The sequence below is a fragment of the Leptodactylus fuscus genome, chromosome 3 (assembly GCF_031893055.1).
Source record: "Leptodactylus fuscus isolate aLepFus1 chromosome 3, aLepFus1.hap2, whole genome shotgun sequence".
Taxonomy (NCBI): domain Eukaryota; kingdom Metazoa; phylum Chordata; class Amphibia; order Anura; family Leptodactylidae; genus Leptodactylus; species Leptodactylus fuscus.
The window spans coordinates 50,137,542-50,281,720 of NC_134267.1; the positions used below are offsets into that span (position 1 = coordinate 50,137,542).

The following is a 144,179-nucleotide window of genomic DNA, read 5'->3' on the forward strand; positions in this document are numbered from 1 at the left end:
GGGGTAATTGGGCAGTATTACAGGGGCTTTCCATGTAATTTTTAATGATAGATTATTAGGGTAGATTATCCATCAATAAGAGATCATTGGGGGTCTGACACCTGTTTGAAGGAGACAACTGCTGATTATTTACTGTACAATGTGTAGAGGTGTATAGGACAAGGCTGTGGTTACATCACATGGCCACTGTGAAATAGGCAATATAAACAGAGAAGGGGTCATGGCGCTTGTACAACCACCACCGTCCCCTTCACACAGCCCCTTCATAGGTAGGTGGCACATTATTAATAAATGGCACTAGTGAAAAGGGTACATAAGGTCATTAATAATTTAAATATGCACTCAGGGGTAATATCCATTCTGGGGGGCAGGGTTATAGTATATATTTTATGATTCGGATAGCAGCAGGATATAGACTTTATATAGGTGAGGAAAATGTGGATCAGGTGCCTGGAAAAGTGAGGAGCCAAAGATACGTGTGCAGCAAATATTACAAAGACAGGTGACAACTGGTCGAAGTGGTCATGGCGGTACGGATAGAAGAGACAAGAAATGTGAACGATTAGCCAGAGACGTCACCTGTAAGTCACTAAATGCTTCTGTTCTACCGTATTCATCTAAATCACTATTAACTATATGGTCACTGTCTAGTGATAATATAGGTATACCTGCATTGGGGCCCCACTTTGACATGCTTGCCCCCTTCTGCTGATTCCCTAGCTACGACCCTGATTGCCACAGTTAGCTGTGACATCACAATAGGGCATTCTGATATCACAAAGGTTAATTATGACATCAGAATGGTTAATTGTGACATCAGAAAGGAGAAATAAATGAAACAAGGATTGAGATAAAATCCTGCGGAGAACTCTTCTCTGCACAAGTTTAAAACCGGCTGAACTCCCGTGGACCCCATTATGGCCTATGGAGTCTGTGGGTTTCCGTATGTAACTGCTTTTTAAGCAGACACGGTCTCTGTCTTTCGGTTCCCCATGGAGACCTGAACACGAGTGTGAACCTGGCGTTAGTGGTGCGGGCACAACTTCTCAAATGTCTGGGGACATTGACGTCAATCTATACTACTGCTGCTCCATCTGATGCAAACTGTGATTGGTCACCAAATGGCTGCCGGGGGCGAAGCTAAAGTGGAAATTGTGTTTTAAAAAATGTATGAAAACGTGCGATGTGTTTCGGAGAACAACTCCTTCCTCAGGCAGATCACAATGGGACTTTGTGACAGCAAAAAGGTTGTGACATTACTATGGTGCTTTGTTACATCACAGTAGTTATTTGTGACATCACATTGTGGTCACAAAGGGGTACTGTGACATCATAATGGGATTTTGTGACAATACAAAGGTGCAGTGTGACATCACAATGGTTATCTGTGACATCACAAAGGTCTATTTCAACATCACAATGGTTAATTGTGACATCACAACAGGAAGATACAATGGGCTATTGTGGCAAACTGGATTTAATGGTAAAGTCCATTATTGAGATGATCCATTCATGTACAAGACTGCAGACCTGTGGCTGTCTAACAACATAAAGGGGCACCCCAGGTGGTGGTATAGCAGGGGTGTGAGCCCTTTGCTGCCAAGGCCATTGTCTCTCACTACACCTCCTTAAATCATCATCATCCCTATGCAAACAGCTAAAAGCAGCGGCTCAGCCTCCAATCAGCGCCCTCGTCTCATCTCCCGCAGAGCTGGATGCTGATAAGACGCGGCCGGCTATTGGCTGGATGCTCTCACATTGGCAATTGGTTGTGAGCGGGGCTGCGCTGGATGCAGCGGGCAATGTTGTGTACGGTCCTCGGATCTCCCGGTACATCGGTGCACCTGTCCGCCAGCCACGGTGAACGGCACTGCTGCAAGGTATGACTAGTGCCCGCGTGATGTGACTGCCCATAGAGAGCCGTGTCATGTCAGCATCCCGACACAGCCTCATCCCACCAGGTATCAGTGCAGCTATTTGGCAGCTGGTGCGATCCTGCAGATGGGCCCTGCCAATAGATTGAGGCTGGCATCTGTCAGAGCTGCCCTGGTGATGGTGACATTGGGGGAGGAGGGGGCTGGAGATGCAGGGCAGGCTGAGGCTGCTGCTGCAGAGAGGCCACAGCTTGGTGCTGATGCAGAGGCTTGTTGTGATGTTGTGGTAAAATGGAGTCTTGTGTGTGTTGTAGGTGACATGAAGATCCAGCTCCTCCAGCAATCAGCAGCAGCTCCTAGAGCCCTTCCTGTGCCCGCCTGGGGTGCCATCCACTAGACATCTGCTATGGCTCTCTGCATCCTATTTCTGCTGGTGCCTGGCAGGCGTCTACAGATTGGGATCCGTCTTGGCCTGCAATAAGGCTCCTTGAAGACTGCTGCCTCCTTCATGGACTTCCTTCTCCTGGCCTAAAGCAGCACCCTCGGCCGCCTGGATCAGTATTAACAATGAATTTATCAGACAGAATGACAGATTTTGCGGATCAGACTCGATACGATTATGTGAACAGCACCTCAGTGTCTCACGTCGGCAATGGGACGTTGAGGGACATCCAGCAGATCATCCATACTGCCACGCTGGTCACCTGCACTTTCCTGCTGGTCATTATCTTCTGCCTGGGATCCTATGGGAACTTAGTAGTGTTTTTGTCCTTTTTCGATCCTGCCTTTAGAAAGTTTAGGACAAACTTTGACTTCATGATCCTGAACCTGTCCTTCTGTGACCTCTTTATTTGTTGCATCTCTGCTCCAATGTTTGCTTTTGTCTTGTTTTTTGACACCGGCAGTAATGTACCCGACGCGTTTTGCTTCACTTTTCATCTTACAAGTTCTGGATTTATTATTATGTCTCTAAAAACAGTGGCTGTCATTGCTCTTCATCGGCTGCGGATGGTTCTAGGGCAGCAGCCCAACCGGACGGCTTCTTTCCCCTGCACTTTAATGCTCACGGTTCTCTTGTGGACCACAAGCTTTACCCTTGCCACATTGGCTACACTGAGGACACGAAAATCTCGGATCTGCCTACCTATGTACAGCTTGATCAGTGGAGAGGGGAAAATTATCCTGTATTTGTATGTGATAGATTTCACCTTCTGTGTAGCCGTGGTGTCAGCCTCTTACATCATGATTGCCCAAGCATTGAGAAAGAATGCCCAGGTGAGGAAGTGTCCTATCATCACTGTTGACACCACCAGGCCACAACCCTTTATTGCCCCCGGAGTGGATGGGGTGCAATGTGCCGTCCCAGCATTGTATAGGAACCAGAACTACAACAAACTCCAGCATGTCCAGACTCACGCCTACACAAAAAAACTGAGCCAAATGCCAGTGCCAGCCAGCAGACTGCAGCTGGTGTCGGCCGTCAACCTGTCCACCGCAAAGGACTCCAAAGCTGTGGTGACTTGTGTGGTCATTGTATTATCCGTGCTGATCTGCTGCCTACCTCTAGGCATTTCTTTGGTCCAGGACGTGTTGACTAACAGCAGCAGCTTTATCCTCTACCAGTTTGAGCTTTGTGGGTTCACACTGATATTTTTGAAGTCTGGATTGAACCCATTTATCTACTCTCGTAACAGCGCCGGCTTGAGGAGGAGAGTGCTGTGGTGCATCCAATATGTCGCCCTTGGGTTTCTATGCTGCAAACAAAAAACAAGGCTGCGTGCAATGGGCAAAGGCAGCCTGGAAGTGAACAGAAACAAGTCCTCTCACCACGAAACCAATTCTGCTTATATGTTGTCTCCAAAACCCCAAAAAAAGTTTGTTGACCAAGCCTGCGGCCCAAGCCATTCAAAAGATAGCATCCTGAGCCCTAAAGGATCCGGGGGGCACCAGCACTATGCCCAAAGCAGTTCAACCCCCATTAATACTCGCATTGAACCCTACTATAGCATCTATAACAGCAGCCCCTCCCAAGAAATAAGTACCCCCAACAGCCTGCAACCAGTCAACTCCACGTTCGGATTTGCCAAATCGTATATTGCCATGCATTATCATACCACTAATGACTTAATGCAAGAGTGTGAGACCACGTCTGCCAAGCAGATCCCTGTGCCATCTGTCTGACAGTGAGACTGTAATATGCATCTTGTAAGCATTTCTAACTTGTTATTAAACTTGCCATAAAAGTATAGGTTTACAATTTACAGTTTCATAAGTATTAGAACTCATGTACGAAAAGATATTTTTCATATAACTTTATTAAACAGTGTAACACTTCACAATAACAAGAACTACTTTTTTTTTTTTATTGTAAGCGAGCTTGCATTTGGGTATTGTACTAGTTCACCGCCCCTCAATTTTGTAAGTCTGTGATTGGAGCGCTGCGTGAGAATGCAATGTTAGTCTTTGCTATCTAGGATATGCTGTACAGTCAGTTCATATGCCAAACCCTGGATGTTCGCCATTATTGGGTTGTAAGGACATCATCCTTTTTTTTTTTTTTTTTTTTTTGGATGGGTCAAATTATAAGGTAAATTGGTTCAGAAAATGATTTCCGTTGTTTGATGCATAGAATGGCGATAGAGATGTTTTTTATATGAAATATTTTTAGATTGTATGTAGGTCGTTTCGTTGTGAGCAAATATTTAGGTTTAATTTTTTAAGAAGATGATAGTGACTTCAAGGATTAGCAGTAGTCTTATGAAAATATTCAGTAGTGCTGCAAAATAATCATCCATTTACATGGGACTGAGATATGTGGTTAAAGGGGGTTTCAAGGCTAAAAATCTTCATGACCCGTGGTAAGGATAGGTTATATATATCAGATTAGAAGGGGTTCAACGCTCATCTCAGCACCCCCACTGATCAGGTGTTATCGGCAGCTGATACACAGAGAATGGAGCAGGAAGCAGACAGCTGAGCGTTGAATATAAAACATACAGCACATAGCATGGTGTGTTATACCTATAGGACATTTCAATTCACTTAAGATAGTACTACATAAAACTCCTCCTGCAGCCTAGCCTGGAGACGGATCCAGAGCCCCAAATCCCTTGCATAGACCTAGAATGGTAAAATAGATGGTCATGACATGAAGAGATTGTTCTTACCAATGCCTTTCTATAATTACACCCTCCATACTGTTCCTCAGCTGTACCACATGACCACATTGGGACCTTCCTACAGCCTCTACTGTGGTCTGGAAGTCACTTATGCCGTGCCTGAGGGCCTCAAAGTGAATCTCATAGACTTGCATAATAGAGAAAGTGATCTCCGACCCAATGTGAGACGGTTGTAGGATTTCAGTCCTCTCAATGCTATTAATGCTGCTTATTTTCTTGTGTTCCCTTTTGATTGGAACAAAACTATGAAAGATGTGGATGTAATGGTGGATATAATACAAAACCTGTAAAGGGGCTCACTTCACCATGCCCACCTTAAAGGGAGTCTATCATTGCCCCCAGCTACTTTACATCGCTGCCATGGTGCTGTAGATGCTGGTAGCAGAATAAAAACAATACCTTTCTTATGTTTCAGAGCCCCAGGGACGCAGAGAAAAATTTCTTTTCTATATTTTTTAATGATTTGGTTGCATGAACTTGGAAAACTCTACGTCTTCCTTTGGAAGTCCTCCATACTCGCTGATACTGTAAGTACTCTAGACAAGCCCTGAGATTGCCAGGCAACACACTAAGGGGTGACCAAATTTCTCTAAACGTCACTTTCTAGTTGACTTTCTACCACTGGAGTTCCTGTACAGAGTCTGTGGGTTTGGACCAGCTCTATGTTCAAGAACGAAAAGGCACTATAAAAATCCATATTTCTTTTTCTAGAGGAATCATTAATTGTTTGCTTTGGCTCTGTTCACATTAAAGAGCTTTATCATCATGTCTATACAATCTGTATGTATCCATAGGACACATTCCCCTAATGAAGAGTTTTCTTTAGACATCTATCAGAGTGGTATATTATAATATATCTTGTTATTGTGTTGTAGACTATACTATTTTCTGCAAATGCATCCATGGACATGGAACCCTATGGACAAAGTATGTCACTGTATATGTGATATACATTAGAGCCTTCTGTTTCAAGCATATGTCAGAAAAAGCTCTTAACATAAACCTGAGACATAAGGATGAAACGGAATGTGAACAAAACTTTAAAAAAATTAGGGAACATGTGACATTAGTGCTGCCAATTGCTGTGATGCCCTGAACCCGAGGAGGTACACCCCGCTTTGGTGCACATGCTTCCCTATGTTATTAGGGATGCCGGTAGCAGTAAAGCAGGGGTGCTCACACTTCTTCAGCATGTGAGCTACTTTATTAGCTGACCAAGGCAAAAGATCTACCAGGGCGGGCCTGTGGGCGGGGCCTGGGCGGGACCGGGTTGGCTTGTGGGCGGGGCCAGGCGGATCGTGATAGCAGGAGACAGCGGTGTTCTGTGGCTGCCCAGGGATCCCCGGTGTCTGCTTCTTCACAGCGCAGGCTGAGAGTTATCTCGGGACACTGGCAGGCTGGGGCTGCGGCAGCTCGCCTGCCAGTGTCCGGAGATGACTCTCAGCCTGCACTGTGAACAAGCAGACACCGGGGATCCCTGCATCCCGCGATCGACCAATACGTCCTTTGCTATCTACCACCAGTAGATCGCGATCGACGTATTGGGCACCCCTGCAGTAAAGCATTATAAGGTCATCTTATGGGAAACCATGGGTTGCACTGCCAGATAATGTCCCTGGTTTTAGTACCTAAAACCTGCCGATTATTTTCTTGTAATTGGAATGCCCCTTCTAAGAGGTATTCCAGTAAAATTACCATCAAGTCATCACCCATCCACTGAATATTGAAAGTGCACATGTACGAAGCTACATTCAACTTCTCCTGGCAGCAGTCTTGCTGCTAGAGAAAATGGAGGGCACGGTATAACTCGTCTGGCAATTGATGTGGATACCTTCATTTAACAAGTAGTTTAAAGCTATAGGCATATTTGTATATGGAGTAAAAAAGAAAAAAAAAATGAGAAAAAAAAAATCGCACTCTTTTTTTCATTGAGCATTCCTTCTCAGTCATTCGGAAAACCTTATTTCCAATATACAATCTTTTGTGTGTTCAGACGTCTGGTTTAGCAACATTCCCTTGCACTGGTCACATGATCTCTTTTTTTGTTTTTATTGCACCTGCACAGTTTCAGCTCACCTCTACCGCTCTCAGGGTCATAATAAGCAACCATGGAGCCCCATTACAAAACCTGTAATGGGGCTCACTTCACCATGCCCACCTTAAAGGGAGTCTATCGTTGCCCCCAGCTACTTTACACTGCTGCCATGGTGCTGTAAATGCTGGTAGCAGAATAAAAACCATACCTTTCTTAAGTTTCAGAGCCCCAGGGATGCAGAGAAAAAGTACTTTTATTCTTTATTCGAATTAGCACCTGGGGAATTTTCTTCTATTACTGAGCACTGCTGCATCATCCCTAAACATGTCCATCCTGCATTCAGCTCCTCCATCTGGGCAGTGGGAGGATCAACTGAAACCCGGATGAATGCAGGATGGGCGGGTTTAGTGATGCTGCAGCAGTGCTCAGTAAGGGTATGTTCACACGGCAGAATCTGCATCTTTGCATGTGAACATTCCTTGTGGCTAGCCACAATGGGATGCCGATGTAGTGCACTGGCATCCCATCACGGCATTCCCCTCCAGATTATGCCCAAATGAATGGGCCTAATCGGTAGGGAGCTAGCTGAAAAAAAGAAGCGAGTGGCTCCCATTGAAGTCAATGGGAGCCGCTTTTGGCATCGGATTTTGAGGCAGATTCTGCTGCCAAAAAAAACTCTGTGTGAACTGACCATAATAGAAGAAAACCCCCCTGTGCTCCAAGATCCTCATTTTAATAAAGAATAAAAGTGCTTTTTCTCTGCATTCCTGGGGCTATGAAACAAAAGAAAGGTTTAGTTTTTATTCTGCTAATAGCATTATGGAAGCGGTTTAAAGTACCTGGGGACAGTGATAGCCGCCCTGTAAGCAGCATGGTGAAAATTTGTAAAGTGTACAATGACTGTGGTCTCCTTTAAATACAGGAATAACCCCCAAAGTGATTTTACAGTAAAGAAATATAGATCACTGTAGGAGTAAATAATACTAAAACATAACTTTTACTGATATTTGTTTAAAATTAGCCTAAATAAAATGATAACACAATTGCAGTATGACTTCACTATTATCAGGCAACAATTAGTATTTTTATTGCCTTCCCTATACAGTCATCTACAAAATATCTTTTTTCCCATATGTAGCTCTCAGATAGTTTGTTGAGAACCACACAGTTTACCCCTTGATATCTAGGTACTAACAAATGCAGAGAACAGAGACAGAGAGTTGATGAATGGAGCTATTTAAGGTCTGGCTGGGACCTGTTGTGCCACAGCCAGCCTTGCATATGTAGTAAATAGACCACAGAGCTTTCATTCACCTGGTGGGATATTTTGATTGCTACCTGATCAACTGGGTCTCTGGTCTCTGCATTTGTTAGTACCCAGATATCAAGGGGTAAACTGTGTGGTTCTCAACAAACTATCTGAGAGCTACATATGGGAAAAAAGATATTTTGTAGATGACTGTATAGGGAAGGCAATAAAAATACTAATTGTTGCCTGATAATAGTGAAGTCATACTGCAATTGTGTTATCATTTTATTTAGGCTAATTTTAAACAAATATCAGTAAAAGTTATGTTTTAGTATTATTTACTCCTACAGTGATCTAGTTAAGTACTTTGAGTAAATCACCCGTCAGTGACTCAGTAAAGAAATATAGTTACATATTTACATACGTAGTAGATGAGGTTGGATAAAGACATTAGTCCATCAAGTCCAACCTATAACACTTCAGTCCCCTACAGTTTTGATCCAGGGGAAGGCAAAAAACCCCATGAGGCTCATGCCAATTGCCCCATTTCAGGGGAAAATTTTTTATAAATACACAAATAATGTACACAGTGGTGTCACAGTACAGGAATAATGTTCAGTGGTGTCATAGTGCAGGGATAATGTATACACCGGTGTCACAATAAAGCAGGGGTCTGGAACCTTTCTGGCTGAAAGAACCATGAACGCCACATATTTTAAAATGTAATTCCGTGAGAGCCATAATACCCCCCCGCTTTCCTGCACGCACTATTATGCCCCATAGTGGCCCATGCACACAGTTTTATGCCCCATTGTGGACACTCACAAACAATTATTATACTCTGGGGTCTTTTCAGACCCCAGAGTATAATAATCAGAGACCCAGGGGGGATAAAAACACTGTTATTTACCTCTCCCTGGCTCAGCTGCACTCTCTGCCGCTGTCGGCCATCTTCAATGACATCCGGGACGTCATGTGACCAGGGGGCTTGCGTCGCGACACATATGGACGCAGGCCCTGGTCATTTGACATCTGGGACGACACGCAAGTAGGCCTGAAGCCTGTTGGGAACCCGTAGAGGAAAGTAACGCTGGTTTTTATGTTCCCTTACCTCTCCTGGGCCTCCAATCATGATACTCGGAGGTCCAAAAAGACCCATGAGTATAATAGTGCTTGTGGAGCCCATGGCCCGATAGTTACGCCCCTGTCTGCGAGCCGGATGCAGCCATCAAAAGAGTCACATCTGGCTCACAAGCCATAGGTTCCCAACCCCTGCAATAAAGGGATAGTAAATACAGTGATGAATAGAACAAAACCAGAAAGGCCTACAAAAAAATGAGGTGTACCTGAACAAGTGGGAAGGGTCCCACGAAACGTGTTGTACTTATGTATTTTCGTTTTTTAATAAAGAAAAATAAAACAAAACAAAGACACCGAGCGCACTAAGTGTAGTATTTAAGAGTAAACAAATGATTAAAAACTGGGTAAGTATTAACGTGGACCAGATGGCCTCTCACCTTATGAGGTTGTGAACAGTCACAACACTTGAAATCATATTAGGGTGAGAGTGGCAGCAGTTCAATCCGTCACCGGAGAACCGGAGGAAATACTGAAGAAGAAAAAGGGGACCAAAGGTCCGTTGAGGGAGAACCGTGCACACTGGTATGTTTAAGAAGATGGTAAACCAGGGTCCAATCACATAGGGTTTATTGGGTAGTTAAAAATACAGCATATAGCACGACGCATTTCGGGCCTTACACTGGCCCTTTCTCAAGTGCAAAAAACGAGAGCAGGTCCCGTCAGGTCAGACGGGTTAATAAACACATTGTTTTTGACTATCCAAGTAGCTCTCCGTACTTACCTAATTTTTTCGCAGTCATTGCTGGCTTTGTTCTATTCATCTTCAAGTGGATTACCTTTGGTTTTCCTCAAGGTGGGAGCTGCAGCTTGTGGAGATACAACCGGACTGGCTGGATTCATTCTTATACATACACTTGTCTGATCATGTGAGTGAAAGTCTTTTCATTTGTGTATTTTCATCTATTCTGAAGATATGGACAAACCAAATATAATTGACCTAGTAGTAACTACAATGGACAAACAAAAAGTGGAAAAGTCCTATGCCCACCCTCTACAAGGTAAGTATTAAAATAATTGGGGCAACACGGTGGCTCAGTGGTTAGCACTGCAGCGCTGGAGTCCTGGGTTCAAATCCCACCAGGAACAACATCTGCAAGGAGTTTGTATGTTCTCCCTGTGTTTTCGTGGATTTTCTCCCATTCTACAAAGACATACTGATAGGAAAAAAAAAGTATATTGTGATCCCTATATGAGTCTCACAATCTACAAAAAAAAGTATTAACATCATTAAACTTTATTCTTCACAAGTTAAAACGTCTCAAAATATTGCCCTTCCATTAAAATTGTGCAAAGGTGAATAGGACACTTATTCACACCTACAGCGGAAACGCTGCAGTCTGCTGAACCAGTCTAGTGCCAAAGGGGAGCAGGGGCAACACTAGCTCTTCAAATATTGATAGAATTTAACACCTCACATGAATAGTTATAGAAATTACATCTACGTACCTTGTAGATGGTGGGCATAGGACTTTAACACTTTTTGTTTGTCTATTCTGAAGATATTATACCACTTTCCTCAGCACCAATCTGTGTGTGGGGGAGGGACGACTACGGAAGGATCATTATACTATCTATACACTAGATTAGCGTTTTCTTGTTTACTACTGGTGGTACTGTTTGGCCATCAGGTCGCCCATCATTGATGGAGCCTTGCCCAGCTCACTAGCTGTTCCGCTCAGCAGCTTCCAGGGCTTAGAGGGAACATTGGTTGTATCCCACCATGTATGGGAGAGAGTCCCCTTCTTTGATCCACAGCACTATGAACTATCAGAATCATATGGATAAAACTTGTGGAAGAGGTCTGCTCAACAAGACCAGCGAGTTATACTGGAGTATACCGTACAACAAAAAGGGTTCATGCAGGGGTCTCAGTCTGGCTATAAGTCCTCTTTATTATGAGGTGAGGCCTACATGGATCAAATGTATTTTTCAACACATACTTGATCAGTACTAAAATCTGGGGAATTTGGAGACCAAGCAGTGCCGGATTTACCAATCGGTTAACTAACTAGGCTTCAGCCTAGGGCCTCAAGATCAAGAGGGGCCTACATTCAAATTGTTAGCAAAATTAAAATTACACTATTCTAAAAACAGTGAACACTAATACACAGCCGAAAATAAGGAGAAATTCTACGCATATAACTAATAAGCAAACATAAAAATGTATTGGTTAAGATTGTGGCGGAGCTATCACCAGAGGGCAGCAACAACTTGCCCGCGACATACAAAAACCGGAAGCTGACATAAGTCACTCTCTCTTCTACTTTGTATTCGACGCGGTGAGCAGGAACGAAGGATCGCACTCTCAACAATAAAGTATTTGTTCAGCTAATCTAAGAATGAGTAAAAGATTTGAAAGTGGCGCTTGCAAATACAAGAAAAAGAAGCTACAAAAGTATGAGGCAAAGAAGGTAATGCCGATTACTGCTTACATGCATGTGCCAACTAGTACTACCGTGTTTCCCTGAAAGTATGACACCCCCTGAAAGTAAGGCATGCGGGGGTTTCTGTTGAATTGCCTAATATAAGGCATCCCCCGAAAAAAAGGCATGCCCGGCAGTGGTGTGCAGGGTTTAGGGGGGCGGGGCTTAGCGGGGTTTCGGGGCGGGGCTTAGCAAGCTCCACTTCACTGACACAGCAGCCATGCTCTGTGTTCCGTGTGCACAGCAAAGCCGGCTGCTGCCTCTGCTGTTGTAGGATGATCTATCCCAGCTCATCCCAGAGACAGCAGCTGCCATACAGAAGAGGCAGCAGCCGGCTTTCCTGTGCACACGGAGCACAGAGCACGGCTGCTGTGTCAGTGAAGTGGAGCTTGCAAAGCTCCGCTAAGCCCCACCCCCGAAGCATCGCTAAGCCCCGCCCCCCGAAGCCTAGCTAAGCCCCGCTCACCACTTCCAGGACAAACAGCAGCACCAGCGCTGCTAGGAAGAAGGGAAAGGTAAGTGTGATAACTTCCCCCCTCCCCTACACTACACTACCTACAACCGGCAGTCATGCTGACGCTCCACTAAGGAAGTGCCGGCATGACTGCCAGTTGTAATAAGGCACCCCCGAAAATAAGACAGGTCCTATATTAAGAGTGACAATTTAATATAACACACTGTCTTATTTTCGGGGAAACACGGTACTCTATTGGAAGCAATGCAGCACGTTGTATGTGAGGACACGGCTGTTGCACCAACACAAAGTGAAAATATGGAACTAATTCAAGAGCAACTTACTGAACACGAAGACACAAACGAGCCACAAGAAAATAATACAAATATTCAGAATTTTTTTCAGACAACTAATGAGAAACACCATGTTCAAGATGTTGCAAATTTAGATAGTGATGTCAAATACATGTCTACTGTAACAGATGTTGGCTTGTGGACAAATTTATCGCAAAATGATGTATCATATTGGGTAGAGAAGGGCCCTTTTCAAGCTCAGCATCACTGTGGACCATTTTTAAATTCTAAGCTAGAATATAAGAATATAAGATATACATTTTTGTACAAAAGCAATTTTTTATTCAACAAAAGCCAATGGAGAAAAATATACCCTAGAATGGCTTGTGTGCTCTCCCTCAAAAGGCCGTGTTTTTTGCTTTGTTTGTAAACTCTTTCCAAATATTGCATCTTCTGCAACAGCATTAACTTCTGAAAGGTTTAATGATTGGAAAAACCCTGCTATCATTCATACTCATGAAAATTCGGAAATAAAAAAAATAGAAAAAAATTTAAAAAAATTAAATAAAAATATTATTAAAAAAAAAGAAAATTCGGAAAATCATAGGAATGCTATGTTAATGTACTTAACAAGAGCAAAAGGGAAAACCTTAACTTCAAAGCTAGAGGAAGAAATAAGAAAAGAGCAATACTGGCGTTACGTTATAGGAGTTTTCGCTGTAATTTGCACTCTTGCAGAACGAGGCTTACCATTTAGAGGAGACAATGAAAAGTTTGGAAGTCCAAATAATGGCAATTACTTTGGTCTTCTAGAACTAGTAGCAAAATTCGATCCATTTTTAAGAGATCATATCGATCAATATGGAAATACTGGCTCAGGAAAACCTTCATATCTGTCTAAAACTATATGTGAGGAAATTATTCAACTTATGGCAATAAGCTTGCCGTGTAAAGTGGCCCGGCGCTCGGCTCATTCCGAGCCGTACACGTGAGCACTTCCCATTCACTTCAATGGGAGCGCTCGTACAGAAAAAAGCAGCCCATTCATTTCAATGGGGAGCGCTCGTATGCCGGCTCCCATTGAAATGAATGGAATCTGCTTTATACGCGCTGATTCTGAATGTGTTTTAACGTTCAGAATCAGTCAGTGTATCAGTAGTGTGAATGCACCCTAAATCCGGCACTGAGACGCAGACGCGGGGAGAGGCCATTCCAGACGAAGATGGAGGCGGCGCTGGAGATTTCTCTCGCAGTAGAACTCATTTGCATACCGAAAAAAGCCCGGATTTATACCAAACGGCTGCGCGGAGAAGACATCTAAAGATAAGATAAGAATAGCCTTACTTAAAGGGGTATTCCCATGTCCCTTGCTCACCAGTCTTCACTGCTGCAAAGACTTCTTTCTTCCTGGTTTTCAACATCAATTTGTGGGTGGGGTTTCATATGCAAAGCCACACTGTCCGACTACCTCCAGTTTAGCTCCCCCAAATTAGCATGTAGCTCCGCCCACCACATAGCGTGATCCTATGGGACGACTGAAGGGCCTGTGATGTCATCAAAGGTCCTATAACACTTGGATTTAGCTTGTTCTATATTGAGTTGGCTAAATCCTAGTAGGCTAAGGGACCAGGTCCTTCTGCCCACTAGCTTTTAGCCTGCTCTATATAAGAAAGCCAAATCCTAGTGAGCAGAGGGACCAGGTCCTTTAGCCCACTAGGATTTAGACTGTTTTATATAAGAAAGCAGCACTCATTTCCCCCCTCCTTTATCTGATAGCAGGAAGCTAGGTCACATGTGTGATGCAGACACAGGAACAGCTACAGACACAGGCTCACTCCCGTGCACTTAGCCACCCCTCCCTCCCCCCTGAGAGCAGGCAGCTTTGTCACTTGGGAAATGAGCAGATAATCCCAAGGGCCATAGCAACACAGTGTCAACAATGAAGTGAATAAATTAAGATAGTGGACAAACAAAGCAGTTTTGCTGAAGCAGTGTATTTAGGAAAAGTCTTAAATCCACAATAACAAACAGTATAGATAGGATCCTTGTTATAGGACAACCCCTTTAAGGCTATTCCTACGTGTTCAAAAAAATAGCATTTTAATGGTAGGATCCCTTTAAGGCCGGGGCCGCAGCATTTTACAGTATCTGCAAAGTGGATGAGATTCATGCGAATCCCATGCTCACTATGCGGGAAAAACCACAGCGCGGACATGCTGCGATTTCCAAAACCAGCGCGATTTTGGAAATCGCAGCATGTCAATTAAATCTAGGAAAACGCCGTCGGCTTTCCCGTAGATATAATGGTAACAGAAAGTCCACGGAGGAAAACTCAGTGAACCTTCTGTCAAAGCGCTGCAGGAAGAACCGTGATGTGTTCCCGTAGTCCCGGGGGGGGGCCTTAGCCTAAAAGTTTTGTTTCTGTTTGGTCACAGACCTCTTCAGACACTTTGGGTCACATCATCTATCAAAAATGAATGCTCAAATTCTGTAAGATTTCCCCCAACCATTTTGTGCTGTACTCACAGAAAGTTAGTATCAAGAGTTCTGGAGCAAAGCGGCCACAGAAGGGGGCCATCTACATAAAGAGGGCATGGTGTCTATTCCAGGGTGTTCCTGGTACACAAGCCAGAGAGCAATTAGAGGCTGGTGATAGATTTCACCCTCCTAACCCATTTTTTTTGGGGGAAAAAAAAAAATTCAAAATGGAGACCATATGCTCAGTAATAACCTTATTAGAGAGGAACAACTATACGGTGATAATCTCTCTGAGGCCTATCTACATGCGCCAATCCTTTACAGTCACAGGAAGATCCTTCCTTCCCATATCTGGACAACTGGCGGGTGAGAGCCGACTGGAAAGATCTCTCATCTAGCTTCTCATCTCTAATTGGAGGTTGTCAACACTCTCTCCTGTGTGCCAGAAAGCCATCCACAGTGAACGTTTATAACCGGATGATCAATGTTTAACTCCTGGTGCTCCAAACAAGATGCACAGGTGGTTTCAGTAAACTCTGTTCATCAGTTTCTTAAAGAGGGTTTCAATAAGGGTCTCGAGCTAAATACCCTGAAAGAGTTCACAGAGCTGAATGCACAATTACAGAACAAATTCTCTGACCAGCATTTAATAAAGAGCTTTGAGGCTCTGAAGAACCTGAACCCAGTTCCACAGGAGACCTCTCCATGGCCTTCTCTACCTCAATGCTGCCACCATTTGAGCCTCTACAACAGGGGTCTCAAACTCAACTCAGCATGTGGGCCGCAGAGCAAGATCCCAGCCAGTCAGCGGGCCGCACCGTGGCAAATTTAGCTCCACCCACTTTTATGTTGACTCCGCCCATTCATTTTTCATCTGCCCCCCACACTGTATAATCCTCCTACAGTCACCCGTAAACTATATGTCCCCCCTCCATCTTTCCCCCAGTTACATATACACCCTTCATCTGCCCCCAGATTCATGTCCCTCCATCTCTGCCCCCAGATTCATGTCCCCCCATCTCTGCCCCCAGATTCATGTCCCCCCATCTCTGCCCCCAGATTCATGTCCCCCCATCTCTGCCCCCAGATTCATGTCCCCCCCATCTCTGCCCCCAGATTCATGTCCCCCCCATCTCTGCCCCCAGATTCATGTCCCCCCCATCTCTGCCCCCAGATTCATGTCCCCCCCATCTCTGCCCCCAGATTCATGTCCCCCCATCTCTGCCCCCAGTTTCATATCCCTCCATCTCTGCCCCCAGATTCATGTCCCCCCATCTCTGCCCCCAGATTCATGTCCCCCCCATCTCTGCCCCCAGATTCATGTCCCCCCCAGATTCATGTCCCCCCATCTCTGCCCCCAGATTCATGTCCCCCCATCTCTGCCCCCAGATTCATGTCCCCCCATCTCTGCCCCCAGATTCATGTCCCTCCATCTCTGCCCCGATTCATGTCCCCCCATCTCTGCCCCCAGATTCATGTCCCCCCCATCTCTGTCCCCAGATTCATGTCCCCCCATCTCTGCCCCCAGATTCATGTCCCCCCATCTCTGCCCCCAGATTCATGTCCCTCCATTTCTGCCCCAGTGTCATGCCCTTCTCCCCTCTCCCTTCGTCTGCCCCCAGTGTCATGAGCCCCTTCATTCCACCTCAATGTTTAAAGAGGATCTTTCACCATTTTGCCCACAGGCAGTTCTATATACTGCCGGAAAGCTGACAGTGCGCTGAGTTCAGCGCACTGTCGGCTTTCCCGATGTGGGCCCGGTGTGAAGAGCTTACGGTCCGGTACCGTAGCTCTTCTATGGTCAGAAGGGCGTTTCTGACAGTCAGTCAGAGACGTCCTTCTTCACAGCACAGCCAATCGCGCTGTGCTGTGAGAGCCGGGAGGAATGCCCCCCTCCCTCTGCTCGCAGTACTCGTCCACCGTTTAAAAAACCGTCCACCGGTTTAAAAAACCGTTTTTTTTTTTTAATTGGACACAGAGTACTGCATGTCCGATACTGTGTCCGGATAAAAAAAAAAAACGGTTTTGCAGCGGAGAGCATAAAACGCTCACGGCCGGACAGCTTTCAAACCCATTCAAATGAATGGGTGAGAAAGAGTCCTGAAGGTTTCCGTCTCCTACTCTGTTTTGTGCAGGAAACAGAAACCTGCAGAACGGAGACCAGGCGCAGATGTGAACGAGCCCTTAGTGGCAGTAACTTCTGTAAAGTGTGTGAGTGAGCTGCAAGCCCTATCCTGTAAAGAATCTTAGGGACTTAGGGGATAGCCTGCTGTAAAGAACCATGCCAATTTTTCTGCCTAAAATTAAGACATTCTGGAATATTAATCAGGGGTTTTCTTTACCCATATTTTTCCCCCATCCACAAGGAGGAAAAAGAGTAATGGCCTACTGTAGATGTCAAAAGAGCTGTACTTATTTATATTCAAAGAACATCATTCTTCCGGTTGGCAGAGAATCTGTTTTCTTCAGTTTTGGGTCCCAACAAGGGCAAAAAAGCCACATTGGCCAGGTGGATTTGATCAACCATTCAAAAATGTTATCAACTATTGGGCTGACAATCTCCTCTTCAGATCAGGGCTCACTCCACCCGTGCCACATCTACTTCTTGGGCTGAAGCAAGCCACGTTCCTCTTGAGCAAATTTATAGAATGGCCACGGGGTCTTCCATCTCAACTTTCACCCAGCATTATAGGATTGATGCATTGGCAGCAGAGGAGGCATCATTTGGCAAAAGAGTGCTGGAGTTGGTGCCGTCTAACCCTCCCGATTTAAAAAGTACTGCTACACAGGTCCCATGTGTATTGTGCTGCCGAGGACGACCAGGGAAATGAAAATAGTCCAAGGCAGCACAAGTATCCGTCCCTTTAATAATTTTTTTGTATTATTACTTGCATCACAATACACTGTGTCCTACTCTCTGTGTCCTATTTATGCCTGGAGTCTGATTGGTTAATTGTTTAATTATCTGACTACTGCTTTAATTAACCTGTCTCCATGTGGTTGTAACCCATGTGTATTGTGCTGCCTCGGACTACAGAAAATGAAAATTTCAGTGAGTTATTTTCATTTTATGTAGGTGATACATGTCAAAGTAATATCTACGTGAATGTCACAACCCAAACTTTACTAGCACGGCAACACAACATATAGGGGCCATATATTACTCCTCTTGCACCTATTCTCTCCTAAATCTGTTTTTTTTTTTTGTTTTTTTTTTTAAGTTTTATGCTTTGTGCCCAAAGTTTATCATTTGCTTGTGCCTATTTTGAAGGACTCATCAAGGCTCACCACTTTGCTTTTTCGTCAGGGAAAATGGATAAGGTTTATCTCTAGTATCATTTGATGATGTGAGTTTTTTTGGGGGGGTTTATGGGGTAACTTCAAGCAACATATAAAAAAAAAAAAAAAAAAAAAAAAAAAAAAACAACCAATCCCTGGGCTTTCTCAGCAGTAGAAGGAAAATTTCCTTGAGGTGAATGTGATGTGTTGTTATCGTATATACTCGAGTATAAGCCGACCCGAATATAAGCAGAGACCCCTAATTTTACCACAAAAAAACTGGGAAAACTTCTTGACTCGAGTATAAGCCGAGGGGGGCGAAATCCACCATTGCAGATAATGTCTGGTCATGTGCATTGCAGCTTAGTAACTCCATGGGGATCATAGTAATAGCAGTTAACCCCATCATCAATTATATTTAGATTTGTGGATTATTAATAGTTAAACATTTTTGCAAATATAAATAATTATAAAATTTGAAGAGTTCTTAAGATTTTCTCTATCCATCTTAGTGATTTTTTTTTGTCTTGATGGTTGCCAATGGATATGACAGAGTGCAGGAATGTACTATGGTCTGGGACTTGTCAAAATTTCCTTATTGTGGCCAGGTTATCAGGCGGGAAGGGGGGGGGGCAGGGTTTTGGGGAAATTACATCTATAAGAAGAAATCCCAGTCACAATAAGGAAATCATGGCTGGGTTTAGAGTATAAAAAATTCCTGCATTCATGGTTTTAATCATTGGCAACAGATTAAAACAATAGATGCCTTATTTCATATTGTATGTGTTTATTCATTTGTATCACATTCTTTGTCAAAAATTTCAATAAAAATTACAGTTTAAAAAACAAACAATAGATGCCACCACTAAGATGGATAGAGAAAATCCTTTAAAACTGGGCAAATGTTTATTATAATTTTAATTATTATATGTTTAATTTTTATCATACATATGTATATTTACATATGTATAGTATATACTGAAGACCTTGAAATGCTGCCCATGCCTTCCTATCCTAATACACGATACACAGCCCATACCTTTAACAAGGACATGGTCATGTAATATATGAAGTCATGGCTCGGTGCAAAAAAATGTCAAAGATTATTGTATTTAAAATCTGTATTATCCAATATATACACACATACATATACACAAATGGTTGCCAAAATATTGTACACTTGATCCTGCTGACTGATCACAGGTCCCGGCAGAACCATCATCTTCATTCCTTGTCTCAGTTGGGAACAGAGAGGAGCCCATTTTCATCAGCTGTATCAAGAATCCTACATATTACTGGGGATTCCACCTGAAGAAAACAGAGGACAAATTATTTTTTTCATTGTGACTGGACTGACATTTCATTGCAAAATAAGACTTTTTACCAGTAGGTCGATCCATTTGCAACAGAATTAGGTTTTTTTTTCCTGTCTGTGACTCGAGACAAGTTCAGCCACTTCTCCCCCAAGGGTGATATTACATATGATGTCTATAATATATGGTCAGCTTAAAGTCAACTAAGAAAGATGCCAATATAATTGTATTTTATCTTTAAAATTTGATATATCTTATGACATAAAAGATATTTAGGGCATAGAATATACCATAAGTGTTTCACAGATGTTGGCCCTGCACCCATCTCTAAAATGAAGCACCCCTCCCCCCAGCTCTACCTCATCACAACTTGATGGAGAGTGAAATTCAGACTGTCCCCAATGGTTAGGCTTTATGGAAACATAGCTATCTAAGCTATACGGTTTCTTTAATGCCCATGGGATTGAACAGGAATTACATATACAATACAGCTCACTGTTCTACACTTCTATAGCAGTTATGAGAATAGCATAGCACAGACAGCTACCCTTTTTCTGTAAAGACTGACCATAGAGGATAATCTGGATTTCAGTGTCAGGGAGGCAGTGATGATTTAGAGCCAGAGGATGGAACCTGGGGAAGTTCATTTTATAGACAGGTGCAGGTACCAGAGGTGGGGCCTGCACCTATCAGACATCTATGCCATATCCTGTCAACTTTTTTGGGATAATGAGAAAACATATGCATAGATAAATATAAACCCAAGCCAAAGCCCATCATATGCTTCCTCACCCTATGTGCTCCCTTTCAGTCCTGTTGAGGCAGACATAGACTTGTAATGGCTATGGCCTGCCCAGTGCCTTCTACAACAAACTGACTTGGATCATAGCCTGTACAAGGCTGCATTGTCAATTGATATAGACTTGCATATACAAGGTTTGCAAAGTCAGTAGGAGTAGATATTGGACTGCAGCTATGAGACACCGTGCTTGTACCGGACACATTACTGATGTGAACTGCACACAGAGCAAGAGTATTTGCCGCTGGACACACAATTTCCTCCTTTCTTAAAATGCATTGGAAATACAGTTGAATATACTTACTCCAAGTATGTATTGACAAGTCTGTGGCTCAAGCATATATACAGTGACAGCATGTGGAGACTCCGACTCTTTACACCTAAGAATATAAAGAAGTCAGAGTGTTGACTATTTCCATATGGCAAACATGAATTATAGCTCTATACTTACAGATCATACTCACTTTAGTTTTACGATCACCTGCCGAGGCTTATTTGTCAGTTCACAGATATCGCCACCGCCATAGAAATGTGACACCATTCTGTAAGGAAAAGTTTATTTTTATTTTATACATCTTACATTTTTACAAAGACAAGAAAACATTGAGCAAAAAAAAAAAAAAAAAAAAAAAAAAAAAAGGAACAACTGGAGAGATTTACCAAAACTGGTGCAAAGGAAATGGCGCAGTATAGCAACAAGTCATTTTTAGTAATGGTAAAGACAATCTGGTTGCTTCAGTTTTGATAAATCTTCCTTATGATCTCCTAAAGATAGAAGCATGACTGGTGGTGGTGGTCTCTTATGTCAAGTTGGTAAAAAAAATTTCTCACCATTTTCAGGAAAAGTTGACAACAACCAACAGATGGCCACCATACCACCTTTTGTTTGTTACATATCTTCCTGAATGCCACATCTTCCTAGGTGTCCAGTTAGTGATGGCAATACTGTCACTGCTAGTGTAGGTGTTAATGGCTTTACACCAGGGTGATTTAGGATACTAAACTGCTGATCCATAAGGACCTGTGGGTGGTTTAGAGTCCCAAATCACTCTGAAAGGTTCCCTTTAAGTGCAGGGATAAGGTGGTAGAGTGGCAATGTACACATGGGTGCCATGATTCTTTTCTGGCAGGATTTTTTTTTTTTTTGCCCTCAAAGGCAGATTATTATAGGATCCATGATGGATTTACACTAATGTGCATCAGAACACCAGTAATACAATCCTATGGCTAAAGGAATGATGGCCAAATCTGACAATTTGATTGGTCCCAGTGTCCTGACTTTCCATTTATGTTATATGTCAGAGGAAAGATGGTTAGGTCATGTCGGATTTCATCATGCCAAATCCTTTGATTTTAAGTGATAAGTAACCAGCAGCTAATTCCATAAGCAGAGTGTGCATACATATAGAGGTATAGAAAGAACAGCTGATGGTTTTTGGCCACCTGTAGGTTTGTCAGGCTGCTGCAGACACTGCCCATGTTGGCTAAGGTCACAAAGTCACAATAAATTATTTAAAGGCATCGCAAAGCTATATAATAAAGCCCCACCTCACAGTCTGCACTCCTTCATCGGGCGGATGATACAACCTTGCAACATTTTTTTTTGCCCATTCTAAATGTTGATCTTCCTTCCAAACACCAACAACAAGGGTCGTCCTGCCATTGTCCTTATCCTGCATGGAAAAGCCAAAAAAAAAAAAAAAGAAAAAAAAAAAAGACATTAGAAAATTCATATATTCATGGTCAAGTCTCATTTCCCATTCTATCATAGGTGCAAAAACCAAACAAAAAATAAATTAAGGAGTGCTACATCTGGTGGAGCCTGAGAAACCTACTGTGCTTAGCCATCTTGTGGCTGCATTCACATCAGAGACTGCTGGCCAAAATAAATGCAATCAATGTTCAGCCATACTGCAAACATCTGCAATGTCACAATGGATGACTTTAGTCTGCGAAAAATTGGCTGAAAATATCATTGTTTGGCATGATCAACCAAAAGTGAACATTCTGCCCATTTGTGCAGCCTCAATGCACTTAGACTAAAAAAAAAAAAAAAAAAAAGTTAAAAAAAAAAAAAAAATCAATCAGTTTTGACCGACCCCATCTGAAGAAATGGCTGCATGTCCACAATATGTCAATGGTGATGCACAGTGATTCTATATTACTACAGTGTATAATGGTTTTAGTGATGCACCTATGACCAAAGCACATAATGTTACTTTAACATTTGAGTTAATGCGCCACCTAGTGCCCATAAACTGCACATGCATTTACCTCATGGTACTGATGGACATGTTTTCCATAACAGAATTCATACTTCCACCAACCAACACCCTGCAAAATAAATAAATAAATAAATTAATTAATTAAAATGAAAAAACACACACCTTTCTGAGGGAGAGTTACTGTGGAGAAGCAAAAATCACCATTACATCTGGATTAACCCATTTCTGATATGTACCAATTTCATTTATGTGCCATTTAATCATGGCTCGGCTACGTGCATACGGTTGTACCTAAGCTATTACTTTTTTGGTATCATTTGTGACATCAATAAATTTTGAAATCTGTTTTATTAATGGATTTTGTCTTTGGTCCATGAAATCCTGTACTGAAGTTTGCCTTTTGTCGCTTATCGATTCTTTCTCCTGTTTTTCTACTGCCAGCAGAAACCTTACTGCTTCTCAGTGCAAGTATAGAAAGCTGAAGCCATCAATATTAGAAGGCAGATAACCCCTTTAAAGGGGTATTCCCACGTCGCATACTCACCAGTCTTCGTTGCTGTAAATTCTTCTTTCTTCCGGCTTTGTTGCGTCATTGGTGGGCGGGGTCACATATGCATAAGCCAAGCGGCGAGATGCCGCTGGCCCTGTGTGCACGCTCATAAACCAGTCTAGCCTTCACAATGCGAATACAGACCCGGCATCCGCCTCTCTCTATTACAGCGGATGCCGGGTCTGTATTCGCATTGTGAAGGCTAGACTGGTCTATGAGTGTGCACGCAGGACCAGCGGCATCTCGCCGCTTGGCTTTGCATATGTGAATACAGACCCGGCATCCGCTGTAATAGAGAGGCGGATGCCGGGGAGTGTAGACGCCGGCACAGATGCACAGATGCCTGCAACATTGCTATGCTCCTTCCCTGCATGAAGCCAGCAGAGGCAGAAGCGATGCTGTTATTCCGCTCCTCCAAAGTCTGGAGTGGATTGAGCAGAAGGTAGAAGTATAAGAACTTCCTATATATTTCCCATTCCTTTTGTAGCCATTTCTTGACTGGCTCAAAAAAAAAAAAAAAAAAAAAAAAAAAAATCTGCAACAAAAAAATCTGCATTTCCGCAATGTGGGGCCCCAGCCTAAAAGTGATTACCTGTGGACTCCATAGACTACAATGGTGTCTGCCGGGTTTCCGCCTGAAATCATCGGAGAGGAAAGTCCTGCTTTATATAATGTGAAGTACAAAGCTGAACTCCATATTCTAGATGTGGTCTTACAGGGGATTTAGAGAGAAATAATACTACGTTGGGTTTTCAATTCTTTCATTTTTGAATTAAAGCAATTATTTTTAGTATAATTTTATCAAAACATTTTTATAGAGTATTTCCAATGATTATATCCATACTGAGATATATCTATATATCTAGATAGATAGACACACGCACGACTTACACCATGAAAACAGTATGATCCGGTTAGAAACTCTTTGATCAACTGCTCATCGGTCAGCTTGGAGATGTGTGTGGTCCCCACAGTGACCTGCTGCTGAGAGCCCACAGTCACCGGCTTATGGATGGTGGAGAACTTCTCTTTAATGCTTTGCCGCTCTTCCTGGAATGATATAGTCAGAACCATAAAGGTTATTAAAAAAAAATAAAAATCCCTAGATGCTTAATATTTAATTCACAATTAATTGACAACCAACAGACTACAGGAAAACTCAGAAGGCTCTGTTCACACCATCATCACAATTTCCAGCTCTCTGCTCTGATTAACCCTTTCTCAACATTCGGCGATATCATCCATGAGCTTGTGTGACTGCCGCTCCATTCACTTTTATGGGGCAGCCGGGACATTCATTTCCAGCATCGCCTGCAGACCCATAGAGGAGAATGAAGTGCCGGTCACACAAGCGCACTGATGCTGTATTCAATAGGACACTTTAGGTGAACTTTCGGTCCCTCATTCTCCTAATCGCTGGTGGACCAAGCGATCGGGCAGATGTTATTATAATATAATGCAGATGTTATATAGCCTAACACAGAATTATTACTATGTCATTTAGAAAAGAAAGTCACATCAAAAATTAACTAACCTTTAGACAAATCACTATGCGCTCTTACACCCCTATCCTCCACTACCTTGCTGCTGTGCTGTGTCATCTGGCTGCACCACTGAAACAGTACAACACAGATACAGATTCTTCTATACGTTTCTGGAGGAGTTTACTTTATCTCTACTGAGCTTAAACCCTTAATAGCCAGCCAGACTGCAAAGCCAACACTCTCAGAGCTGAAACAGAGCCACCAGTCCTTTATAAACTCAACCCAGGCTGCAGAGGAGTCTTCCGGTCCTCAATATTCCCTTTTTTTTTTTTTTTTTTTAAATGTAGATTGTGAGCCCCGCATAGAGCTCACAATGTACATTTTTCCCTATCAGTATGTCTTTTTGAAATATGGGATGGAAATCCATGCAAACACGGGGAGAACATACAAACTCCTTGCAGATGGTTTTTTGCCCTTGGCGGGATTTGAACACCAGGACTCCAGCGCTGCAAGGCTGCAGTGCTAACCACTGAGCCACCGTGTGGCCCCTAATATTCCCTTATTAAAGGCTAAGGACCCCTTTAAATTGTGATTACAGGGTTAAACAACCAGGATCAGAGAGTCCTCTTATACTGGCCATTGAAACACCAACAGACTCCAGCACTCTCTTCTCTATGGACAATAATAGTATCCTTTGCACCACTTTGATGAATCGATCCACGAGGGTCCATATTCATCCATCTATTCATTGCCTAGTGTGTGCGCATGTACAACACTAACTACATTACCTCCTTGTTGGGCTTGAATGGCGTCTTGATCATCTCCCGCTGCTGTTCAAGTTTCTCCAGGCTCTGTGGCCTTAATGGTGACCCTGGCATTGACTGGCAAAAGATATCATTTATAGGAGAAGTTTTAAACCTGTATGAAAGGGAGACAATCGCATGACAATGTATTGCTGAACCTGAAATATATTATATGTCGCACCAAGGCAGCACTTCCAATGGTGAAATATTGGAAAAAGTAAAACATGACAGTCTGAAATTGTAACAGCACTGGCACTCTTAAAAACATAGCACTAGTGACCAATGAGCATGATGCATGTCACCGGCTATAGTGGGTACCCTCTTATTCTGGGTTTACAACTGATCGACACATTGAAACATTAGCCCCCTAATATCTATCAATATGATGCCTAGGGTGATTTACCTGTACTTTGGATGTGCACAAAGAAGTGGCGTCAGGATTACAACTTCATATTCACATGTGATGACTTCGGCTACAGACAGGATCTCATGTTTGGCGTCTGGGTGACATATGTACATTACTGTTGTGGTGCGCGGTTGGTTCTGTTTCAAACTGCAAGGTGTTCCATTCCCCATTTCGACCGGGTAATAAGGGGTCATCTGTCCCTCAATGTTTTTGGTCGGGATCTGAAAAGAAACAATTATATCACTATTTTTAGGACGTTCTGGGCTGCCCCATAATAGAACCATTTATTACTATGATTTTCATTACAAATTATTTATTTCAAGCATTTTTATAAACAATGAGAGAAGTCAGGACAACGTCACATAGTGCAGGTAAGTAAACTAAAGGTTATGGAAAGAACAGGTAGTAGCAGCGGCGCAGGAACAAACTATACTGTGTCAGTATCAAGAAGCAACAGTGATTCTAGGCCCTGTCACTAATACAGGATAATGGGCAAAGAAAGAAAGAACACAGAAAAAGAGAAAGAAGAGAGAAGAAGCTATTGGGTGAAAAAGGAGATCCTTGTTAAGTCCAGAGCAAGACCCTTAACACGCCCGGAATGCAAGGTGGATATGAATTCTGCAGACTCTTGATGCTGAAGCCAATAGACATATGCTTTACTTCTATATGGAGCTACTAGCTATAACCCGTGACTTCGTCCGCTGTTCCCTCACCCTTGCGCGAACCACCTGCAGCGTGGCCGTGGCCCCCACTGCCCTTTCCTTGTGACTGGCGCTGGGCCCTCCCACAGCATCATGGGCCGGGACCCCATGGACCCGCTGCTGCACCTCCGGTCCTCCCCTTCCCCCCCTTTAGAGATCACAGTCACCTCCTACATCTACCCCTTCCCCCCACCACCACCTACCCGTGACCCCAGTTACCCTCTCCCCACCTTTCCACATGTGCAATCTGGCCCCCCTCCCCCCTACTTACCTTCTACCCTCTGGTGACAACCCCCCCCCCCTTGGCCCCTCCCCATCACCCTGTTGTACCCCCTCCCTCCCTTAAGCAATCCGCCGATCCCTGTTCCCCGCAGCACTCACCATGTAGATGCTGGGGAGGTGTGTGTCTCATGGCCGCAGCTTCAGCGAGCATGTGTGGTCCTTTCCGTGTGTTGCCAGCCGCAAAGTTCGCGGGTACGTGCGGCTGGGCTTGTTCGGGCCGGGTGCGCTGCTGCATGCTACGCCAGCCTGAGGCAATGTGTGGCCGGCCAGCATGTTAGCGGCGTTCGGAACCATGTGGGCAGCCACCATGTTGAGGAAAGGGTCCTCTCGCGCTGGCCACGCCCACAATTCGGCGCCAACATGTGGGCTGCTGTGCTGGCTCCCTATCCCACCCACACACCGCCATGCACCAATAGGAGTGGCGTGTAACTACCTGCGCTGACGTCATGCCCGGGCCGACAGCGGAGCAGGAGACAACTTTTGAGGGTCACGGTGGCGTTTTGGGGTGAGACTTTTAAAGTAGACCATTTTTCCTTCCTGGCCAATATGTAGGTGTGTGTCAAATTTCTATGAAATCCATTCAGCCGTTCCGGTGTGATAGAGGAACAAACATCCAAACACACAAACCCACAAACATCCAAACACAAAAACTTTCACATTTATAATATTAATAGGATATATGCTCAAGTAATCCGATCATAGAAAAATCACAACAATTTACAGTGATATCCCGGTCAACCTCTCATTAGACACTGACAATGTGCACAGTACAAATCACCATAAATAACATGTCTGTATACTGTCACATCCCAGTCTGTCTCAGAACAATTCTAACAACATTATATATGAGGAATATTGATTTCTTTTTCTCCACGCCATATGTAAGCACATACTACAAAGCAGAAAATATTTGCCCCTCCTTACTTACGCCTTTAGGAAATCCAGCTTTTTCGCCTTGCTCCTGTTTCTCACCTATTAAGTACAGAAATATTCATGTTAATGATGTCTGCAGATTTCAACATAGTTTTAGAAACAAACCTTTATATGACAGAGGAGTTCTCCCACCTGTACTTGGGACTGAACCATCAGAAAACCACATATTCTAAAACCAGGAATTTATTTTAAACATTTTTTTTGTATTTTCATTAACACACAATAGTCCTAAAAATCATACACCGTACGCTAAAGCCATTCTAGCAGTCTCTGGTAGGTGCAATGACAGATCAGCAGATCAGAGACCCCCACACCTACTCCTGTAGCCGGGTGTTCTGAGTAGATAAGTTTGCGGCAGGGGGAAGGGCTGTTGTGAGATACACGGCGAAACACACACATAAGGCTGTGTGCAACTCTCCTGCTGCTTCCTAGGAGAAGGGATTTACATCCTTGTCGAGCGACTCTATTCTGTCAATGAATTCATATTTACTGAAGCTGCCATTAAACAAATAGGCTTACCACAAAATTTATACAAACAATGCAAGGGGGTATTTAATTCACTAAAATATAGAAAGAATTCTAATGGACATGTATATACCGTAACTGATTTACTTGTTACTTTCTGTTATCAGAAACTGATAGGCAAAATGTATTTTTTATTGTTACTACACAATATTGAGAGCTACATGTCCAGTGCTGATGCAGTAGATGCCGCCATCCTGACTGATTAAATGCGTTTTCTGGGATTCTGGTATCAATGACCTATCCTCAGGACAGGCCAACAATATCAAAAGTGTGAGGCTCTGACACCAGACATCCCCACTGATCAGTCATTTGAGGCACCACAGCATTCGGATGTGCAAACCGCACAATATATAAGGGCAGTGCTTGAGCTTCATGCACACGAACATGTGCATTGTCAGTATGCAAGCTGTGTTTTTCATAGCTAGCACACCGGCCCATTATATTCTATGGCCCTATACACATGCATTGCCACAGGTCTGTGTGTGAGTCTGTGAAACCAGGGAAAAACTCAGAATAGATCCAGGCTCACTGAAGTAGAGTAAAAAAATCCAAAGCTGCCTTCAGCGTCCGAGGTCAATCTGCCCCTCCTCAACCAATCTCACATTGATTTGGTGGGATCGGTGAATATGAGGGCAACGTAGACTGGGAAGCGGAGCGACCCGGAGACTGAAGGCAGCGTCAGATGATATGACTCAAGACCATTTGCTTCAATAACGTTGGACAAGTAAATTAACAGTCCCCAGACAACCCCTTTAATTTGTCTGTCAAGGTACACGAATATCATCCTTGTGCCAACCACAGACCCGGTACATGCCCACAGTTGTGCACATATAGCATTAGTCCATTTGTTTTCTATCCATACAACAAAAAACTGTGCAAATACCATGATAAAGTCTTATGTTTAGGGAGACATTCAGAGGTTCATCCTTAAGATTATAAAAAAAAACCCCTATATAGCTACATTTCTCATCAGAAAAGTAATAAGTTATGTTTACTAAATTATACTGTCTCAGTGGTTTAACAAACCTGTGTCAGATGTGCTTTTTTTCATCATATTTCCGAGGTAATACTCTTGAATATTGGTTTGCTACAATAGAAGTACATAGTATAAATAACAAAATGTAATACAAATAAAAATTGTCGAAGAAAACCAGACATGGACCAAACCTCAAGCAGCTAATGGGCTTATACACCTTGATCAATATGTATATTATATACGTTCATTTTTGTAGATTTGGCTGAGAAGAATAAGATCAGTATATAATATTGGGATGCGCAGTCCATATCTGTTTTTCTTCTCCAAAAAGTTGTATAATACAAATAAAATATAATAAAATATCGCAGCTTAGCCATCAGCACCAACAATCTAATTTCATTCCTGTTTGCTGCAATGACAATAAACATAGGAAATGCAGTACCATACTTTTTGTATCAATTCTTGAGGTTTTCTAGGATTGCCGCTTGCTGTCAATCAATGGGAGCCTTCAGTGTATACTTGTAGTAACACAGATATACAGCTGCTACACATACAGTACAATTATCTAGTTCTATTGTGTAATAATCCATGTACTGGAGTGATCACCAACATAACAGGTCTACAAGAACATTTCTTTACACCACAACACACTCCTTGCAAAGTGATATTCACATAGACAATATCGCACATAAATCGCACATTGAAATTTGCCTTTATGATCTGGAAAGTGGAATCAGAAAAGACAGCATGTTTGGCCCCACTGAATTCTATAGATCCACGTACAGTCCTAGAGACTTCACAAAGGCTTGTATTCTCAGGAGACAGATGCTTGAATATACTCTTAAGAAGTATACAGACCAGCCAAAAATACATCTATAATGTACGTACCTGCCCTGCTTCCTTCTCCTCATGATACTGCCGGATGTGCTTTCCATGACACACTTCATATGTCCAGTACGATTCAATCTGTAATATTAGTAATGGAATAATAAGTGCATGATAAGATCTGCTGCAAAACTTGAGATGTAATCTAGAATAGGGAACTTCTTATCTCATCTAGTAAGAGGAAGTATTTCTAAGGCACACTGGTCTGTGTGAAGAATTAGGTCGAGTTGAGACTCAATCTAAATACTACTCAGCCCTGAAGCATGCCACTCTCTGGAAGATGACAACACATCCATGGTGTCCTGACCACCAGACAGAGTTATGGAAACAACTTGGCTGGGTGTGCTTTGATAACTTCTATAGAAGTGAGTGTGAGTTCTGGTAACAGCGTAGCTTAATGGGCTAGGCTTTCACGTCTATGGCAGATACATAAACAATATAACAGAGCCACACAGGTAGGATTGAATGTTTTCAAGTTATGTGTGGCCCCCAGAGGCCGGACCTTTACTGCATATTTTAAGTATGTACAATAAACATCTGAGATAGGATTACCCCATTAAAGTTCTGCACAGGACCTATTTAGTACCTATTAGACTACATACAACATATCCAATGGTATTTCCCTAATGATTTCTCAGATGCACAAAGGAAAGGACCAAGTGTCTCAGTTACTGCACTGGGGGAGGGTGGAGAAGAAATCTGCTGTCAGCTAGTAACTGATTCATAGCCTCAATAAGAGAATTCCCTATCACTGTACAGAGCAAGTAGCGGCACAAAAGCTCTCACTTGCTAAGTGTTGCAGAACTTAGCAGCAAGTCAGTCTCTCCCAGCATCCTCCTCACCCTCACCACTGCACAGACATATCCTTATATAATAGAAATAAAAAAACAGGAACAAGGAAACAAGGAAAGCAGGAACAAGGAAAGCAGCCTGATAAATAGAGAAAGAAGTATATTTCCTTAACAAGATATATTACATTGTTCCTTATATAACCTGCACTATTCATTTATACCAAGTTGTTTTATAACCGGGAGTACACTTGAAGGGGGTGTTCACACTTGCGCCCCTGTGCGCCCTGTGTCAGTCTGCCGGGTTTCCGACATATTCCCCAGAGAAACTGAATAGGGGACGGCAGCATACGGATCCCAGCAGTTTGCTTTTAAAACCCATTCAAATGAATGGGTTTTAAAACTGACCGCCGGAAAGCCGTCCCCTTTGCAGTTTCTCTGGGAATATGACGGAAATCTAGCAGACTGATACAGGGCGCACGTGTGAACGACCCCAAGCCATACATACAATTGCCAGTCCAAATCCAGTTTGCCTGATCTAATAATGGATTCTGCCATCTGCATCTATCAATATATGTAAGTCTAATTGATTTACATAAGTGGAATAAATTTTGGTAGCTGTAGCTCCATATAACATATTAAGACTTATGGTTAGGTAGGCGGTGCTGATTGTAGCCCATGAACAGCTACACCAGATCTCTCTGTACTGGCATGGGCTCTGTTAAACTATTCAGATAATGGCCATGGGAACCTCTCACGTGTTCTTCTAAAGGAGACAGAAATAAATCCAAGGTACCCGGTATGAGCAGCTGGTTTGCTTGAAGAGAGGATCTAAAAGTTCTCCAGGAGACGGTCCTTTATATTCTCTTTCTTCTTCCTTAAAAGAACAGAAGAAGACATTTAATGCTTATATGTAAAGTAACAAGAATATGGTATTTAGTGTCCTAAAGGAGAGTTAAGTCAATTCACACGGCTGCGTCTGCGCCTGGGAAACACAGTCTGTGTGACAAGTGCATTTCCTGGACCAACCTCACAGCATCAGCTACACTGTCCAGTACCTGGTGATCATTGCCAGTAAGTGGTAGAAGACACTTGTACTTCTCTTTGTCAGCTGTAGTCATAATGATGTAATTGTCTTCTCTGTATGGTATTCCTGTGGTTGGCTGGAAAAAAAATAAAAAATAAAATGAATGATTAGAACAATATTGTAATAATAACATTGTAATGTCAGGCAACTCAGTGCTGTTCTGTAAGAGTCCTGTATTCATCTGATCTGTTACAACTATTATACGGCAGAGGAGCAATCTGCCAATGTCAGTCAATGGGGCAAGGACGAAAGGGTTTACTTTTACAATGTAAGACTTTGCCATGTGGATATAGATATATGTATACATGACAGAGTACGCTATGGTTATTACATTATACTTTGCTGCCTATTAAAAGTTCAGTATGAACACTGCGTGAACACCCCCTATGTACATGGCCTATACCAAAGCCTGACATTTCAGACAATCTGGTAGTTTATCACCCGCCAAACAGGCAGTGGCCACAAAAACAAACTTATGTTGCAAAAGGTTTCTTGAGAGTAAGTGTATCTGACCCTATATCTCCTCCTTTACGGCCTGATGACTTACTTGCATGTAGCGTCTAAGGTTGACTCTATACATACAGTGATGTGTGGTGGATACATCAATACCGCCAATATTACGCAAGGCTGGTGCTACTATGTGTCAGGTACTACATTATGGAGGACCATTTACATCAGGGACCCATGCACAACCTCTAAACAACCATCCTTTATTTCCATACTATATCAGTCATACCCCTATTCAGAATATCATTGGCCATTGGTTTATCGGATACTGTATAGCAGATCTCTGATGTGATGGCTGCTATAAAGCCAGTAAGTTTGTCACATCGGCTCTGAGCCACAGATTGTCCGCAGCAGTCACATCCCATTTTCTAGCCATTATAATTGTACTTGTAACACCCAGGACTAGAGTCCTAGATTAGATATGGTAGTCCAGTGCTATACTTATATAGCCAGTCTGCTGCGTTTGTGGCAGAGATTACAGGTTTGTTTGCTCTCATCTAGATGTTGTGTCCAGGATACACAATTACATAACATATGGATATATTCCCAGTCTTTGAATGTAATAAATCTCTCTGCACACAATGGATCGGTACATCAAGGCTTGGCATTGAAGAGGACCCGGCACCTCTCTGTTCAGGTCTGTTTACTTGCTTTCCCTTATATTACATCAATTCGGCAGATTTTTTTTTTTTTTTTTTATTGTACCGCTGTGCTGTTCCTCTGCTATTCCTCCTAGAAATCTATGAACAAAAGAATAACAGAGGAATTGCAGAAGGGAGACGAGTTGCTCCCCTGTTGTTATAGTCGCGTATTCACTGATATGGACACGGCAGGTCCTCTTTAATCTGCAAGGCAAATATTTTTTTTTCACATATGAATACGGCTCAGGTTTGTCCGATTAGGGTAATTGTCACCCTAAATATCCAGTCTGTGCCCCCACATCTGGTTCCTAGGAAACATAACCTGGACATGGCTTGCCCAATATTTTAATGCCAGTTATTGGGGTAGAGTTGTCTCCAACCCCCGCCCCCAAAGTGAAACTGAAACACAGAAGTCTGACCTTTACGGCAGAGCCTCATATCAGTATTCACACCTGTCATACACCCCCTAGTTGTCACAGCCTCAGGTACCGCATGCATACTACAATCTCATTCGTTGCCAGGAGTAATAACTTAGTCCCAGGAGTTGTCACGGCCACACCCCCTCCCCAGTCATCGGATCTCCAGCACAGTGCTACTGACCAGAGAGAAGTCCGGCCCAGGCCAGTTGAGCCGGAATGGGATGTCATCGCTGAGAGCTGGCAGTGTCCTCCCTCCGCTGCACAGCCTGAACACACCGTACAAGACCAGCAGGACCGGGGCACAGGCACAAGCAGCCGGTGCTCTCCTAGGCATCCTCTCCCCTGCAGAGGGTATAACTCTCTGTACACAGTGCTCAGCCCTGGCCAATCACATAGCGGCACAGCGCACACAGCCGAGGACGCCACGTCTCTTCCGGGAGCAGTGAAGCCGGCCCGTACAGGCGACAGCTCAGCACTTCCGGGGTACTCGATGGTTTTTCATATTTTTTTTTTATCAACTTTATTACACACACTCTGCAGCGACATAGATACACAAGTTTGTATCATAACAATTCTCCGAGCTGCCGCTTCAGATTCCCCTGCACCTTATAATGGAGGAAACTGCCTGCGAAACGCAGCACTATTCACTATTGTATTGCCTCACTGCGTTTTTGTGTTTTATTGCTTTAATATTTTTGACGTTTTTGTTCACATTTATTCAATAAAATATAGTGTTATTAGTATTTTTAACAAATGTATTCTTATTATTTTTTTTAAAGGGGTAATTTCAAGATTTCGACTTATGATCTGTGCACCATACAGCGGCATCTCTCCAGGGGCGAACCCAAAAAACCAGGGCAGGGGGCAAGTTAGTAATATAGCCAGCCTATCCTTTAGGGACCACTGTTCCAAAGACTTCAGTGGGACGAGGCTGCAGGACCTAAAGCCGCCTTTTCACTTTTAATAGCCACGTTGTTCGAGAGCAGCTGATCTGCGGGGGTTTCAGGTGTCCGGACTGTCACAGGTCTAATATTGATGACATATAATGACGTACCAACCAACTTTTGAAGAGCCGAAAGAGGGACAAAATATGTGGCGCGTGGCAAACTTAGCTCCACCCACTTTTATGTTGACTCCGCCCATTCCCATTCATTTTTTCATGTTCTCCCACACATTATAATCCTCCTATAGTCACCTGTAAATTATATTCCCCCCTCCAACTCTCCCAGTTTCATATAACCCCTTTATATGCCCCCAGTTTCATGTCCCCCCTCCATCTCTACCCCCAGTTTTATGTCCCCCCATCTCTGCCCCCAGATTCATGTCCCCCCATCTCTGCCCCCAGATTCATGTCCCCCCATCTCTGCCCCCAGATTCATGTCCCCCCATCTCTGCCCCCAGATTCATGTCCCTCCATCTCTGCCCCAGATTCATGTCCCTCCATCTCTGCCCCAGATTCATGTCATCTCCATCTCTGCCCTCAGATTCATGTCTCCCCATCTCTGCCCCAGATTCATGTCATCTCCATCTCTGCCCCCAGATTCATGTCTCCCCATCTCTTCCCCCAGATTCATGCCGTTCTCCCCCCCTTCTTCTGCCCCAGTTTCATGCCGTTCCCCCCCCTTCTTCTGCCCCAGTTTCATGCCGTCCCCCCCCCCTTCATCTGCCCCAGTGTCATGCCATCCCCCCATTCATCTGTCCCAATGTGATGCCGTTCTCCCCTCCCATATGCCCCCAGTTTCATAGGCCCCCTACATTACGTTCCCCTCAATGTTTAACACAAATACTTATACTCACCTTCCAACGCTCTCTCACTCCACTCACATAGTTTTAGGCCAGATGTGATGTCATCACATTGCGCCTACACACACCGGAAGCCGGAGCGCAGCAGTAAGGCAGGAGCTGAGCTGTGACAGCTCCTGCTTTACTCCCATGTGTTCAACTCATCAGCGTCCAAAATCAGGACATGCCTCCCGCCGACCGGGAAAGGACACCGAATTCGTAAATGTTCCGTGGAAATAAGGACGGTTGGGAGGTGTGTAATGACAGACCATCAATATTACAAAGTGAATACCCCCTTTAAGATGACCGTATACATTACAGTAAGTACGTTGGTTGAACTTGCGAATATCAGGATTGGGCAGATGGATTTCAACATGCCTGATCATTTTGATCTCAGAGGAGATAAACTGTTGGATTGTGACAGTGGTTTTCTCCCCATTTAGATCATATGAGTGAAATATATGTGTGTTTTGAGGGGTCTGGAGGGAAATCTGTCAGTTGAAGGAGCCTTTGACAAAAATCCTTCTAAGGGTGCATGCACACTGAGTAACGCCGGGCGTGTATGAGAGCCGTACACGCCGGCGTTACAGCAGACTGCCGAACACTTCCCATTCACTTCAATGGGAGCGCTCGTAACAGCGGCGTTTACGAGCGCTCCATTGAAGTGAATGGGAAGTGTTCGGCAGCCCTGCTGTAACGCCGGCGTGTACGGCTCTCATACACGCACGGCGTTACGTAGTGTGCATGCACCCTTAAGGGTGCATTCACACTGAGTATATGCTCATCTCATTCTGAGTGTAAAACACGTTCAGAATGAGCGCGTACAAAGCAGATCCCATTCATTTCTATGGGAGCCGGCATACGTGCGCTCCCCATTGAAATGAATGGGCTGCTTTTTCCCCTATTCCTTTCAACGTGATACGCGTGGCTCCCATAGAAAGGAATGGGATCTGCTTTGTACGCGCTCATCCTGAACGTGTTTTACGCTGAGAATGAGATGAGCGTATACTTAGTGTGAATGCACCCTTAGGGTCCATTCACATGGAGGAAAATGGTGAGGAATTTGATGTGGAATTTTCCTCCATGTGAATGGACCCTAAGAGGAAAACAAACGATGGAGAGCCCATCTGCTAAAACATCAGTTACCAGTGGACACCTGCAGCCCCCTTAGTTCACACAGAGTTTTTTGGTCAGGAAAAATCCATTCAGTAAAATTTGTGTGGCATTTTTTGAGGTGTTTTCCGCCTGAAAAAATCAATGCAAGTCAATGGAAGATGGAAAATCCGCCTGGAGGTTTTTGAGGCATTTTTTTTTTGTCAATTCCACGTCATAAAAATGTTAGGTGTTTTTTTCCCCCTCCCGTTGACTAGCATTGATTTTTTTTCAGGTGGAAAATGCCTGAAGAATGAAGGGGCCACACGGTGGCTCAGTGGTTAGCACTGCAGCCTTGCAGCGCTGGAGTCCTGGTGTTCAAATCCCGCCAAGGGCAGAAAACCATCTGCAAGGAGTTTGTATGTTCTCCCCGTGTTTGCATGGATTTCCATCCCATATTACAAAAAGACATACTGATAGGGAAAAAATGTACATTGTGAGCTCTATGTGGGGCTCACAATCTACATTTAAAAAAAAAAAAATGCCTGAAGAATGGACAGGTCGCTTCTTTTTTCCGCTAGTGGCAATAAATTAGAAGCAGATTACGTAGGACTGTATGTGAGGCGTTTTTTGGAGGAGGATTTGGAGGCAGATTCTGCATCAAATTCCTGACCAAAAAACCCCGTGTGAATGCACCCTTAGGGTCAGTTCATACAGAGGAATTTGCCGCAGATTTGGGGGCAGATTGCTCCCCCGAATCTGGAGCAGATTCCTCTCCCATTGTTTTCAATGGAAGGCAGAGATCGCAGTAGGAAGCGGAAAAAAGAAGCTTCCTGCTCGATGTTACCACGGATTCAGCGGCTTGAGAATCCCTCCTGGTTAGGACCATTCATCCGGGCCTAATCAGTAGTGGGATGCTGCGATGGAAAGCCGATGCACTAGATCAATATACTGTCACAGCGAGTCTGTGCGAAAATGCCAGTGGCAGAAAATGAAGAGGAACCGTAAAAGGCACCGTAAAAGTTATATTAAACTACCCCCCCCCCCCCCCCCCCCCCGTTTTAAAATAATGACCTAAAAAAGAATGTGCTCTACTTACCGAACATGCACGCTGGGCGGGCATTCAGGGTGTGTCTTCATCTTTGTCCACGCCTCTTCTTCCTCCGATGTCCTCCGGTCCCGTCTTCCTCCGTCGCTCGCGAATGGACGTTGATAAAAAAAAAATAGCCTGGGTGCATGTGCAGTAGCCTTAGTAGAAACCGCATGCTACTGCGCAGGCGCCCAGGCTATTTTTTTTATATCAGTGTCCGCTCGCGAGCGCCGGAGGAGGACAAGACCGGAGGGCATCGGAGGAAGAAGAGGCGGGGACGAAGATGAAGACACACCCTGAATGCCCACCCAGAGTGCACGATGCGTAAGTAGAGCACATTCTTTTTTTAGGTTATTATTTTAAAACAGGGGGGGTTAGTTTAATATAACATTTACGGTGCCTGAATAGCCTTTTTAAAGGCTATTCACGCATATGTGGGGCTCTAGCAGCATGATTTTGCTGATAGAGCCCCTTTAAACTACAACGGGGTCCATCTGGTTTCTACCAGCTTTATACTGAAGGACAGGACTTTTCTCTCTTCCAATTGTCAGTGGAATCTGTTACAGAGTCTCCTACTGAGACTAAAATGCACTGGCGAACATAGCCTAAAGTGTATGGCATGTTTAGGAATAATCCATCAATGTATTATTGGTGGGGATCTGAGCGATGCCCTCCCTAAAATGATCAGCAGAGTGCAAGGTTGCTGGTGTTCCCTATGTAAAACTATTTGGTGTAAGGCCTCATGCATACAATCCTGTTTTTATCTGCATAGGCCAGATTCACAATTGCACAATGTATGGATGGATCAATAGATTTCAATGGGCCAATACTCACAGATGTAGTTTTTACAGCTGTGTGTCCGAACTGAATTGAAGAGCCGCAAAATGTGGAGCAGGTGCCATCTCTGCCCGTACTTGTGGTTCTGTCAATTCAATTTCAACATATGAGTGGGTGTAAGGAGAGGAATTGTGTCATCTCTATGGTGGGCATTATGGAGGCCATACATTGTGTTTGTTGTTGCAGATTTTCTTCCTACGTTGTTTAGCCACAGACAGGAGAAGTAGCAGCTCCTTTCTCTGCTTCTCATTTCTTTTGAAGCCATTATTGTAGATCTGCAACACAAAACGCAGCTGATTTTCTGCAGTGTGTGGCCGCAGCCTTATACATGTTTTCTGATTTTCCTGTATTGGCTTGTTGCCATATTGCCCTCAGTCATCCATCGTCCCAGTCACACAAGCTACCCCTCCATGTGTCTGATGTACATATATGTATACATGTATGTATATATCACGATCCCAGCCTCTCTACAGCTCTAGCAGGCGATACTATGATACATGACACTGCTGTGCCCCCTCACCCTCTGCTGCCCTCCCCTGAGGCTTCACAGCAGATGGTACTCCCGGATTATCGCCATCTGCTGCAGCTTTTGTTCCAAGCCTCTGATCCGCTTGTCTGCTTTCTGTCCCCATGCAGGCCCCGTAGCGTCTGCCGTTGCCAGGCAGCAGTAGTACAGCCGTTCTTTGTACTCCTGATGGCGGCCTCTCACCGGGAATCAGTGCTGGCCACTTCATGTATCCGCACCCCTGTGAACCCCCGCACCCGGGCTCCCCTCACCCTGTACGAGAGGCGGGAGGAGGAGAAGCTGCGGGTGTCCAAAGAGCGGCCAGGACAGGTGAGGACGTGATGGCGGGTAATAGAATGGCTTTAGCCTGTGCCCGAGTGTGGGCGGGGCTTGTACTGTTACAGTGTATGTGGGTGCCCACATTGCAGACACGTTACATTTATAGTATAGACTGCTTTACATAAGAGAGTACCTGGAGGAAACCCATGCAAACATGGGGAGAACATACAAACTCCTTGCTGATGTTGCCCTTGGCAGGATTTGAACCTAGAACTCCAGCGCTGCAAGGCTGAAGTGCTAACCACTGAGCCACCGTATTTTCATGTTTTACAGGATGATCTTGATTCATATTCTGATACTGAAGAAGAGGAATCTAGCAAAATGGCGACCTGCCAGGACTGGATCCTGGACATATCTAAAATTCACTCAGAGAGGGAGTATTACATGCAGCTTGAGAGGTTAAAAAATGCCCATGTACTCAACATGGAGCAGCTGGAGAAGATGTATGACAATAAACTACATCTGCATGGAGTCCAGAACACAGAACCTGTGACCAGGGCACATTACTGGTAAGAAGGTTTGATCACAAGCAGTGTATTTCAGTGTACAATGTGTGTTAGTGTACAACTATTGGGTTGTAAAGGACAGCAATGGGGAACTCAAATTCACTTTGTGTTTTTAGGATAATACTTTTGGGGCTTGTGGTGTCTATAATCTATGAATGGATAGAGCAGGGTGACTTTTGGGGTAATCACCAATCTCAAGAAGGAAGGCACTCGTTCCCCGCTGCTACAAGTCACAGATATTCATCCCCCACTGACTGTGTGATAAATGCCATGAAATGTGATTAAAGAACATCTGTCACCCCGTACAAAATGCTAAATGCCATACATCATTTTATTTATTTATTTTTTAAATTATTATTTATTCATGTCTGCCTACCCATTCAAAAGATATGGCCCCTGAAGGTTAATTGTAAATTATTTCTTACTCTCAAAGTTTTCAGTAACTTTTATTTCTCTGAGAAAACCAGAAGGTTTACAGCTCACTTGGTGCATAAGAACTAATTCCCATATAACCTTTGATGGCCCATATAGTAAAATCATTTTAGACTACAGCCCCAGGTTGTGGGAATGCAGCTTTTTTTGTTGCAGATTTTATTGCGTTTTAAAAAAAAAAAAAAAAAATTCTTTATTTATAACAAAACAATATATACAAACAACAGAACGATCCCCACAGATCAAGAAAGGGTCTGAGACAAAAATAGGAACAAGACCAAATGCGATAATAAAGAACATTATTGAGCCAATGAATAATTACAGTGCGATGAAACATCCCAATCAGTCAGACAAAAGGGAAATAAAGAGAAAAGAAAGAAAGGAAATAATAAATAAGTAAAGGGGGAGGTGAGCGACTCTGGACCCAGACGTGGGAGCCAGGGTACCAGAACGCCATCAGCGCAACAGGTCACAATAGAGTCGAGTACCCTGGAAAAAAAATCCAAGGCATCCAAGCCTCGTTGCGCGCGACCCTCAGGTACACCGTGAGGTCCTTCATACAATGAATATCATCCACTAGCGGATCCAGTGGCAAAGAGAGGGCGGACAAGATGATTTTCAGAGCGCCGGGATACATGCCCTAGCAGCATTAATCATGTGGCGCACAGCAGATCTGCGGTAAGACCACAGAGGGAGGTACGAGAGGTGAAGCAGGAAGAGGGCTGGTGTGTAGGGAAGGGGAATCTGAAAGATCTGGACAATCAATTGGTGAACACCATCCAAGAAACCCCTCAACGCAGGGCAGCTCCAGAAGATGTGTAAATGCATCCCTTCCTCTGTGCCACAGTGCCAGCAAACTGGAGAGGTGGACGGGAAGAACCTGTGTAGCTTAGATGGAACATGGTACCACCTAGTGACAGTCTTGTAACCCGCCTCCTGATATTGCAAGCAATTGAACTCCTGTGGGAAAACTCCAGAATTCTGGACCAGAGGAGGGGAGACCAGAAGCTTATAGAAATCCGAGAGCGAATGCCTGAGCAAACCAGAGTCGGAACAGGCCTTTTCAAAGACCGTGAGGGGCCTATCTTAGCTCGCAGAGCTGGGGAGCGAGGAGAGGAAATGGGAGAGCTGGAGAACCTGGCTGGTATGAAAGCAGATCCCCATGCGAACGCCAAGAGTTCCCAGTACGGAAGTGTAATGCCCTCTGCCTGCCCGCCTCGCGCCAATGCCAGAAGGGCACCGGGGAGAGGCCCGCCGGGAAGGCAGGATTACCTAGAATGGAAAACAGGGAAGAGAGGGAAGGGGAGATCTGCTCCTTACTAAAAAAGGGGTTTGAACACCTGAAGGGTAGGGTCAATGGTGGGATTAGACCTTAAAGTGGATGGGGGCAAGGAGTCCAGCCAGGGGAAAAGATGGAGGGGAGGAACGGAGACGGCGCTCTCCAGGGAGATCCATTGCTTGAAAGTGGAGTGGTGGCACCAGTCCATGACTCCTTGAAGCATAGTGGCCTTGTAGTACTTGCGAGTGTTAGGAGTATTTAGGTTCATTGCTTTCTATTTTTATTACCTGGGGAGTTTTTGGCTGCGCAGTGTCTGGGGTGGCATCCTGGCGCTGCGGGGTTGTCCTGTCGTGGGTATTGGTGCACACCTTCTGACTTGCACGCGCGCACTGTTGGTAGGCAGCTTTATTTCCTGGTTGATTAGTCTGTCCTCCCATTTGCACCTGGGAGGAGTGGTCTCTACTCTGTATTTAAACCCATGCCTCCCATGGTTCTGTGCTGAGTGTCGCTTTTACAGAGCTAGGCCTTAGCAGGAGGAGTAGGTGGTTATCTTGGATAGAGGAAGTTCCGTGGTTGGTTTTTGGGAGGTTTGGGTGAACGAGTTGGTTTGTGTGTTTTCCCTTCTGTGTTCACCAATCCTCCCTCTGTGTATAATTGACTGTGTGAGTGAATTGCCTTATCCTTTGATTTCTACTCAGTTTCCCTGTGTTTGTTTCCTAGTGTAAGGTACCTTCCCATATTGGTTTGGGGGAATCCTTTCCCACATGTTTCCTGTGTGCTGCTTGTGTTGTTAGTCAGCGCACACCCTTGTCAGTCCCTGTCAGTAGCAGCTTTACTTGTTCGTTAGGGGTGACCCCCTTTAGTCTCCAGTCCCTAGAGATCTTATAGGGCATTCCTTCTCCTACTTCCCTCTAGGCCTACGGTATCAGTGAGAGAGGAGCTGTCGGGGTCAGGCTTAGCCTGAGAACAGCCGACCCACACCCGTGAGGCAGGGACCGGGATAGCTAGTGGGAGTAGTGCAGGGCGAGATTCCCTACTGCTATCCCTTAGCCCCGTTGCAGCTACCTGGACTGACATAACAGTACACTCAGCCGTAAAAAAAAAAAAAAAAAAAAGGTTCGTTTGCATTATGACGGACCTGAAACAGCTGTACCAGGCGGTGCAGCAGATTTCCACTGAGATGGAGGGGATCAAGCTACGAATGGATGCCATCCAAGCTTCTGGCGTATCTCAGTTACAGCAGTTGGCTCAACACACAGCCTCTCAGGTGGAGGGCATACAGAGGCAGGTGAGTGGCGCCCCTGTGGGTCGGCCTCTGGAGCCAAAAGTCAGCTTACCTGAACCCTTCCGAGGTAAGAGGTCATTTTTTTTCCGATTTCAAAAGGACTGTCTTTTGTATTTCCGGCTACGGCCGTTTTCCTCCGGTTCTGAGGTACAGAGAGTTGGGATTATTATTACTTTATTGAGAGATGATCCCCTCATCTGGGCACATTCGTTACCAGCCGACTCAGCTTGCTTACTAACTGTAGAGGCGTTTTTCTCCAGTATGACGACCCAGACAGGGTACGCACGGCTGAGTATAACCTACGACGTGTGGTGCAAGGGGATCACGCTATAGAGAAATATTGCACAGAGTTTCGTAGGTGGGCAGCAGAAGTACACTGGAATGACCCCGCTCTACTTAGTCAGTTTGAGACAGGGCTCTCGGACCAGGTTAAAGACCATCTAGTTTCTCACCCTGTTCCGGGAGATCTAGATGAGGCCATGCAGCTGGCAATTAGAGTTGGACGGCGCCTCCGGGAGCGTGGAGACAAGAGTCCTAGGAGGGTTAGCCCTCCTCAATTCTCTGTTTTTAGAGAGGACCCGGGGGACCAACCCATGCAGATTGGGGCCACTGCGAAGTGCTAGACCCAAGAGTGAAGGGTCCCGCACAGTACGCTGTTTTGTGTGTGGAGGGATGGGACATGTAGCAAGGGTATGCCCCTCCAGAGAATGGTTCGCCAAGGAGAGTAATAACCCCAGGTCTATTGAGGCTAAAGGGAGAAAACCTACTAAGGAAGGAGGTGTGCATATTTCCTGTACTCAGACTGCCGGGTTAACCCTTGAAGGATGGGTAAATGGGCAGAAGTGCCGGATTTTGGTTGATTGTGGTTCGGCAGTCAACCTTATTGACTCAGAGTTTTGTGAGCAATTAAGGGTGAGTCCTTTGGTCTTGAAGTCTCAGATACCGGTGTGGGCTATTGATAAGACCCCTCTACAGCAAGCTGTCATCTCCAAACAGGTGGAGGGTCTGGAGTTTGTTGTGGGTGGCCACCGGGAAGAGATTGACTTGTTCTTGTTGTCTAAATTAGCAGCACAAGTAGTGTTGGGGTGGCCCTGGCTGAAGCAGCATAACCCTATTATCAACTGGGAGACCGAGTCAGTAGTTTCTTGGGGGCAGGGGTGTAATGGTCGATGTCTGCCCATATCCGTTATGTCTTTGTCTATAGACAATTTGCCTCAAGAAATATGTGAGTTCAGGGAGGTCTTTGAGGAGAGGGCAGCCAAGACATTACCACCACATCGCACCTATGATTGCTCGATTAAATTTATACCTAATGCAGTGCTACCCAAGACACGGTTGTACAATCTCACTATTCCGGAGAGGGAGGCGCTCAAAGAGTATATTGAGGGGAGTCTAGAGGTGGGGCATATTCGCCCATCTAAGTCCCCAGTAGCAGTGGGGTTTTTCTTTGTAAAGAAGAAAGATGGAGGGTTGCGCCCTTGTTTGGATTTTAGGGAGATTAACAAAATCACGGTGCGGAATCCCTATCCCATTCCGTTGATCTCGGATCTATTCAGCCAGATTACGGGAGCCCGCTGGTTTAGTAAAATAGATTTACGTGGGGCGTATAACTTGCTGAGAATCAAGAAGGGGGATGAGTGGAAAACAGCGTTTAACACACCCCTAGGACACTTTGAGAATCTTGTGATACCTTTCGGTCTAACCAATGCGCCTGCGTTTTTTCAGAATTTTATTAATGATGTACTAAGTGCCGTCACAGGGAGGGGGGTTGTGGTCTATCTGGACGATATACTCATTTACACCCCGGATTTGGAGACTCATTGGGAGAGAGTGAGAGAGGTTTTAGATCTCCTGAGGGTTAACCAATTAAGTGCTAAGCTGGAGAAATGTGTGTTCGCGGTCAATAAATTATGTTTTCTTGGTTATATCCTATCGGAAAAGGGATTCGAGATGGACCCTGAGAAGGTCAGGGCAGTCTTGGAGTGGCCGCGACCTGAGAACCTAAAGGCGGTCCAACGGTTCTTGGGGTTCTCCAACTATTATCGCCAGTTTATCAAGGGATTTTCTGAGGTTGTGAAACCCATCTCGGACTTGACTAAGAAGGGGGCTGACTGTGCTAAGTGGTCGCCAGAGGCGCTAGCCGCGTTTGAAGAATTGAAGAAGCGATTCTCGTCCGCTCCCATTTTGAGACAGCCGGATGAGAGGTTGGCCTTCCGAGTGGAGGTGGATGCCTCCTCGGTGGGGGTGGGAGCAGTACTTTCTCAGGAGTTCGAGGAGGGTACGTATCCCTGTGCCTTCTTTTCTAAGAAATTCTCTGCCTCTGAACGGAATTATGACATCGGAGATAGGGAACTACTGGCAATAAAACTAGCGTTCGAACATTGGCGTCATTTCCTGGAGGGGGCCAGAAGGCCAGTCCAGGTATTTACTGACCACAAGAATTTGGTTTATCTTGGGTCGGCGAAGAGATTAAATGCACGGCAGGCCAGATGGGCTCTATTTTTTGCGCGGTTCCATTTTTCCGTGACTTATGTGCCGGGTTCGAAGAATGTTAAGGCTGATGCTTTATCCCGGTATATGTCGACTGAGGAGGAACGAGAGGCGCCTGCCACTATTCTTGGGGATGGAGTGGTGGTAGCAATATTGGGCGCGAAATTGGAGAAGGCCTTGATCGAAGCGCAACACGCTGCACCTTCCAAGATACCTAGAAACAAGCTTTTTGTCCCAACTACTCTCCGACAAAGTCTCCTGAGGGAGTGTCACGAGTCGGTTCTTGCTGGTCACCCGGGGGTTTCAGAGACCATGAGATTGGTGTCTAGGAATTTTTGGTGGCCAGGGTGGAGTAAGGATGTCTTGCAGTTTGTTCAAAATTGTTCGGTCTGTGCAAGAGCCAAGGCGTCGCATACCCGTCCCCACGGTCTTCTACATCCATTGAAACCTCCTAAGGCACCTTGGACTCATCTGTCTATGGATTTCATCACGGGCCTTCCGGTGTCTAAGGGTTTCACGGTCATTTGGGTAGTCGTTGACCGCTTCACGAAAATGTGCCATTTGATACCGTTTTCCAGGCTGCCATGTGCCAAGACACTATCAGAGGCGTTTATTAAAGAAATTGTAAGGTTGCATGGTCTTCCTGAGGAGATCGTTTCGGACAGGGGACCGCAATTTGTGGCTAAATTCTGGCGGGCTTTTTGCAGCAGGTTGGGAGTTACACTGTCGTTTTCCTCCGGGTTCCACCCAGAGTCTAACGGACAAACAGAGAGGAAGAATCAGGATGTGGAACAGTTTTTGAGGTGTTTTGTTCGAGAGAACCAGAATAATTGGGCTGACTTTCTCCCCCTGGCAGAATTTTCCCTAAACAACCATGATTCCAATGCCACAGGTACCACACCTTTTTTTTGCTTCGGTGGTAGACATCCTGTTTTCGGAGTATTTTCTTCCATTTCTTCCCCAGTTCCGGAGGAGGAGCTATTTTCTAAAAAGCTGCAAGGGGTATGGTCCCGTATCCGAGAGAATCTGGTGCGGGCGTCGCACCAGGCTAAGGTCCAGGCGGATAGGAAGAGAGGAGAGTTGCAGTTCTTCCCTGGTGAGATGGTTTGGTTGTCCACCAAGAATATCAGGTTGAAGGTTCCTAGCAAGAAGCTGGGTCCCAGGTTTGTGGGTCCTTTTAAGATCATCAAGATGGTAAATGAAGTGGCGGCGCAGCTGCAACTACCTAAAAAGTGGAAGATAAACCGGGTGTTCCATGTCTCCTTGTTAAAGAAGGCCAAGAAGGGAACGTCTCCAGTTAAGGTTCGACCAGTTTCTGAGTCCGGGGAGTATGAGATATCCCGAGTTCTGGATAGCAAATATGTTCGGGGGAAGCTACGGTATCTGGTGGCATGGAAGGGATACGGTCCTGAGGATAATTCTTGGGTTCTGGAGTCGGATATGTCAGCCCCCAGACTCGTGGAGAAATTCCACAAGGAGTTCCCAAAGAAGGATGCTCCTAGAGAATCCGGAGTCTTCTCCTTGAGGGGAGGATCCTGTTAGGAGTATTTAGGTTCATTACTTTCTATTTTTATTACCTGGGGAGTTTTTGGCTGCGCAGTGTCTGGGGTGGCATCCTGGCGCTGCGGGGTTGTCCTGTCGTGAGTATTGGTGCACACCTTCTGACTTGCACGTGCGCACTGATGGTAGGCAGCTTTATTTCCTGGTTGATTAGTCTGTACTCCCATTTGCACCTGGGAGGAGTGGTCTCTACTCTGTATTTAAACCCATGCCTCCCATGGTTCTGTGCTGAGTGTCGCTTTTACAGAGCTAGGCCTTAGCAGGAGGAGTAGGTGGTTATCTGGGATAGAGGAAGTTCCGTGGTTGGTTTTTGGGAGGTTTGGGTGAACGAGTTGGTTTGTGTGTTTTCCCTTCTGTCTTCACCAATCCTTCCTCTGTGTGTAATTGACTGTGTGAGTGAATTGCCTTATCCTTTGATTTCTACTCAGTTTCCCTGTGTTTGTTTCCTAGTGTAAGGTTCCTTCCCATATTGGTTTGGGGGAATCCTTTCCCACATGTTTCCTGTGTGCTGCTTGTGTTGTTAGTCAGCGCACACCCTTGTCAGTCCCTGTCAGTAGCAGCTTCACTTGTTCATTAGGGGTGACCCCTTTAGTCTCCAGTCCCTAGAGGTCTTATAGGGCATTCCTTCTCCCACTTCCCTCTAGGCCTACGGTATCAGTGAGAGAGGAGCTGTCGGGGTCAGGCTTAGCCTGAGAACAGCCGACCCACACCCGTGAGGCAGGGACCGGGATAGCTAGTGGGAGTAGTGCAGGGCAAGATTTCCTACTGCTATTCCTTAGCCCCGTTGCAGCTACCTGGACTGACATAACAGCGAGGATCTGGAAGGCCCAAACCCCCCCACTGCTTTGGCAAGGTAAGAGTTGAGCGGACTAGTCTGGTATGCTTGCCATGCCAAACAAAGTGCAAAAGATCACTGTACAAGAGCTTAAAGAAGACGGGCGGCACATGGATCAGCAGAGTTTGGAGCAGGTAGAGCAGGCGAGAAATAACATTCATCTTGTAAATAGAACATTGGCCAAACCATGTATACGTGCCCTTAGACCACCTCTTCAAGTCAAACCTAATAGTCCGAAGAAGGGGAAAGTAGTTCCTGGAATAGAGAGAACCCAAATCACCGGAGATCCAATCCCCCAAGTACTGGATAGTAGAGTTAGACCACTGAAAGAGGAAAAGAGGACTGTAAAGAGGACTGGAGCCCACTCAGGAGCGAGACATTAAGCACGTCCGATTTCTGAAGGTTTATCTTAAAGTTGGTAGGGCTCTGGAACTCCTGGCGTTTGGACATCAGGACAGGGAGGGATAGGCTAGGGTCTCGCAGAAAAAACAGACGTTCATCCGCATAAGCGGCAATCTTTACGTGTGTACCCCCTTGCTCAAGGCCTGCTACAATGGGATTGGCCCTAATCCTCCTAAGCAAAGGCTCTAGGGTCAGGACGAAGATTAACGGGGAGAGGGGGCAACCCTGGCGCGTGCCGTTTCCAATTGGGAAGGGGGCAGATAGAACTAGATTGACTCTGGTGGAGGCTGAAGAGTTCCAGCATCGTGAATAAGAAAGGCCTTTATTGCGTTTTTTTAACCCAAAGCCAGGGGTGGATGAACAGAAGGAGCCGTATAACAACTTCCTATATATTTCCCATTCCTTTTGTAGCTATCATTGGCTTTGGCTCGAAAAACCACAGCAGCATATGCAAAAAAAAAATCTGCGTTTCCACAGCCTAATTGTTGTTGTAGTTTTAATATTTAAAAAAAATCTTCTTTATTTATTTATTTATTTAATATAAAACATACTAGTTTGCAGAGCGGTGCGCGCTATTCCTTTTGGGAGTACATGCTGATTGGAGCTCCTCTGGCATGTTCTGACTGGGTACATCCACTGCTAAGCTTGGGGGGGGGAGTACACAATATATTGTACTATTTATGTATCCCATTAGTGAGAAAAGTTGTTCTTCAGCTCTCATTATAGAAAAAAAATACAATTAAATTTGAGCATAATTCTCTCATAAATCTAGTTTTCAGTGAAGTGTTGCTCGCGGAGATCTAATGATATTTGTCATTTAGCATTTTGTACATGAGGCAGTTCCTCTTTAAGTCTGAGCACATCTTATCTCTGCCTGGCTTAGTGGTTCCATTTTTAAGATGTATTTATTTGTAATTGTAAAATAGAGAAGGAGGTGATTTAAAGAGGACCTTTCATGGTTTGGGGCAGAGGCAGTTCTATATACTGCTGGAAAGCCGACAGTGCACTGAATTCAGCACACTGTCGGCTTTCCCGATCTGTGCCCCGGGTAAAGAGCTTTCGGTCCTGATAATACTTGTCTATGGACGAGCACTGTGAGCAGAGGGAGGGGGCTTTCCTCCCCGCTCACACTGTACAGTGTGATAGGCGCTGCTTTGAAGAAGGACGTACCTGACAGACTGTCAGGAACGCCCTTCTGACTGTAAAGAGCTACGGTACCGGGACTGAAACTTCTTTACCTAGGGCACAGAACTGCCTGTGCCCCAAAGCATGAAAGGTCCTCTTTAAAATTTTATTTATTTTTAGTTTTGTTCATTTTTTTTTTAAAGGGATTCTACCACTAAAACAACATCTTTTCTAATTACCACATCAGAATAGCCTTAAGAAAGGCTATTCGTCTCTTACCTTTACGTGGTCTCCGCGGAGCCGTTCCTTAGAAATATCAGTTTTAACCGGTATGCAAATGAGTTCTCCGCAGCAATGAGGGCGGGCCCCAGCCCCATCCCCACTGCTGCCCGAGAGCTCACTCCAGCGACGCCTTCATCTTCAGCTGCAACCCCGTCTCTTCTGTCTTCCGTCTCGGTCCAACCTCCAACGCCTGCGCATTACGCTCCTGTATTGAACTATAAGAGCAAGAGTGGCCTCCCAAAAATGTTCCTGTAGTTCTACGGAGAACTACAGGAGCGTACTATACATGCGCGCAAGAGCGGAGTGTGACCCCAGCCGTAAGAAGACGCGGTTGCTGTTGAAGATGGAGGCGTGACTGGAGAGAGTTCTCTAGCAGCATTGGGGACACCCCCACTTCTGCGAAATAACTCATTTGCATACCGGTAAAAACCGGTATTTCTACCGAATGGTGGGCTGGAGGCGACTGATAAAGGTAGGAGATGAATAGCCTTTCTTAAGGCTATTCCGACGTGTCAACTAGAAAAAAAAGTGTTTAAATGATAGGATCCCTTTTATCTGTCAGCAATTCCTCCCAGTCCCCATATACACATAAACGCTTGGCTCAGCGAGCAAGTGTCTTCAGTCACAAGAGTGGAGTAAGCCAGTGTCAGACACTTTAGTGGCAGCTTATCTTCAGTGAGAACAAAAGGATCATGTACTGAAATTCAACATTCTCCACCCTCCCTTCCCTGTGGGAGACTTCCATATACATTAGATAATTGCCTTGGCCTGCCAAAATTATCAGGTTTGTCTTACTTTTTTACTTGTGCCTTTAGACATATCGCAGTTGTCTGACTCCTTTGCCTATAAATTTCTTATATAATTTCTTAATTTCTAGGTCAGAGTGGGAGCAGAAATCTTCACAGCCCACTGAATGTGGATGCTGCTTTCTAAAGCACAATGTCAGCTCCTCTGGCTTATCAAAATCATCCTTGGATGACCTATCTGATGGAGGCGATGACAGTGACACAAATGATTCTATATCTGTCCAAGAGAAAATTGGTCAAATGTGGAATGGATTTACAGTGGAAGAGTATATCAAGAAAACAGATTTCGAGAAGCAGCAGTCTAAACGTAAGGCTGCCAAAAGTAAGAGTAAAGAATGGTCACACAGAGTCACCATCCCGCAACCATTCGAGATGACGGTTAGAGAATCCAAGAAAAAAGAAATGAATGTCAAGTCCAAATCAGAAATTGAGATGGAGAACAATTTGTTGAAGAAGAGACTTGAGGAAGAAGCAGAATGTCAGAAGAAATTTCGAGCGAATCCTGTGCCTGCATCAGTTTATCTCCCCCTGTACCATGAGATTGTGGAAAGAAATGAGGAAAGACGAAATTTTGTGAAAGAGAGAAGCAAAGACATACTTCTAGCGTCTCAGAAACCGTTCTTGTTTACTGAGCGAGAAGAGCGCAAGAAACAAGACCGGAAGATGCAGCTGAATGATCTTCCTCATTCAGTCCACAGCTTGAAACATTTTAAAGCAAAGCCAGTCCCAAAATCTATATATGGAACCTCTGGTAGTGAAAGACTAAAAGAAGAAGAACTATACAGGCGGATTAGGATACATATGAGATCTGAAGAACTTCTGCGCAGCTCCTCATACCCTACCAGCACATTGGCCTGTAAGGCTAGTTCAAGAAGTATAAAAACCAGATGTCAAGAGCCGCAAAAGGAACAAAGCCATAGGCCAAAAATCAATACACAGATACCCAATTTTAAAGTTCTACATGAAAATCACCAGAAAAGCCTCTTAAAAAATAAAGATGCAAAACATGTCACTATTTGTGACCCCTTTAATTTACGCACCTCCAAAATTCCATCAAACAAGGGGAAAATCCTTAAAGATATTGAAACAGACGAAGAAATGCTCAAGGAGACTCGGTGGCCATATAAAACTCCTAGGAACCAGTCATGGAAAAATTCTGCAGGGTTATCTCCGCGTGAAGACGCTCCAGTTGTCACTCCGAGATCTACAGAGTCTTCTGAAAGGAGAGATCGGGCTATTAGGTAACTATACGTGACTAGAGATGAGCGAACACTGTTTGGATCAGCCGTTCCGAACAGCACGCTCCCATAGAAATGAATGGAAGCACCTGGCACGTACACTTTGCCGGCAGCCGGTCGCCGTGCCAGGTGCTTCCATTCATTTCTATGGGAGCGTGCTGTTCGGAACGGCTGATCCGAACAGTGTTCGCTCATCTCTATACGTGACACAGTCCAGTAACTAAGATGCATTGAATCTATAGTCGGCATTCAAGACCTAATTCATTTACAAGAGATTTGGTAGGACACCCTTCCAAATGGGATCCAGACCTAAAATGACACATGTGGCTGATCTAAACCTATTACTGGTCATTGATTCTGGCCAAAGCCTAGATTCCATGCATCCTTAGGAGAATACATCCCATCTTATCCGTTTCCTTATTAGAGTAGCTGTAGGTTAGGTAAAAGGATCCTTGTCCCCCTTAGAGTCCTCTCCCTTTATGGTCCTAGCAAAAACTTAGATATTACATCAAATGTCAGTCCATGTGTGTTCCCACTTTGTAGGAAGTCTATTGAAGAAAAATTAAAAAAGGAAGAAGAGGAGAAAAAGAGACAAACAAGGAGGAGGGATAGAGAGAAAGCCCTGAAGAAACACATAAGTAGGAAAGCTAAAGCTATTCACTCAGACCAAACCCCAAAGGCACTTAGTAAATTAAAAGAATTGAGGTAATAATTCGTAGACACTGAATAGATTCCAGGGTTACCTGGGAAGATAGATTAGAAAATTAGATTAGTAATTCTAGTTTTATCATTGGATGATGGAAAATGCCTCATATTTCTAATGATCTTTATTGCTATGTGCACTTTCACAAGCATTTTGCAATTGACCCCATGAAAATCTCAAGTGGCGTTGTGAATAGACTTGATTAAAAAATTATGTCTACAGCTCCCGTGCAAGCTTATGCGTCCTCATGGTAACAGACTACAGTCAAACCGTGTGTAGTCTGATCTTACAACCTTCCATTAGTTCCCTAACTTTCTGGATGTACGTTAGCAGAAACATTTCTCTTTTCATTGCAGTGGGACAGTAAGTCATTTTGGTTGTGACTGTGCACAGAGCCTTTCTGTCAGTTGATATAAGGGTGAGTTCACACGGAGGAAAGTGGAGCGCAATCTGGCATGTATACACGTGTCGGCAGATTGCGCTCCGCCAAAGCTCCCATTCATTTCAATGGGAGTGAGGATCGTAGACGCGGCGTTATTTTGCGGCCGCAAAATAGCGCCGCGTATACGATCCCGGCTCCCATTGAAATCAATTGGAGCGTATACGGCCCGCAAAAGCTCACGCGGCGTATACGTACCACATCAAGCGGCACTTTACTCCGTGTGAACTCACCCTAACAGTTATTTACATCCAAAGGTTGTATAGACCTAATACTGTTCATGCTAACGCTGTGGTCTTCGTCGTTTAGGTCTTTCGGTCTGAACATTGGAGAGCCGGACCTTTATAACAGCGGAGATTGGCAGACCCCATTCACTATAATTCACTATAACTGAAAGTGACTGAGAAAAAAGTCCTCCATGCAGGACCTTTTTCTCTGCCGATTTTCGGTGGTTTCTGCATTGGAGACTCTGACACAAATGTGAACCCAGCCTGTGAGTTTGCTACAATGAAACTCCATTTTGGAAATTCTATAGAGTTTAGCAGCATTGCCTCTAGGGTGATATATTTTTCCTGCAATGATACATTGTAACAAACTCAGGCCAGAAGACATTTGTGCTCATAATGCAAAAAGGCCTGGTTCACATCTGTGTTCGGTATTCTGTTCGAGGAGTCCGCTTGGGCACCCACTGAATGGAGTACCGAATGCGTTGACAAGTGGTGAGTAATGAAAGCAAACGAACCCCATAGATTATAATGGGGTCCATGTGTTTTCCGTGTGGTGTCCACATGGAACATGCGGAGAGAAAAGCACTTTCCTCTCCACATGACTCATGCGGACACCACACAGAAAACACATGGACCCCATTATAGTCTATGGGGACCATGTGGTTTCATTGCACACCACTTGTCAATGCGTTAAATATTCCATTTGAGGGGTGCCCAAGCAGACTCCCCAAACAGAATACCGAACACAGATGTAAACCAGGCCTAAGTGGAAAGTTAAAGCTAAAAATGGATACCTTAGCCTGGATACAATGTCACCTTCTCCTCTGTGAACAGGACTAGATCTGTACAGCTTTAAGTCTGTGAATGTTTACTGGAATGTTCTCGTTCAATGGATTTTTTGTATTAAAGCTAGAATATTAAAAAGTAGGTATAACAGATTTAATTCGGTAAATCAAAGAGAACGTCTAATTTCTTTAGTATTTTATTCCATTGCACGATGGGGAGTCGCATTGTCACAGGAGAGAGTAACTTGTGACAGATTCCTGTACATGGTGCAGCTTTATGTATGAGCAGCCGGCTGTACTGCTCTTGTCTTCTGTTCTATATCCGTGCAGCCTGTAATAATATCCTGCCACAAGGTGGTGAAGACTTCATAGGTATTACAGACTCGCTGTTATTACTATGCAGAGCACAGGGCCTGGCAGTGGTGCAGAAATATAGAGAGAGAAGCCTAATGACAGACTCTCAGATACAAAGAAACCACTGACCCTTGTCATGTAACTCTGTTATAACGAAACATTGCTCTGTTACCTTTACTTTTCTATAATAGGAAAAATGAAAAGCAGAGGACAAGAGAGTACATGCAAGAGCTGGATGCAATGAAGGAAAGGGTCTCCCAGACACCGTTCTTATTGGAGAGGGCCACACAGGTTTGTATTTTGAAGGTTTTTTTTTAAGATAAAATCCATAAAGGTCTATTCTGGACATTACAAGTCACCGCTGTATAGCGAGTAACTCACTTATCAGTGGGGTCGACCGCTGTGATCCCTACTGAAAATGTAACTGTGGAGCGGTACAGAGCAGCAATCATAAATGTGCATTTCTATTCATTTCAGTGCGGGTTCGGTTGAGATAACTGACTGCTGTACTTTCTGCTATTTCTGGTAGTTGCCATTGACATGGATGGAGTGGTGGTGACATTTCCAGCCTGCTACTCCTTTCAAATTGGGGTGCAAAACTCCACAGTTCACATGATAATGGTAACCTACTGATCAGTGGGGGTCTGCCAGCGGAGCCTCCCTGATCAGTAGGTTACCCTTATCCCCAGTTAAATTATGACCAGAATAACAGGGCTCTGGAGTTGGAATTGGGACCAATTTTGGGGGAGTTGGAGAAAAAAATACCAGCTCCAGCTTCAAAATATTAATAATGATAAATTATTTGTGATTATATTATACAATTATTAATACTGTATAATTAGATGTGTAATTTCATAGGCATTCCATTTAAAGAATTTCAGGATCTTCTGCTTCTCCCTGACCATGGCTGTCAGCCATTTAAGAGTTGGAATTGGTGGTGTGGGCTACCAATTCCACAGCCCTTCAGAGTATCCCTTTAACAAGTCATCATCCTAATGGGCTATTCACATCAGGTTTTTAACATCCATTTACTAGATTGATTCACTGGATGCAAAAAAGGATCCACTGTCTATGGGGCTGTTGGATACAGTCAAGCACTTTGCTTAGCTCTCCAAGTGATTCCTGTAGACACAAAATAGAATGGCAGGTGTCATGCCTCACCACCAATGTTACATTGAAGCATCTCCTTACTCCTGGGGTGCACTAAGGAGGAACAAGGGGCTTGCAACGCCCATTCTACTGATCACGGGGGGCAAAGTTAGTATACATTCTTATATCAGGACTTCTCTGCCCTACATCTTCAAACACTGTTATATGCAATAGCTCTGCGGGCGTTGATTTATGGCGTTAGATATTTTAATGGTTTCCTCCATATTGAAGACATTACTTTTATTTATTTTGCAGAAGAATGCCCGTCTGTGCGCAGAGAAGCATTATTCTAGTGTGCTCAGAGATCTCGGTTTATGCGATGATTTTGTGTCAAGAAAAGGGCACTCCGCATCCCTACGAGGCCCTGAGCGTACCAGGGAGGACTTGTCCAGCTTAGATGATGAAGAGAGGTAATTCTTTCCTTACGTACATAGCCTTTACAACAATGGCCGTAAATCTCTTTAATACAGAGCATTGCTTCTGTGTGAGAATACCCGATAGCCACATTCTTTTTTTTTTTTGAACTGGAAAAAAACTCAGTGCGGAAGTTTAATTTTCAATTCTTTCTGTACCCCTCTTGACACTTTGTATAGGGGTTATCTGCTTTCTAATAATGATGGCATGTCCTTGTGGGAGGTCACCAATATTAAATCTGTGTGCTGACACTCCCGCAGGGACAACACCGCTCCTGACATGTTTAAATTCTGCGAGTCGGGCTGCTCTCTTGCCATGCAGGCATATTTGTTTATGTATACACAGAATCAATAAGCAAATATGGTGTGGAAAGGTCCCCTTTAAGTTTTAAAAATGTTCTATTTATTTTTTAAAGGAGCTCTGAAGGTACATTGGAAATAGAGGATTTACAAGAACATGGTGAAGAAGATGAGACTCAGAAAAATCAGTCTGAGGATGAGAAATATGGAGAGTACAGTACTGATGAAGATCACATTGAAGAGCAGATGTAGTCAGTTGCATCTTACCTGGTGCCATGCCTGTTACCAAATCATATTGTGTGATCACTTCATAAATATTTAATCATGATAGGCAAATATAATGGTATCATATGGTGGACAGGTTGGGTAGTGCCACTTGGTAGTTCAGTGGGGAGCCATTGGACTATTAAACGGGTTTTCCCATCTCACTGTTAAAGCAGTCTGACTGCAGTCTGTTCTTCTCACTTCCTGTATCCCCACCCTCCCCCCAGCTTGCTGAACGGGACACTATGAGGTATCACAATACTTATGCAGATCAGATAATATGCAGATGCTTGTACAGAACAGATTCACTGTTAGCTGTGTGTTTACATAGAGAGATAACGGACTGCAATTTACAAGCTGCAATTAGCTGTACTGATTGCAAGTGATGTCACTTGTCGTATCTCACAGGTCCCTGGTTATAGCAACGCTATGTAAACAATGGGTTCACATAGCAGGAAAACAAAGCATCATTTCAGCAGTGACATGTCATAAAGCTCGCCGTGTACGTGCGTGGTTCGAGGAGCACCAGGATGAATTTACCATACTCCCTTGGCCAGCAAATTCCCCGGACTTGAACCCAATCGAGAATCTATGGGATCACCTCAATCGTGTTTTTGTGCCATGGATGCTCAACCGCGTAACCTAGCGGAGCTCGCCACGGCACTGGAGTCGGCATGGCTCAACATCCCAGTGAACATCATCACAACATCCCCTCTCTTCCTGCATGTCTCGCAGCGTTCCACTCTGCGAAAGGTGGTTATTCTGGATTTTGACAGGTGGTCCCATTAATGTGACTGGACTGTGTATATTCAACTCCACAATGCAGGCATTTTATTTTAATAAGAGGAGTGAGATTATAAAATGGTAGATGCAACTGACACCACATTACCTCATGGGAATTACTGCTACCCATCCAACACTGTCCACCATCAGGCCAAGCCAGGGGACTGTCAGGATTCACCTTTATAAATTAGATTGTCAGCAGATGTTTCCTGAATTAGTAGGATCCACTGACAAATCATATAATGTAGCCTATGGGTTTTGCAGGTACACAGCTGGTTTTATCCGAGGATGGGATCCTTTAGAATAAGCCTACATATTCTTTTTAATTACAAATTTTCAGAGATTTAGACATTTTAAAAATTTTATTTTTCAATTAATTTATTCTTTACCTGTAAAATATGATGTAATTGATTTTATATTTGATAATGTGACTTTAAATAATATATTTTCTAGAATGTAAATGTCTGTTATGTCTTTATTTTTAGCTGCCTTTACTGATCTATTAGAAAATTCTAATAATAACCTATTATATACCTATTATACAAAATTGAATAAGAATCAGAAACAACTGTTTTATAGCAGAATGAATTTATTCTGAGGTTTTATAGACATACAAGCATGCCTATATAAAGATGTATGTAAAAAACCACCCACAAACTAATTCCCTCTAGACATATGTATTGTAAGCGTAATACAAATCATAGTACATTTATAATATGGATATTTTTAATGTAACTCTCAAGATGCAGGTTTCATGGTAAGCAATGATTTACGTTATTCCAAGGTTATCAATATATATAATATTGCATTTTAGATGCCCCACATGCCTGTCCTTCCCTGCAACAAATCTTATAATGTCTGCTGTTCTGTTCTTAGAGTTCTAGTGTCTGACTGCAGTGAATTACAATCACATGTCATGTATACATTTGGTATGGAGATACTTGTATACTATATTCTATAAGTTCTATATTCTAATGGACGGTTCCTGAGATGTACAGGCCTTACAAATGGCACTAATTTTAAAATCTGAGAAGCTTCCAATGAATATTACCTTTCAATGTCTTCTCCGCACTGCCGTTCCATAGAAATCCTGATGAGTTCTTTCGCAGCACTGGGAGTGGACCCCAGCGCTCAAACAGCACTAGGGGCGTCCCCAATGCTGCAAGAGAACTCTCTCCAGCGCCGCCTCCATCTTCTTCAGCAACAGCCTCTTCTTTCATCTTCTTCCGGCGTGCTGGGGGAAGGGGGGATGTCAAAATTCAACTCATGCGCAAGTCGGCTCTGCCAGAGCCGACTTCACATGCGGGCGGCCATTTTTTTGTGGCTGTTTACGCGAGCAGGCGCAGTACGCTCCTGTAGTTCTATGGAGTACAGGGCGTACTGCGCCTGCTCGCATAAGCAGCCACAAAAAAAATGCCCGCCCGCATGTGAAGTCGGCTTTGGCAAAGCCGACTTGCGCATGTGTTGAATTTTGAAATCCCCACTTCCCCCCCGCACGCCGGGTGAAAGAAGAGGCCAATGCTGAAGAAGATGGAGGCAGCGCTGCAGAGAGAACTCATTTGCATACCAAGAAAAACCTGGATTTCAGGCGAACGTCGGCGCGGAGAAGACATCAAAAGGTAGGAGAAGAATAGCCTTTCTTAAGGCTATTCCGACGTGTTAGTCAGAAAAAAAGGAGTTTGAATGATAGGATCCCTTTAAGTTTTATTCCTCAAGTGAGATATTTAGAAGAAAAGTGATGTAAATAATACCCCTGCCAATCCCAGGAAGTCAGGAACTTACAAATGTAGAAATATGTCACTGCCGTGTACGGCACATTATCTGCACATGGCAACGGCTTGATCACCAGTTTGGAGGCCATATGGTTGTTTAGTCACTAGATTAGGATTAGCATTGTACCATCATTGTAAGAACGTCCTACAAAGCCAGTATTTCCCTCTATTAATTCTCACTCCCGATAAAATGGATATTGGTGCATCATATTACACAGTAAATGAGGTCACTTCATTTGCCATCCATTTTGGCAACCAAAATGTCGAGGAATGCAGTGTGTGTGTGAATAGGGAATGTTGGTAGATTTGTCATTCCGGAACTTGGGAAAGTTTGGTAACAATGGTAGCTTTACACTGCTAATAAATATTTTAAAGGGTTGTCCAGTTGAATTATTGATACTCTTTGCCATTGCTCCTGTTTCCTGGTGGTCTCTCTTTCCGGGTCCCTCTCAATGAACCAGTATTGATCACTCGCTCCATTACTAGCTGAGGCAGGCTATTGATGTGGCCAGTGACTGGCTGAGCAGTCATTTCTGTGTTGAATGGAACCAAGCAATAGAGACCACCAGCAAACTCTGAAACAGGAGCAACAAGTATGTTGAAGTATATTCTGCCATCCTGAGCTATATTTTTTTCCCCAATCCTGTCCAGAGAACCCCTTTAAAATTTCTAGTAACTATTTTCTTACAGTATATATGGGCAGTTCGATTCGCTATCCGTTCTAGTCTGCAATCTGTGTCACTAACCCCATTGTGTCACTGTTACAATACGCTGCTTTTGATACTGTCATACTGACAAATATTGCAGGTATTTCCACATCTAATCTGCAGCAAGTGCTAGGGCTCCACATTTCCTCAGGGCTCTTCTGACGTGCGGCACAGCTTCTTCCACAAACCATCTTCTCTCATACATGATAACCATGACATCAAGTAACAGGTTCCTTTCTCGTTTCCTGCCAGGATTGAATAAACTTATCAGTTCTTTGAGCAATAGAACAAAATGTTTGCAGAAAATGTTCTTCAAACACAACCCATTACCACATCCATAGATAGATAGAGATAGATAGATAGATAGATAGATAGATAGGTATTGCGCAAAAGTTTAATTCAGTTATGGGAAAAATGCTGGGTAAGGCTGGGTTCACATCTGCGCCCATCTCCGTATGGGGATTCTGTTCCTCTCTCCGCATTTTTTGCCCTTTGCGGGAGGAAACTGAACAGAAACCCCATTATAGACTATGGGGTCCGCGGGTTTCTTAAGTTAACTGCTTTTGTATGCGGATTAGGTTTCCGTTCGGGGGGGTCCACTTGGAAACGGAAACCCGAGCACAGTTGTGAACCAAGCCTAAGAGTGCTTTACAAAATAAAGATGTGAATAGATTATTTTTGTCAATTAACAAAATACAAAGTGAATGGACAAAGATAAATCTAAATCATATCAATATTTGGTGTGACCGTCCTTTGAATGTAAGTGTACCTAGAGCTGATCTTGTCTTAAAGGCAGTTTTTCAAGATACTCCGTAGGGAGGATGTTCCAAACACTTTGGAGAAAAAAAGAACTCCTATGGATTTGCTCAAATCCTTCCGTCTCTCTGTAATCCCAGAGAGGCTCAATGATGTTGAGATCGGGGCTTTGTGGGGTCATATCAACATTTCCAGGACTCCTTGTTCTTCTTGACACTAAAGTTATTCCTTATGATATTGGCTGTATGCTTGGGGTCATTGTCCTGCTGCTACATAAAGTTGGAGACAGTCCGATGTCTCATTGATTGTATGGCATGATGGATAAATATCTGACTGTGTTTCTCAGCATTAAGGGCATCCTTAATCCTGATCACAGACACAGTGGTCAGCCAATGAACATTACTTCAGCAGACGAATGACACAACATACTTAGGGTGCATTCAGACTACGTAACGCCGGGCGTGTATGAGAGCCGTACACGCCGGCATTACGGCAGACTGCCGAACACTTCCCATTCACTTCAATGGGAGCGCTCGTAACAGCGGCGTTTACGAGCGCTCCCATTGAAGTGAATGGGAAGTGTTCGGCAGTCTGCCGTAATGCCGGCGTGTACGGCTCTCATACACGCCCGGCGTTACGTAGTCTGAATGCACCCTTACTTCTCTTTGAAAGGCGCTCTGGACTGGCGAGTCAAAATGGGAAATATTTAACAGAAGGAAATTTGTTCACCAAAGAACTAGAGAGTGGTTCAATGAGCGTCTGAGGTAGAGTTGAGCCGATCTTGAGATTTCAGGATCGTTTTTAAAATCTGATTTCCGATCATTTTCCTTTTGAACCCAATTCCGATCCAAATGCAAGTCAATGGGATTTTTTTAATAATCGATGATCAGATTTTAAAAACGATCCTATTCACTACACAGCATGGAGTCTAAAAAGTGAACGCTTTAATTGTTAGACTCCATGCTGTGTAGTGATTAAAAAAAATCCTCTGGCTACTTAGTCCCCCCTGGTGTCCACTTACCTGCACAGAAGCGCTGCCGCTGGTCTGGTCCCCGCTGTTCTCGCTCCTGTTCTCGCCTCGCTGACCCCGCCTCCCAGGTTAGTGTTACAGACCTAGGAAGAAGGCGGGGCTTGTGGCTTAGGAGAGTGTGGGCGGGTACAGGGCGGGGAGACGTGAGTGCTCCCCTCCCAGTACCCGCCTACACTCTCCTAAGCCACAAGCCCCGCCTTCTTCCTAGGTCTGTAACACTAACCTGGGAGGCGGGGGCAGCGAGGTGAGAACAGGGGGAACGGACCAGCGGCAGCACTTCTGTGCACGTAAGTGTTATGCCTGGTTCACATATGCTGATGTGTTCTGTCCATAAGAGTCCGCATGAGGACCCCTACGGACGGAACACAAGCACAACTGCAAGCTCTGTGCAGTTCAAGCACACGGACTCCATTATAGTCTATGGGGCCCGTGTGCTTGAACTGCACAGCGCTTGCAGTTGCGCTTGTATTCCGTTCGTAGGGGTCCTCATGCGGACTCTTACAGACGGAACACATCAGCATATGTGAACCAAGCCTTAAGCTACTAGAGATGTTAGCTAGTCTCCCATTAGAATGAATGGACGCAGCCGGCGCGCAGGGGGTTAAGCGGCCGGACGCCGGCACAGGCTGTGTGCGGGCTGCATCCATTCATTCCTATGGGACCTAGCTAACATTGTTAGCTTTTCCCACATTGCTTGGCCAGTAGCAAAGCATTGTGGGAAATAACCTCCGACCTTGATTCCGCCTAAAAAGATCGGGTTCGGAATTCCGATCACGATCGTGAAATTTACTCGATCTCCGATCGGAATCTGATCTTTTCCAATCCCAATCGCTCAACCCTAGTCTGAAGATAAAAATGAAGCATGGTGGAAGGTCCCTGCAAGTTTAGGGCTAAATTTCAGCAAATGGAGTTGGGGACTAACGGTATCCATCATTTAATACCATCAGGAAGGCATCTGCTTGGCTCCATATTTATTCTGCAACAGAACACAAACCCGAACATACAGCCAATGTCATTAGAACTGCCTTCATATAAAGATGAAAAAGGAGTCCTAGAAGTGATGATATGGCCCCTACAAAGCCCTGATCTCATCATCACCGAGTCTGTCTGGGATTACATAGAAGGATTTGAGCAAGCCTACATCCACAGAAGATGTATCTAGAAGAATTGATGCTGTTTTGAAGGCAAATGTGGTCACACCAGATAGAGTTTTTGTTTAGTTTTCTCTTTTGTTTATTGACTTTGCATTTTGTTAACTGGCAAAAATAAACTATTAACACTTCTATTTTTGAAAGCATTCTTACTTTACACCTGCCTATAATATCTGCACAGTACTGTACATAATTGTGTTCCCTTCTGATAAGGTTTTTGATTTCAAACATAAATAAAATAAATAAAGCTTTGGTCACATTAAGGGCTAGTCCACACAGGGTTCGCTTGTACACATTCCGTCGCAGCTGCCGCAACGGGATGCCGATGCTATGCGTCACGGCTTTTCGTTCCGGATTAGGCCCAAATGAATGGACCTAGTCCGGAGGGTGGTGTCGCAAGGTGGACTGAATCGGCCACGGAATCCAGCTAAAGAAAGGGCAGCTCGCTTCTTTTTTTCACGAGCGGGAACAAACCGCTCACGGAAAAATGAAATTACCAGCTCCCGTTGATTTCAGTAGGAGGCGTTTTTTTGAGCACGATTCTGATGCGGATGCCGTGTCAAAATCCTGACCATTTTGCCCCGTGTGAACTAGCCTTAAGTATATTAATTCTGTTTAGCATATGCATCTTGAAAGAGCCAATGCCAAATGTAGCTATAGACTATTCACAACTAGACTTACCAAAACAAGTGTGAAATGTAAACCCTATACAGATATGAAAGTTATATACAGTCCTATGAAAAAGTTTGGGCACCCCTATTAATCTTAATCATTTTTAGTTCTAAATATTTTGGTGTTTATAACAGCCATTTCAGTTTGATATATCTAATAACTGATGGACACAGTAATATTTCAGGATTGAAATGAGGTTTATTGTACTAACAGAAAATGTGCAATATGCATTAAACCAAAATTTGACCGGTGCAAAAGTATGGGCACCTCAACAGAAAAGTGACATTAATATTTAGTAGATCCTCCTTTTGCAAAGATAACAGCCTCTAGTCGCTTCCTGTAGCTTTTAATCAGTTCCTGGATCCTGGATAAAGGTATTTTGGACAAACAATTCAAGTTCAGTTAAGTTAGATGGTCGCCGAGCATGGACAGCCCGCTTCAAATCATCCCACAGATGTTCAATGATATTCAGGTCTGGGGACTGGGATGGCCATTCCAGAACATTGTAATTGTTCCTCTGCATGAATGCCTGAGGATTTGGAGCGGTGTTTTGGATCATTGTCTTGCTGAAATATCCATCCCCGGCGTAACTTCAACTTCGTCACTGATTCTTGAACATTATTCTCAAGAATCTGCTGATACTGAGTGGAATCCATGCGACTCTCAACTTTAACAAGATTCCCGATGCCGGCATTGGCCACACAGCCCCAAAGCATGATGGAACCTCCACCAAATTTTACAGTGGGTAGCATGTGTTTTTCTTGGAATGCTGTTTCTTTTTGGACGCCATGCATAACGCCTTTTTTTATAACCAAACAACTCAATTTTTGTTTCCAAAATGAAGCTGCCTTGTCCAAATGTGCTTTTTCATACCTCAGGCAACTCTATTTGTGGCGTACGTGCAGAAACGGCTTCTTTCTCATCACTCTCCCATACAGCTTCTATTTGTGCAAAGTGCGCTGTATAGTTGACCGATGCACAGTGACACCATCTGCAGCAAGATGATGCTGCAGCTCTTTGGAGGTGGTCTGTGGATTGTCCTTGACTGTTCTCACCATTCTTCTTCTCTGCCTTTCTGATATTTTTCTTGGCCTGCCACTTCTGGGCTTAACAAGAACTGTCCCTGTGCTCTTCCATTTCCTTACTATGTTCCTCACAGTGGAAACTGACAGGTTAAATCTCTGAGACAACTTTTTGTATCCTTCCCCTGAACAACTATGTTGAACAATCTTTGTTTTCAGATCATTTGAGAGTTGTTTTGAGTAGCCCATGATGCCACTCTTCAGAGGAGATTCAAATAGGAGATCAACTTGCAATTGGCCACCTTAAATACCTTTTCTTATGATTGGATACATCTGGCTATGAAGTTCAAAGCTCACTGAGGTTACAAAAACAATTTTGTGCTTCAGTAAGTCAGTAAAAAGTAGTTAGGGGAATTCAAATCAATAAAATGATAAGGGTGCCCATACTTTTGCACCGGTCAAATTTTGGTTTAATGCATATTGCACATTTTCTGTTAGTACAATAAACCTCATTTCAATCCTGAAATATTACTGTGTCTATCAGTTATTAGATATATCAAACTGAAATGGCTGTTGCAAACACCAAAATATTTAGAACAAAAAATGATTAAGATTAATAGGGGTGCCCAAACTTTTTCATAGGACTGTATCTACCAAAATAACCACACTCCAGCACCTACATCAAACATAATAAGGGGAAAACCTGATCCATGTCCTTTTTATTACAATAATATGTGCCATGTACTCTGTCATTATATAGCAAGAAGAGAAAATGTACAATATACTAAGATTATATATATATATATATATATATATATGTACACACACATACAGATATGTACTATATATACTCATATATACATTCCTTACATCTGTCTGTAGATTTCCTTCACCGTCATGTCTTCTTCTCCTACAGAACATTTATTAGAAGCTGAACCTATATTCTGTAGTGTTCTGCCACAACTACAGATCTCCTGGAATTTGTAATCTATAAAATATATAAATCCCAGTCATATAATAATTATAGTAATAATAACAACAATATATATTTATTATTATGTTATGCCTTTCCACAGACCAGCACATTCATCTCACAGATCCACCTGTCAGCAGTAAACTGGTAATAAACCTCCTCCCCAGCACCTTGTAGAGGAGATCCTACAGTTTCCAAATATACTTCTGTTATTCAGCTTTGTGTCCCATTTTCATCTAAGTTACTGTTTTATTCATATGCCAATGTGATGAAACAAATAACCTTGTTGAAAGCCTGGAGTAACATAGAGGTTGAAGGGTTGTTGCAGAAGTTGGAATTGACTGATGATGGACCCAGGGTTTATAGTCATGTCATGACCCCCCTGCTGGGTCATGTGATTGTAAGCACTGCTGCAAACCCACAGGTTGCTAGGCCTCCTACCTCCCCCTTAATTACTTGTACTATGGGGGCTGGTGGACTATAATAAAGCCAAGTTCCCATAGCAAAGATAATTGTTTGGAGGAGGAGGAGGTGGCAGAACGCTGCATGTGATCACATGATCCGGGGGGTTGTGACGTGGCCAGAAACCCCAAGTCCACCATCAGCAACCCCGGAGCAGCTAAACCAACTCCAACTCTCTGGACAACCCCTTTAATGTCTTACTGATCTGTTCCATTTTTGTATTGACATTTGTGTTCTACTGCAAACAAGGCAGTTGTCCTTTGCAGCCTTGCATCCATAGACAGGATCGTGACAAGGATGAGGGTGAAAATGGCTGATTTCTTGGGACACAGAAAATGTCTTTATATGTTTCTCAGGTTTCATTGTAAAACTGATCAAAGGAATCCATGGAAAGGGATGAAGGAAGGAATTACTGGATTTATGGAGGATATTTATCAAGACGACGCATTTTACACCTGTATGTTCCCTGTGCCAGCGGAAGGCTGGTCATGAATTAGGCTCATCTTCCTGAATTTCTTGCGTCTAGGCGGAACTCCATGCCAACCCCTATGATTTGTAACTATTTTATACTACAAAAGTGGCATAAACGTAATGTTTTTAGTGTTCCTTTAAATGTAGTCGGTCACCAGAACCCAACATACCAATGCAGCCTTGCAGTACATAGAGTTGGGTAACCTGAGTCGAATTATGTTTCCCCTTATGAATCAATGCTTCTCGTCACATTTTTGGCAATATGCAAGTGAGCTCTTTGGAGCAACAGCAATGCCTTCATTGCTCCAAACAGCTAATTTGCATATAGACTAATCTTGGTAACACAGGGACCAATTTCCAAGCAGGAAACACTATTTGATTCAGGTGACCCTAACCTATCTAACTGCAGGGCTGCATTGATATGCAGGGTAGGTAAAGTCATATGTTAATTCCCTGTAGAAATGTATGCGCAGTCTCACATGACTAATGGAGGAATCCTCACCTTCTGGCTTCTTACTTAGACGCACATTTCAGAGCATTATCTAGACAAATCGCTATTTATAGAGCACATACTGGCAACTACAAAAGAGCGTGCTCAACTAATGGAGCTTATCTGACCTTTCATTGTGCTTGTTAGGAGAAAAGATCAAAAGCGAGAAAAATTAATTTGCTGAGACATTTAATAGTTAGTTATGCATGACTGGCTCCTATATCTCTAAAACACTCCACCAACCTAATGGCAAAGAAAAGCTAAAAGCTGCCATAAAACCGTGCTGAGAAATATCACAGATGACTTGTCAGAGGAACCTGTTACATAGTTACCAATGTGTAAGGACAGAAATTTGTCGTACAGTAAATGTACATCAGGTAAGACCTGGTAAGGTACGGAAAAATATCTAACTTATTATTGTATTTTATTAAATATATTGCAGATTTCCCACAAAGATATGTTACAACATATACTAGGATATGCTATAACTTACAAAGTGTCTAATTGCTGAAATACCAAGATCTTTAGATCTTTGGATTTCATAAAACCAGTCATGATCCAGTGTATATACTGTGCAGGTCTTTGTATATTGAGACTTTCACTAAGGCTCAGTTCACATCTGTGCTTGTACTCCGTACGGGGATTCCGTTCCACTCTCGGCATGAAAAATGTGGAGAGAAACGCATGCAAGCAGTGCGTTTCTCGCCGCATTTTTTGCCCTTTTTGCGCGGAAACCACACAGACCCCATTATAGTCTATGGGGTCTGCAGGTTTCTTAAAATAACCACTTTTTTAAGCAGATTAGGTTTCCATTTGGGGGGGTCCCGAGCGAAGATGTGAACCAGGCCTTAGGTATCAGGAGGTGCTGATAGGGTCAGACTATGTAGGGATACAACTGTTAAAGGAAATGGTATAGCATACATTTGCAGGTGGAAAAACAGGAATATCAGAGCTTTAAGGCTGGGTTCATACCAGCATTGGCTTTCCATACGGAGATTTTGTTCGCCTCTCTGCTTGAAAAATGCGGAGAGAAAAGAGCAAGCAGCACTTTTTAGCTCCGCATTTTTCGCCCTTTTCGAGCAGAAACCACGCGGACCTCATTATAGTCTATGGGCTCTGTGGGTAACTGCTTTTTTAAGGTCCACAAGTAACCCCCCAAATGGAAACCCCAATGAAGATGTGAACATAGCCTAAGAAAAGATGCTACACAATTGATATTTTATGATGAATATAAGTATTTACTAAAACAGACATTTCAGGAGAGCTGTCATGTCTGGTTTAATGTTAGCCCCTCTTAAATATTCCAGTATAAGATTATTTCACCTGTTGGTCCTGTGTGAGAATATTCTGGTGCGTTGCGATGAGAGATCAGCAGAACCTCAGCTCCAGCTGTGTAGACTGGGGAGCTAAAGCAGGTAGGTATAGACCTCTTCTCCAGCTCCTGCTGCAGCACCTTAATGGTGTCTGACAGAGACAAGTTTTCTTCTTTCATCTGTAATGTTACAAGTACAAGTTATAAAACCAAACTAGATGGAGAAGATGCACTCACATCCATAACATAATGGAACGTGCACCTTTGATAAATCATGCTATGTTCACCTGTGTGGTCATTTCACTTTTGGGTAAATGGGGCAAACAGGGTGCCCAAAAGGACCATGTGAGGACGTCTTCTCAGATGCTGACCAGTGGAGAAAACACAATTCACCAGAAGAAAGTATATTAAAGATCAGTTTATTGAGTAACAGACAACGCATTTCGGGGCTCCAGGAAGAGTCAGACCCAGAAAAACTCCAAATACCATCTCATGGTTCTGGTTCCCACAGGCCCTTGGCACAACCATCTTCATCCCCGGATAAAGAGCCTTTAGGTAGATAGAAAGGCTCTATCTGGGGAAAAGGCGCAGAATCCTCTTAGGCTAGGACCGGTTGCCCCAATAATTCTGAAAGAAGGGAGGCTTCATCCCAGAAGGACTTAGGGTGTAGGAGCAGCCCCATATTAAGTGCAAAAAATTAGCATTGGGCATATGACATCTGTGCACTGGGAGTGCCCTCCTTGTTTAATCGAACCAGGGCAAGGTAACATTGGTGTATTATAAAGCATTGAATTAGCATTGAATCCAACAAGTCTTTTTTACAAAATGAAATGTGAACATACCTTTAAAGGGGACACATAAATGAGGGTCCTCATGATTGCTGGGGGTCTGACTGCTGGGATAGGGGATATAAAACCCTTGAATGATTGTCTTTCTGAAGAGGCCTACCACTATAAAACCTATATGTTCTGAAAGGGCCTATGGACAGCAGTCTGCTAAACGGATAAGGTATAACAATTACCTTCTCAGAGTAGGCTTTCAGTTTCTCAATCTCCAGTAAGTAGCAGTCCTGCAAAAATAGCAATTTTAATATTTCACAAATGGGAAAATTTGTAGTCAGGATTGAATAAAGCAATGAAAACCTTTCTCCGAAGTGCTGACATCAGAGCGCCGCCCTGCTGGGTATCTGCTGGCTGTCTATTCTGCTTCCTATATTCTTTCCCTTATGAAGATGACATTTCTAAAGCCCAAAATTTCAGTTTTGAGACCATAGGACAGATTTCTATTGGTCTGTTGTTCACTGTCCCTGGTCCTTATCCCCAAGTGGTCTCCTTTTTTCCTCTGTGGTTTTTTTGCAGTAACAGTAGACATATAATTGAGACCACACTGACAAAACATTGGATGTATTTGCTCTATACCCCAGGGGGAAACACACCATATGTCTAAGGGGCTTTCGCACCCGGTTCATGCTTTTGAGGTACTATGATGTAAATTGTTCAAACAATTGGTCACAATCACCAGGAAACACTTCTATATACTAAGTCCACCCTGTGTGCTGAGCTGTATAAAGACTGTGACCCCCACCAGGGTAAAGTTTTCAGGACCTGATTATCAAGTGAATGATCATTCATATGAATGCCCGATCTCCATGAATTCCAGGAGATAGGTTGGGCTTATACATTGTGCATGCAATGCTTACAACATGCACCCGGGATCAGATGACTGTAGCAGAAGGAATAGTTACACTGTGATGCTGCCTCCTTCATTATGAGATTACTACTGTACTGTGCATGTATTTACAGGTATATGTAACATTTTACCACCTCCGCAGGTCACTTCGAAGTGGCATAAACTTGTTAGGTTAGTAAGATATTTCATGACTGCCCCTAAAAGGCTATATTATAATCTGCTACTGTGTATACTACGATTCTCTTACTGTCAGACACACACACTGACTATTTATACTAATACAATGTCATCCAATATACACATTCTGTAAGATACCTTTTCCTTGCGTAGTTCAGCTATTACTGGCGATCGTTTTTTCTTCAGTCTTTCCAGTTCAGCTTTTGTATTCTCCAGCTGCATGACCATTTTAGCCTGTAAAACAATAAAATATTATATAGCGCTTCCAGGAATATAGATGGCAAAATTGTTGTGTAACAATATGTAAAGTTATAGAAGGCAGTATGGAAATCCATATTTTAAGCTGTGACAATGATATCTGCGAAAGGCTCTCCCATTTATCTTTTTATCATGAAAAAGGCTATAAGAAGATAATGAAGCAGATACATGAACATATAAACACTGCTCAAAACAAATAAAGGGAACACTCAAATAACACATCCTAGATCTGAATGAATGAATGAATGAATGAATGAATGAATGAATGAATAAAATATTCTCATTGAATACTTTGTTCTGTACAAAGTTGAATGTGATAACAAAATCACACAAAAATCATCAATGGAAATCAAATTTATTAACCAATGGAGACCTGGTTTTGAAGTCCCCCCAAAATTAAAGTGGAAAAACACACTACAGACTGATCCAGCTTTGATGCAATGTCCTTAAAAACATGTCAAAATGAGGCTGAGTAGTGTGCGTGGCCTCCACGTGCCTGTATGACCTCCATACAAAGCCTAGGCATGTTCCTGATGAGGTTGCGGATGGTCTCCTGAGGGATCTCCTCCCAGACCTGGACTAAAGCATCTGCCAACTCCTGGACAGTCTGTGGTGCAACGTGACGTGCTGAGGGGCTACCAGGAGGCATTGAAGTTATGGACTAGCCCACCCGTTCCCCAGACCTGAATCTGAATGAGCACATCTGGGACATCATGTCTTGCTCCATCCAACCGGTTAAAAAAAGACCAGTTTAGCCGCGGAGAGGCACAAGAGACTCACGGGCGGTCACTTTGCAAACCCATTTAAGTGAATGGTTTTGAAAAGTGACCATCAGTTTTCCGTCTCCTGTCCAGTTTCTCTCAGCAGAAGACGGAAACCTGAAAGCGGAGACCGGATGCAGGTGTGAACCCGCTCTAAAGCTTAGAATATAATTTCCCAAAGATACAAATTGTTACTGCGGTCTAGTGTTTGAGCAGAAGCAAAAGATAGAACCAGCAATGTTATCATGTGCTGGACTATACAAGACCTTAATATATGATAAGGTCATCGTGTCAATCCTAGTCTTCCTCTACGTGATAAAGACTGCACTTACTATTCTACAACATCTCCCAAACCAGATCAGACAACAAGAAATTACCAATGACATGAAATAATAAACTACGTAATTTTCTGTGTAAGGGCTCGTTCACATCTGCGCCCAGGACAGGAGACGGAAACCTGCAGGCATTTTTCAAACCCATTCAAATGAATGGGTATGAAAAGTGTCCGGCCGTGAGCGCCGGTGAGCGTTTTGTGCTCTCCGCCGCGAAACCGTTTTTTTTTTTAACCAGACACAAAGTCGGACATGCAGGACTTTGTGTCCGGTTTAAAAAAAACGGTTTCACTGCGGAGAGCATAAAACACTCACCGGCACTCATAGCCGGACTCGGTCTTACAGGTTTCCGTATCTGGTTACTAGGACTGTGACTATACACAGAGTTATGGGGCTCTGAGTCACATCATGTGCATTGTACCTTCTCTGCCTCCAGACAGGAGACTTTCAGCTTTTCACGCTCTTTGGCCTTCTCGAGCTGCGACCTCAAGTCTTCCATATCAGAAACCAATTTGCTTTGCTTACTTACAAACAATTGTTCCTGGTCTCTTTCAGCATTTTGTATTGTATTCAGCTTTGTATTTAGTTCTTCAATTTCTCTTAGTAAATAGTCCTATTGTAGGAAACCAGAGGAAATATAAGAAATATTTCTAGACAATAATTGTGTAATAAGAACAGAATCGAGGACAGAAAATGAATTATTCTATTGGAAAGGGGAACAAACAAAATGAGAAAATCCCTTCACATCCAAGAGGATTTATCCTGCATTGTCCCTTTACAGAGGGACATTGAGATGATATCATATGGGTCCTTATTATGGACCTGAAATTACGTCATGTACAGATGTATCATAACTCCATACATCCAGGGATATACCTAACATTGGTGGAAAGGCTTTAGTTATACATAATCACTTATATATCTCATGTGAGAACAACCGGCTTATGATAAATCCTGTAATATTTGGAGCTCTTAGGTTATGCTTATGTTCAGAACAAAAACAATACAGAATAAGATACAATATGGGTCCCGAATGTGTGTTGTATTACAAATCCATATAACATAGGTTTGTTTGACTGAGACTCTGTGTTCCTAATTATCCCCTCAACCCTGTCTAAGCCTCTCACCTCTACCAGATCAGTCCTCTCTGCGCCAAGCTGATGAGATGCAAATACATCGAAACGGCTGTCCTTGGCTGAGAAGACTGTATCTGGTATAATCCCAACATCATTGCAAACAAAGGCCTCTGAGAAAGTCGGCATGATGTTAAAGGGAGCGCCCTCTATAGGTTTGTTTGACTGAGACTCTGTCTTCCTAATTACATCATGGAAGATAGACTTGCACATTCTTAGTCAGCGCCCTCTATTGGTGTGCATACTTGAGGCACTGACATTCTAATTACACCATGGAAGTCAGACTTGCATATTCTTCCCAAAATCCATATAACAGGAATACTTAGTACAGCCATGTTAAAAGGTTCTCCAAGACTAGATATTGATGGCCTATCCTTAAGGATATCAGATTGGTGGATGTACTGGCTGTCAGACCCCACTAGTCTGGAAGCAGATAGTTCTATACACTGTGCAGTGACTGTGCTGCGGATACAGCCTTTAGCTCTAATTCAGGTAAATGGAAGCTGAGCACCAATAATCCTATTGGATTATTGCCACTACACAGTGTACAGAGCATCTGTTTCTTTCTCTGTATACTACGCAGATTTTTTTTCTGCAATGTTTTCTACAGTTAGTCAGAATTTGTTGCAGATTTTGCTGTGTTTTTTGAGCCAAGGCCAAGAATGGCTGCAAAAGGAATGGGAAATGTATAGAAAGTGTAACATCTCTGTGTCACGCTCAGCTCTGACTCTGCAGCGCACGAGGCATGTTCAATTATGATTCCTTGCTTTAGCTTCTTGATGCTCTGTCTGAACACTGCTCTGTTCTCTCATCTCTGTAATTGATTTTCCACCACAGCCATCTCCTTCTCCTTGGTTTTTCTTTGCTCCTCTAATAGTTAATCTTAGCCTTACCTTTGTGATTGATGGCCTATCTGCCAATCAAGTCTGAGGTGGGTTCTGGACTTCCTATAAAACAGGTCATCAGCCCACACAGGCTTGCTGGCTATTGATACTCTGTCCTTGCTAAGCGTTTCTCTTGCTATTGTTTTGTATTTACTGACTTCTGACCTTTGGTTTCCCTTGTTACTACTCTTTTGGATGTCGATTTGGTACTGTTTGTCTTTCTGGTTTGACCATGGCTTGCTGACTCTGCTTCTGTCTTGTCTTGTTTTGTCCTGTTCTGTGTAAACACTTATTCAAAAAAGGGACTGTCACCGAGTTGTCCCTGTCATTAGGACAGTTGTGGCAAGTAGTTAGGGACAGGAGCTGGCTCAAGTTTAGGACTCACTGTCTCTGTCGTTCCCTTCCTCCCTGGTTCAGTAGCAACTACTGAGGAATTACTCAAATAGCAATTCCCTTAAAGAAAGCTCTTATACTTCTACTTTCTTCTCAATCTACTCCTAGCTTTGGCTCAAAAAAACACAGCAATTCTTTACAATTCTATTTCGAGGACTGAGAGCAGAATGGGAGCAGGGGTTGGCAAGGTAGATATTACTTCTTTTTTTTTTTTTAGAACATTCTAAGCAGTTGTATAGAAAAGAATAGAAGCCCATGGACAACCCATGTACAGAAATTACAATGATAAAGAAGTAGTTAAAAAAAGGAGCAAGACAGGAATCGAAATTGCCTGAAGAATTGGATACTCCTGGAAAGACACTTCTAAGTCACTCCTAATCTCTATCAAATAACTCATCTTTTACCAGCCAGGGGCATCACAATTGTCATATCTAGTATCACTCTCACTGCAATGCAAGTAAGATGCACAGGATTATAACTAAACTTTCCGTCATCAGGGGTATAGATACAGTTCACTGCTCCAGTACTGGATTTATGTAGATTGACCAAGGCAGCGTAGCTTGTGGACGCCCCCTGGCACCCAGCACTGAGGCCACTCATCCCCCCCCCCAAGTACACACAGATCTGTTGCCCAGATTAAATGTCTATAAAACAGTTCAGCATAGAGACAGATTTACAAATTTTGAGAAAAATTCTATCATCTCCTTTCAATTACTCACAATCTTCTCCTGTTTCTCTCTGTTGCTTTTTTCAAGCTTTCGATAGTCTTCACAATTTCTAGTAAACTTATTCTTGGAATTATTTTCACAGCTTTCCAGGAAAAGACATCCATCATGTGGCGCATCCTACATCCAAAAAATAAAGTCACTGTTTACAAGAAATGCAACAAACGTATTGAGTATTTAGGCTGAAGCTTCACATTGCAAAAACACAGCGTTTTACATTACCTACAAAGTGGATGGGCCAGTCCCAGCCAAACAATGCAAAATAAAATCAGCAACGGAAAAGCCGCGTTTTCTCACATTTTTAAAAATCACAGCATGTCAATTATACCTGCGAAAACGATGACATTTTCCATATAGGTATAATAAGGGCAGAAAGTCCGCAGAGGAAAACGCAATGCGTTTCTGCTGCTTTTTTTTTCTGCAGAGTTTGTTTGCTGTGCTTCCCTATGTGGGTCCTTAGCCTTATAGGGGTTGTCCGGGATAAAAGGAAATCCCTACACTAATCTAAACACCCACCCCCATCTTACTTTCAAAATTACATAATTAATCAAAAACTATATTTAACATTATCCCTGGAGTGGTTAAGTAACCATCCCAGGGACATTGTTGTTTCCGGAAACGGATCGCCACTACTACTCCCCAGTTCCCTAGCTCCCATACATATGCAACAGAGGTGGATCGTCGTTGCAGAGCACAGAGCAGCGCTGGGGGAAGAGCGTACGCCTGTACAATCAGTGAAAGAGGGGCCGTCCTGCAGGAAGTAGCCTTCAAGTAAGAGAGGAAAGTGGGGGGGAGTAAGGTGAGAGGAGTTAGTGTGGAACTTTCATAGCAGGAAGCTGAACCCTGTAAATAAATGCAGGAGATACCAGGAGCTCCCATAGACACCCAGAAATTGCTCAATACACAGCTAAAGTTATATCTTACCTCCCAACCATCCCGATTTCCGCGGGACATTCACGAATTCGGTGTCCTGTCCCGTGGTCCCAGTCGGCGGGAGGTATGTTCCGATCTCAACTAATCGGCGTCCGGAGGACACGTAGTTGAACACATAAGCGAGTAAAGCAGGAGCTGTCACAGCTCAGCTCCTGCCTTACCGCTGCGCTCTGGCTTCTGCATGTGTAGGTACGATGTGATGACGTCACATCGGGCCTATAACTATGTGTGTGGAGTGAGAGAGCAGAGAGAGCTGCAGGGGAGCATTGGAAGGTGAGTATAAGTGTTTGTTTGTGTTAAACATTGAGGGGAACATAATGTAGGGGGCCCATGAAACTGGGGGCAGATGAAGGGGGGGAGAACGGCATGACACGGGGGCAGATGAAGGGGGAAAGAACGGCCTGAAACTGTGGGCAGAGATGGGGGGACATGAAACTGGGGACAGAGATGAGGAGACATGAAACTGTGGGCAGAGATGGGGAGACATGAAACTGTGGGCAGAGATGGGGAGAATATCATGTACAGGTGACTGTAGCAGGATTATACTGTGTGGGGGCACATGAAAAATGAATGGGGCGGAGCTAAGTTTGCCGCACGCACGCCGCATATTTTGTCCCTCTTTCGGCTCTTCAAAAGTTGGCAGGTATGGTTTTATGGGTGCATTTATTAACCCATTAATAGCACTAACACATTTTTTGCCCAAAAAACCCCTTTAAGCCACTACTACCTCTACTTCACTACTATAGGCATGTCTATGGCAAATTCTCTGTGGGTTTTTGTAAAAATTTGTGGCAGAAATCTACAAGTGAAATTCTGATTTTTGGTGTGGATTGGCTAGAAGATTTGCACACTTTGTTGTAATTTATTCCATTTTTTCAATCCAATCTATTCAATTTACGGTAATCCAGTTCTTTGAATAGGGTACGAATAGGGTACAAAATAACCAATTTACATGTATTGATGGCAAAATGTCAGTGGTTTCTATCAGTATTGAGATATGAAATGTATGCCTGAATTGGCAATTTGATTGGCGCCGGAAAATAAAAACTTCATGGTTCATCATCTTCCAGATACTGTACTGGCTGCTACTGGTGCTTATTTTTCTATGGCTTCTGGTAGTAGTGTTGCTGGAAGAGGCAGTGGTGGAGCACAGAGTGAAGAGGACTGGGAGAAGAAGAGGCCTCCTGGGCTGACATGTACCGTGTTTCCCCCAAAATAAGACAGTGTCTTATATTAAAGTCACATCCTAAATATAGGACATGTCTTATTTTCGGGGGGGGGGGGGGGGTGTCTTATGGAGCAGGGGACAACCCGCTCCATAAGACATGCAGGAGGTTAGGCGAGGGGAGGGGGAGGTAGGCTATTTACCTTCCCCATCTTCATAGCAGTGCTGGTGCTGCTGTTGATCACAGCGGCGGACGTGGTGGGTGGGGCTTAGAGAGGCTGAAGGTAGTTGCCAGGGAGCCTCACTTTGTGGGCATTGCAGCCAGCTGAATGCTGTGCACTGTGTTCCATGTGCACAGGAAAGCTGGTCGCTGCCTCTGCTGTGATACCATTTTTCTGGCTGCTGTGGAATGAGCTAGGAGAGCAAACTCCCCACAGCATATGCACAGCGGGCATCTCCCAGCTCATCCTACAGCAGGGACAGTGGATACAACCTACGGTATCACAGCAGAGGCAGCAGCCGGCTTTCCTGTGCACACAGAACATCACACACAGTGTTCAGCAGGCTGCAATGATTTTCTGGGGGTGCCTTATATTAGGCAATTAAACAGAAGTGGAAGCCATTGTTCTATTCATCGCTTCACAAGTGTGAATATTTCCAATAACATAAATATTAATTGGATGCAATCACTGATCCTGCAGTTGTCACTACTGACAAATTCAGTGACCTCCTCAAAGGTTTCAGGCGGCAACACTCTTTCCTGATAAGCCTCCAATAGTGGTCTGTTGCATGCAGTAATCCTTCACTATCTTCTATTTCTTACACAGATGGTCCAGCATGTGTATTGAGGAATTCCAGAAATTTGGAACAATATAGATGTGGGCAGGCGTTGTATCGCTGCAAGTCTACCATTTAGCCATTTCATTGGTTGATACTTTTCTAGCTACGAGCCGCATCTTTATGCCACTAAGTATGTTTTTAAAGCAGGACACTAACAAATCTATGTACAAAGTTAAGGACGATGATGACAAAAATGTGTTACTTCTGGATGTGGCTTGGCAATAAGAAAGATCACAGGTAGGAAAGTTAATGTGGCCAGCTCACTTTGCTTGCCACTGCTATTTATATCTATTTCAAAATGAGCTGGTGATGGCTTTGCATGACAGTACAGAAAGATGTAGTCCCGACATTTGTGTCTGCACAGCCATGGCTTATTTTCTGCTTGCAGATCTTGCACAGTGCCATGGATTTGTCACTGGGTAATATACAGAAAAAATCCCACATGGGTGAAGCCCAAACCTGCCACCACCAGCTGTGCTGGAAAGATGTATGCCAACACCACACAAACTTGCCTTAAATCTGACAAGTTTTCTTTATGTTCATTAATATCACTACCGCCAGCACCCTCTTTTACTGAGTGTTCCTACCAGCGCAGCTTCCTGTACCCCATCCCCTGCTACCAGTGCCGCACCTCCCATGAGGCGACCTGAAGCGACCGCTTTAGGCGGCGCTATGCCAGGGCCCCTGGGGAGGGCGGCATTTTTGTTGACCTAAGCCAGTCCAGGACAAGCTGTCCTGGACTGGGTTAGCGTCAACGTCTCAGCAGCCCGGCACGGGAAACGAGCGGTGGATTGGGGCGGCCCTGTGGATGCAGCGCTGCTCCAGTGGCCGCCCCCTCACGCTTAGCAGAGAGCAGGTCCTCTCCCTGCCTGCTAACGACGCTTGCTACGCCCCGCCCCCTCCGCTCGGCCCCACCCCCTCCACTCCGCCCCCTCCTCCGGGGGAGCGGCTTTCTGACGTCCGCCTCAGGCGGCACAAACCCTAGGTTCACCCCTGCCTGCTACTATTCCACCACTGTTTTCTGTGAATAGTTCTGAGGTGTTATTATCCCTTCCACTACTGTGTTTTAGTACTGGGCTGGCAATAGAATAAAATATCATTTAAAGGGAGTCTATCATTTGAAACACTCATTTTCAACTAAAGGCACGTTGCAGTAGCCTTTAAAAAGGCTTTTCTACTCCTACTTTTACTTCTTTGATTCTCTCCGCCGTTTCTTCAAAATTTGGTTTCTTATGGTATGCTAATGAGGATCATAGAGCATCGGGGGCATTCTCCCAGCGCTCTGAGCACCCCATGCATCACCCATGTCCACGGGCCCTTTCATGCTTGTGCTCCGTCACCTCCTCCTCGTCTCTGGAACCTGTGCCTTGCACAGGTAATTTGGTAATAAATGTGGTTTAGAACTGGGCTGACAATATTACAAGACATTTCTTAATCCCTGAAGTGTCCTGACCTTCCCCCCAAACGACTACCCTCCACTCTTCAATGATTTCTCTTGCTCCAGGAGATATCAATGTAGAGAAGAGGAGAAGTTGCCACCAATACCACAGGTCACCCATAGACATTTCTTAGCCTACTGGGTATCTGAATATGAGTTATTTTTCTCGGGTATACTTGAATTACCATTACACACATAGGAATGCTCAAACATGTTTCCCTAGCACCAGTGTCATGGTGTTAAGCATTTATGGGGCTCAAATCTGCTGAGAAATGTCTGAACTTCTCTTTATGAGCCAGAAACTAATGCGGAAAAGTATCAATGACTCTGCAGGACACGGACAGTCAGTGTATCACATCCACGTGAATAGTTGTCATGTAACACTATATTTCCTGTACAGCAGAATATATATTGTAGTGTGCTACATCATAAACAGATGATGATCAACTGACCACTCAGCTGGCGGCATGTCAAAAAGTTTTCATGATACATCCCCTTTAAGAGTCCAGTGAGCTATATTACTTGTGAGTGACAGGTGTACATGCATACTCTGAAAGTCACAAATGTCTCGGCAGCATTTTATAGCACGCTACATAAGAAGATCAAACAGACTTTGTTAATCCTACTTACCATACTGACAGATGTAGACTCATGTTCTTCTCTGGACTTCTTATTGACCTCTTCTTGTCTTCTCAGTTCCACCTCTAACTCGCTAACCTTGAGCTGCAGGATTTCTTTTTCCCTCTTTGTCTGTATAAGGACCTTTTCATAATCACTTCTGACTTTCTTCTCATTTTTGCAAGACTGACATTCTGGAAGCTTGACTATCTCGGGAGACAAGCGGTCTGAGGTCTTTGGAACTGGCACCTCCAGCCAAGTTTGCTTTTCCAGTCTGCTTTCCTTTTGTCCATCGTAAGAAAATGTGGGCGCATTTACCAGATTACTAGTGGTGCATCCAAAATCCTTGGGATATTTGGACTTGTCGAGGAATGTCTTAGCAGGCTTGGGGGTTTTCTCTAATGCTTTTTCCACTTGTGGTAAATTGATTTTTTCCCCTCGCATTTCTCTAGAAAGATCTAAGTTTGATGCATGATCCTTGAGTTTTCTATCCAGCGGTTTAGTGTTTGATATGAGACTGAGGTGAATCGGGGGGAAAGATGTCTGGAGCTGCAGGAAAGACATGTACTTTAAGATGATGGATGCTCTTAGCTTAGTAAAATCAAAGTAGAAAATAAATGTAAGGTTTTATATACATGCACATGTGCTTACAGGACGCAGGCACACACACATACACACACACACACACACACACACACGTATACACACATACACACACACACTCTATATCAACAATAAAAAGCATTAGCAGAGAGTAAAACACAAAGAGGATTATCCAATGTAAGAAAGCAGGTTTATAAGCTTACCACAACTCCTATGTGACAGTAGTGCCAGGAATGTGTCAGATTAATGATATTTTACAGGTGTAATCTACAGTCTTATTTTTCTAATTGATCGACAGGTATATACCGAGACATACTATTTGGCTAATATGTCTTATTTTCTGATATTTCTTATTTTGTGAACACCACCTGCTGAGATTTATATTACAGCAGGAACATGGACATAAAGTCAAGTCAAAAATGGACTCATTAGCTGATGTGAAGGAGTGCTGTGGGCATGTGCAGTAGATGCTGTGCTGGGAGAGGGAGGAGGGAGGTGAACTGTCATCATATATTGTCTATGGTGGATCCTATGTTAGTTATTATTATTCTCAATAGTACTATATATTTTTAGAGCACCATGGTTTCCATGTTCCTTTACAATTGGGGAGGGATAACATACAAATCACAAAATACACAAATACATGTACAGTAGACTAACAGTGTGACCAACTAGCACAGTGGGACAAAGAGCCCTGCCCGCAAGGGCTTGCAATCTATGAAGGAAGAGAGATAAAGACAGCGAGTGAGGGTAGTGGATTCCAGAGTATAGGGGATGAGCTGGTTTTGAGAGTATCGTAGAATAGTGGGAGATTAGGTCAGAGATATATGGAGAGGACAGGCTTGTATGTCAGCATTAGTAGTTTTAACTTTTGCTGAGCAGTGGGTCGTAAGTGAAGGGATTGGCAGAGGGGGGAGGCTGGGGAACAGGGAGAAAAGAGGTGAAGGAAGGGGGTGGACTTGAGGGGAGACAACAGAGAAGGGTGTTGCAGTAGTCTAAGGGGGCATTCACACTTGCACCCAGGGTTCCTCCCTGTGCCATTCCACCAGGTTTCCGTAGTCAGCCCTGAGAAACTGGACAGAGGACGACTTCCTGTTGGTCAGCTTTAAAACTCATTCATTCGAATAGGTTTTAAAGGTAACCGTCGATGTCTGCCTGCAGCCTCTCCACGGGGAAACAGTTTTTTCGGCCGGACACAAAGTCCTGAATGTCCGATTTTGTGTCTGGCCAAAAAAAATGGTTTCCCCGCAGAGAGGCCGCAGATAGGCCTAGAGATAGGTCTTAAATATTAGCGGCCTCGGAAACCCCTTTAAAAACTTGATTTAGCCAATAGATCATGTTCTGATAATGTCTTCAAATTACATTGATTGGCAAAAAAATACCGTAATAATGCACCAGTAAGGAGTTGTTAGAATTAAATAAAACTTTCTATGTGTGAATGTGATGATGCTATATGGAAGGGATTACAATATTAGAGCAAAAGAATAGATTTGAGATTGAAAGTAGTACCCTGTTGGGCCACCTTTAGTCGTGATACAAGATGATGTATAGTTGGATATGGAGGCATACAGGTTCAGTTTGGTATCCTATATGCAACTACCCACAGATGTTACAGCTGGACCTGTAGGTCCTACAGAAGCTGATGTCCCAGTTTGTTCCATAAATATTTGGTTGATAATAAGTGTAGGCGACCAGGCAGGCTAAGTAATATTTACAATCTGACAGATATTCTAGATAAACTTTTGTGGTGTGTGAGCGAGCATTACAGCGCTGAAAGATGCCATTTGGAAGCCCTCCATGAGAGGCAACACATGTAGCCGCGGGATGTCCTCTACATATCTCTGAGCTGTTGGTGTACCTTGTTATCATTACTAGTGGTGACCTATAGAAATGGAGGGATTGAAATGCACACTACGAGGCTTCCATACTCAAACCCAGCCGTCACCTGTTATCAAACCTGGAATCTGGATTCAATACAATATGGTTCCAATCCATAATAGTCTAGACTTCTTGGTCAGTAATCTTCACCATTGCAAATGCAGGCAAAGGTCAGTGGCCTGTTTTACCCTGTCTAATGAACCACTTTTTCTCAAAGTCTGTCAACTGGGAAAAATGTCTCATGTACATTGTTCAGGCATGTCTAGCAGTCAACGAGCTCTCACATGAAGTACACTACCCAAAAGTAGTCTCAGAGAGTCTTTTTTTAATGGGCAGTAGGGAAAGCACTTTTAGGGGTTTTTTGGACCGGATTTTGCCCTTTCTTGCTGCGGATTCTGTGATGGAATCCGTCCACTTGTGGCTAGCCATTTTTTGGTTCGGATTCTAAGGCATCCTCCGTGGCAAAATCCGGTCCAAAAACCCCGTATGAACTTACCTTAACACCCTTTTGTGTCAAGACTCAGTGTCTAATACACAGCTGTAATCATACATATCCTCCTGAGACATAACTGCTTGCCAAGTTTTTCAGCAATCCAACATTTCTATCTGGGTGCGTTATTTTTTTGTCAATGAGTGGAAACATACATATTATTTTTTACTATAATCTGAAGTTGATTGTATAGCTGTGATATAATTTAATTTGTATGTAAGTAATCATAATAATCAGATTCTATATTGGAACTAAATTAAATGTTCCTCAGTAGAGATGAGCGAGTATATGTAATCAAATACCTCCCCTGCATAGGTTATTGTTGTAAAAAACAAGCGCCAGGGAAAGTGGGAGGGGAATCGAATAGTTACCGCGTAGAGATGAGCGAGTACTATTTGAAACGTTAGTTTCGAATAGCACGCTCCCATAAGAATGAATGGGAGCGGCTGGCGCGCAGCGAGTTAAGCGGCAGGACACCGGCCCCGGCTACATCCATTCATTCCTATGGGAGCGTGCTATTCGAAACTGCCGTTTTGAATAGTACTCGCTCATCTCTATTACTGAGTGGTATTCGACCGAGTACACCAATAACTATGCAAAGGGAGGTATTTGATCAAATACGACTATTCAATCGAATACTATTCGCTCATCTCTATTCCTCAGTCCATCTGACTGTATTCATTGTATGCTGTAAATATTGATTGGTAGTAATACATACATTATAGAAAATAAGGGTTTTCTTTTAAAGAGGACCTTTCATCAGATTGGGCACAGGCAGTTCTATATACTGCTGGAAAGCCGACAGTGAGATGAATTCAGCGCACTGTCGGCTTTCCCGATCTGTGCCCGGTGTAAAGCGCTATCGGTCCCGGTACCGTAGCGCTTTACAGTCAGAAGGGCATTTCTGACAGTTAGCCAGGGACGCCCTTCTGCCCAGCAGCGCCTATTGTGCTGTACTCTTGGAGTGGGGAGGAACGCCCCCTCCCTCTGCTCACACAGCTCGTCCATAGACAAGTATTATCAGGAGGGGAGGGGGCGTTCCTCCCCACTCACACTGTACAGCGTGATAGGCGCTGCTGGGCAGAAGGACGTTCCTGGCTAAGTGTCAGAAACGCCCTTCTGACTGTAAAGTACAGTACCGGGACCGATAGCGCTTTACCCAGGGCACAGATAGGGAAAGCCGACAGTGCGCTGAATTCGGCGCACTGTCGGCTTTCCAGCAGTATATAGAACTGCCTGTGCCCAATCTGATGAAAGGTCCTCTTTAATAGAATATATTTTTTTCTATTATAATGCCTAGTAACATCCATCCACTTTTGTAAACTTCTGACTGATGGGGTTTTATGCCAGTCTACGCCCTTCGTTGTCATTTACTTCATTCACTATTACAGCGGTAAAAAAAAAATACAATTATAAGTTGTTTTTTCCTTCTTTTTTTCTATTCTGCAAAGTTAATAATGAATCTGTCTACTCAGTACCGTCACATTGCTCTCAATATAATTCAATATATCTCCTGCAGTCCAAAGTAAAGAGGACAAGCTGAGATTAAAATCAACTCTGACAGTCGCTGTAAGCATCACCAAATTATTAACACTACATCTCAGTACATTTAGTTCCATTCCCAGGTTTCCACATTTTGCAAGAAAATCCACCCACAGAACCACAAATGCTTATTATTAAGGATTACTTGGGCATTCTCTGCATTTATGACAATTTATACCAAATGCATATTAAATAAAAGAAAATACTATAAGTGCCTATCCCCCGGGATGTCTGGTCTATCTCCCAAATCTGTGGCAGAGCAGCAAGTCTTGGAAAAAAACCAAAACTGCTAGCAGCTGTCTAGGGGAAGCTAGCAGCAAATATATGAGGGGAGTTGTATAAGTGGGAGCTGTATGGCAGCCAGAAAGGAATCATTAATGGGTTGTCCTACTGACAATTTATCATTTATGCACAGGAGAGGTGATAACTGTCTTATCACTGGGGGACACACGGCAGGGAGCCCACCAGTCATGAAAGCGTGTTCCCTTTGTAGCCACATTTCAGTGGCCCTATGGTTACATATTTGCACTGCTACTCTATTCAGCTTGGCAGAGATACTGTAGCTACTGTGAGAAGGTGACAGGCAGAGTGCTGGAGTCCAGATATATCAGCCCCAGGTTTCTGACATATGTGTGGTCCAGGGTGGATCTGGAGTAGGCCTCATCCCAGGTGTAGATCCTTGGCTCATTACTGGCCCATGAAAGTCTGCAGATCCTGCATTGCAGTGCAGTTCCATGAAGTAAAAGGAGGTGTCTGGTTCTGTCCTGTAACCCTGAGTCCGGTGAGACTATACTGTACCTGTTTTATTCACATGGTTGGAAGTAAGACACACGTATAGTTAGGTTATTAGTTCTGTGTAGTTAGTTGCTCAGACGAGCAGGATTTTATTTTGTTTTTGCCTGAAGTTAAGGCTGTGTTTTGTTTTGCTCATTTTGTGCCTGAAGTCAGGGTTTATATATTTTCCTGTTTTTTTTCTAAATAAACCAGTTTGCATATTTTGTGTTCCTGTCTTGACTGTTTGGGTCTGCACCACTGCTTCTACCGAGCTAACTTTCCCACATTACTTACCCTTTAAGAGGCTGTTTGTTTATCTGTACCTCCAACAATTTGATATTGTTGGTCTATTCCAAGAATAGACCATCAATTAAATGTTGTTGAAAAACCTCTTTAATTTCTACGGCAGCACGAATGGAGGCATTTAATGTGCACTATGTGTGAAGTGTAACTTTTCTGGAAGTACAAAACTATTGTATAAGACGCATAGGACTTTTTATGGGGACCTATTTGCTAAAATTATTATTGGCATCACTTTTACTATTCATATAGTTGTATGAATACAAGTTTAAGTTATATGTTCACTGTGCATATAGCTTCTTTATGCTTATCTAAGCCTCATATAGACACAGGAGATAGATAAGTGGTTTTTCCTTACATGTTTTTGAGCAGTACGTGAATGAAAATTCTTGTTCCCTATCTGTGACATTACACATTTGGTATTCACAGTGAAAAATAACAGGACTTAAAAGTCACTGCTATATTTATATACTCGAGTATAAGCCAAATTTTTCAGCCCAGTTTTTGTGCTGAAATAGACCCCCCTCGGCTTATACTCGAGTCAGCAAAATAAATAAATAATATTTTTTATTTTTTATTTTAGGAGGGGTGTCTATGACCAGCCACAATATTAATGTATAGAATCTCCCATAAAATAATGCAGCAAAAAAAAAAAAGTTCTAAATCACTCCTTTCCCTAGAATACTTACTAAAGTAGAAAATTACATTAGGTATCCCTGTGTCTGAAAGTGCCCGGTCTACTGAATACAGGGTATCAGCAGTGCTCCTGTTCCGTCAGGAAGGGGTTAATAGGAGCACTGCAGATACCCTATATTCAGCCAGGCTGAATTCCAAGTGGGGGGGAGAAAAAAACCAGTCCTCAAGCTCAGGGAAGGGGCAGACAGACAACCAAAACACCCCCTCCCCTTCCCCAGCACCCAAAAACACCGACCATTTTAATTTTTGAAATTTTTCAGTAGCTGCTGCATCCCCCCTAGACTTATACTCGAGTCAATAAGTTTTCCCAGTTTTTTGTGGTAAAATTAGGGGCCTCGGCTTATATTCAGGTCGGCTTATACTCGAGTATATACGGGTATCTACAGTATAACAGAAAGATCATATTTTTATAGTAAAAAAAAAAAAGTTTGGCTAGGTTCTCACTACCATCATTGAAGTCTGTTGTACTGGTCTGTCATAGAATCAGAGCAATAGTCAGAAACGCTGACAGAATGACTTATGCAGACAGAGCACCCTCCATCTCCATCTGTCTCCGTTTATAGTAATAGAAAACAGACAAGTTTTTTTCTATTATGTTTGTTCACTTTAGTTCAAACAGAAGCGAAAGACACGTCTGCAGATCTTTTCCTTCAGTTTCAAAGTAAACAAACAGGATGAAAGAAAGCTTACGTCTTTTTTTACATTACAGTTTCTGAATATGAATGCAGATGAATGGGTGTTTCAGTTTTCTGCTCTGATCCTATGGATTCAATGATGGCAACTTGAATGTAATTTTTACCTTTATTTTCCTTGTAGTTATGTTTTCATCTGAAGATCCACTCCCTTTCCTTCTGTGATTCTTCTGGGAGGAGAGAGCACCTACTCTCTTAAAGACATCATAGTATAAATATTAATTCTCAGGCTTCTATATAGGAATATTCAGAAATCCAACTTTTTGTAATAAATGAATACACACTGGGGCATAACTAAAGGCTGCGGTTCAAAAAGTCAGCTCAGACGTCCCTGCACTGTCTCATCCATACATTTCAGTATTTTACATTTCTTTTGTCTATCTGGCCCATAATCATTATTGTAAGTAAATAATGTATTATCATAATTATTTATAATGATAGAGCTAACTCTATATACCAATAAATAATGTAGGGACAATACAATGCTATTGCAGCTTGGTATAAGAAAAATAACCTTCATTGAAACTAATAGAGCTTGTGGCTCAGTGGAGCAATACTCCTACATACTCTGGGTTCCAATCCCAGCTGACACCTAATGAAAAATATGAATAAAGTTAAATGTTAAATTGATGAAGGGTCTCCCAGAAACCTCCACATTAACATTCACTGCACTGAGTTGACGTCAGGTATCACAAATGAGCTGGCAGCCGGGTGAAAGTGACTATTCATCAGGTGAAATTGGGAGACTCCAGGGAATCCCGGGTGACTTGACATGTCTGTTTTTATACCATATCAGATGCTGTTTACATGGGCATCACAATGACATATCATAAAGACAATTGATGGTCACAGAAGTGACTTGCCATCCATACTGACACCACTGCTGTGGTTAGTAGTTGGGTGCCCAATTCTACAACATGAAATGTCATTGAGATGCAGTAAACCATACCTGGCATGGGTCCAATGCACCAGCAGAAAAGGAATGATGCAATGTTTAAGACTAAGGATATACAACAATTTGTGAAGATGCGGGGCAACATGGTGGCTCAGTGGTTAGTACTGCAGCACTGGAGTCCAGGGTTCGAATCCTGACAGGAACAACATCTGCAAGGAGTTTGTATGTTATCCCCATGTTTGCATGGATTTCCTCCCACACTCCAAAAACATACTGATAGGGAAAATGTACATTGTGAGACCTATATGGGGCTCACAATCTACATAAAAAAAAAAAAAAAATGTTAAGATGCAACACTAAAATCATAAATCTTGTGCTGCCATTCACAACCATTGATAGTGAATACAGTCGTGCAGAAAGCCATCAGGGCCACAATTGTCACCATTAGCTGCAATTTGCTAGCGTAACATTATATTATGTGACTACAAGCCACCATGTAGCCAAAACATAAAAGACTGAAAATTGTGTATTTTGCAGTATTTTTATTTTTCATTTTGGCTAAGGCTGAGTTCACACAGGGTATTTTGATCAGGATTTTGAGGCAGAATCCGCCTCAAAATGCTGACCCAAAAAATGGCTTCCATTGAAATCAATAGGAGTCGGTCAGTTCTTTTTTTCCGGGAGCGGTTTGTTCCGGCTCCCGAAAAAAATAAGTGACATGCTCATTCTTCAGGCAGATACCACGGCCAGGTCAACCGCGACCGTCCACCTGAAGACACTCCCTCCCAACTAGGCCCATTCATTTGGGCCTAATCTGGATTGGAGTGCCACAACTGGATGCCAATGCACTGCATCGGCATCCAGTCACAGCTACCTGTTTTTTAGACCGGAATCTGAGGCGGTCTTCGTGTCAAATTCCAGTCCAAAATACCCCGTGCGAACCCGGCCTAACATTTGCTGAGACTGCCATTTTATTCGCCTAAGTAAATAAAGCATTGGGAGTGAGCTGAGAATCACTAGCAGATTTAAGAAGATGAACCAAATCCATATCCAAAACCTTTCCCCCATGAAAGAGACATCTTTTTTTACTGTACCTGTTCAATGATGTCTTGCATCAAGCTAACTGATATGTGTTTGCTGGATATAGTCTTCAAAAGGCAAAATACATTTCCCCGATCAGCAGTCTTCACATGGAGGCATCACTGGAGAAGACAAGAACAACTTTTAACAATATACTTCTATTTATTTTTTAACAATTCCATAGTGCAGGTGGAGGAAAAAAACTTTCTAATATACTAAAGAAAATGGCCCGTTTCTTCATTTATTTGACTTTTTTTGGCAACTGATCAAATTTGTACATCTATGGAGATTGACGAAAGAGGAGAGCTTCTCAAAGCAGAGAGACATCTGCACTATAGAGAGACAGATCTCTTTCACAACACAGCTGAGTTACCAGGAACTACTATATAGCCTTCACATTCTCATATAATGCTGTAATCGGCCTCATATCTCTGTCTCATGCTCCATCTCCTCTCTCCCCTCCATAGGCTTCATTGTAAACTAATCTATCTGTGTACAGAGTCCAAACTAAATTCATTCAGATAAGAAGTAAAAACAGGAGTATTATTTAAAGGTATAGGCACTTTGCTTTAGTGAAGTTTATTGCAAAGTTTGTTCCCTTCACGTGCACTATTGATTTAGGGCAAAATTAACTAAAAGTTTACATACATTTTAAGGAGAACCTGTCACATTAACCTGCAGGCAGTATGTTACACAACAAGAGACGCTGAGAAGATTAAGTAAAACTTGTACTTACCGTAAGTATTATTGTATTAATCTAAATCTCTATTTGTTCTTTTTCTTTTAATTCAAAGGGTTTTTATTGGATTTTTCATTTTTTACATAAGGGAGGGAACAAGGAAGCAGCACAAATCTCTCGTGCAATCATAACAGTGTAAAGTGAAATTACAATCAAAAGAGTCTTAACAGTGTGTAGCCAGTATCGTGGAACTAGCAGCTTGGCTGCAGCTAACAAATGTGTGGTAAGCATATCTTTCGTCGGCTTGTTAGTTGAGTTCGGTTGCGCCAAGAACAGAGTCTCGGGTGTTAAGGTAATGGAAGTGCCGGCAACCTGTTTGATCTGGTTGGTGATCTCCTTCCAGAAGTCCTCAATTACTGGGCAGCTCCACCACAAGTGCAGGTAGGTTCCCGTATGCATAGAGCATCTCCAACATGTTGGGTTGTCGCTTAGTCCTCGTTGAGTCAGCCATTCTGGGGTTTTGTACCATCTGGACAATATTTTGTAATTGTTCTCTCTCAGGCGAATACAAGTGGAGAAGTCCTGGGAGAATTTCAGGGTGTGATCAACTTCTTCCTCGGACAGCTGGATATTCAAGTCCTTCTCCCAGGTGGTCATGTAGGCAGTTCTATAGCTGGTTGGAGGGGACACAAACCGGTGCAATAGGGCTGAAGGCTTGCGCAACATCTTCGTTTGAGACAGCAGTAACTTTTCAAAGGCCTTCGGCTGTATTCTCAGGTCGTGTGTCACATTGAGCTTGGCAAGAAAGAAGCGTATGTGTTGAAGAAATGAGAGCGATATCAGCTGAGGGAAATGAGCCGGATCAGAGATTACTTCCTTCTGGGTGTCGTTCCAAATGTCTCTCAGGCGAAGGGAGTGGAGAGAGTTCCATGCCGAGTTGCAATGGCGGTGTGGTTCTCCAAGGCAGGCCGGGATCAGGCTAACCGGAAGCAAGGGTGACGGGTCTGGGGATAGGTTTGGGCCGAATGATCTCCATACTTCAAGGGCTCCTCTAAAGAGAGAATTGCTGTCGTCTGGGTGGGATTTTTTCCTATGCAGCAGCCACAGGTCTCTGGTCAGCGCTGGAGATAGTTGGGAGGTACTTAGCTTGATCAGGAACAGGAGATGGGACCACCAGCCTAGTTTTGTCGCCTGATATTAAAGGTGGATGTCCGGAAGACCTATTCCGCCTTGTGATCTATGCTTGACTAGGAGCGACCACGTGATTCTGAATGCCTTGTGCCTCCAGATGAATTTTGTCAACAGGCTACGTATCGATGCAAAAAATTCTTTGGGTACATAAATGGGGAGCATATTCAGCTTGTACAAAATTTTTGGGACCAAGTAAGTTTGAATGAGACTCTTCCGGCCGAACCAGGATAAAGGTTCTTTTTAAGCGACCCAAGGAGAGGCTGAAAGTTTTTAATCTCTAATCATTCTTGACTTAAGAGTCCAGTGGATGGTCTTAACAATTGATAACCTTCCCTATATGAGCTTATATACAGAGATAGCAGTCAGTCACTGCTTTGGACCACCCACTGGACTCTTAGGGTATGTTCCCACTGCCAAAAAAGGCAGTGGATTTTGACGTGGAATCTGCTGCCAAAATTGGATCCTATTGACTTCAATGAGAGCTGCTGGCTTCATTTTTCCACTAGCTAGTAGCAGAAAAAAGAACCGACATGCCCTATCTTGCCACAGATTCTGCAGCTGAATCAATCACGGCGTCCACAGCTCAAGGCACGCTCCAGTGTAGGCCCATTCATTTGGGCCTACACAGGAGCGGGATGCTGCGATGGAATGCTGATACTGCATCGATATTCCGTCGCGGCGAGTGGCGCGGAACGATCACACGGTGGAAAGGTTGGTTTCCACGATCTTTTCCTCTGTGTGAACATCCACTTAAGGTGATAAAGAGCAGAGGTTTTAAACAAAACTATAATAATAATAATAAATTTTATTTATATAGTGCCAACGTATTCCGCAGCTCTGTACAATTTGTACGGTTCAAATACAAACAGAAAGATATATAACAAAGAACGTCATTTCACACAATGGGACTGAGGGCCCTGCTCACAAGAGCTTACAATCTATGAGGTAGAGGGGGTGACACAAGAGGTAGCAGGGGCGGCATTGCTTATGCAGAGGTCAGACAATTTTGTAATAGAAGTTACTGTCATTACACAAACATAAAACTTTATGAGCCGTCACCAGTCGTGTCCTTTAACATGTGGATGGTGCATAGACATATAAAATTAGCCTGAAATCGCATCATATCATATATGGGGTAATTTGGGAGCTGGAACAGAGGAGGGTTAGATTTTGGGGATTCTAATTACGGTATGGAAGAGTTTACATTAGGAATTGTGATAGGCCTGTCTGAAAAGATGTGTCTTTAGTTTGCGCTTGAAACTGTGGAAATTGGGAGTTAATCTGATTGTCCGGGGTAGAGCATTCCAGAGAAGTGGTGCAACTCGGGAGAAGTCTTGTATACGAGCGTGGGAGGTTCTGATAATAGAGGATGTAAGTGTTAGGTCTTTGAGTGAACAGAGAGCACGGGTTCAGCGGTAGACAGAGATGAGGGAGGAAATGTATGGAGGTGCGGCCTTATGGATGAGGGGGATAACTTTATATTTTATTCTATAATGTATAGGCAGCCAATGTAGCAACTGGCACAGACTGGAGGCATCGCTGTAGCGTCTAGACTGATAGATGAGCCTGGCCGCTGCATTCAGAATAGATTGTAGAGGGGAGAGTTTAGTGAGTGGAAGACTGATTAGTAAGGAGTTACAGTAGTCAAGGCGAGAATGAATCAGTCTGCTCAGTTCCTCCTGCTCTATAGCATTCTGCATTTTTCTCACAAAAAGTTCCCTTTAAGAGTAGTAATGGTGGTTGCAATCATGTGTTGGTAGTAGTGGGGAGGTTGGTACCAATAATGGTTACAAATCAATGCTAGATTATGGGGATATTGTCACTCCTTAGGGAGAGACCGCCTTGTAGGTGTGTGGAGTCTTACAAAGTGTTTCCCTATTTACATCTTGGGAAACATATTTGCATTTTTTCCCCAAAATCAATGCTACTAAACATGAGCCCCTAAACACTACAATTTGCCTGTGGCAGAGACGCTGCAGGAAAAATCGAGTTGCTTTACAGCCAGGGCAAAGTGAATGAGATTTTAGCAAATCCAATGCCCACTTTGCGGTAAAAACCGTGGTACAGACACACCATGGTTTCCAAAACCGGCACAGTTTTGAAAATTGTAGCATGTCAGTATACCTACGAAAACGCCGGCGGTTTCCCCATATGTATATTTTAAACAGAAAGTCCACAGAAGAAATCTCTGCAAATTTTCTGTTTAAAGCACTGCTGGAAGAACAACAATGCATTTCCGCTACGCTTTTTCTCGCAGCACTTTTTGCTGCAGGACATCCTGTAGGGCGTTAGTATAAACGTGATTCTACATGCAGACAATCCTACTAAGATGACTTCTTAACTGTCTTATTAAATCCTATTTTAATATTAAATCAGTCACAATATACTAAAACCTATAGCATATCATACTGTACAAAAAAATTCTGCTTGAATTTAGTGGTCTTTGCTTACAGCAAGTCTATTTCCCCTTCAAAGCAGGAAAGGGTTATTAGGTCAAACCGCTCTTTTCGGCAACGGAATGAAATGTTTCTCGTCCATCTGCACACGTCATTCAACCAATGCTCAGACTCATGAAATCTAATATCTTGCTAGACTGATAAGTTGGTCTCGAGACAGATATCACACCCTGTAAAGTACACGGCAGAACTACAAACCACATCATCTCGCGCAGTAGAAGGTAGCACTTTTCATGTCACTTTCTAGAGTCCATAAGAAGTTAAATGGGGAAAATTGCAAGTTATTAATCTTATGGTTATTATCAAATGTAATCCTGAATTTACTTTCCTTAACCCCTTAAGGATGCAGGGTATTTTGGGCATTAATGGCGCCTTTTTTTTTCAATTTTCCTTCTCCGCCTTCAAAAATTCATTCAAACTTTTTAACTTTCTGATATTTTTTTAATTATTATTTTTTACTATAACACTAATAGGGTAGGAGTAGTGCAAATATATATATATATATATATATATATATATATATATATATATATATATATTATACGCACGTAAGGATATCTAATTTATTTGTTCACATCATGTTTTGTTTTTTTTTAAAATTATAATTAATTAAATAAATTTAGGGTATTTACATTTTTTTTAATTGATTTATTTCTTACACTTTGTGGCAACCAGAACTTACACACTATAGTTGTAAGGGGTGTGAGAAGGTGACAGGCAGAGTGCTGGAGTCACGGTATATCTCCCCCAGATTTCTGACATATGTGTGGTCCAGGGCGGATCTTGAATAAACTACAGCCCAGGTGTGGGTCATAGGCCCATTACTGGGCCATAAAAGGTTAAAGGCCTGCACTTCAGGACAGATCCTGGGGAGAGTGGAGGAGTCGGGTTCTGTCCCAACACCCTGTTATCTAGTGAGAGACCAGTGTGCATCATAGCCTCTGTTTTGCTTTGTTTTGACCGTGTGGCTGGTGGTCAGCCAAACATACAGTTAGAGTACCTTTGTTTAGTTAGTTGCTCAGACGAGCAGGTTTTGTTTTATTTTTGCCTGAAGTTAAGGCTGTATTTTGTTTTGCTCACTTTGTGCCTGAAGTCAGGGTTTACTTACTTTCTTGTTCTTTTTTCTAAATAAACCAGTTTTCTGCATATTTTGTGTCCCTGTCTTGAGTTTTTGGGCCTGCACCACTGCTTCTACTAAGCTACATTCCCCACAGGTGTAAATATTCCATACAACAACCTATTAAAGGGAATCTGTCACCAGAACCCAGTTTATCCACTTGGTCCCACAGATTTATAGATTAGGGTCATCTGAATCAATTGGAGTTTTCCCCTTGTGAATCACTGAGTCCATTGCCGAGATATCACTGTTTTTATCAATATGCAAAGGAGTCCTTTGGAGCAATGGGACCATTGCAATTGCTCAGAGGAGGTTACTGGCAACACTTTCATTGCTTCAAGGAGTTAATTTACATATTAACAAAAACTTCAATATCTAGACAACAGAGGCCCCGCTTCACAAGGGGCAAAATGTTTAATTCAGATGACCCTAACCTATCTATCTGTGGGCTGGGTGGATTCTGGCTAACCCCATCCACACATTGCAGAAAATAATCTGCAGCAGAAAAGTTGCGTTTTTGAAAATCGCAACGTATCAACTATCGTATTCTGTATAGGTATAGGGGTAGAAAGTCCACAGAGGAAAACAATGCAATGATTTTTTTTGGCTGCAGCTCACTACATGGGCCTTAACCTTAAGTAGGTTTTTGAGAAAAAATATTATCTTGAAACAACCAAACAGCATTATCTTTTCCAAAGGCGCCATGAACAATAAGACAGACCATCTCCCTGAGTAATGCTTTGCTAGTCAGGAATGTCACCCGATGCTATACTGTTTTATCATGAACTTCCCAAGTCCCAGTTAACAGGACAATAACGTGCAAGGAATCCTGTAATGACCGGCTGGCACACTTCCTGAACTAATTTTCTTGTGCGTACAAGACGTTTGAGTTGGTGTCTAGAAGTTACACAACCACACACAAAAGAGAGTGAACATATCAAAGCATTTACTGAATTTTCTTCCTCTTTGGTAAGAAGCCATGAGAACGGTAAACAGTAGTGTTATTTTAGAATAAATGGATTAGTTATGTCTCTTATCTGCTTAAGTACAGAATGTGATGACAGCATCCCACATACCTTAAAGGGGTTAGACCGGCGGGGGTCATTGGTCATATAACCTATAAGCAGCTCAGTCCATTCAGCTGAGCTGAAATACCAAGCAGACGCATCAAATAACGTATGGCGCTATGCAAGGTAAACAGTGAAGAGTCCATAGCATATGGCATATGGATGTCATAGATGAAGCTTTTTTCAGGACATTACTTTCCTCTGCCTTAGCACAGAGTACTTGATAAGATTGTCTTACATTCTTATCATTCTTCATTTCCCGTGCAGTGCTACTTGCAATATCATCTGAATGCCAATCGCAATCTGATGATCATCAAATAGACTCTCCCCTTTACAGACACCCTGTTACACAGCTGCTTTTTCTGGGAGAATCAGAAGGCAGACATTGATTTCCACTCAGTAGTCACTTCAGGGGAACCAACTCTTTTCAGACCCCAGAGTATAATAATCGGAGACCCAGGAGAGGATACAAAAATGAAAAACACTGTTACTTACCTCTCCTGGGCTCCGGTGCACTCCCTGCTGATGTTGGCGATCTTCAATGATGAAATAGATGTCAGTTGAGCCGGGGGTTGCGTCGCGACACATAAGGACGCAAGCCCGGCCCACATGACGTGTGACGTCACTAAGTGGGCCTGAAGCCTTCCGGAGCCAGGAGAAGTAAGTAACAGTGTATTTTATGTTCCCTCACCTCTCCTGTGCCGCTGATAATTATACTTGGGGTCTGATAAGATCCCCCTGAGTATAATGATAGTGTTTGTGGGGATCACAGGCCCGCGACCTTACTTACCAATCCCGGCTCCTGCTCACAGCCGCCTCTGCAGAAGGGGAAATAATGGCTTCTGTGAGCAGGAGACGGGATTGGTAAGTAAATAGAGCGCATTGCCTGCTGGCGTAACGACCTAACGGCCCCTAATGTCCTGGGCCCTGTGGCAGCTGCTACTGTTGCTACCCCAGTAGATACACCCCTTCCCAAGACCACTTTAACAAATTTTAACCAATAATATACCCCAGATCACAAAGGATATTTCCATATCATCACTTCCACCACAGATCTCACGTAAGGGGTTCATTTCTCAATTTTTAGACTGTAAACAAAGGCATTCAATTTCTGATGGCTAAGCATGTCCCTAGACAGTACAGCTCAGCACTGGCATGGCCCATGATTATAGTGCCATCTTCTATATGACTGTTCCAGACTTGTGAGCCTTCATCAATGCAGGTAAGAGATTTATACTGGGAATATATTCATTATTCTTCGTGATGTAATTTAGATGTTCAGGGCTATAAAGGTATATAAACTGGTGCCCAAGTGATATAGCCAATAGTAACACGGCTGTCATATATAAAGTTTAGAAAACAAGATTCTCCTTGCTTCGTGTTTATGTTGGGTTGTGGTGTAGACTGTGGCTTTAGAAGGTTGCAGCACATTTTTGTGCACTATTCTTCAGTTGTATGTCCAAATACATTCACTGTTTTTAGTGAAAGGTTAATAGTTGCTTGCAATGTGGAATCTGGAACACAAAGCACCCATGTCTGAAGTGTAAAGCTCTGCCCAGACAGAGAATGATGAATGAACAAAAATGGCCTAACATGAGTTGCTCTGTCAAGGACTGTGGTTTCTGACCCTGCAACAGATCTGATAAGTAAACTCCTTTAGTTTACCCGCTCACATTAAAAGAGAATTATTTTATGATCACTCAGCTTTGCATTTGGAAGACTATAGGGATGGTTAGGAGCCAGGAGACTGACTGAAGTATAAGCCTGGAATACTATACATTAATTCCTAAGGAGTAACAGGATACCTTGTTGGACAATAACCACAGATTGTGGTTGGTTACCTCTACTCATTGTATCATACCAAAGCCTAAACCACTTTACAGCTGTATAAACAGCAATTACAACATGTGCTTAGGTAAAAGAAAGTTTGGGGAACGGGGTCACGAAATGTGTGAAAATCCATAAATGAGCCAGAACTGTTGCTCCTTTACATTGTTAGTTCATTGCAGTATATAAAGAACTATATCTAATACTTGGATAGTATTTTAGACTATGTTCACATTGTCTTCTTTTTGTCAAGGGTTCCAGGGAATAGATTGGAATAATCAGTGACATAACTTGGGGGGTAATGAGGTCATGTGCCTTGGGTACAGCTAGGACGGGCCACCCTAAATGCTATCTCATCCAAGTCAGTCAATAATAAAAGCAGTTGATGCAACAGCAGCCCAACCCCACAGACTTTGATTTGCACAATTGCAGATCATTGATAGGTTGGTCTGTCCCAGGGGTGAACCTAGGGTTTCTGCCGCTTGAGGCGGACGTCAGAAAGCCGCCCCCGCCCCGCCGGAGGAGGGGGGCGAGCAGAGGGGCGGGGCCGAGCGGAGCGAGCGTCATTAGCAGGCAGAGAGCAGGCAGGGAGAGGACCTGCTCTCTGTCTGAGCGTGAGGGGCGGCCGCTGGAGCAGCGCTGCGTCCACAGGGCCGCCCCAATCCACCGCTTGGTGACGCTAAGCCAGTCCAGGAGAGCTGTTTACCTTGTACCAAGATTTTGGTACATGAAGCCTAAAAATGTCCAGTATAGTGGACAAGAAAACATCAAAAGAATCTTCTGGTTATGTCCAAGTGAAATAGACAAGATGTGGCTGTCTCCTTAGAGTTGGATTCTGAGACCTCTTACACTTCATAAACCAAAGGCAAAACAAATCTTTCTATCTGAGCAGGTACAAATGTAATTAATAAAATGGATTAATGAAGACGTGAAAACTATTCACATTAGATCGATATTTTTCGGTCTCTCTGGTGGATACCTGCTGTAAAAATTTGACATACCTGTAAAACCACATCATTTTCTGCTATAGATGACTGAACTGGTAAGATTGCATATTGCCGAGCTCACATTTTTATGACAGAGAGTTGACAGCATTCATTTCCTTTCTATAACTAAATGGTGTTGTTTGGTTTGGATTCGGCCTCCTTTCCCTCAGTAGTTATAAGGAAGTGTAAAGTAAAACAAAAAGACAGACTTGGATTTTATTAGGTTTTTATTCAGAATCTTATTTCCATCTTTATTTCCCCAGAAAAATGATCTACATGATCAGCTAAGACCAAATCTGGCGGAGTGACCTAGTCAGCACTTTGGTGTCTCTCCTTTCTACCATGTCCAGCAGGTCTGGCCTTTGAAGCTTTGGTTGTCCAGATGTTTGATGCTATTTTCAATACAATAGTCTGCATTTATAATATGTTGAAAATACAATCTCAAGACAATCTGTATACTACCCTAGGTATAAGACAAAACATTTTATACAGGGGCATATATATATATATATATATATATATATATATATATATGTATATATATATATATATTTAGAATAATATAACCAGGCAGTGATAGTAACTAGAGATGAGCGAGTAGTTTTCGATCGAATACGACTATTCGATCGAATACTCGTATCGGTCGAATACCACACGGGAAAATTCCATTGAATTCAATGCAAAAACCTCGTCGTGCTCCTCGTCCTGCTACTTCCGGAATTTGGAGGATCCAATGTGTCGAACTTTGGTTTCCATGGAAACCGGAACAACATTCCTGTTTTTTCCCGCAGACTATAATGTTATTCGATATTCGATCGAATACTACTCGCTCATCTCTTAGTAACCCCTTAGCATGAGGCCTTAACCAAAGTCACCAAATTGCTAAACTCCCAAATCACTAGGCCATACTTCTCCTAGGTCTGTGCTCAGTATTTGCCCCCATCAACTTTTCCTTTCTATTGTAAACCCTTGGTATCTCAGATATGGATCTGTGCTTATTTAACATATCAAGTGCTTACCATTTCCTCCCCTATGTATTGGTGTCTCCTAAAGTTTTGTTGGCGTGCCCCTTGTTTTTCCATTGATACTAGTGGTTTATAATGTCACGACCATCAGTCATCTTCTCCTCTCTTTCTTCCTAATCTCACCCGCCCCATCAGAATTATTTATCCCACTTAATAGCTCCATATTTCCCATGTTAATACATTTGCTGTCAACTTAAACGCTTGCATATGTCCTCATCATATTCTATATTATCTACTGTAATGCCGCCCTTCTGTCCAACATCCCTCCACTTTTTATACATTTTCTGCCCAGTTAATCCCTAATTCTTCTAACCCTCCTCTCTACTAAAGGTTTCACTGCATTTAATGTGACCATTTAATGTATGCACAGGGAACATACATTAAACTGACCCATAGACACCCATTCACTCAATGGAACCTAAACCAAAGCCTCCATTTAGTTGATATCCATCAGAGGTTCCTTTTTATGCTGCCTGGAATACTATGGCAGACTGTGCTGTTCTACGCAGTGTTATTCATTTAAAAAAAAAAAGTGTACCCTTACATACTTTATTTTTTTTACATGGGATCACCAGAGGGATAAATACCATCTATTGGAATCCGTTATATGTGTTGGGAAATTCCTGGTGTATATACTACACAAACACATTAAACACAGCATGAGCACCGCCTAGAAATTTGGTGACTTAGGTTAAGACCTCATGCTAGGTTACTTATCTCCTAATGTAAATACTAACAATGACATATAGGGCACCCAGTCCCCATCTAACATCTTTATGCTATCCACTAGATAAAACTATAATAACAAATCCAGGTCAGTGACAAAAATCAAATCCAAATGTTGTAAAACTGGTAAAAGGATTTTCCCCAGGGAAATCAGACATGAGAATAGGGAATATAGTGAGATACCAGATCGGAAAACCAAAGGGTCATTTCCTAATAAGTATAGGTTGGCAATGTTAGAGGCAGTATAAAGAATAACCGGAAGGCATAAAGGGTTGTTAAGGGCCAGATAGGTCAATCCATCACAGACAAAGGATTAAAGGTCAGCTCAACAAAAGCTGCAAAGAAGGGTCAACACAGTCTCAAGGCAGTCTCCTTTCTACCAATATTTACGTGGATCTGTAATTATTTTCTGAAGAACTATTCACTTTGTACCATTGCAGTAACATCAAAAACAACAAAAAAGATTTTGATTCTTTGACTTCTTTAGGCTAAGTCCCCACATTGCGAGCCACAGCCAAAAAGCGCTGCGGGAAAAACCACAGTGAGAACAAATAACGTTTTTTTCTTGCAGTGATTTTCACAAAATTTCCGGACAATTTTCCTCTGCGGACTTTCTACTTCAATTATACCTATACGGAAACCGCCTTCTGCAGGTATATTTGCAATGCTTCGATTTACAAAAAATGTGATGGTTCTTGAAATTACAGCATGTCCGCTGTAGATATTTTTCTGCAATGTGTGGATGGGATTAGCCAGAACTTTGCATGCAATTGTAAAATGCCACGTTTTTTGCTGCAGCGTTTCCGCCGTGGCCAAATCACAATGTTTACATTATTATTATTATTATTATTATTATTATTTATTTATTTATTTATATAACACCATTAATTCCATGGTGCTTTACATTTGGGGGATACATACAATACACAAAATATACAGGTAGATATAATACTAACAATGCCCGACTGGCACAGTGAGGTAGGGCGCCCTGCCCGCGAGGGCTTACAATCTATGAGGCTTACAATCTATATACATTCATCAAAGGCTGAAGATATTAAACGCTGGTGCATCCCATAGAGGATTGATTTCATGACATAGACAGCGCTGCGGGATATGATGGTGCTATATAAGTAAGAGAAATAATAATAAAATAATTGAAATACTGAAAGGACATGATGTCCTCTGTCTCATCCAGGAACATCACAAATTCTGGTCTCGGTGTAGTTCTACGCTTACAGACCATTATTTTCACAATCAGCCACATCTGACGTTACCATGGTAAATATCATTCTTGATGCAGCTCCTATTGTTAGCTGGGAATTCAGGAGCTAGTTTTGTGCTCATCATTGTGATATAGAAACATAATTTCCAAAAAGTTAAAAGTCAAAACTGAGGTTTTTATTTTACATTTTGAGTGTGGTTATGATTTTTTTTTTGGCAAAAACAAACAAAAAACAAGACTATGCATATTAATAGTTATGTTCTCAGGTTGCCCAGCATGTGCTGTAATAGTTCCACTATCAGTTAAGCTAACCACTCAATTTCGATCTTAGCTATTCCTCACAATTTCTCCATACACATGGTGATTGTGCACGTGTTTTCAATAGGAAGAAGAGATTATTGTGTGCCCCAACATCCCCCAGAGAAGAGTTGAGACACACTCTAAATATCACATAACTGGCTGGTTCCAACTTTGATGCCTTATGCAGATTCCTCCACTTATCTTTTATTCTGTAATGGGGTTCTGGTAGTGCTATTAATAGTTTAATAATTTCAACCAAATACCTTTAGCAGTGTTTTGATGTTTTTCTGGGTTTCTCTGTGAGCTCCTGGCACCTTCTGCATTTGTTTACTGGGGTAGCTTCCTGTTCTGTTTTCCTACAACTACCATGATGCCTTGTGCTGCACTCAGAGCTGCCTCCCTCCCTCTCACTCCTTCCCCTCTCCTTTTCTCACTCACACCCCTCCCTGTTTCCCTAGTTAGCCTGCCAACTAATAGCCCTTCCTAACTAACTCACCTTCCCTCCTTGTGCCACCCATCATACTTAGGGCAGGACCTCTTGGACATGGGACCTCACTGAGCAGACATCAAGAGGAGGTGCCGGTCACGCAGAAATGATGTACCGTGCCCAGAAGTTCTGGACAGGAAGAAATGTAAGTAGATGGGGGTGGGGAGGGTTTTAAGGTGATGTGCTTTTTCCGGAACAGAATGTCACCAGAGAATTGGAACATGTAGCTTTTTGGTACAGTAAGTAATTTAGAAGGTAGGCAGGGGGAAGGAGTAGCTTAGATTACAAAGATCAGTTTATCCCAGGCAACCCCTTTAAAGGGGCTCTATCAGCAAAATTATGCTGATAGAGCCCCACATATGCATGAATAGCCTTTAAAAAGGCCATTCAGGCATTGCTAATGTTATATTAAACTACCCCCCCCCCATTTTAAAATAATACCCTAAAAAAGAATATGATAATCATACCGTATTGTACACGCTGGGCGGGCATGCACGGTTCGACGTCATCTTTAGCCACGCCTACATCTTCTTTCTTCTTGCAGCGATGTCCTCGGGTCCCGTCTTCCTCATCTTCTTTTTCCAGCGTCATTGCTTGTAATCCCGCGCCGGCACTGTAGCAGGGGAACAGTAGAAGGGGAAGTGAGCATACTGAGCATGCTCAGTTCCCCTGCTACTATTCCTCTGCTACTCCTTGGGTCCCGTCTTCCTCGCATACAAGCAATGATGCCGGAAGAAGAAGAAGAGGAAGCCGGGACCCGAGGACATCGCTGCAAGAAGAAAGAAGATGTAGGCGCGGCTAAAGATGATGTCGGATCGTGCATGCCCGCCTAGCGTGCACGATACGGTATGATTATCATATTCTTTTTTATGGTATTATTTTAAAAAGCGGGGGGGGGGGGGGGGTAGTTTAATATGGCATTAGCAATGCCTGAACAGCTTTTTTAAACGCTATTCACGCATATGTGGGGCTCTATCAGCATAATTTTGCTGATAGAGCCCCTTTAATGTCAGACCTGTGGTATTTTTTAAGAAATTGATTGAGCCATGATAACCCATATAAATAGGGGAATATTCATATTTGATTTCTTTTGGAGCTGGAGAAGTATTGCAGGTTTTTGTGATTGTAATCATCAATTTTCTGTGACTGCTATTTTTGTCTTTATATCATATTTTTAGAGCTCAGAATACTCTCACTACATGCTATTGTGATCTTTAAGATTCATTATGATTTTCCAACTGTCTGCAAAAAATGTTACCTATTCACAAGTTGCTCAGAAATGCCAAAAAAAGAAAAAATAAATTGGGTTGTGGCTCTGAAGATACGTTTGTATGTGTATTGATAGGGTTCTCGTTGTGAAAAATAATCATTACCTATCCGAAGCATAGGTCATCAGATCAGTCAGGTCCAAATGCTTAGCACCCCCATCGATCAGCTGTTCGCAGCAGTTCATACACTCAGAATGGAGCAGGAAGAACCACTGCAGCTTAACTCCTGTTAAAGCGTACAGGAGCTGATCTGCAGTAACACAGTATTGCCACTACACAGAGAACAGAGCTGTTTGCTTCCTGCTTCATATTCTGTGTATCAGCTGAGAAATGGTAATCGATGGAGGTGCTGGGTATTTGAACCTCACTGATCTGATAGCTGCTAGAAACAACTTATCAATTGGGGTGTTGTACCCTACCAATTTCATATTGATTATCTAACCTTAGGATAGGTCACCAATATGTTTAGCCAAGAAAGCTGCTTTAAGGTATCTCCTATTGCTAGTGTATTGTTTCTAACACTGAACTTATTTTCTAGATTCCACCTGTCTTGGCCCTTCGGATTCTTTCCTGGTACTTGTTTTGACTCCTGACTGTCTCATCCTTTGATCTTTTCTATTTCCCTGGATTCCTTTGGGACTTCCACACCACTTCTGAACCAAAGGTTCCTACCAGTATACCTGCCATAAATTGTTTACTACTCTGGGATTCTTGATCCAGAAATTCAACCATGAAAGTTTATACCACTTTGTGGGGTTTATTGTGAAGAACAGGGAGATTCCTCATAGACTGAGAGTTAGTCAAGGATCTACTAACTTCATGTAAACCCTTAGCCCCACTGACGTCCACTTCTCTGGGTCATCTTGCAAAAAGACAGGCTATTTGGGAGTTATAAATGTTTAATACCTATTTTCTCAGTCTAGCTCCAAGCAACATTTACCAAAAAACTTTGATTTTTTAGATGAATTTGGAAGTAGCAAAGTTTAATTTTTGCACTTTTCATCTCTCAGCTGATACACATAGAGATTCTCTTTCCCACTCCTTGTACAGCCCCTGTGGCCCTGCATGAGGCGCATTTCATTAATAGCACTTGTAGCGATCACAGTCCTTTATCTTACATGTGACTTATTGAATTGTAAACTTGCGATAATTTCTGTGCCACTTTCACTGATGTTTTTGTTGGATTTCTAGAGGAGCAGTGATATATGTCTATGAACCACTTAAGAACTAACAGTTGCGAAATGAGGCGGAAAATGCCTTGTACCATAAAAGTAAGAGGGCTCATGCTGTGCATTGCTTTACTAGTCACAAAAGGAATTACATGAATGGGTCTTTCCCAAAACCCCCTTAACTGTGCTTACCAACACTGAGCAATAAACATTCCACGCAAGTTGTTAACTAAGAAAAGCTAGTGATGATACAGACAGGAATACATGTACAGGACAAACAAGGCTGCATGGTAACCCATTCCATTACAGAGTCAGCGAAAAGCTTCACCCCGGATATGTGAGATAAAGCTGACAATATCTGACACATTTTTATTTCTGCTCCATCTGTTTCAAAGAAGAATAAAACACTGATATTATTTTATCCTCCATTTCGACATGAACATTCCAATAGTCATCATTTTATCGTAATATACATATAATAATCTATATATGAGTGACTGCCATCGAACCTACCAGAGCAGCATCACAAATGAGTGTGCGCCATTTGCAGGATCTTTCAGCTGGATTGGCCAGGTGGCACCAAATGGTCACGCCATGGCACTTGTAGCTGTGACTAGGTGGCGTCATGCCAAGAGATGCTATAATTATCTTGTATCCCCCCCTAAATGATACTGAAAATACCTGTTCGGAGTCCATTCTCCGGGTATAACAGTTAAATAGTTGATCTCTATGTGGCATAAAGGCCTTGTTATAGGTGTGCCATGTTTTTTTGTGTGTGAAATGGTCATTAAATCATATTAATAATCATCTTTATTTTCTGTACAATGGTCTAGCTATCCTTTATATTAAATAGGGGTAGACACATACAGTCTGTATCTGTGTATACAGGAAACTAATGATTATTAAGTCTTCCTTCTCTCTTCTCTTCCTTAGCTGCTATGGACTCCTAGTATATCTTCTGTTCTCAGCTTATGTGTGTCTGCTTTCATAATATATTACTGTGTATTATCCTGTACCTGTATTACTATGCTGCTGTAACATACTGAAATTTCCCCACTGTGGGACTATTAAAGGATTATCTTATTTTATCTTATCTTAAGTGCATTACAATATAAGGAGTGTAGCAGCATGGTGGCTCAGTAGTTAGCAGCACTGCAGTGCTGAAGTCCTGGGTTAAAATCCTGCTAAGGACAACAACTGCAAGGAGTTTGTATGTTCTCCCCATGTATGTGTGGGTTTTCTCCCACACTCCAAAGAGATACTGATAGGTAAAAAAAAAAAAAAAAGTGAGGTATGCTGTGGACGTTCAAGGAATGAGTGAGGTTCTGGGGAATACAATTAATAAAAGGACAAGATTCAGTTCATAAAATTTGATAGGCCTAGCTATAAAGATTAGTTTTTAGGGCATGCTTAAAACTCTGGATGTTGGGAATTAATATGATGTCCTGTGTAGCACATTCTAGAGAACATGTGCAGCACAAAAAAAGTCCTGAAGGTGTGGGAGTAGGTGGTTTGGATTATAGGGCAGGTTACTCATGGATTGTAACTCAACATTTGTCTATTTCTATTAGCTGGTGGAATCTCACTCATTTTGTACCTGTACAATGTATCTTAGGTCAGAAGGGATAAACAGCACAGCCATGTATGACAAAGAAATGGCTGTATGCCATGTGGAATAAGTAGGCGAATATGGCTGCTATCACTATTACAGAAACACTAAAACATCTCAAAAAGGGGCATTCAAAAAACGTGCAGCGGCCTCCTGTATATATCGTATGTGCCTGTCCATGGTCTCCTGGTACATTTGATACCTAAGGGTCCACAAAAAGTAGATTCCATACTGAACAAATTTGACTATTCCTTGTTTAGTCATTGGTGTCTTCTATTTCTTAATGCGATTTTTCATTCCCTGGAAAGTATGTAGACCACCTGTGGTTTGAGGGTAATATAGTGTTACATGCAATAGTCCTGTGAGTATAAAAGAGAAGGATTTGTAAAACAACATCTCCCATTGAGGCCTTTGTAGGTGTTAAGGGAGGATTCAGCCCGACCCTACAATGGCTAAAGCTCCTTCACACTGAACGGCGAGCCCCTATACATCATGCTTGAAAAACATCAGGGCCCATGTGAATTTCAACCAAAGATGGGACAAATGTTACTTTTATAAGAAAACATACATTATGGCTACTAAGGAAACTTAAATAATCTAAACAATGAGATTGGTACAAAAACATTTCTCAACATTTATAACATCTGGAACAATTTATAGTTCCACTTCTGTTTTCTTAGGGATCAAGGGTGGAAGAGGCAGGGAAAATGGTATATCAAACTCAATAAAAGCATTGTTTTGGCACCACAACTCCACTAGATATACATGCCTGTGGCCTAAAATATACTATATAAAAAAATAAAGCAAAAATATTATATAGAATATTTCAGAGGGAACGTTAAATACAATTTTTCCTTCATTTTGCATAGCTTAGCAGCAGCTTTACCCTGAAACTGGAACTAAAACTGGAATAGAGGTGGGGTACATATGATTACTATAGGGCTCATGGTGGTATGGAAACCATAGACATACATACTATGCTGTATTATAAGGTTGTAAGGAACCATGATACAGCCATGTGCATGAGCCCGGACCTAGCATTGAATATATTTCTGGGTAGCAGTATTAGAAGACTCACAGCCCTATAACACAGGATCTAAATGCAGAAATGGATTTCCCTTAGTAACATCAGTAACGTCCTCTATTATTATTGAGCTGTATTTCTGATTTCTGATTAAATATCCAGGGAATGTTCAAAATGGAGGCACATGAATGACTTCTGTCATCTATAAAAAGCAGTTTGCTGCAGGCTTCTATTACCCTTGTGCTCATGTTCATCAATTGCCCATTTATGTTGTCGTTTTTATATGGTGAGATTTCTTGCTAAAAGATATTTGATGTTCTAAATTCTTTATTCAAATGGTCAAAGGAACCCTTTTTATTCATGAAATATTTTAGGATTATTGTATTTCTGTGCAAAAAGCAAAAAAGTTTCTGCTGTTCAACTCACGAATCAGGCAAACCAGAAGGACAGGAATCAATGGTAATGTCAATAAGGCAAAACTATTAAGTTCACATGAATGCATGTTATATAGCTCTTTGGATTGACACCATTTATGGTAACAGGGATTTGGTTATAGTGTAGCATATGTGGGGCAAGTACCTCGGGAGAAGCAGTGATGCGGACCCAAACCATCAAGACAGGGACACAAAATGTGCAGCAAACCTGTTTATGTATTAGAAAACAGGACTTGACTTCAGGCACAAATGAGCAGTAACAAAATACAGCCTTAACGTCAGGCAAAAATAAAACAAATTCCTGCTCGTCCGAGCAACTAACTAAACGGAAGTAATAACTAAACTACAAGTGTGGATTACTACCAGCCACACAAACAAACAAGCACAATTTGGTCTCACCAGACTCAGGGTTACAGGACAGACCCATCTACCTCCTCACTTCTTGGATTGCCCTGAAGTGCAGAATCTGCAACCTTTTATGGGCCAGCCTAAGGACTCACACCTGGGGCTGAAACCTATCCTAGACCGCACTGGACTACATATAAGTCAGGAATCTGGGGGAGATATAGCAGGAATCCAGTACTTTGCCTGTCACCGTCTCACACATAACAGTTGACGCAGTTTCATCCATGAAAAGGGGGTTATAGCAAAGATTAAAATCGGACACCCTTAGGGTGAATTCACACTGAGTAAACGCTAGCTTATTCTGAACGTAAAACACGTTCAGAATAAGCGGCGTCTAAAGCAGCTCCATTCATTTCTATGGGAGCGGGGATACGAGCGCTCCCCATAGAAATGAATGGGCTGCTTCTTTCACTCCGTGCAGTCCCATTGAAGTGAATGGGGAGTGCCGGCGTATACGGCAAGCTCTGCTCATGCCGGAGCGTACACGTCGGCACTCCCCATTCACTTCAATGGGACTGCACGGAGTGAAAGAAGCAGCCCATTCATTTCTATGGGGAGCACTCGTATCCCCGCTCCCATAGAAATGAATGGAGCTGCTTTAGACGCCGCTTATTCTGAACGTGTTTTACGTTCAGAATAAGCTAGCGTTTACTCAGTGTGAATGCACCCTTATAGTGCACTATATATAAAACAATTTTTCTTTCTATGAGCCTTGGATTTTTTCATACTTATTTGCACAGATTATCAACACAGATTAATATACAGTAAAGGATACAGGCAACATATATTTGAGGCTCCAATGCAGTATCCTGGTCTGCTGTTATGGTACCTTTACATTGTTATCTCCTTTATGTAATGGTTATGCAATTCATTTTGGACATAACTGCATGTAAAATGGTGTTCCTGGTAATATTTATACAGAATTAAAAAAAAAAAAGGATCCTGTGCACACATTTGTCAACCATTTAGTCCCCCATCGATCCTGTGCTGTTGCTCCAGTGGTACCTGCCTGTCTTGGAGGAAATTCCATACATGACCACTGCAGTCAGCCACTGGCCTCTGGGGTTGTGTGCCATACACATATGTGTAGATTATGTCATCACTGCAGGACAAGTCAACAAGACGGATTGAAATGGAATATCAGACATAACACAATGCAGTATTATAGAAGAAGCTACATCATTGTCACACTGATAAGAGTCTGTAATCCTTCATGGATTTACTTGCGGGTTTTCGTTTTCCCCAAAGGAAATTAAACAAAAAGTTACAAAAATTAAAAAAGTTACCAACGTGTTTGGTAACAGTCCTGACACATTCCATTACACTTGGTAAGGGTGAGCATAAAGTAGCTATGATATACTGTATAACCACTTATTTACTGAGCATCTGCTTGCTATATGACAAAAAGGAGAGCTGTCCATATAGATAAAACCAACAGAAAATAAGCAAAAGCGCTTACAATTGAAAAGTATTCAGGACCTTTACATATATACAATACTGTATAAGACTTTGTAGCTGTTAATAAGCTTTGTGATCTGTTTGGACCAGGGTTTATAATACGACACAAACCAAGTTAAATTGTATAGAGACATAATGTAGAGCCTGAAATACTGTAAGAATATTAGACCATCAGAAAACATCCCATATCAATAAATTCCTGAAGTGAACAAGATTGATGGACTTGTTTGCATAAATCCATGGAGATTCACAATGCTCAGGACCTAAGTCGAAGGGTATTCAGTGTGTATAGGGCTCTACTTCACACATTACTAGTAAAGACTTTTAAAAGGGTGACCATGCAATTGAGAAGAGACTGAGATTATAGGGACAAAAACTGCAATATGTCCATTTGGTCTAAATCTACATACATCTTCCATATAGCACGGCTGCTTAGGGAATATACTATTATATAAGAGCGAAATAAAGCTCGTCCCATTATTTATATGTTACTAATACACTTTGATCTATTAAAAGTAATGACTTACCCTATATGTCTAATCACATGACTTGCGAGCAGTGTGGCGCCCATATTGTAGAAGAGTGCAAAGGTATATCCGTATGAAGGAGCAGGATAAGTCAAGTGGCACCTTACTCTGTGCAGTTTTGCTCACTGATCCTCTCTGTCTCTCTGGCTCATTCTATCAGATTTCTGCACATGTGAATTAGCAGTGAGTGGTTTGGGGGAAAGCAGGGAGGTAGAGAGAGGGGTGGGCTGGGAAAGCAGAAGTGAGAAGGTTTTTTTTTTTTCTGGCAGTCTCTTCTTCCAGCAACATTGCACTTTTACTACAGCTACCCCCCTCTCAAGCCTCTCTCCCACTCACAGGTTCATGGAACAGCCAGGCCTTGGAGTTCCACAGACCTTATTACATTGAATAGCTGCATGTCTACATTATATTATAGAAGTACATGACACAGCTTAACTAAATCTGCGGATTCCAAAGAGCATAAAACATCCAAGATACATCAGAAAAGTTCTTGAATTCCCCTTAAAGAGGACCTTTCATCAGATTGGGCACAGGCAGTTCTATATACTGCTGGAAAGCCGACAGTGCGCTGAATTCAGCGCACTGTCGGCTTTCCCGATCTGTGCCCTGGGTAAAGCGCTATCGGTCCTGGTACCGTAGCGCTTTACAGTCAGAAGGGCGTTTCTGACACTTAGCCAGGGACGCCCTTCTGCCCAGCAGCGCCTATCGCGCTGTACAGTGGAGCGGGGAGGAACGCCCCCTCCCCTCCTGATAATACTCGTCTATGGACGAGCACTGTGAGCAGAGGGAGGGGGCGTTCCTCCCCGATCATACAGCACAGTGAGATAGGCGCTGCTGGGCAGAAGGACGTTCCTGACAGATTGTCAGAAACGCCCTTCTGACTGTAAAGCGCTACGGTACCGGGACCGATAGCGCTTTACCCGGGGCACAGATCGGGAAAGCCGACAGTGCACTGAATTCAGCGCACTGTCGGCTTTCCAGCAGTATATGGAACTGCCTGTGCCCGATCTGATGAAAGGTCCTTTTTAAGTCTTAAGGGGGAATTCAAGTCTTGAAGGGGTTGTCTGGAATAAACTAAAACTTTAACACCAAGCTAAACCCCCCTCCCCCGCCTAACATTTAATTTACTTCCTTTTTTTAAAAAAAATTAATTATATTTACCCATATGCCTTGGGGCAGGCAGTGCGCAGCAAGCACACGGACCCCATTATAGTCTATGGGGTCCGTGTGCTTTTACAGCACAGCGCTTGCAATTGCGATTGTATTCCATTCGGGGGGACTCCATGCGGACTTTAACCGGATGGAATACATACGCTAATGTGAACCAGAGGTAAGGTAGCTATTTTGACTTTATTACATATAGTAAGATAATGTACTACCTCTGGAAAAAAAAAAAAGAAAAGAAAAAGAGGCAATAAATCAGCAGCTTTCTTCTCTTCCATCCTCTCTCCATAGACTTCCATGTATGAGGCTGGATACAGGAAGGGCTGCTATTGGTTAATAGTCTGAGTGAAGGGAAGGAGGAGGTAAACTGCCTGATAAGGGAAGAAGAGAAATTACAATGTTTCTATTGTTCACCTGTACTATTCATTTATGAAAGGTTGTTTTTCTAACTGTATACGCACTTTAAAAGGTTGTCCAGTTTCTAATACTGATGGCCTATTCTTAGGCCTTGTTCACATCTGCGTCCATAATCCATTCGGGGAGTTCACATAGGGACCCCCCCAAACGGACTACCAAACGCATTGGCAAGCGGTGTACAGTGGAAACACACGGACCCCATAGACTATAATGTCATGTGGACAGGAAAGTAGATTGTGAACTACTTTTATGTCCGCATGTTCCGTGCAGAAAACACACAGACCCCATTATAGTCTATGGGGCCCGTGTGCTTTCACTGTACACCCCTTTCCAATGCACTCAGTAGTCCGTTCAAGTGGGTCCCCATGCAGACTCCTCGAACGGATTACCAATGCAGATGTGAATGAGACATCTGGGACCACCACAGATCACCAGCACCAAGAAAGTGCCATTCGTGGAATTGTTTACATAACACAAACTGTGCTGCTCACTCTCCGTAGAAACTGTAGTGAAGAGTGCGGGTACTGTAGTGTTGCCCATTGAAATCTATGTGGCAGCGCTGTAGTACCCACAATACCGTGAACCGCAAGACATCCTGGAAGACCCCTGCAGTGCTAATATTGATGACCCATCCTAGGGTTAGGCCATCAATGTTAGAAACTGGATAACCCCTTTAAGGGATGGAAAATATATACAAAATAACTCTTGTCCAAATGGAAGAAAGCTGTCATTGCAGTGTTGTCCAAATCATTGAAAAGCCAAGTGTGGTTTCAGGGTTCAGGTGTTAGATATGGTGGCACTGGAGAGATAGTTTTGTTCTGTTTCTGTGGGAGAGTTAGTTTGTATCAGGTTACAAGGGATGTCAAATAAGAACTAACAGCTGATAATATTTAATACCCAGGCTGCTTTATAGAGTACAAATCGATACCTTGAAGACGTATTTGTATTACAGTGAAAACCATTAGAAGGCCAAAACACTTTGCTGAACCAAAAAAAACATCACTTCTACTGAGCAGTATTGTTCAATGTAACTAAAACCTCTGCAAAAAAAATTTAAGGCTAAGGCCTCAAGGGCCAGAAATGCTGCGCTAAAGCGCTGCAGAAACAACCGCGGCAGGAACGCATCACAGTTCTTAACGCAGAGCTTTGAACACAAAGTTCATGGAGTTTTGTTCCGGGGACTTTCTCTTGCCATTCTATCTGCAGGAAAGCCACTGGCATTTCCGTAGATATAATTGATATGCTGCGATTTCCAAAAACGCACTGGTTTTGGAAATCGCAGCATGTCCGCGATGTGGTTTTTACCGCAAAGTGCATAACTTCCCAACAAGCCTCCTGAGGAAGCCTAAATACGGGCGAAACGCGTCAAGACGACATCTGGGACCCCTTGGGTGGAGACTTGCGTACCTTGGTTGCTCCACAGCATGGCTACATGTCCTCGCTCTATCTGAAACTAAATCTCTCTAAGACTGAACTACTACTGTTTCCACCATCTAACAGATCTGTCCCTGATATATCCATTGCAGTCTCAGGCCTTACTATAACTCCTAGGCAGCATGCCCGCTGCCTTGGGGTCATATTTGACGCAGACCTTTCCTTCACCCCTCATATTGAATCACTCGCACGTTCATGTCACCTCCACCTCAAAAACATCTCCAGAATACGCCCTTTCCTTACCAGAGATACACTAAAGACACTTATTGTCTCTCTGATTCATTCTCGCCTTGACTACTGTAATTCCTTACTAATCGGTCTTCCCCTCACTAAACTCTCTCCTCTACAATCTATTCTGAATGCAGCGGCCAGGCTCATCTATCAGGCTAGACGCTACAGCGATGCCTCCGGTCTGTGCCAGTCGCTACATTGGCTGCCTATTCATTATAGAATAAAATATAAAGTTATTACTCTCATCCACAAGGCTCTCCATAATGCCGCACCTCCCTACATTTCTTCCCTCATCTCTGTCTACCGCCCAACCCGTGCTCTCCGCTCACTCAATGACCTAACACTTACATCCTCTATTATCAGAACCTCCCATGCTCGTATACAAGACTTCTCCCGAGCTGCACCACTTCTCTGGAATGCTCTACCCCGGACAATCAGATTAACTCCCAACTTCTACAGTTTCAAACGCAAACTAAAGACGCATCTTTTCAGACAAGCCTATCACAATTCCTAATGCACAAAATTGTCTGAACACTGTATAAGCAATGCCGCCCCTGCTACCTCTTGTGTCACCCTCTCTACCTCATAGATTGTAAGCTCTTTTGAGCAGGGCCCTCAGTCCCATTGTGTGAAATGACGTTCTTTGTTATGTATGTCTGTATCTGAACCCTATAAATTGTACAGCGCTGCGGAATATGTTGGCGCTATATAAATAAAATGTATTATTATTATTATTATAGGTATAGGTTCATGCCTGTTTATTATTATATCTTGTATGTCTCTTTCAGTGGGTGTTTTACTACATTTAATGAGCGGGTCTTTAGCTTTGGGTCTGTGTGAGACTTTTTAGTCTACATGATATATTATTCATTATCTTGATTTCATTTATATTATATTACTGTGTATTATCCTGTATTACTATGCTGCTATAACATGCTGAAATTTCCCCAATGTGGGGACTATTAAAGGATTATCTTATGTTATCTTATATTATATCACTTAGCTAGTGCCTTGTTCCAGTATCTTGCAAATATACCCCCCCCCCCACACACACACACACACACTAACAGTATTGATACTGTATTATGGGACTTATTCCTTATACATGCAAGTGTGGCTAGTTATTTAGATTTGTGTATATGATCATATTAATTACTAGAGATGAGCGAACAGTGTTCTATCGAACACATGTTCGATCGGATATCAGGGTGTTCGCCATGTTCGAATCGAATCGAACACCACGTGGTAAAGTGCGCCAAAATTCGATTCCCCTCCCACCTTCCCTGGCGCCTTTTTTGCACCAATAACAGCGCAGGGGAGGTGGGACAGGAACTACGACACTGGGGGCATTGAAAAAAATTGGAAAAAGTCATTGGCTGCCGAAATCAGGTGACCTCCATTTTAGACGAATAGTGGATTTCAAATCCGGGTCATATGAGAATGTGAACTTTGTGACTATGAGACAGGGATAGCTGTACAGGCAGGGATAGCTAGGGATAACCTTTATTTAGGGGGGAATGTTATTAAAAATAACTTTTTGGGGCTCTATCGGGTGTGTAATTGTGATTTTTGTGAGATAAACTTTTTCCCATAGGGATGCATTGGCCAGCGCTGATTGGCCGAATTCCGTACTCTGGCCAATCAGTGCTGGCCAATGCATTCTATTAGCTTGATGAAGCAGAGTGTGCACAAGGGTTCAAGCGCACCCTCGGCTCTGATGTAGCAGAGCCGAGGCTGCACAAGGGTTCAAGCGCACCCTCGGCTCTGATGTAGGAGAGCCGAGGGTGCACTTGAACCCTTGTGCACCCTCAGCTCTGCTACATCAGAGCAGAGGGTGCGCTTGAACCCTTGTGCACACTCTGCTTCATCAAGCTAATAGAATGCATTGGCCAGCGCTGATTGGCCAATGTATTCTATTAGCCTGATGAAGTAGAGCTGAATGTGTGTGCTAAGCACACACATTCAGCTCTACTTCATCGGGCTAATAGAATGCATTGGCCAGCGCTGATTGGCCAGAGTACGGAACTCGACCAATCAGCGCTGGCTCTGCTGGAGGAGGCGGAGTCTAAGATCGCTCCACACCAGTCTCCATTCAGGTCCGACCTTAGACTCCGCCTCCTCCGGCAGAGCCAGCGCTGATTGGCCGAAGGCTGGCCAATGCATTCCTATGCGAATGCAGAGACTTAGCAGTGCTGAGTCAGTTTTGCTCAACTACACATCTGATGCACACTCGGCACTGCTACATCAGATGTAGCAATCTGATGTAGCAGAGCCGAGGGTGCACTAGAACCCCTGTGCAAACTCAGTTCACGCTAATAGAATGCATTGGCCAGCGCTGATTGGCCAATGCATTCTATTAGCCCGATGAAGTAGAGCTGAATGTGTGTGCTAAGCACACACATTCAGCACTGCTTCATCACGCCAATACAATGCATTAGCCAGTGCTGATTGGCCAGAGTACGGAATTCGGCCAATCAGCGCTGGCTCTGCTGGAGGAGGCGGAGTCTAAGATCGCTCCACACCAGTCTCCATTCAGGTCCGACCTTAGACTCCGCCTCCTCCAGCAGAGCCAGCGCTGATTGGCCGAATTCCGTACTCTGGCCAATCAGCACTGGCTAATGCATTGTATTGGCTTGATGAAGCAGTGCTGAATGTGTGTGCTTAGCACACACATTCAGCTCTACTTCATCGGGCTAATAGAATGCATTGGCCAGCGCTGATTGGCCGAATTCCGTACTCTGGCCAATCAGCACTGGCTAATGCATTGTATTGGCTTGATGAAGCAGTGCTGAATGTGTGTGCTTAGCACACACATTCAGCTCTACTTCATCGGGCTAATAGAATGCATTGGCCAATCAGCGCTGGCCAATGCATTCTATTAGCGTGAACTGAGTTTGCACAGGGGTTCTAGTGCACCCTCGGCTCTGCTACATCAGATTGCTACATCTGATGTAGCAGTGCCGAGTGTGCATCAGATGTGTAGTTGAGCAAAACTGACTCAGCACTGCTAAGTCTGCATTCGCATAGGAATGCATTGGCCAGCCTTCGGCCAATCAGCGCTGGCTCTGCCGGAGGAGGCGGAGTCTAAGGTCGGACCTGAATGGAGACTGGTGTGGAGCGATCTTAGACTCCGCCTCCTCCAGCAGAGCCAGCGCTGATTGGCCGAATTCCGTACTCTGGCCAATCAGCACTGGCTAATGCATTGTATTGGCTTGATGAAGCAGTGCTGAATGTGTGTGCTTAGCACACACATTCAGCTCTACTTCATCGGGCTAATAGAATGCATTGGCCAGCGCTGATTGGCCGAATTCCGTACTCTGGCCAATCAGCACTGGCTAATGCATTGTATTGGCTTGATGAAGCAGTGCTGAATGTGTGTGCTTAGCACACACATTCAGCTCTACTTCATCGGGCTAATAGAATGCATTGGCCAATCAGCGCTGGCCAATGCATTCTATTAGCGTGAACTGAGTTTGCACAGGGGTTCTAGTGCACCCTCGGCTCTGCTACATCAGATTGCTACATCTGATGTAGCAGTGCCGAGTGTGCATCAGATGTGTAGTTGAGCAAAACTGACTCAGCACTGCTAAGTCTGCATTCGCATAGGAATGCATTGGCCAGCCTTCGGCCAATCAGCGCTGGCTCTGCCGGAGGAGGCGGAGTCTAAGGTCGGACCTGAATGGAGACTGGTGTGGAGCTATCTTAGACTCCGCCTCCTCCAGCAGAGCCAGCGCTGATTGGTCGAGTTCCGTACTCTGGCCAATCAGCACTGGCCAATGCATTTCTATGGGGAAAAGTTAGCTTGCGAAAATCGCAAACTGACAGGGATTTCCATGAAATAAAGTGACTTTTATGCCCCCAGACATGCTTCCCCTGCTGTCCCAGTGTCATTCCAGGGTGTTGGTATCATTTCCTGGGGTGTCATAGTGGACTTGGTGACCCTCCAGACACGAATTTGGGTTTCCCCCTTAACGAGTTTATGTTCCCCATAGACTATAATGGGGTTCGAAACCCATTCGAACACTCGAACAGTGAGCGGCTGTTCGAATCGAATTTCGAACCTCGAACATTTTAGTGTTCGCTCATCTCTATTAATTACCTATATATCTGATTCATTGTTACACAAATCTTTATTCTCTTTTGCTCTCTAGTGTCATTTGTGATTTATGTTGGCTATTACATCTTCCCTGCTGATTGAATTTTAATATTTTTCAATAAATATTATATTATTTTTATTATATTTGTGCAATTCTGTTTTTGGCCAGTTTTTCTTCCTGGGACGTTATGGTGTTTGTTGTGTGCATATATGTGGCCTTCAGTTATATGAGGAAATTTTGGTGTGTTTAGTTTTTTATCGCAAAGTGGGCAGGGGATTCGCATGAATCCCATCCACTTTGCAAGTACTGGGGCCATTGACTTAAATGGGAGGTTTTTTTTTCAGCGCTGAAATTCCACACCAAATTCCTTACCATTTTCCTCCAAGTGAATGGACCCTTACCTCTCATTCACATCTCATTGTTATTCTGTCCGGGGAAATCCGCATGGGGACCCCCCGAATGGAATACCAAACGCAATTGCAAGCGCTGTGCAGTAAAAGCACACGGACCGCTTAGACTATAATGGGGTCTGTGTGCTTGCCGTGCGCTGCCCGCACAAATCAGATTGTTAGCTACTTTCCTGTCCGCACGTTCTGTGTGGAGATCTGGCAGCAAGCACACGGACCCCATTATAGTCTATGGGGATCTGTGTGGTTTTACTGTATAGCTCTTGCAATTGCATTTGGTATTCCGTTCAGGGGACGGAATACCAACGCAGATGCGAACAAGGCCTTACACAACAGATCATGGCAGACATACAACAGAAATAAATCTAACACAACAGATTTTGGTTGTGATGAACTTTAGTTGATGGTTGACTGTATTGGACAAAATTTCGTATGTGTATTAACAGACAGTCCAAAATCTGCCACTTCAGCATTCTACAACCTAAGGGTAAGTTCATACGGAATTCTTTGGACTGGATTTATCCGGCTCAAAAAAACGCCTCCCATTGAATTAAATGGGTTCCTTTTTCCGCGAGTGGTTTGTTCCTACTCATGGAAAAAAGAAGCTACGTGCCCTTTCTTCAGGCAGATTCCATGGATGATTCAGCTGCGGACGTCTGCCTCGTGACCCTCCCTCCCGACTAGGCCCATTCATTTGGGCCTAATCCAGAGCGGAATGCCACAACTGGATGCAGGTGCACTGTATCGGCATCCCGTCGCGGATAGCCGTTTTTTGGACCGGATTCTGTGGCGACCTCCGCCTCAGAACTTACCCTAATATGTATGGCCAGCTTTAGCCTTAAGGCTGAAGCTTTACATTGTGGAAATACAGCTTTTTTTTTTTTTTTTTGCGGATTTTGCTGTAATTTTTTGAGCCAAAACCAAGAATGGCTATACAAGGAATGGTGAATATATAGGAAGCTCTTATACTTCTACCGCTGGGTTCGCACCAGCGTTCAGTCTCCGTTATCAGGTTTCATGCAGAAGACGGAAACCTGTCATGCCTAGTCTGGCCGTGAGCGCCGGTGAGCGTTTTATGCTCTCTGCGATGAAACAATTTTTTTTAAACCGGACACAGAGTACCGCATGTCTGACTCTGTGTCAGGTTTAAAAAAAACAGTTTAGCCGCGGAGAGCATAAAACGCTCACCGACACTCATGGCCAGACATTTTTCAAACCCATTCAAATGAAAGGGATTGAAACATGTCGGCAGGTTCCCGTCTCCTGCCCAGTTTTGTGCAGGAAACGGAAACCTGTAGAATGGAGTCCGGGGCGCAGATGTGAACGAGCCCTACCTTATGCTCAATCCTGGTTTTGGCTTAAAAAAAACGCAGCACAATCTGCAACAACAACAACAAAAAGCTGAGTTTCTGCAAAGTGTGTCTTTAGCCTAAGCTAGAATTCCACAGCATTTAGCTTAGCAAATCTGTCCTATGAAGTGTCAACATGACAAGACATGACAAGGGTCATGTCTATGCACAGTTTTATGTTAACACAGCACATTCAGGATGTGTATTCCAGGTATTCTGTAAAATATGTTAAAAAAGCGAGGGTCTACATGGTCGCAGTATATCATACATGTTATTGTAATGACTTAAGTCTATACGGCTGAAATATCTACAGCATTAGATACCATATCAAACGTGGCTTTTTGACTATGCACAAAATATGTCCTAGATTGCACATTTTATGGAAAAAGAAATTCCAGATCCTTTCCCTAAGCAAACACGTGCCCAGATTCACCTGTTACATCTCAGCTGTGCTTGTTTGTTATGGAATAACATTCTCACTTTTGCTGCCTGCTACAATTGTCTAGAGGCATTTTGTGTTTAGTCTGAGACAAATTGTTCCATTTTACCACAAAGATGTGAAAATACTCTGCTGAAGCAAAAACACACAGAGCAAGCTTAAAACATCAAATAAATTATTTCAATATGTGCTGCAGATTTTTGTGATGAATTTGGAACTTTGCAGAAAATATATTCAGTATCTGTAAGTGGAAAGAAGAATATCTCTTTTCCATAGGTATTAACAGGCAGGTGCTTTTTAGTTGGCGCTTTAAAGGAGTCCAGGAAACAGCGCCACTCTTTTTTAATGGCTGTGTATGGTATTGCAGCTTTTGATAACACAAAAAGTCTTCCTGGAGCTTGAAGTTTATTAGGGTCCATTCAGACAGAAGGTGTATGTCAGCAGTAATACGAGTCTCAGACTTAGATTTCTACTACGGATATTCTTTCAAACCACTTGTTGATTTTCCCCGGTGAACATTCAGCTGTGTAAACTCCCCCTATTATCCTGTTATTCCTGCAGACCTGTGAAAATGTATTCATTGAAGATCAGAAAGTGGGTGTCAAACTTGTCTATATCATGCAACTGTGGACTCCCAGTCTTCTCAATCTGCAAGCCCACATGAGCATGTTCTTGTGTCTCTTCTGAGCCTCTTGTCACTGTCTGAGTGTGTGTTCTTCCATTATCACAATCTTCAGCTTCCTACTGAGAGTAGCATAAAAAGTTTTACATTAGCATGCTTATAGAGAGAGAAAAGAAGAGACAGATCTGACAAAGTGAGCCGTACACTCCTGAAATGCATTATCCATAGCACAATAACCAGTGCTTAAATTGGGGAAAAAAATTTAGGCGGAACTCTGGAATAATGGCTGTCCCCCCCCTTCCCCAAAGACCCTGACAGACCGACCGATGACCCTCCCCCACATTCCTGCACACAGTATTATGCTCCATTGTGGACCACCCGTGAACAATTATTATACTATGGGGTCGTTTCAGACCCCAGAGTATAATAAACGGAGACCCAAGGGAGGATACAACATAAAAAACACTGTTACTTACCTCTCCCTGGCTCCAGCGCACTCCCCGCAGATGTCGGCCATCTTTAATGATGTACATGACATCACATGAGCAAGGGCTTGCTTCATGACGCATAAGGACGTAAGGACGTAAGCCCTGGCCCATGTGACGTCTGGGACATCACCAAGTAGGCCCGCAGCCTTCTGGAGCCAAGAGAGGTAAGTAACTGTGTTTTTTAGGTTCCGCACATTCCGACGCATTACGGTCCAATTTATGCAATGACAATAACACAGTTTGTGCTCAAACATGCAAAAAGACACTCTTTATACGAACATGCCATTGAACTCAATGGCTAACTACATTTTACACGTTTATGTTTACATGTGTAAAATGTACAGAATACACGGAGCGTAAACTCCGTGTGAAGGGGCCCTCACTGTCCCAAGTAAGGCTTAAAATTTCCTGTTATTATGTATTTGGAGGGTGGAAGGAATCCCACAGGAAGAACATACGGACTTCATGCAGAGGTTGTCCTTGGTCAGACTCGAACTCTGGACCCCAGTACTGAAAGGTATCAGTGCTAACCCCTAAGTCTTATTACTTTTGTCATAATTTAGGCATTTATTTTCATTCCACAAAACCTACTGTAAAGCGAATCTGGGCAGAAATTATTTGAGGGACATTTCATATTCCTTGCACCAGTGGAGGAGGCACATGTGTCCTCATAAATAAGATGCACCATTGTGCACCATGTACATCATTGGCCGAGTCAAGCGTGCATGTGCATGAGCGAGTCAGGCGTATCTATTGGGTATGACTGGCTTTAGTGATGGAAAACCTCCAGATACTGGATCAACACAATATAGTTACTCACTAGACTAGTTATACAGCTATCATGTGTACAGTGCTGGCTGAGGCGTAACCTGAATCTCCAATCTGTAATGTGGCCCTTATCTAACTTATACCCCTTAGAATACTGGTATATGGGATGTGGCAGAGTAACCTTTGGGGACCCCTCTGTGTTTAGGACTTGGTAGCAACTGCTAGCTGCACCTCTATAGCTAAGTCCCAGAGTGCTGGAGGTGTTAACTAGAGATGAGCGAACAGTGTTCTATCGAACACATGTTCGATCGGATATCAGGGTGTTCGCCATGTTCGAATCGAATCGAACACCGCGTGGTAAAGTGCGCCAAAATTCGATTCCCCTCCCACCTTCCCTGGCGCCTTTTTTGCACCAATAACAGTGCAGGGGAGGTGGGACAGGAACTACGACACCGGGGGCATTGAAAAAAATTGGAAAAAGTCATTGGGTGCCGAAATCAGGTGACCTCCATTTTAGACGAATAGTGGATTTCAAATCCGGGTCATATGAGAATGTGAACTTTGTGACTATGAGACAGGGATAGCTGTACAGGCAGGGATAGCTAGGGATAACCTTTATTTAGGGGGGAATGTTATTAAAAATAACTTTTTGGGGCTCTATCGGGTGTGTAATTGTGATTTTTGTGAGATAAACTTTTTCCCATAGGGATGCATTGGCCAGCGCTGATTGGCCGAATTCCGTACTCTGGCCAATCAGTGCTGGCTAATGCATTCTATTAGCTTGATGAAGCAAAGTGTGCACAAGGGTTCAAGCGCACCCTCGGCTCTGATGTAGGAGAGCCGAGGGTGCACTTGAACCCTTGTGCACCCTCGGCTCTGCTACATCAGAGCCGAGGGTGCGCTTGAACCCTTGTGCACACACTGCTTCATCAAGCTAATAGAATGCATTGGCCAGCGCTGATTGGCCAATGCATTCTATTAGCCCGATGAAGTAGAGCTGAATGTGTGTGCTAAGCACACACATTCAGCTCTACTTCATCGGGCTAATAGAATGCATTGGCCAGCGCTGATTGGCCAGAGTACGGAATTCGGCCAATCAGCGCTGGCTCTGCTGGAGGAGGCGGAGTCTAAGATCGCTCCACACCAGTCTCCATTCAGGTCCGACCTTAGACTCCGCCTCCTCCAGCAGAGCCAGCGCTGATTGGCCGAATTCCGTACTCTGGCCAATCAGCACTGGCTAATGCATTGTATTGGCGTGATGAAGCAGTGCTGAATGTGTGTGCTTAGCACACACATTCAGCTCTACTTCATCGGGCTAATAGAATGCATTGGCCAATCAGCGCTGGCCAATGCATTCTATTAGCGTGAACTGAGTTTGCACAGGGGTTCTAGTGCACCCTCGGCTCTGCTACATCAGATTGCTACATCTGATGTAGCAGTGCCGAGTGTGCATCAGATGTGTAGTTGAGCAAAACTGACTCAGCACTGCTAAGTCTCTGCATTCGCATAGGAATGCATTGGCCAGCCTTCGGCCAATCAGCGCTGGCTCTGCCGGAAGAGGCGGAGTCTAAGGTCGGACCTGAATGGAGACTGGTGTGGAGCGATCTTAGACTCCGCCTCCTCCAGCAGAGCCAGCGCTGATTGGTCAAGTTCCGTACTCTGGCCAATCAGCACTGGCCAATGCATTTCTATGGGGAAAAGTTAGCTTGCGAAAATCGCAAACTGACAGGGATTTCCATGAAATAAAGTGACTTTTATGCCCCCAGACATGCTTCCCCTGCTGTCCCAGTGTCATTCCAGGGTGTTGGTATCATTTCCTGGGGTGTCATAGTGGACTTGGTGACCCTCCAGACACGAATTTGGGTTTCCCCCTTAACGAGTTTATGTTCCCCATAGACTATAATGGGGTTCGAAACCCATTCGAACACTCGAACAGTGAGCGGCTGTTCGAATCGAATTTCGAACCTCGAACATTTTAGTGTTCGCTCATCTCTAGTGTTAACCCTTTAAGGATTGTGATAAGAGAGATAATTTGGATTGTCATATGGATGAATATGATGACTTTTTTCATTTTTGCTATTATTATTAGAGATGAGCAAGTAGTATTCCATCGACTCGTACTCTGTCAAATACCACGCGGTAAACGCAGCAAAAATTTGATTCCCCTCCCACCTTCCCTGGCGCTTTTTTTTTACACCAATAACAATGCAGGGGAGGTGGGACTGGAACTAGGACAACGTAGGCATTAAAAAAACCAAAAAAACGTATACAGTAAAGATGAGTGAGTAGTGAAATATTCGAAAATTCGATTAGAGTAGACCTCAATATTCGACTATTCGATCAAATACCTACTCAATCAAATACTACCTGCTCCTCTCTAATTATTATCATTTCACAGTTCATAAAGGGGTTTTCCAAGTTCCCACATGTTTTGTATACCAATAACCTAACCTGTAGTCTCTGTATACTGTAGAGAGAACAGCAGCTTTACTCCCATCCATATATACCATTTATACAGCCTATACCTCTGGCCATATACCATTTATACAGCCTATACCTCTGGCCGTATACCATTTATGCAGCCCATACTTCTGGCCATATACCATTTATACATCCTATACCTCTGGCTATATACCATTTATACAGCCTATACCTCTGGCCGTATACCATTTATGCAGCCCATACTTCTGGCCATATACCATTTATACATCCTATACCTCTGGCTATATACCATTTATACAGCCTATACCTCTGGCCATATACCATTTATGCAGCCCATACTTCTGGCCATATACCATTTATACATCCTATACCTCTGGCTATATACCATTTATACAGCATACACCTCTGGCCATATACCATTTATACAGCCTATACCTCTGGCCGTATACCATTTATACAGCCTATACTTCTGGCCATATACCATTTATACAGCCTATACCTCTGGCCGTATACCATTTATACATCCTATACCTCTGGCTATATACCATTTATACAGCCTATACCTCTGTCCATATACCATTTATACAGCCTATACCTCAGGCCATATACCATTTATACAGCCTATACTTCTCACCATATACCATTTATACAGCCTATACTTCTGGCCATATACCATTTATACATCCTATACCTTGGGCCATATACCATTTATACAGCCCATACTTTTGGCCATATACCATTTATACATCCTATACCTCTGGCCATATACCATTTATACAGCCTACACCTCTGGCCATATACAATTTATACAGCCTATACTTCTGGCCATATGCCATGTATACAGCCTATACCTCTGTCCATATATCACTTGTTCAGTCCATACTTCTTGCCATATACCATCTATACAGCCTATACTTCTGGCCATATACCATTTATACATCCTATACCTCTGGCCATATACCATTTATACAGCCTATACCTCTGTCCATATACCATTTATACAGCCTATACCTCTGGCCATATACCATTTATACAGCCTATACCTCTAGCCATATATCATTTATACAGCCTATACCTCGGGCCATATACCATTTATACAGCCTATACCTCTGGCCATATACCATCTATACAGCCTATACTTCTGGCCATATGCCATTTATACATCCTATACCTCTGGCCATATACCATTTATACAGCCTATACCTCTGGCCATATACCATTTATACAGCCTATACCTCTGGCCATATACCATTTATACAGCCTATATCTCTGTCCATATACCATTTATACAGCCTATACATCTGGATATATACCATTTATACAGCCTATACCTCTGTCCATATACCATTTATACAGCCTATACCTCGGGCCATATACCATTTATACAGCCTATACTTCTGGCCATATACCATTTATACAGCCTATACTTCTCACCATATACCATTTATACAGCCTATACTTCTGGCCATATACCATCTATACAGCCTATACTTCTGGCCATATGCCATTTATACATCCTATACCTCTGGCCATATACCATTTATACAGCCTATATCTCTGTCCATATACCATTTATACAGCCTATACCTCTGGCCATATACCATTTATACAGCCTATATCTCTGTCCATATACCATTTATACAGCCTATACATCTGGATATATACCATTTATACAGCCTATACCTCTGTCCATATACCATTTATACAGCCTATACCTCGGGCCATATACCATTTATACAGCCTATACTTCTGGCCATATACCATTTATACAGCCTATACTTCTCACCATATACCATTTATACAGCCTATACTTCTGGCCATATACCATTTATACATCCTATACCTTGGGCCATATACCATTTATACAGCCCATACTTTTGGCCATATACCATTTATACATCCTATACCTCTGGCCATATACCATTTATACAGCCTATACCTCTGGCCATATACAATTTATACAGCCTATACTTCTGGCCATATGCCATGTATACAGCCTATACCTCTGGCCATATACCATTTATACAGCATATACCTCTGGCCATATACCATTTATACAGCCTATACCTCTAGCCATATATCATTTGTTCAGTCCATATTTCTTGCCATATACCATCTATACAGCCTATACTTCTGGCCATATACCATTTATACAGCCTATACTTCTCACCATATACCATTTATACAGCCTATACTTCTGGCCATATACCATTTATACATCCTATACCTCTGTCCATATACCATTTATACAGCCTATACCTCTGTCCATATACCATTTATACATCCTATACCTCTGGCCATATACCATTTATACAGCCCATACTTCTGGCCATATACCATTTATACAGCCTATACCTCTGTCCATATATCACTTGTTCAGTCCATACTTCTTGCCATATACCATCTATACAGCCTATACCTCTGGCCATATATCATTTATACAGCCTATACTTCTGGCCATATACCATTTATACATCCTATACCTCTGGCCATATACCATTTATACAGCCTATACCTCTGTCCATATACCATTTATACAGCCTATACCTCTGGCCATATACCATTTATACAGCCTATACCTCTGGCCATATACCATCTATACAGCCTATACTTCTGGCCATATGCCATTTATACATCCTATACCTCTGGCCATATACCATTTATACAGCCTATACCTCTGGCCATATACCATTTATACAGCCTATACCTCTGGCCATATACCATTTATACAGCCTATACCTCTGGCCATATACCATTTATACAGCCTATATCTCTGTCCATATACCATTTATACAGCCTATACCTCTGGCTATATACCATTTATACAGCCTATACCTCTGGCCATATACCATTTATACAGCCTATACCTCTGGCCATATACCATTTATACAGCCTATACCTCTGTCCATATACCATTTATACAGCCTATACCTCAGGCCATATACCATTTATACAGCCTATACTTCTCACCATATACCATTTATACAGCCTATACTTCTGGCCATATACCATTTATACAGCCTATACTTCTGGCCATATACCATTTATACATCCTATACCTCTGGCCATATACCATTTATATAGCCCATACTTTTGGCCATATACCATTTATACATCCTATACCTCTGGCCATATACCATTTATACAGCCTATACCTCTGGCCATATACTATTTATACAGCCTATACTTCTGGCCATATACCATTTATACAGCCTATACCTCTGGCCATATACCATTTATACAGCATATACCTCTGGCCATATACCATTTATACAGCCTATACCTCTAGCCATATATCATTTATTCAGTCCATATTTCTTGCCATATACCATCTATACAGCCTATACTTCTGGCCATATACCATTTATACAGCCTATACTTCTCACCATATACCATTTATACAGCCTATACTTCTGGCCATATACCATTTATACATCCTATACCTCTGGCCATATACCATTTATACAGCCCATACTTCTGGCCATATACCATTTATACAGCCTATACCTCTGTCCATATATCATTTGTTCAGTCCATACTTCTTGCCATATACCATCTATACAGCCTATACCTCTGGCCATATATCATTTATACAGCCTATACTTCTGGCCATATACCATTTATACATCCTATACCTCTGGCCATATACCATTTATACAGCCTATACTTCTGGCCATATACCATTTATACAGCCTATACCTCTGGCCATATACCATTTATACAGCCTATACCTCTGTCCATATACCATTTATACAGCCTATACCTCTGGCCATATATCATTTATACAGCCTATACTTCTGGCCATATACCATTTATACATCCTATACCTCTGGCCATATACCATTTATACAGCCTATACCTCTGTCCATATACCATTTATACAGCCTATACCTCTGGCCATATACCATTTATACAGCCTATACCTCTGGCCATATACCATTTATACAGCCTATACCTCTGGCCATATACAATTTATACAGCCTATACCTCTGGCCATATGCCATTTATACATCCTATACCTCTGGCCATATACCATTTATACAGCCCATACTTCTGGCCATATACCATTTATACAGCCTATACCTCTGTCCATATATCATTTGTTCAGTCCATACTTCTTGCCATATACCATCTATACAGCCTATACCTCTGGCAATATATCATTTATGCAGCACATACTTCTGGCCATATACCATTTATGAAGCCCATACGTCTGGCCATATACCATTTATACATCCTATGCCTCTGGCCATATACCATTTATACAGCCTATACCTCTGGCCATATACCATTTATACAGCCTATACTTCTGGCCATATTCCATTTATACAGCCTACACCTCTGGCCATATACCATTTATACAGCCTATACTTCTGGCCATATACCATTTATACATCCTATACCTCTGGCCATATACCATTTATACACCCTATACCTCTGGCCATATACCATTTATACATCCTATACTTCTGGCCATATACCATTTATACAGCCTATACCTCTGTCCATATACCATTTATACAGCCTATACTTCTGGCCATATACCATTTATACAGCCTATACTTCTGGCCATATACCATTTATACATCCTATACCTCTGGCCATATACCATTTATACAGCCTATGCCTCTGGCCATATACCATTTATACAGCCTATACCTCTGTCCATATACCATTTATACAGCCTATACTTCTGGCCATATACCATTTATACAGCCTATACCTCTGTCCATATATCATTTGTTCAGTCCATACTTCTTGCCATATACCATCTATACAGCCTATACTTCTCACCATATACCATTTATACAGGCTACTCTACAGGTCATATCCTATCCTCCTCCTCCTACTACTACTACTACTAATATATAATAATAATAATAATAATAATACATATTAATTAATTAATAATATTATTAATAATTATTATTAATAATTAAATATTATTTATTATTATTATTATTATTATTATTATTATTAATGACAGCTATGACGGTAGCCAGAAGTCACATAGCTCTCCTCAAGCGGAGCTGACGGGGATCAACGACGCCAACAATCACAGGCACAATGCGAGGAATGAGTTCAGTGGCAGGCCAGCTTAACAGCTGCCGAAACGCTGGAGCAGGCGGATCATCGACGCCAACACGCTCATTATATGGATACCCAGTGAGCTGCTGAGATGCCGGAACAATCACGGGCACAGTGTGAGGAATTAGTTCAGTGATAGGCCAGCTTAACAGCTGCGGAAACGCCAGAGCAGGTGGATCATCGATGCCAGCAACACACTCATTATATGACGTCCCAGCGAGCTGCTGAGATGCCGGAACAATCACAGGCACGGCGTGAGGAACAAGTTCAGCAGCAGGAAAGCTTAAGAGCTTTCGAAACGATGGAACTGGCAAACCATCGATGCCAACAACACGCAGACGAAGTCGCGGGCATTGACACACAAACAAACGACATACAAAATACACGAGTGCAAAACTGGGCAATTCTTATAGGGCCACTACACAAACAAAAAATAAAATATACCCGTGCGAAGCTTCTAGCACCAGGAGGCAGCCAGATCAGTTGACCAGTGAGGGGCCTGGGTATTGACCCACCAATCAGATTCTGATACCTCAGCAGGTCACAGCTGTTTTGGTAGCACAAGGAGGACTTGCACAATATTTCACATGTGGTTTTAATGTTAAGGCTGATCAGTGATTTTTTTTTTTGTACGGTATAGTAGTATTATACATTAGTACTGTATGGCACTATTATTTAAATGTTGAGGTAATACCATATTTTTATATTGATAGCTTATACTGTGTGTTCACATGTATCCAGTCTCCTCCAGTAGCAGGGTTTTATGATGGCTTTGGCCTTAGACATCTAGCGCAGTAGGCATCTAACCACAGGGAAGAGAGTATAGATGGGATCACAGCATTAAAGAGGGTTTCCAGTTTTTGTAGGATCGACAACCAGTATCTGCACTGATCAGCTGATTGCAGAAGCCACTGAATCTGGAAGTAACACAATGTAAGGAGCCGGGACAACACATTTTAATCCCTTGTGTAGAGGATATACTGACCTGTTCAGTTCAGTTCCCATTTAAGTGAATGGAACTTGAGATGAAGTAACAAGTCACAGCCATTACACAGTGGATGGAGATCAGTTGTTCTGGCTCTGTATATTGTGCCACTTTCACTGCTGATCAGTGGGTTTTCCTGATCTGTGCCCCGAGTAAAGAGCTATTGGTCCCGGTACCGTAGCTCTTTACAGTCAGAATGGTGTTCTTGACACTCTGTCAGGAACGTCCTTCTTCACAGCAGCGCCAATAGCGCTGTACAGTGTGAGTGGGGAGGAACGCCCCCTCCCCTCCTGATAATATTTGTCTATGGACAAGCACTGTGAGTAGAGGGAGGGCACGTTCCTCCCCACTCACACTGTACAGCACGATAGGCGCTGCTGTGCAGAAGGACGTTCCTGACAGATTGTCAGGAACGCCCTTCTGACTGTAAAGAGCTACGGTACTGACACCACTAGCTCTTTACCCGGGGCACAGATTGGGAAAGCTGACAGTACGCTGAATTCAGTGCACTGTCTGCTTGTAGAATATATAGAACTGCCTGTGCCCAAACCCAGGTCCTCTTTAAACAGCGCATCTAGAGTTGAATGCCATCTAGTGGAATGATTTTAGCATAAGGAATGCTAAAACATACAACGTATATAGTCATGTACTATGCTGTGCATTTTATGTACCATACACATGTGAATGGTGCTAAGACATTTGCTGTTTCTGCATCTCTGCAACACCTTTGACAACCATATACAAGAACATCTCAATAAATTAGAATATCATCAAAAAGTTATTTTTTTTAGTAATTCAATTGAAAAAGTGAAACACATTATATTATATTGAGTCATTATAGAGTGAACTTTTTTAAAATCCTATCAAGGCTGCAGTTATCCCAGTTGCTTGTGCACCTTTTTCTAGCAAACATGATGCATTTCCACCACGATCTTTTCCGCAGAGTTTTTTGGCAACAATCCACTTTGTGGGGCCTTAGCCTTAAGCCGGGTTCACACGAGGATTTTTGGTCCCGATTTTGACGCGGAATCTGTGTCAAAATCTGGCTCAAAAAACCGCCTTCCATTGAATACAATGGGTTCCTCTTTCTGCGAGTGGTTTGTTCCTGCTCATGGAAAAAAGAAGCGACATGCCCTTTCTTGAGGCGGATTCCGCGGCTGATTCAGCCACGGACGTCCGCAGTGCGACACTCCTCCCCGACTAAGCCCATTCATTTATGCCTAATTCGGAGTGGAATGCCGCGACTGGATGCCGGTGCACTGTATGCACTGCACCGACATCCAGTCGTGGCTAGCCATTTTTTGGACCGGATTCTGAGGCGACCTCCACGTCAAAATCCAATCCAAAAAACTCCTATGTGAACCCGGCCTTACACTTACCCTTCGTTCACATCTGCATTTGGTAATCCGTTCGGGGAGTCCGCATGTGCATCCCCCGAACGGAATACCAAACGCAATTGCAAGCGCTGTGCAGTAAAAGCACACGGACCCCATAGACTATAATGGGGTCCGTATGCTTGCCACGCGCTGCCCGCACGAACCATGCAGACAGGAAAGTAGATTGTGAACTACTTTCCTGGCCGCATGTTCTGTGCAGAGATCTGGCGGCAAGCACATGGACCCCATCATAGTCTATGGGATCCGTGTGCTTTTACTGCACAGGGCTTGCAAATGCGTTTGGTATTCTGTTCGGGGGGAGGGGGGGTCCTCATGCGGATTCCCCTGGACGGAATACCAACGCAGATGTGATCGAGGCCTTACACTGGTTTGTAGTGCCTAATTTGCCTTGCTATGTCAGATTTACTCCTGACTGTGGAAGATAAAGGCAAAATACTGTCGGGGGAAGATTGCATTTTCGATCCTTATCCTATACAGAGTTTCTTGCAACAAGCAACCTACTCACCGCAATGTATATTGTTCATCAATAAGCCCTTTACCGAACACTGAAATAAGAGAGTAGAACCTTTATATACCGCATTTTATATAACATGTATCAGGGAACCAGGAGGATCTGCCAAATGTGCCTAAACAATATGGTTTCAATAGCTAATGAATTATATGGGGAATTTGCTACCATAGATAAGTTCTGGCAGGCTGAAGACTTCAGTTATAATGGTAGGTACGCTTTAATATGGTTGTATTGCACTTTGCCTTGACATCTGCTCCATTAATTATGACCTGGAGCAGGTGCAGAGCTTTATAACGGCTCCCAGTAGGAATTTAGTATTGCCTTACTTGGCAATCGGGATTCTATTCTTAGAGTGTTGGCTGGCTTCCAGCCTTTACGAGAGAAATATTAATGAAAAGTACACATATAGTCCTGGGCATGAAGCTTAAGGTTACATTGCTGCTGTGAATCTGTAAATGTTGATATGCCATAGAGAGGTTGGCACTTCATGATGGAAACTGATATTCCACCACAGCTGGAAAACTGCAAGTGGTCTGTATATCCAAATACAAATTCTGAGTAGAATATCTCATTTTTTTCCTAGACGGCTTTTCATAAGATGATAAAAATCCAGAAACTACATCTGGGTACCTATCATTTACATGCCAGTGCACCAGTCCTGGCCTTCCTTATTAGTACACCGAAGCTCATGTCAATTTGTGCATGATAAAATAATGTGATAAATGTACGAGAAATATTTGGTTTAAATGCGTTCCCTATTGGTACACATCACAAAGCTTAGCAATATTACAGTCAAATTTGGTTTAACCTTCTTAAATCCTTTAAATCCGAAAACAGCAGGACCACAGTGCCAGCATGGAGAAGAGGGACAAGACTTTTGTTATGCTGGAACTGAATTGAAAGACACTTGAATGAACAAGAAGATCAAGCTGACGGGGTTTATGGGAAGGCAAAGATGTATTACAGCTGATGAAAAAGATTCCCATATGAACCACTCAGGTTATATCTTTATTATTATATTATTATGTTAAAAATGTAGATTGTGAGCCCCATATAGGGAACACAATGTACATTTTTTCCCTATCACTATGTCTTTAGTAGAATGGAAGGGAATCCACACAAAATCCTTGCAGATGTTGTTCCTGGCGGGATTCAAACCCAATACTCCAGCGCTGCAAGGCTGCAGTGCTAACCACTGAGCCACCGTGTTGCACCTTAGCTTTTATTTTTAAACTGAGCCTCTGGATATGCCATAACCAAGACAGGCAATTCATAGCAAAAGAGGCCCTTGTGATCAAATTTTGAGACAGGGCTTAAAATGTCCCTCTATTTAGGAGACAGATAATGGCAAATATGTTTGATGTGAAGTGGGTTTGTATTGTTCCCACATAGTGAAAAGCAGCCAAAAAAAACACTGCGGAAAGAACTGCAGAGGAAACACATCACGTTTTTTTTTCTTTTTTCCACAGAATTTTTCACCACGTTTTTTTGCTGAGTTTTTCCTTATCAGATTTTCTTCCCTTATTAAACCCATAGGGAAAGTGCCAGGGTTTCCACTGGTATAACGATTAATGTTATTATAATATGCTGGCATTTTAAAAAATGCGGTTATTTTTGAAAATGCAGCTTTTCCGCAGCGGATTTTTTTTCCCTGCAACGTGTGGCTGTGAATCTCATTCACCTTGTAAATACTGTAAAATGCAGTTTCCGCAGTGGCAAAAAGTTACGTTTTCTCAATGTAGGGTTTAAGCCTTAAGGAATTTTATTATTAAAGACAGTTATCCTCTATCCACAGGATAGTCTCACACAGCGGGGGGTCACCAGCGATGACAAGAACGAGGGACTGAAAATCCCCCTGCTTCCTCCATGTGAATGAAGTGCCAGCGGACTTGCATGACCAACACTCCATTCACTGTATTCTCATTACTGGGATGGTGAAACTCCCAGCATCTGTGTGGATAGGGGATAAGTGTCTTTAATGGGACCATCCCTTTTAAAGATGACCCTTCACATCCTCACCGATGTGCAGCATTATATACGGCTAGAAAGCCGACAGTGCACAGAATTCAGCGCACTGTTAGCTTTCCCAGTAATTTCGGCACCAATATCTCCCCACTGTCAGAAGAGGAGGCCTTACAGCCTAGCGTCATCGCTGGGCTGTGAGAAACACCCTCCTCCCCCTGACAGTATTCTTCCATAGACTTTTACTATCGGAGGGAGACGTTCCATACCGCCATTCTGACAGTGGGGAGATATTGGTGCCAAAATTAATGGCAGCGATATTTCTAGCACCAAGGTGCATACCGTGAAAGCCGACAGTGCGCTGAATTCGGCGTGCTGTTGGCTGTCTAGCAGTATATAATACTGCACACCGATAAGGATGTGAAAAGTCCAATTTAAAACGATGATTTATTGTAAAAACAGAACACATCTGAAACAAGGACGGACTACATGTCACATGACTCAGATAACTCATCTCTATAGAAGTCTATTGAGGGAGGACGGGTGGAGTGAGCAGGACAGGACAGAAGGCTTATAGGGACAGAAGGCTTGTATCACAACCAAAGCATGTTATTCACATCAGTACTTCTCTCTATACATGTCTTGCATGGTCCTGAGGCTGTTTCTTAGTGACAGAGAGACATTTATAGACCACATTCTCCTCTATCTAATGGGTACGTTGTATGGCAGCTAGTCCCCAGCTGCCAGCTCAGAGAAGACTGCAATTTCCAGATATAGTAAGCAGAGACAGAAACTATAAATCATAAAATGATCAGAAATTGTGTTACTCATCATGTAACATACATAACACCTTGCCCGGAAAAGTCAAATAGAATAACAGGTATACTTGAAGCCAGTCTGATCCTTTGTACGAGGGAGATATGACGCACCAAAGGTACTGACAGGTACTGACTATAAAAACAATACAAATTGTCTAGCCAAAGGAATAAGTATAGAACCCAGATTTGTAGTGAAGGAAGAAATATGTACTGATGTGTAAAAATTTATTTCAGTAACATCTTAAGGTTCAGTAATATGACTTGGTATTGATGATGTTCGGAGTTTCACGCCTTGGAGCGGGTAACGGTTTGATACAATTTGCACTCTGGAAGTAACCCAAACAGGAGGTAATGCTTGTCACTTATGTGCTCATAGAAGACAAAAACTTGGACAGTTGTCATATAACCTCTGCTCTACATAGCTTCATATCAGCAAACTCTATTTTTAGATGTGTTTTTCTACCATACGGAATGATGTCTCTTTTGCATTTATACCGGGCACTGCCACATGACACCTAAAGCTAATGCTAATTTTTTAAATTCCTGTCTCACTCTCCTCATAAGCCACAGAGGGGAGGGTCTTTTTTGGTGTCCAGTTATCATATACCACGGTTATACATTGGTTTATACACAGAGATGTTATTTGGTCACTGTATGTTGATATTATACTTGCATACTATGCCTCTTGGCATAAAGCTAGTCCGACCTGTCTATTATTGTGCAAATGTTTTAGGCATATGTGAGAAAAATTGCTGCAATGTTAAAAAGCTTTCAATAGTTTATTTTTGGCAAAATGTAAAGTGAATGAACAAAAGAGAAATCTAAATGAAATAAATATATGCTGTGTCCACCCATAGCCTTCAAAGCAGCATCCAATTCTTCTAGATACATTTGCAGACAGTTTTTGAGAAACTTCTGTTTACACGGAAGTGCTAATTTTATTATCTCTGCAGGGTTTCCTGTGGAGCAATGGCTGAAAGAGCCAGTGGAAAACAAACCAGTCTGCCCGGAGCCAGACACTCTAAAAAGAGATATGGTTTTATGATGATATTTGCCTAGGAGAACATGCTACATTCATCCCAATAAATTCCTCAGGTGCACCAGGTGAAGACGCATGTTTCTAGTCCAAACATTCTGCAGTTGAGAGCAAGGCAAAGGTCCAGGCACTGAACTCATTACCCAAAGGGGTTTGGGGTGTCGTCCTTGGTGTCTATACGATGGGGATCTCACTACGAACTCCATCATATCCCTGGCTTGACACTAGGATCATCTAGTGAGGAATTATAACTGTTTATAATTATTTGGTTTCAAGATGGAGGGTGAGACTTCTCACAGCCTCATGACATCACTTGGGGAGGAGACCAGGATAGTATATGGTTTCACCTTGGAGGGAAATCCCTCTCTCTGTTTTATTTTGGACACCATGTGAGCAGCACTTGGTGTTTGGATGGTCGTCCCCCCACCCCTCCTGGGAAGGAGAGGGGGGGGGGGGACAAAAGAAATGGAAGCTATTTGATGAGACTGAGGATCTCTTACTGAATAAAAGCATGGGCCCTGAAGCCTAGGAGACAGGCTTCAGACATTTGTTTGGTATATTCCTGTGTATGTTAAGTGGCTAGTACCGACCCATTAATAAATATATAAAATTTAGAAAGCTTGTTTCATATTATCCTATAATACCTGGACACTCGTGGTGTCCGAGTGGAAAGTAAGGAAGAAGGCTGATCGCCAGGTGTGCCAAAGTAGCTTTGGCGAGGCGGTATCCTTCACACTTAGGGTAAGTTCACATACAGTTTATTGGTCAGGATTTTGAGGCCGTATCCGCCTCAAAATCCTGACTAAAAAGACGGTTCCCATTGAAATCAATGGGAGCCAGTCAGCTTTTTTTTCCGGGAGCTAGTTTGTTCTGACACCTGGAAAAAGAAGCGAGATGCTCATTCTTCAGGCCAATTCGCCTCATGATTCGGCCTGAATAAACTCCCTCCTCCCGACTAGGCCCATTCATTGGGCCTAATCCGGGGCACTGCACTGGCATCCAGTTGCGGCTACCCGTTTTTTGGTCCAGGTTTCAGGTTCGGGACCAAAAGACCCCGTGTGAACTTACTTTTACTGTTCACCAAAATCCAGCAGTCCTGCAGATAGCAGTCCTATGAAGTAATTTACTATTAAATACTGTGGGGAAGGTAGATCGGTAGCAGCAATGGTGTGGTCCGAGACAGGGACACAAAACTGTAGCAAACAGGTTTATTCAAAAAAAAAAAAAAAAAGGTAAGTATATCCAGCAACCAAGGAGAATCCAATAATAGATAAAACTTAGCTTTTATTAATGTATAATACAGTCCATAATAAACATTGTGAGATACTGTGTGTAAGTAAAAAGGTATTAATCACAGAAACATACCCAAATGAAAAAACGGACCAACATACACATGGCTAACCGCTAACGCGTTTCAAGTACTTCAACTCTTAGTCATAACGCTATCAATATGTCTTTGGAAGCTGGGAGGAAACCCATACAAATACGGGGAGAACATACAAATGTCATGCAGTTCTTAGCTGGATTTAATCCTAGGACTCCAGTGCTAACCACTGAGCGACCATGGTGCCCAGAAGTCCTGAACAACTATTTAGTTTAGTATTTTTATGTACTAGGTCAAAGCAGGAAATTAACTTATCATAATAACAGAGAAAACAAACAACCCGTACTGTGACAAAACCATATGTTATTACATGTTTTCAGGTCAGATGACAGTAAGTACATTATTTTTGTAATACCACAATTGGCCACTAGAGTATGCTACAAAGTCTGAAGTTCACTATGTCTTAATGATTGCTAAATGTACAGAAAGCTTCTCATAGCGATGATTTTCTTTATACTTTCTATGCAGGTATTTTAGATAATGCAGTGATTGTTTCTTTGTGTTATGCTGCATGCCTAACATCAACAGACATAGATATAAAGACTGCATGACACTGTAAAACTACACACACAACAGTGAATATTGGCTATGTGATGTCCGTTTTTTTAACAAATGTGACATGGCAGCATTAAAGGGATCCTATCACTCACACACAATTTTTTGTAAGTACCATGTCGGAATAGCCTTAAGAAAGGCTATTCTTCTCCTACTTTTTGTTGTCTTCTCAGTGCCGCCCTTCGCCTACAATCCCGGTTTCTCTCGGTATGCAAATTAGCTATCTTGCAGCACTGGGGGCGGGCCCCAGCGCTCAAATAGCACTGGGGGTTGCCCCAATGCTGCGAGAGAACTCTCTCCAGCCCCGCCTCCATCTTCGTCAGCAGCGTCCTCTTCAGCCTCTTCTTCCGGCGCAGGTTTCCGACTTCTAGGACTCGGGCCTTGGGCAGAGCAGACTGCGCATGCCCACAGGCCACGAGAAAATGGCCGCTTACAATACTGTGCAAACGGCCATTTTCTCGTGGCCTGTGGGCATGCGCAGTCTGTTCTGTCCAAGGCCTGAGGCCTAGAAGTTACAAGCCACCGCCAGAAGAAGAGGATGAAGAGGACGCTGCTGATGAAGATGGAGGCAGTGCTGGAGAGAGTTCTCTCGCAGCATTGGGGACACCCCCAGTGCTGTGAGAGAGCTAATTTGCATACCAAGAAAAACTGGGATTGTAGGCAAACAGCAGCGCAGAGAAGACGACGAATGGTAAGCGACGAATAGCCTTTCTTAAGGCTATTCCGACGTGATACCTAGAAAAAATTGTGTGTGAGTGATAGGATCCCTTTAAATTTAATTCAAGTGAATAGGGGCTGTTAGTCAAAATATAGATCGTGTTTGTTCATTTTCACGGATCCCTCCATACACTGTATTATATGGGGGATCCATGAAAATGTTCCATCCCCCGGGGTACAAGACTGGACATTATTGATTGAATAAAGCTCTGGCGTGAGTTAGGAGACAGTCTATTAGATGGAACACGATATCTATGTCTGTCTGTGTTTCTCTACCACTTTTTCATTATGCTCCTCCTCTCTCCTTCTCCCCTCTCCATAGACTTCTATGGGCAAATGAAAGCTGATATTTCATTGAGGTAACAGTCATTATGGATGGATTCAGGGAAGATTTCATAGCAAATCTCAGTACCAGTGGAGAAAAGTGGAACCTGGGCAGCATGGTGGCTCAGTGGTTAGCATTGCAGCACTGGAGTCCAGGGTTTGAATCCCACCAAAGACAGCATCTGCAAGGTGTTTGTATGTTCTCCCTGTGTTTGTGTGGGTTTCCGCTGGGTACTCCAGTTTCCTCCCACATTCTAAAGGCATACTGATTGGGAGCCCTTAATGGGACAGTGGCTGTCAATGTCTGTAAAGCACTGTGGAATATGATGGCGCTATACAAGTAAGCATAAATAAATAAACCTGATAACTGGAGAAAGATATATTGTCATTTATATTTTTATTCTATTGATTTATCATTTTATTATTATTTTCCTTACTTATATAATGACAATATAATTCTTTCCCATGTTGGGCCTTACAATGTAAATTTTCTATCAGGGAAGAACATACAAACTCCATACAGTTGTCCTTGGATGGATTAGAACCCAGGTCCCATTAATTGATCTTACCTTGAAATGCTGTTAGAATTCCAAAATTTAATATACTTCATGGGCTAGCACATTTCTTATAAGGATTGAAAACATGACCTCCCAGGATCTATTTCTGGGAAAAAATGGTGAAAACAGATTAGGTAATGACATAAGTTTTACTATTTTCTTTGAAACATCTTTGATCTTTGACCCTATTCATTCTTGCTAACAGCTCCTGAAACCACATAAAGGTGAAGAGCTGAGATAATTGATCGGTTATTAATGCTTGCACTTGTGTTGTGCAGTAGTTGTCTCTAGCACATGCAATGAATCACAGGAATCTTGCTTACAGCACATTAAAGCCTATAATTATGTACAAGCAGTGTGAAAGAAAAGGGAGTTGCTGTAAAACAAGGATGGTCAGCCAAATGTTACTTACATAACTGACTTATTGTATAAACATACACTACCTGTAATTCAGGTGATGAACACCAGGAGCTGACCGAGATTTTCTTATTGTCGGAATGGTATTATATAATAAGAAACAGCGAAACAGACCGCATGCCCAGGCAGCTGACACTATATAGGGAAACTGCAGCGCACACCTACTGTAAATGGAAAGATATTTTTATAAATTCTTTATTTAGACAGAAACATTAGGAACACAATTCCCAACGAAACAGAAGCAATTAGCATAGTAATATTGATGTAGAAAGGGAATACCAAATATGCATACTTGAAAAAGATAGAATGATGAAACGGCATTGTAAAAACCCACTAATGAAGGGCGTGCACGTTCACCTCGCTGTGCTTCTGAGATTATTAATACGTCTTATATTAATTAATCACTACATCATTTCTAAATGAAAAACTATTGAAAAGCAAGGACCTGACTCTGAGAATCTGAGTCCTTCCTAAAGGTGGCGCTAGAGCAAATTCGTCTTTTCCACCAAGGAGGTCTTATTTGCATATTCCTTACTACTTAGAATTCTTAGCAGGTCATGCATGGTCTAATAAGTCTAATAAGGACACATAGTACCCCTTCTGACCCTAGTGCCTATGTGTCGCAATGTATTGTATACTAAGAAGCAATATCAAGGGTAATTGCCCCCACTATTTTGGAAGCTCATTAACATGGTGCATTAATATTCTGATGCTGAGAGGTTATGTTAGTAACCTCATCTATAGCAATGACTTACTTGCATTGACCCACTGTGTAAACAGTGGGGCAAACTTACTAATCCTGTCTAATTTTTAGGTTCCCTGCATACATCCATTTTTCATAGCTATAGTCACACATACACGCTTGTGTACTATCACGGGTGTATGTATGTAGCTGTGAGCCTGGGGCAAAATTCAGGACAGGTCCTATACCTGACCGTTTTGCAGCCAGAGCTCACTCATTGAAACTGACCATGGAAGCATGAAGGGCACACAGATGTCAATCATGTGCCGTCTGTGCCATTTAATTGCAGCCTGGCTACATGCATATAATCATGCTCCTTTACCCATGGACAGCATAAGCAGGTACTTTGGTTGGTACATACATACATACTTTGGTTGATACTTCTATCTAACTGTGTGCCACCTATTTGTTGGCTAACTTTGCTCAAACACTATTGACCATGCACTTACATGCTGTTAATGTTTGGCTACTTGACCACCATGCTTTTTTTTTCCAGGCAGAGAATCTGTTTTTTTTGCTTCTAGTAAAACATTAAATGCATAAACTAAATAGTTTTTTGCAGGATCTAAAAAAAATCAGATCCCTGGCTGAAACAAAAAATGTGGGATGAAAGCAGCCTTAAAAAAAAAGCAACTGATCTGTGTTTGGGTGAATTCACACTGAGTAAACGCTAGCTTATTCTGTACGTAAAACACGTTCAGAATAAGCGGCGTCTAAAGCAGCTCCATTCATTTCTATGGGAGCGGGGATACGAGCGCTCCCCATAGAAATGAATGGGCTGCTTCTTTCACTCCGTGCAGTCCCATTGAAGTGAATGGGGAGTGCCGGCGTATACGGCAAGCTCTGCTCATGCCGGAGCGTACACGCCGGCACTCCCCATTCACTTCAATGGGACTGCACGGAGTGAAAGAAGCAGCCCATTCATTTCTATGGGGAGCGCTCGTATCCCCGCTCCCATAGAAATGAATGGAGCTGCTTTAGACGCCGCTTATTCTGAACGTGTTTTACGTTCAGAATAAGCTAGCGTTTACTCAGTGTGAATTCACCCTTTATCTGTTTTTGTTTGGGGATCAAACTGATCCATTGAAATGGATGACCATCAGTTTTTAGCAAATGTAAATGTAATCCATTAAAAGGATTAATGCAGTTAGGAGTGGCTGATTCTGTCTGTAAACTGAGTTCTCTGTGCAAAGGACTGAACATTCTGCAAATCTCAGATTTACAATGTAAGAAAAGTCTTTCTATGTACTTGTATCAACTTCTGGATGCTTGTGCCATTATAGATGGGATATTATTTACAGACAGCAAGCAGCTTTCCTGACTGTGCTCATAGATGCCCTTTTCCTGTGTCATGTCTGCATATATTTGCCCTATATTTGCAGTTCATTGTTGCTGGATCTCCTATATGATGATAACTTAGGCTTTTCTCAGCTGCCTCCGACAAATGTAAAATGTGATTGTTAGCAGCAGAAAAACTGATAGGACACCACCTATGAAGACTTATACAGCCACAGAATAGACTGACCAGCAAGATCCTTTAACGCAAATACATCATTCCTTACTAAGAACATAATGACGATAGATGGGTAATAGTGTGTGGTAGAGCACCGATTGTGGTGTTGTTGGAGCGCGACAAGACATTGACAAGTACTCTTTTATGTGTAATCAAATTTTATTAAGCGTTTAAACAGGGGAAGCAACACAGAAAGATAATAAACAATAAATGAGGTGCGCAGGCCCCGAGAAAATGGCAGGGAGTAAGGAGAACCCCCCTGACCAACAGAGCTCAGTATATTGCAAAATACTAGTATCAATATAAGGCTATCAATATTGGAAAGTTATCAGCATATGACAAAGGAGGGGAAAGGGGAGGACCAAGACAAACACAGAGGGGAACTGAGCAAAACGCTTGATAGGGCAACGAGGACAAGGGAGATGGAGGGGGATAGGGGAAGAGAACAAAGGGGTGAAAAAGAGGGACAACCAACAACAAGAAGAGGGTAAAAGAGAAGAAGGGAGAAACCAAGGCCCCCATCAGAATAAAGAGGAGGAAAACTCCGCAGACCACCCAGGGCTGCCAGAGACTGTCAAACCTGGAATCCTCCGCAACCAGGGCTTCCATTCTCCGAATAAGGAGAATCTCCTGTAGGAATTCAACCAAGGAGGGCGGAGCAGTACTGCGCCAATGACTAGGAATGACACCCTGGTGGCCGTGAGAAAGTGCCGCAGGAGGTCCCTTTTAATCTCAGAAATCTTACCAGGGAGGACGGATAGAAAAGCCAGCTGAGGCGACACAATAAGAGTGTGGCCACAAACCTTAGGTCGGGTTCACACGATGTCTTTTGGCACGTAATGTGCCACGTAGACGCCGCAGGAGCTTTTGCGGGCCGTATACGCTCCCATTGTTTGCAATGGGAGCTGGTACCGTATACGCGGCGCTATTTTGCGGCCGTGATTTTGTGGCGGCCGCAAAATAGCGCCGCGTATACGATCCCTGCTCCCATTGAAATCAATGGGAGCGTGAACGGCCCGCAAAATCTCACGCGGCGTCTATGTGCCACATCATGCGGCGCGTTACACCGTGTGAACCCTCCCTTAGAGTACAGTGAGAAGACCACGTCCTTGAAAGGCCTGAGGACATCACACTCCCACCAAATGTGGAGCATCGTGCCCCTCCCGATTCCACAGGACAAGTAATCTTTTATTGTCAAAAAGCATTTTTTTTCAATTTTGAGAAATCAAGGACATCATCCCTCAAGTGGAAAGTCATGTAAAGCTGTTTATCAACACCATTTCACAACTTGTTATCAATGCTGTATCAGAGTTTCTACAGAGGATATCCTTCTATGCCACTTGGACACAAATTTGTGGGTCCCTCTGTTGGCAAGAACCCTACCTTTCATGATCCCACCACTTGGACTTAACTCGGTGTCCATTCACCTAAAATAAGCTACTGAAGGGATAGCGCCATGAACGGGTGCAATAGTTCCTCTGGTGTACAGCCCCTATATGAATAAGGTATATTATTATAATGCCCTACCTTCTTTAGGTCAATGTTTGCCAACACAGTAAATTTAGGGTGGTTGTAAGCACCTGCCGAGAGTCAATCCTCACACCCAAACAGTTCTTCCTCACTGATAGCAGGGTGTAGCGTCTTACGTGGTACTTGGTGGGTTCCTCAGCCCACTTTCTGGCTATTTACAGTCCTATAACTGAGACACTGTCTCGCTCGCTCTCCACCCACTACTGCCTCCACACACCACACTGACTTCTCACTTCTCCTCGCACAGGTACTACATCAATCCACTTGGTTAGTTTAATCACCTGACCTAAATGCCAACACAGATCTCATCACGAGTCAGCCATGGCATTTGACTCCTCCTGCTTTGGCTGCCAGGGAAACCTGCTTCCCAGTAATCTAAGATCCTCTTGTCAGAATGCACTGCATGCTTCAGCACAGAGCACAGCTCCATCTTCAGTGATGCGACTTCTCAGCAGTGCTGAACATGGGGGCACAAGAGCGCTCACAGAGGAGAGAAACAAGCAGGGGAAAACAGAGAAAAGACAACAGATACGCACTTTCTAGATAGCCAGGCCCCACTCTACAAGTGGGTAGAAATTTAGGCTATGTTTACACAATGCATTTTTGCAAAAACTGTTGAAAACACATCAGAAAAAAAGTGTTTTTAAAAGGGCATATGTGTTGTGCCTTTTAGGCTGAAGACTGGTTTACATCTCCTTGGGGACCCCCTCAACGGAATACCGAAAGCAATAAAAAACGGTGAGCGCTGAAAGCACACGGACACCATAGACTATAATGGGGTCTGTGTGTTTTCCACACTGTCCGAACGAATCATGCGAAGAGAAAAGTACTTCAAGCAGCATTTTTCTCTCCGCATGATTCATGCGGACACCGCACGGAAAACACACGGACCCCATCATAGTCTATGGGGTCCGTGTGCTTTCATTGCTCACCGCTTTTTAATGTGTTTGGTTTTATGTTTAGGGGGTCCCCAAACAGATTTCCTGAATGGAATACTGAACACAGGTGTGAACCAGGCCTGAGGCCCCACGTTGCGGAAACATAGCTCTTTTGTTGCAGATTTTGTTGCAGATTTTGTAGCCAAAGCCTAGGTTTGGATTGAGCAGAAGGTAGAAGAATAAGAGCTTCCTATATATTTCCCATTCATTTAGCAGCCATTATTGGCTTTGGCTTAAGACCCCAGCAAGATCTGCAACTTTTTTGTTGCTGATTTTTATTGCAATACAGTTGAGAAACGCATTGGAAAAAATGTATGTATGTTTGTATGTATGTATGTTTGTATGTATGGGGCTGAGGCCCCATGTTGCAGAAAATAAGCTTTTTTTAAAACATAAATACATTTTTCCAATATGTTTTTCAACTGCAAAAAAAATTTGCAAAAAAAACAAAGTTGCAAAACTGCATTATGTGGACACAACCTTAGCTCCCTCAGGACCTGGACAACAGCAGTTACTGAAATAATCATGAATTATGTGTTGAACCAAAAACCTCTCTATAAAGCCCCACACTCCAAAATTCTAGCACCAATAAGCCACTAAATATTTTGCAATTGTTTTGGGCATATTTGCACAAAAATTTGACATTTTGCATTTTACTCTGCTCATTCCACTTTTAGGCTAAAACCCAACGTTGTGGAAACGCAGATTTTTTTTTTGTTGCGGATT

General features: G+C 43.1%; 4 protein-coding genes across 5 annotated transcripts; 2 read left to right on the plus strand and 2 right to left on the minus strand.

Annotated features, from left to right (window-relative positions):
* Positions 1-1,768: 1,768 nt before the first annotated feature.
* On the plus strand, positions 1,769-4,192 carry GPR75 (G protein-coupled receptor 75). The gene is made up of 2 exons (XM_075267570.1): positions 1,769-1,880; positions 2,189-4,192. Exon 2 carries the CDS (start codon positions 2,442-2,444, stop codon positions 4,053-4,055), a length of 1,614 nt encoding a protein of 537 aa, XP_075123671.1. The 5' UTR covers positions 1,769-1,880; positions 2,189-2,441; the 3' UTR covers positions 4,056-4,192.
* A 15,118-nt stretch (positions 4,193-19,310) lies between these two features.
* On the minus strand, positions 19,311-34,178 carry ERLEC1 (endoplasmic reticulum lectin 1). The gene is made up of 14 exons (XM_075267572.1): positions 33,910-34,178; positions 32,133-32,237; positions 31,871-31,951; positions 30,290-30,367; positions 29,452-29,512; positions 27,896-27,939; positions 25,982-26,205; positions 25,564-25,693; positions 24,183-24,341; positions 22,791-22,850; positions 22,065-22,189; positions 20,981-21,058; positions 20,821-20,896; positions 19,311-19,712 (listed from the first exon to the last, which is right to left on the minus strand). Exons 1-14 carry the CDS (start codon positions 34,060-34,062, stop codon positions 19,641-19,643), a joined length of 1,446 nt encoding a protein of 481 aa, XP_075123673.1. The 5' UTR covers positions 34,063-34,178; the 3' UTR covers positions 19,311-19,640.
* A 5,045-nt stretch (positions 34,179-39,223) lies between these two features.
* On the plus strand, positions 39,224-56,387 carry FAM161A (FAM161 centrosomal protein A). Of its 2 annotated transcripts, XM_075266576.1 has the most exons (7): positions 39,224-39,364; positions 39,647-39,882; positions 50,447-51,616; positions 52,157-52,318; positions 54,313-54,412; positions 55,526-55,680; positions 56,100-56,387. In XM_075266576.1, exons 1-7 carry the CDS (start codon positions 39,224-39,226, stop codon positions 56,233-56,235), a joined length of 2,100 nt encoding a protein of 699 aa, XP_075122677.1. In that variant the 3' UTR covers positions 56,236-56,387. The 2 variants fall into 2 exon arrangements, with proteins under 2 accessions (XP_075122677.1, XP_075122678.1); XM_075266577.1 differs by lacking the exon at positions 52,157-52,318.
* A 3,177-nt stretch (positions 56,388-59,564) lies between these two features.
* Positions 59,565-109,277, minus strand: LOC142196605 (uncharacterized). Its single transcript, XM_075266578.1, has 11 exons — positions 109,122-109,277; positions 88,159-88,266; positions 86,277-86,363; positions 79,207-79,743; positions 74,195-74,320; positions 71,487-71,678; positions 69,853-69,948; positions 68,870-68,917; positions 67,860-68,028; positions 65,011-65,128; positions 59,565-59,754 (listed from the first exon to the last, which is right to left on the minus strand). The coding sequence occupies exons 2-11, from the start codon at positions 88,177-88,179 to the stop codon at positions 59,622-59,624; spliced, it is 1,527 nt and encodes a 508-aa protein (XP_075122679.1). The 5' UTR covers positions 88,180-88,266; positions 109,122-109,277; the 3' UTR covers positions 59,565-59,621.
* Between the last annotated feature and the right edge of the window lie 34,902 nt (positions 109,278-144,179).

Excerpts from the sequence above, each read along its gene's own strand:
- GPR75 (XM_075267570.1), top strand. The coding sequence starts at position 2,442 with ATGAATTTATCAGACAGAATGACAGATTTTGCGGATCAGACTCGATAC.
- ERLEC1 (XM_075267572.1), bottom strand. The coding sequence starts at position 34,062 with ATGCCTAGGAGAGCACCGGCTGCTTGTGCCTGTGCCCCGGTCCTGCTG. Across the intron at positions 31,952-32,132 it reads TTACTGGCAATGATCACCAG|GAAGAAGAAAGAGAATATAA; the intron begins GTACTGGACAGT and ends TGTTCTTTTAAG. Across the intron at positions 30,368-31,870 it reads AAACCAGCTGCTCATACCGG|ATTGAATCGTACTGGACATA; the intron begins GTACCTTGGATT and ends CTAATATTACAG.
- FAM161A (XM_075266576.1), top strand. The coding sequence starts at position 39,224 with ATGGCGGCCTCTCACCGGGAATCAGTGCTGGCCACTTCATGTATCCGC. Across the intron at positions 39,365-39,646 it reads CCAAAGAGCGGCCAGGACAG|GATGATCTTGATTCATATTC; the intron begins GTGAGGACGTGA and ends CATGTTTTACAG. Across the intron at positions 39,883-50,446 it reads GTGACCAGGGCACATTACTG|GTCAGAGTGGGAGCAGAAAT; the intron begins GTAAGAAGGTTT and ends CTTAATTTCTAG.
- LOC142196605 (XM_075266578.1), bottom strand. The coding sequence starts at position 88,179 with ATGCAAGACATCATTGAACAG. Across the intron at positions 74,321-79,206 it reads AGTCTACATCTGTCAGTATG|GATGCGCCACATGATGGATG; the intron begins GTAAGTAGGATT and ends TTTTGGATGTAG. Across the intron at positions 69,949-71,486 it reads CCTGTCTGGAGGCAGAGAAG|GCTAAAATGGTCATGCAGCT; the intron begins GTACAATGCACA and ends ATTGTTTTACAG.